Source organism: Mixophyes fleayi, chromosome 12, assembly GCF_038048845.1.
Source record: "Mixophyes fleayi isolate aMixFle1 chromosome 12, aMixFle1.hap1, whole genome shotgun sequence".
Taxonomy (NCBI): Eukaryota; Metazoa; Chordata; class Amphibia; order Anura; family Limnodynastidae; genus Mixophyes; species Mixophyes fleayi.
Window position 1 is genome coordinate 56,633,895 of NC_134413.1, and position 144,179 is coordinate 56,778,073.

The window sequence follows — 144,179 nt, forward strand, 5'->3', positions numbered from 1 at the left end:
ACTGATTTACAATACACAGACCCAGTGCCGTAACTAGATATTTTAGTGCCCTGGGCGAGACGGAACCGGCAAACCCCCCCCCCCCCCCCCCGTCTAAGTGGGAGTGACATGTGCCAAGTGGGTGTGGCCAGCACTTTACTGAAAGAATTCTGTAACACATATTTGCAAGTGCATTATATGTCAAATGCATGATTTTATATATATATATATTAATATTAATTTAGTCCCGTCTTTGCTACTATAGCAGCCTCCACTCTTTACACCAAATTTAATCTGGTGCTTCTATTTAAAGAGAATTCTGAGCACTTCTCAGTGCCAGAATATAGGCTTCATCCTTGATCCTGAATTCTGTTACTACTGTAATTCCCTGTGTTTCAGACCCCTGCTAGTTTGTCCATCCTACACCCACTCTGTACCTTTGATCTCGTTACTCTTTGACTGTAAACAGATAAACTAACATTTATCTACTAATTTACTGGCTAAAATGACTCTTTCTTATTTAATGACGAATTATCACTTAGCTACTTCTCTTTCATTTTTATAGGTGTACTTTCCACACCCCTGCCCTGGAACAATAAATTGTTAACCTTTCCCAGACCCTTTCCCACTCCCTACTTCTCCATTCCCCCCAGTAGTTTACTTACCATAGCGTGTCTCTTCGCTTCTCCATGCTGGCACCTGTCGGCTCTTCTGCAGTGAAAGCAGCGTGACGTGATTAAGTCACGTGACCACATCAGCTGCAGGGATCCGGCGACGCTAGTCTCTATGGTTGTGGCTGTCTTCTGGGACACGTACAGGTGCCGTGTGCATGTTTGGTCTCTAATTTAAGCAAAATACTTCAGTCTTGGGCGACCGTTGTTCCCCCTTAGCATTGCACCCTGGGCAGTTGCACCACCCCAGCGTTGGACTGGCCCAGCGGACTACCGGTTAAACCACCGATAGACCCGGCTACGGTACGGCCACACCCCCTTTTACCCGTGGGCGGAGGTTACCTGGAGGCCCCTCACGACGGTCCTCTCCGGTGTCCCCGCTGCTCAATTGCGATCGCAGCTGCAATCATGTGACCCGGCCCCTCCCCCTGTCAGCTGATCTCCTACAGTCCAGCGGTTCACACTAGAAAAAGAAGAGAAAAAACAAAGAAACAAAAAAAAACTTACCCATCATCCAGCGCCGGATCCTCCTCCTCACTGACTGCCGGGCGTGACGTCATCACGTCCGTCAGCCTCAGTGAGAAGCAGCAGCAGCAGAGAGGATGTCAGGAAAGAAGGTAAGTAAAGGAGAGTGAAGGAGGCACAGAGAGAGACACTGAAGGGGACAGAGAGAGAGACACTGAAGGGGACAGAGAGAGAGACACTGAAGGGGACAGAGAGAGAGACACTGAAGGGGACAGAGAGAGAGACACTGAAGGGGGCAGAGAGAGAGACACTGAAGGGGGCAGAGAGAGAGACACTGAAGGGGGCAGAGAGAGACACGCTGAAGAGGACAGAGAGATACACGCTGAAGGGGACAGAGAGAGACACGCTGAAGGGGACAGAGAGAGACACGCTGAAGGGGGCAGAGAGACACGCTGAAGGGGGCAGAGAGAGACGCAGAAGGAGGACAGAGAGAGATGGCGAAGAGGGGGACAGAGTAATATGGTGAAGAGGCGCAGTGATATGATGAAGGGGCCTAAATACATCTTACGTCATTTTGACCCAACTTGTTAAAAAACGGGACTACCCGGTTATTATTTTGGCTTAGGGGTGCCTTGGAAACATTATGGTGACCCTAAGGGTGCCTCGAACTGAGAAAGTTTGGGAACCACTGTACTACACTCATTGACAGTACAGAACACACAATGTAGTAAGTAAACTCTACTCTTTAAAATGTTTGCTCTGTAAGTCTGGGTGCTGTTGATTTAATGGCAGGGATGGTTGGCGTTTCTAAATGTACCCATTATTTTTTCCAAATAGGGCCCTCAGCAGTCCAGGATCCAGACAAGCCGCAACTAAAGAAACCAGCAGCCACAGGTGGTAAAAGTGACAACAACAGGTAGGACAGTCTGTCAAATGTTCTGAATCTAGTGCAGGCTTGGCTAACTTGTGGTACTCCAGGTGTTGTAAAACTACAAGTCCCAGCATACCCTTACAGCAATAAGCTGTTATATTGAAAGCATGCTGGGGCTTGTAGTTTCACAACACCTGGAGTACCACAGGTTAGCCAAGCCTGGTCTAGTGGGACAATCCTGCTTTTTGGTGACTGTTCTGCCCAATCTAAGGGGCAGGTCAAGACTGTGTATTCTTTATACACACACTGCATTTTTTATATACTGCACTAAGGTGCTAGCTGTCCTTCGTGGACTGACCACTCCCCCTCTAGTGTCTGGTGCCGCCTCTATGATGGCTGACCACACCCCCTTTGGTGGGCCCCTAGTGTTGCATTCCCTGGTGGGCCCTTCATGCCCCAGTCCGACACTGCACCGCCCTCGTTACGGGTCTGCACAGACCATTCTATTGGCCAATTTATTATACACAGGCAGGGCCGGATTAAGGGAATGGAGGCCCCTGGGCTAAGGGCGCCTCCATTCCCCCACGAGGCCCCCATTGTGAGCTGCCCGCCACCCCCATCCCCCGTGAGGGCCCCCCCAAAGCGCTTACCTGTCAGTCCAGTCCTCCGTCCCCGGCGCGCTGTATGCTCCTTACTGAGGAGATCTCGCGAGAGTTCACTCGCGAGATCTCCTCAGTAAGCAGAGTACTGAGCGCCGGGGACGGAGGACTGGACTGACAGTGCTCAGCAGCATTGATCGGGCTGGGGGCGCCCCCGCCCCCAGACCGATCAATAATGCTGCTGCGGACTTTGAAGGGCCCCCTGGATGCCCGAGGCCCCTGGGCTATAGCCCAGTTAGACCTCGGGTTAATCCGTCCCTGTACACAGGGCATTCTAGTGTGATATGCCATTGATCAGCCTATATTGCAATCCTCTGACAATCAATTAGAGAGACATTAAAAAATACACAACATTGATGATCTAAGCAAGTTCTGTAATCAATTGCTAAACCTGCAAACTTTGACTATATGCCTGGGGAAAGCTGGCTGCTTGATCCATTTCTCTGGGTTTGACCAGCTATGCCTGACCAATCCCTGCTGAGTGAGACACGGATTAGAGCTGAGAGACAGACTGAGAGCTAAGAGAAATACAGTTATAAGAGGCAGACTGAGGGGTATATTTACTAAACTGCAGGTTTGAAAAAGTGGAGATGTTGCCAACCAATTAGATTCTAGTTAGCATTTATTTAGTACAGTCTACAAAATGACAGCTAGAATCTGATTGGAGGCAGGGCCATCTTAACAACATTATGGGCCCCCGGGCAAAGCAGTGCACCGGGGCCCCTACCTCTATATCTGTGATATATATATATATATATATATATATATATATATATATATATATATATATAATTTCCAGGATTATTATTTTTTTGCAGGATTATCTATTTTACTTAAGGACCCTGCCTATGGGGCCCCCTTGCCTGTGGGGCCCCCGGGCACCTGTCCATCATGCCCAATGGAAAAAATGGCCCTGATTGGAGGCAACATCCCCACTTTTTCAAACCCACAGTTTAGTAAATATACCCCTGAGAGTTGAGAAAGGGGTAGCTGTGAGAGGAATGTTGACAGCTGAGAATGAAGGAGTCCCCAATGAGAGAGACAGGCAAGCTGAGAAAGATGAACAGAGAGCTGTTAGAGAGACAGGATGAGAGCTGAGAGGAAGGCAGCTGTGAGAGACAGGATGAGATCTACAGTTGCCAATTATACCTAATTTTTAGAATTTGATGAAATGTCCCTATTTTTCAGTATTGACAATACAATTCCTCTTATTCTGTGTATTGATTGCAGTTTTCATTATCTATTCTTATTCTGGGTTTTCTAACTAATATGTATTGAAGATGAATACTTTTAATGGAAAAATATATACCATAACAAAATTTAGTAAACACATTGGGGGGGAATTCAGTTAGCAGCAAGGTACTGTGATGTGTCTCTAGAACAGGAGGAGACGCATCGTCCCAATGTTTTTTTCTTAAATCTCTGCTCATTTTCCCTCACATCCCATAGAGATGCGAGGAGAAAAGGAGTGGACATTTGTTACCGGATTAGTTGGCAATATTTGCAGCCTGACAACGAGGCGTTGTCTGGTGGCACCTCGTGGCTAATTGAATTCCCCCCATTGTGAAGGTTAGTTTAGTGCATAAGTTTTCTACTATCATCATCATCATCATTTATTTATATAGCGCCAACATATTCCGTAGCTACTAGACAACACTGTGCCTAATGTGCTGCAGTGGAAACGTTTGCAATAATAAATGGTCTTGGAAATTGTTTCTAAATGTTGTAAACTATATAAAAGCAGAAAGTTTTAACAATGAGATTTTCAGATCTGGGATAGGATGGACCGCCTATGCCACTCTGTCTGTTGTTGCTGGGAATCGGCTGGGCTTACTTTGCCACCGTTCCCTTTTGTTATCTCAAATGCGTCCTTTAACCACAGTAGGAGGGGCTTATAAATGCTGGACTCCTTACTGGCATCCAGTATCGGGTTTCTTCTGGTTAACTGATGCTGCTAATGTACCCTGTTACTGGTGTGCCGGGGCTGGTACCCCTGACCTCTCCCTATGGATCAGGGTTGCTGTGGATGAAACCCCCCTGGCCTATCACACTGGCCAGAGCTGCTGGGTAGCGGGCAGAGCGGTGGTACCAGAAAGCTAGTTCCAAACCGCAAAACAGCCGGGAACGGATTAGAGTTGGGTCTAATCTGTAGGTCACAGGAATTTCAGCATGGATGAAGTTGTCAAGCAGGTCTTTGAATCAAGTGATGTGTATTTTCTCAAGTAGTCCTAAGATGGACAGTTCACACTGGTTTAAGCTACCAGTGATCAAAAGGTCAGAAGAAACAAGAATGATACATTTCATTACAAACCAGTGCTGTTTTATACAGTTTTGGACACAGCCTCGCAGGGGGTAAGCCAGCCCCCTGAAGTCTGAGTTATTTTTAGTATCAGGATGCAATATGTTACCCAAAACATGGATTTAAATGCATTTTATACTTCACAAAATTTTCAGTAATCTGTGATATCCTAAATCACAGTGATTACAGATTTCCTTTCACTTTAACCAGGATACAAGTAACGGCTCCCTGTTGTGTATTCTAGTGTTAAGCTGGGTACACGCTACTGAAATTTCAACCAACTTTTTATGCCGAGCGATTTTACATGCGATCGATGGTCCGATCGCTCGGTTCATGGACTGCATACACACTAGCCTTGTTTAGGACGATAAAGGGAAGAGCGGACGTCCCTTTACAGCCATGTTGTCGTGAGCAATGATTTTAATTTCGTACACACTGCAGCGACATTTGCGAGAAATGTAACCAAAGACATTAGCATAAAGGGGCAGAGCTTTCGCTATAGTTAACTCCCCGATAGTTAAACTTGGAAAGAAAATAAATAAATTCCAAGTCCAGAAGAGGTGGTCGGACCTTAAAAATTAAGAGACAAAGAGACTGGAGCGAATCCGTAGAAACGTTAAAAAAAGTGAGTAGCACGTGTAGTCGTGTAGTGTACCTGTTTGAAGGACTTTATGTTATTCATTCTACTGTCACATGAACCAATTATTGTTTTGTCAGAAGCAAGAATTAACGGTGAGAAGGCCAGTGTAGATACCAGTGCAGTGTCGCACGCAGGGGGGGTTTCTGAGTCTCCAGAAACCCCCCCCCCTTGCGCTAACTAAATGGCCACTATAGTGGCACTGTCCTATACAGCAGCCGCGGTGCTGTCAAAGAAGCGTCCGCAGCGGTGCTGTAGTGTACAGCACCGCCGCGGATGCTTCTTTGACAGCGCCGTGGCTGCTGTATAGGACAGCGCTGCCTAAACGGAGCATGCGCAGTAGCTCTCGCGCGGGTTGGTTTTTTGGGGGTTTTTGGGTCGGGGGGGGGGTCCCCGACAATCCTCCGTGCGCCCCTGTCAGGATATCCATGCTTAGCACCAACATAAGGTATGAAATCACCTGTATTCAAGGGTGATGGGCTTGTTGTGTACTGTAATGAATTTAGGGTGATGGGTTTGCTATGTGTTTTCTAATTCCTATTCATAATGCAGCCCCGATTGTGACACACACTGGAGATTGCTGGAGTCCAGTAAAGAAGCCCCCTCCTGCAGTGACATCACAAACAGACTATGTGACGGAATCTCTGTGTCCACTGGAGCTGTAGGGAAGGGGGCGGGTATGTGATGTCACTGAAAGGGGAGGGGCTACATGTACTATCTGAATGAAGTTATTTCCACCGCCCCCAGCAGGACACGGGACAGTGTTTGCTGTATTGTGATTTGCACCTGGTAAGTACACTGTGTTATTATACAGCCGTGTAACATGCCAGAACTAATTCCAACATAGCACGGCTCTATTTATGTGTGTGGTTATAACTGGCTCCTATCATAGGAGCCCTATGGGATTCCTAAGTAATATATTACTTTTATACGCAAGGATAAATATTATTACGTTTTATTGACACATCGGCCACAATCATTCACCACAGTGTAGAAAACTTGGGCCACTAACTAATGGATGTATTTATTGTCAATCAGGTGCATGCTGGGTACACCTGGATCTGATCCAACCTCTCCTCTCTGACTGCAGCAGGACACAGGTACTGAGAGGGCTGAGATACAGATTATTATATAGTTATAATGTATAAAGTTATAGGATGATCATTGGCAATGAGATACACTAGGACATTGTGAATTGATTAAGCTGCATGGATGCACAGCAGTTTGTGTACCTGTGTGACTATACTGTCTATTATTCAGTGTGTAATACATATGTGGCTGGATTTACACAGCTGATCTACTGACCCAAACACAGATATAAGCGCTAATAATGGTCACTGCACAGTATTTCCCCATATTGTGTGATTAGCATATCCTGTGATGTCATAGCAGTGATGTCACTTGGTCTTTCCCCAGTAGAGGGCAGTGTGGGAGAGTCTGGTGTGAGCAGTACTGGGAGGAGTGGGGTGTCAGAAGAGGGGGCACCACCAGCTGATAGAGATTTTTATCTTCACTTCATGACCCTTTGTTACTAATAACAGTATAATTTATAGGGTGATGACGTGTTATATGTAAAGCATGTTGTGGTTCTGCCCTTTTTCTCTACACTACATATTACATGAGGGATATTTAGGATTAACTGAAAGAGATCTAAACCCTGCGGTGATTATAGGAGGAAACTATTGTGTATTTTACGTATTTAATTACACCTTGGTTTGATGAACACTGAGTATCTAATATATTTTTATATATATGCCACTTGGTAAGAGGTGTGAGTACACAGTAACTGTATACAAACAAAAGTGGAACTACATAAATCTCCAGCGTGTTATTGGTGGGTTTGGCTATAGTTTGGTGCTTGTACTTAAAGCAGACTTTATTGTTTTGTGTTTAACCAAAAGTTAAGAAAAACAAATGGTAGGAATCATTATCCCTTAGACTTATTACAATCATTAGCCTGCATTGTTAGTCCTTAGTGACAGCGTGTGTGTATGTGTGTATATAGCTATGTATATATACTGTATGTTTGTCCTGCACACACTGTTTTCACCATTCATCCCCTTGCTATGTGTGCTGTGGTCCAATCTCACCCCCCCCATAGGCAAAGGGGTTTCTTAGTGCCTGGAAAACCCCTCCAAGACTGGGGCACTGTATAATTGAGGTGGCTGGACCGTGCCCCCGCTTCAGACGGCTCTGCTTGAAAAGGGAGAGCTGCGTGTATCTAACAGTAGTGCATGCAGCATTGTCCATGTATATTATGGGGATAGGAAGAGTAGGAGAGCAGCCAAGCACTGTCTAATATTATAGCCACGCCCCCCATGCATGCTGGCCACGCCCACTAGTGGCGTGGTGTGGAAACCCCCTCTACAAATCCTGCGTTTGCCCCTGCACTGATGTAATAACACCTGTTATCAAACAAGAAAAAATAAATGTGCCTGAGGGACCACAACACAAACTGATCTCGAGTAGTGTGCAAGGTGAGCACATTTCAGGTGTTGGATTAAAACTTTTATTAACTTTATTACAGATATAGAAGTGTAATGGTAAAAATGTTTTATTTTCTTGCTTCATAGATACCATCGTCATATCCGATCACAGTTCGGAAGAAGAAAAAAATGTTGCCAAGCTCAACGATTATTTTAAAGAAATGAAAGGAAATATTGCCAACATCAAGAAAAAAATTAAAAACCTTGATAATACTTTTGATGACTTGTATATGCTGTTTGCAACTGTTGTGCCACAAACCAGTAGCACCCTTTCAGTTTAATACTATTTTTTTTTTTCACGTGTCATATTGTACTATACAAATTTTATATTGTATTTTTTTTTTTACCTGCAATAAAACTGTTGCATTAACACTGTGTGGTTTATTCAGAGTATTTTACAAATATTAGTTAATAAAGGTTTATATAACTTTATGACTTTAATAGTTTTTAAACTTTATAAAGGTGAAATGAGAAATGATTGCCAACATAGACGCAAAGGGTAATAACACACGTGCTTTATACACTTGTAATGGTCTGCAGCCAGACAGGTGCAATACACATCTATACAAAACACAAGCCTGTGATGTGCGGATACTGCACCACGTGGGACTGGGACAGACATCACAAATTTACATACACACACCCCCCAGGTCGAGGAAGTATCGGAGGATTGTAGTGGATCGGTCGGAAGTTTATACACACTACACAGCGGAAACGAGATCGGAACGAAAATATTGAACGGTACGACCAACCAAATGAGGCGACAATCGTCCATTTGGGCAGACTTTCGACCATCGTGTCATTACACACACTGACCCGACTTTTGAACGAGCGGTCGTATGTCGGCTGATTGAGCCGATTATTGGACGAAAACCGTGTAGTGTGTACCCAGCTTTAGTCACTCACATTGAATAGACTTATTTAGCATTTCCTGCTATCAGCAAAAGAGACTCCCTCACCCACATATACCTTATTGGAGATTTCCTCTAGCAAAGTTACAAAACCACAAAAAAGACATTTCCATACATAACACATCCCAATGTAACACGATTAGTGCATTTGCAATTATACATTGGTGTCTGCCCCAATAATTGAAATAAATTTTTACAATAAATTATTTCTACATGATCCAGCCACAAATAAGTTATTTACAAGTGATCCAGCCACACTGTGTATTCTGAGCATTTCTGCATTTGACCTTGGCTTCCCTCCTGACTCCGGCTTCTGCATTCTCCCTTGTACTGTGCAGCCCCACTGTGTACCAGACCCAGCTATCCTGACATTGATTTGGATTCTCCTTCTGAGCCACATTATCTGTTGTGCTCTGTCCGCTGGCAACTGGCTCCTTCATACTGCAGCCTCTTCACCTTTTCTCCTTTTGCGTCAGAGGGCTCCGCTAGTGATCACAACATACGAACCTCCGGCTACAAAGCGCAGACCGCCTTGTGGTGGTTCTTGGTGAAGACCGGGGGGTTCATTTGACTCCGCACCCTAGAGAAAGCCTGCGTTAATCCTGACTGATTGGGTTATTACTCCCGTGGACATAACAGAACGTTACCTGCCTGAATGTATTATGCCAACTGTGAAGTTTGGTGGTGGAGGGATAATGGTATGGGGCTGTTTTTCAGAGTTTAGGCTAGGCCCCTTATCTCCAGTGAAGGGCAGTCTTAATGCTGCAGCATATCAAGTCCTTTTGGACAATGCTATGCTTCCAAATTTGTGGCAACAGTTTGGGTAAGGCCCTTTTCTATTCCAACATGACTGTGCCCCAGCACACAGAGCAAGGACTACAAAGACATGGTTTGATGAGTTTGGTGTGGAAGAACTTGACTGGCCCGCACAGAGCCCTGACCTCAACCCCATCGAACACCTTTGGAATGAACTGGAACGGAGTTTGTGAGCCAGGCCTTCTCGTCCAACATCCGTGGCTGACCTCATAAATGCTCTACAGAATGAATGGGCACAAATTACCACAGAATCACTCCAACATCTTGGGGAAAGCCTTCCAAGAAGAGTGGAAGCTGTTATAGCTGCAAAAGGGGGACCAACTCCATATTAAAGTATATGTATTTGAATACAATGTCATTACAGTCCCTGTTGGTGTAATGGTCAAGCGTTCGAATACTTTTGTCCATATAATGTATATTTGTGGAGATTTATTTAGTTGATTGAAAGAAGGTTATGGAGACCTGTTTGACATATACTAGTTGAAAGTTTATTGATTGATTTTTAGATTAATAGAGTTGAAGTATATTAAATAGAGATGAGCGGGCTCGGATTATCGCAATCCGAGCCCACCCGAACAGTGCGGATCCGATGGGGATCCGAGCACTGTTCAGGTATTTCCGGCGGGGAGAAACACTGAAAGCGAGGCTGAGCTCCAAATCCCGCCGTCGGATCTCGCGAGACTCGGATTCTATAAATTCCCCGCTTGCCGCCGCCATCTTTAGTCGGGCTCAGATCAGGGAAGAGGGAGGTTGTTTTTTTTAGTGCTGCTGTGTCCTGTCACTCTGTCCTACCGAGTCCAGTGGTGCTTTGTCCTGTGCTCTGTCCTGCTGAGTCCAGTGGTGCCTTGTCCTGTGCTCTGTCCTGCTGAGTCCAGTGGTGCTTTGTCCTGTGCTCTGTCCTGCTGAATCCAGTGGTGCTTTGTCCAGTGCTCTGTCCTGCTGAGTCCAGTGGTGCTGTGTCCTGTGCTCTGTCCTGCTGAGTCCAGTGGTGCTGTGTCCTGTGCTTTGTCCTGCTAAGTCCATTGTTATTAAAAATTTATAAAAAATTTTATAAAAAAATAAAAATAAAATTGAAAAAAAATTATAAAAAAACTATAAACAAAATTCTACTGCAATATATAAATACGTTCACTGTTCCTGCAGTCCAGAAATATTAGTACTGCAATATTATACGGTCACTGTTCCTGCAGTCCAGAAATATTATTACTGCAATATTTAACTACGTTCAATGTTCCTGCAGTCCAGAAATATTAGTACTGCAATATATAAATACGTTCACTGTTCCTGCAGTCCAGAAATATTAGTACCAGAGATTTCCGGCGGGGAGAAACACTGAAAGCGAGCCTGAGCTCCAAATCCCGCCGTCGGATCTCGCGAGACTCGGATTCTATAAATTCCCCGCTTGCCGCCGCCATCTTCAGTCGGGCTCAGATCAGGGAAGAGGGAGGTGTTTTTTTTAGTGCTGCTGTGTCCTGTCACTCTGTCCTGCTGAGTCCAGTGGTGCTTTGTCCTGTGCTCTGTCCTGCTGAGTCCAGTGGTGCTTTGTCCTGTGCTCTGTCCTGCTGAGTCCAGTGGTGCTTTGTCCAGTGCTCTGTCCTGCTGAGTCCAGTGGTGCTTTGTAATAGCAATTAAATATTATTACTGCAATATTTAACTACGTTCACTGTTCCTGCAGTCCAGAAATATTAGTACCAGAGATTAAACTACATTCACTGTTCCTGCAGTCCAGAAATATTATAACTGCAATATATAAATACGTTCACTGTTCCTGCAGTCCAGAAATATTAGTACTGCAATATATAAATACGTTCACTGTTCCTGCAGTCCAGAAATATTAGTACCAGAGATTAAACTACGTTCACTGTTCCTGCAATCCAGAAATATTAATACAGAAGATTAAACTATGTTCACTGTTCCTGCAGTCCAGAAATATTAGTACCAGAGATTAAACTACGTTCACTGTTCCTGCAGTCCAGAAATATTAGTACCAGAGATTAAACTACGTTCACTGTTCTTGCAGTCCAGAAATATTAGTACCAGAGATTAAACTACAGTCACTGTTCCTGATTGGTTTGTTAAAGTGCGAATGTCCTATTTCAACATCAGTCCTATTTCAACAACAAAGACAATTCCATCTTGCACCTCTAGCAAACTCTTGCAAACTGCCATCCTGTCTGCCACTGCAGTGCCACTCCTAGATGGGCCACGTGTTTGTGCCGCCCACTTGTGTCGCTTAGCTTAGACATCCAGCTACCTCGGTGCAACCTTTTGGACTAAAAACAATATTGTGAGGTGTGAGGTGTTCAGAATAGACTGGAAATTAGTGGAAATGAATGTTATTGAGGTTAATAATAGTGCAGGAGTGAAAAAAAAACAAAAATATGGATTTTTGCACTTTTTCTGCTTTTTTAAAAAAAATCAGAACCCAAAACCCAAAATCAGAACCAAAACCTTTTAGTGGGGTGTTTTGGCAAAACCAATCAGAACCCAAAACCTCAAGCTAATCAGAACCCAAAACACGAAAAGTGGCCGGTGCACACCCCTAATATTAAATAGTTTACATTACTAATACTAAAGAGAACAGAAGATAGAGTTCTACAAATCATCCCAAGAAACACTTTCCTCCTGAGCCATTACATTTTACTATTACCACAAACTCTATCGATTGATATATTTCATTATTTTCTGTATATACTGCATTCGATATTCAACGTTTGTTTATACAATTAAGAATGTCTGTATTGAAAATCAGTTGGCTTTTATCAATTTATTGAATAAGACTTTAAAAACATATAACTGAAACTATTATTTACGTGTTATACCTTCATAACCTAGCATTCACAAGCAAACCATTGCAGGTGCCTAGGGTATTTGTATCTATGTATATATAATATATAAATATATACTAGTTCGACTATACAGTATGTGTCTTGAGGCTAGGAATAACTTCGTCCCTGTATAAAGCAGCACTAGTTTAGTTCAGACTACACCAACAGCACAGGTCGTGAACACTTCAATATTACATAGTTGTCTGCGATATTCTTTTTTTTTTCATCAATATTTTTATTGAACATTTTCAAAGATATATGGGGTACAGAAAAAAAAAGAGGGGAAGAGAGGGATACAAACAAAGGAAAACACATAGGGGGTCCCCACGCAGGGGGAGAGGAATCACTCGATTAAAATAAGGCACACTATATAAACAATGTACATTTAACATTTACTGATGAAAGAGAAAGAGAAAAGAAATGATACAGCAAGACATATCAACCTTCATTTTGACCACTCGAAGATGTTTCTAACATGGAAGGGGTATCAGGGGGTTGGAGCTGATCGAGGGGCTGGGGGGATTCTATGAGAGCCGCTGGAGAATGAGCTACTGGGAAGTCGGGAGTATCTTGAGGAGCCCCAGGACCATCTGTGATGTATTCATGCCACCTAAACCATCTCATGATGGGAGCTGATGCAGATGAGGAATAGGGCGTATCTGTTCTTTCCATCTCAAAGCTATATTGTATCTTAAAGATGATTCGGGTAGTGGTGGGGGGGACCTGAGACTTCCAGTTTTGTGCTATTGCTGCTCTAGCAGCTATCAATATATGACCCAAGAGGTAGCGATCGTGCTTCGGAATGGAAGTCGGCTAGACATGGAGAAGAACCAGGGCGGGGTCTAGGGCAACAGGAGTCTTTAAGACAGTTGAGATCAAAACAAATACCTCGCCCCACAGCGGCTGAATCACTGGGCAAGACCAGAAAACATGGAAAATATCAGCTATTTGGGTACATTGGCGCCAGCAAAATTTTGATTGATTTGGCCAGAACCGGTGTAGCCGCTCCGTGGTAAGGTACAGCCGCTTGAGAAGTTTGACCTGCATCTCTGTATGGTTAATGCATTTGGACATACGATAAGAAGTTACATAAATTCTTTCCCATTGTTGCTCAGTGAGCCTTAAATTCACATCCGTTTCCCACTGGGTTTGTGCAGGAGTTTTAGTTGGGGGGATCAGAGAGTACATGTAGTGATACCAAAACGTTATTCCACCTCTACTACTACTACTCTTCGTCAGTCTATCTATAACAGATGATGGAAGCGAAGTGAGAGAGTAGGGGGTCCTAGAGACAGTTCTGACCCAGTGTCTGATTTGCAAGTATCTATATGTTTCTGAGGATGGCAAGCTAAATCGATCTTGGAGTTGAGAAAAGGAAAGAAAAAGGTCTTGGGCAAACAAATCTGACACTGAAGAAATCCCTCTGGCTTTCCAAACAGCAAGGTTTAGATCTGGGATGAGTTGACCCTGTCACGGGCACTAGGAGTCTTTACCCAGGGATCACCAGATGGTAAGCTTACCAGAGCAATGTAGATGGTAATAGGGTACTCTGGTAGCTGGGTGATCACGGAACATGAAATGATGGCCGATGAGATGCTCAGGAAAGTCTATGACTAGCAACACTGGTAATAATGAGGTAATGATACACAAGGAACTGTATGGACAAGGACACGTGAAGGTAGTCAGTGGTCTGCGATAGCAAGTTGTACCACTGCTATAGTGAGGAGGAATGTCCAACAGAAACAAGGAGGTGATGAGAGTCAGCGGTCTGCGGGTAGCAAGTTGTACCGCTGTCTGAGTGAAGGAATGGAATCCAAGTGGAGGTATCCAGGTAGTCAGTGGTCTGCGGTAGCAAGTTGTACCACTGCTATGTGAGAGGATAATGGAACAGGTGATACCGGAAACAGGGATCAGTGGTCTGACATCAGCAAGTTGTACCACTGAATATATATGTGAGGAGGTGCACGGGGGAAGACTGCAACACAGGATATACACAGGCACCTTATACACGATCCACAGTAATATGCACAATATAGATATATATATATGTAAATGACTGATCAGGTCTGCAATCTAGAAAGTCTCTTGAAGTAGTCCAGCACAATGATAACACAGTCAATGATGGCAATAGACTCAGCGGATAGCAGACTCCAGAGAGAACCAAACACAGTCCAGCAAGATATGCAATACACAGCACAGTCAATGAGAAGTATGCATACCGTGGTTCAGCAGTAGCAGTCAGATGGGATTGCAGCGGTACCTGAGCGGCTGGAGGCCGACTGGATAGGAAGTCCCTGGATAGGTGAAGCAGCGGTCTAGCAGGTGCAGCGCACAGGTGAGTAGACCAACAGGGACACGAATCCACAGGAGTCAGCAACACGTGGAACTGGACTCATAGGAGACCCAGGAGAATGGAGATGATCCAGCAGAGGGTAGTAGATGAGATACAAATCCAATGCTGACAGGAGGGTAGAGACCAGTGGAACACGTGAAGGCGTGGAGAGTGGATCAGCAGGAGATGGACGATAGCGTTGACCACCGCAGCAGGACTCAGCGGCACACGGAGGTAACCAGTAGCAACCACAGGAACCAACAGCGATGGGAAACAGGAGTGCAGCGCAGGGCAGGAGCTGTTGATCACGAAGTGTAACAGATGGTAATGAAAGCGGCAGTCTCGAGGAAGTCACAGCAAAGATGAGATGAGACTATAGTGCACAGAGGCAGCGGATAATAATCAGCTGGCAGTCACGATGTTGAACACAGGCGAGTTGCAAGCAGGAGACTGTAGTGCACAGAGGCAGCGGATAGTAGTCAGCTGGCAGTCACGATGTTGAACACAGGCGAGTTGCAAGCAGGAGACTGTAGTGCACAGAGGCAGCGGATAGTAGTCAGCTGGCAGTCACGATGTTGAACACAGGCGAGTTGCAAACAGGAGACTGTAGTGCACAGAGGCAGCGGATAGTAGTCAGCTGGCATTCACGATGTTGAACACAGGCGAGTTGCAAGCAGGAGACTGTAGTGCACGGAGGCAGCGGATAGAAATCAGCAAACAGACTTGATGAGAAGCAGGTGAGTGAGGTAAAAGCTGGAGTGCACGGAGGCAGCGGATAGCAATGAGCAAACAGTCACATTGATATAAAATAACGTTGAAGTGGTGTAGAAGACTGTAGTGCACGGAGGCAGCGGATAAGAATCAGCAAACAGTCATGATGATACAGTTGATGGTGGAAGTGGTATGGAACCACAGTAGTAGAAGTGGTTTGGAAACCACAGGAATCAGCAGCGCTGAATACACAAGTAATACAGGAACACCTTCAGAGACTCATGAGGAATGAGACTCCAAGATCAGGCAACGTGGTGGTGACCACAGGTGCTTAATATAGGGAGGTTGCCTGATCTGCCAATTAAGTTAAAGGAGTATACACTGAAGTATAGAAAAGGGCTGCGCATGCGCAGACCCTCAGGATGGTGGACGGCCACGGTTCCTAAATGTCCGGAAAGAGGCACTCACGGTCCGGTGAGTGACAGTACCCCCCCTTTTAAAGGTGGGCACAGAACGCCTGGAACCGGGCTTGTCCGGATTTTTGGAGTAAAACTTCTTCAAAAGGGCAGGAGCATTAAGATCTTCAGCTTTGATCCAAGAGCGCTCCTCAGGACCAAAGCCCTTCCAATGAACGAGGAAGTGGAGGACTCCTCGCGAAATTTTTGCATCTAGTACCTCGGTAATCTCAAAATCCTCCTCCTGATGAACTTGAACTGGCTGCGGAGCTGAGGGAGGAGTTGAAAAACGGTTGATAATAAGAGGTTTGAGCAAAGATACATGGAAGGCATTAGAAATCCGAAGACTCTTAGGAAGAAGGAGTTTCACACATACTGGATTGATAACTTGAATGATCCTATATGGACCAATAAAACGAGGGGCGAATTTCATGGATGGAACCTTCAAACGAATATTTTTTGTGGATAACCAGACACGATCTCCAATTTTTAGTGGTGGAATAGCCCGCCTCTTCTTATCAGCGAAAGATTTATATTTGAAAGATGTCTTCTTTAAACAGGTTCTGACCTGAGACCAGATATTTTTAAAGGTCTGACAAACCGTTTCCACCGCAGGAACTTGGGTGGGCGGGAGGGCAGGAAATTCCGGAAAAGACGGATGGTGACCGTAGACCACAAAGAATGGAGTTTTGGATGATGACTCATGGTACATGTTGTTATGGGCGAACTCAGCCCAAGGGAGTAACTCTACCCAGTTGTCTTGATTGGCTGATGAAAATATCCTTATAAAAGTCTCAAGATCTTGATTGACACGTTCGGTTTGTCCATTGGATTGTGGATGGTAAGAAGATGAGAGTGCTAATCGTATGCCCAAGGTTTTACAAAGGGCTCGCCAGAATCTGGACACGAATTGTACTCCTCTATCAGACACAATCTCAGATGGACATCCATGGATACGGAAGATCTCTTTAATGAAATGTTCAGCCAGGATAGACGAGGAAGGCAAACCAGACAGAGGGATGAAATGAGCCATCTTCGAAAATCTGTCCACTACCACCCAAATAGTGTTATGGTTCTTACTAGGTGGTAAGTCAGTAACGAAATCCATACTAATATGGGTCCATGGTTTGGACGGAATGGGTAGTGGTCGCAGCAACCCTGCTGGGGTTCTGCGGGAGGATTTGAATTGCGAACATAATTCACAGGAAGCAATGAACTCTTTGACGTCTCTCCTCATTGAAGGCCACCAGTAACTTCGAGAGAGGATCTCAAAAGTCTTGTGTTCACCGGCGTGTCCAGAAAAACGAGAGGCATGGAACCACGAAAGGATTTTCCTCCTTAGAGTAGGAGGCACGAGGGTCTTCCCAAATGGTAGCGTTTTGGTGGATGAAGCAGCCAGTGAGATACATTTGGGGTCTAGAATGGTATGGTTGGAAACCTCTTCTATATCAGAGGACGTAACAAAGGCTCTAGATAAGGCATCAGCTTTTTTGTTCTTGGCAGCTGGTTTGAAGGTAATTATTAATTCAAAACGGGAAAAGAAAAGAGACCATCTTGCTTGACGAGGGTTCAAGCATTGGGCGGACTGGAGATATGACAAGTTCTTATGATCCGTGAAGATCGTCACCGGATGGCGAGCTCCCTCCAACAAGTATCTCCATTCCTCTAATGCGGCTTTGATAGCCAGTAATTCCTTGTCTCCGATGGTATAATTCTTCTCTGCGGGTAGGAGACCCCGAGAATAGAAGGCACAAGGGTGGAATTTTTGCTGTTCCGAGCGTTGGGAGAGAATAGCTCCTAAGCCCACATTAGAGGCATCTACTTCTAGAAAAAAGGGGAGTGTCACATCAGGCTGACGAAGGATTGGAGCCGAAGAGAAGGACTCTTTTAATGTTTGAAAGGCTTGAATAGCCTCAGTAGACCATTGCTTAGGATTAGCCCCTTTTCGAGTCAGGGCCACAATAGGAGATGCAATGGAAGAAAAGTCTTGAATGAAGCGTCTATAGTAATTGGCAAAACCTAAAAAACGCTGGATGGCACGAAGAGTAGTTGGCTGGGGCCAATGTAGTACAGCATTTACTTTGTCAGGATCCATCTTCAGACCAACTCCGGAAACAATATACCCCAAGAATGGAATCTGGGGTAATTCGAATGAACATTTTTCTAATTTACAGAACAATGAATTTTTCCGTAGCCTGGAGAGGACTTCTGCCACATGTTGGTGGTGAGAAGGCAGGTCCTGTGAAAAAATCAATATGTCGTCCAGGTAGACGACGACACATACATATAATAAGTCCCGAAAAATCTCATTGATGAAGCCCTGAAAAACAGCGGGGGCATTACATAGCCCGAAAGGCATTACCAGATATTCGTAATGCCCGTCTCTGGTGTTAAACGCCGTCTTCCATTCGTCACCGGAACGGATTCTGATTAAATTGTAGGCACCACGAAGATCCAACTTAGTAAAAATACGGGCTCCCTTGATGCGGTCAAATAGCTCAGTGATCAACGGAATGGGATACCGATTCTTGATAGTAATGGCATTGAGTCCACGAAAATCTATACAAGGGCGTAATGATCCATCCTTCTTTTTGACAAAGAAGAACCCAGCTCCAGCGGGCGAGGTGGAAGGTCGAATGAACCCACGCTGGAGGTTCTCCCGTATATATTCAGATGTAGCTTGAGTTTCAGGTAACGAGAGTGGATAGACCCGGCCCCTGGGAGGAGTCTTGCCAGGAAGAAGATCAATCGGACAATCCCAAGAACGATGAGGAGGAAGACGTTCAGACTGAGCTTTATCAAAAACATCGGTAAATGAAGCATATTGAGGAGGGAGTCCCGGTGAAATAGCTGAGATGGAAGCTTGCTGTACCTTGAGAGGAATGACTTGGGAAAGGCAATGATGGTGACATTCAGGCCCCCAAGACGTGACTTGAGGGGTGCGCCAGTCAATCTGGGGAGAGTGACACTGAAGCCATGGAAGGCCTAGGACAATCGGACTTGTCGTAACAGGAAGAATTAAAAACGATATCTCTTCATGATGCAGAGCACCAATCTGAAGGGTTACTGGAGACGTACTCTGGGTGATGAGACCGTTGATGAGACGTGATCCATCAATAGCCGTCACAGTAATGGGAGTTTTTAAGGTAATCATTGGTAGAGACCATTGATTAACTAACGATTTGGAAATAAAATTTCCTGCTGCTCCGGAATCAATCAATGCCTGTGACTCAAAGGTCTTGGTAGCAAAGGAAATAGTCACATCAAAAGCGCAGACTTTAGATTTCATAGACGATGGAGAGGACTCCAGGGACCCTAACTTCACCTCTCCAGAACTAGTTAGGGCCTGGCATTTCCCGATCTCTTAGGGCAGGAGCTGAGGACATGAGTGGAATCAGCACAATAGATACAGAGTCTATTCTTGACTCTTCGTTTCCTCTCCTCAGAAGATAACTTGGAACGTCCTATCTCCATGGGAATCACAGCGGGTGACACTGGACGAAATTGAGGGTTAGAGCGAAAAGGTGCTTTAGCAGAAGTCGTTTTCTCAGCCTCTCTTTCACGAAATCTCATATCAACACGATGGCATAGAGAGATCAAATCTTCAAGTGACGAAGGAAGCTCTTGGGTAGTCAGTGCATCTTTAATTTTATCGGAAAGCCCCTGCCAGAAGGCGGCAACTAGGGCTTCAGTGTTCCACTGAAGTTCAGAGGCTAAGATCCTAAATTGAATGACGTACTGGCCTACAGTATGAGATCCTTGTCGCAGACGGAGGATGCTGGAAGCAGCGGAGGTCACACGACCTGGTTCATCGAACACACTTCGGAATGTAGAAATGAATTTGGCACTATCTTGTAATATTGGATCGTTCCTCTCCCACAGAGGGGAGGCCCAAGCCAGGGCTTGTCCTGAAAACAAAGAGATAAGATAGGCCACTCTGGAACGATGGGTAGAAAAATTTTGAGGTTGGAGCTCAAAATGGACTGAACATTGGTTAAGGAAACCCCTACAAGTTTTGGGGTCTCCATCGTACTTTGACGGAGTAGGCAGGTGAAGCGTGGAAGCTATAGACACCTGGGATGGCAATGGGGAAACGGAGGAAAGCACAGGAGCTTCAGTAGTAGCTGTCACAGTCTGTCCAGATGTTCCTTGGGAGGTTAATGACTGATAACACTGAAGTAACAGCTGTTGGCGGGCATCCTGTTGCTCCACACAGCTAACCAGATGTTGCAGCATCTCTTTGGCGGTAGGTTCCACATCTGGGTCTGTCATGGCCTGATCTTACTGTCACGGGCACTAGGAGTCTTTACCCAGGGATCACCAGATGGTAAGCTTACCAGAGCAATGTAGATGGTAATAGGGTACTCTGGTAGCTGGGTGATCACGGAACATGAAATGATGGCCGATGAGATGCTCAGGAAAGTCTATGACTAGCAACACTGGTAATAATGAGGTAATGATACACAAGGAACTGTATGGACAAGGACACGTGAAGGTAGTCAGTGGTCTGCGATAGCAAGTTGTACCACTGCTATAGTGAGGAGGAATGTCCAACAGAAACAAGGAGGTGATGAGAGTCAGCGGTCTGCGGGTAGCAAGTTGTACCGCTGTCTGAGTGAAGGAATGGAATCCAAGTGGAGGTATCCAGGTAGTCAGTGGTCTGCGGTAGCAAGTTGTACCACTGCTATGTGAGAGGATAATGGAACAGGTGATACCGGAAACAGGGATCAGTGGTCTGACATCAGCAAGTTGTACCACTGAATATATATGTGAGGAGGTGCACGGGGGAAGACTGCAACACAGGATATACACAGGCACCTTATACACGATCCACAGTAATATGCACAATATAGATATATATATATGTAAATGACTGATCAGGTCTGCAATCTAGAAAGTCTCTTGAAGTAGTCCAGCACAATGATAACACAGTCAATGATGGCAATAGACTCAGCGGATAGCAGACTCCAGAGAGAACCAAACACAGTCCAGCAAGATATGCAATACACAGCACAGTCAATGAGAAGTATGCATACCGTGGTTCAGCAGTAGCAGTCAGATGGGATTGCAGCGGTACCTGAGCGGCTGGAGGCCGACTGGATAGGAAGTCCCTGGATAGGTGAAGCAGCGGTCTAGCAGGTGCAGCGCACAGGTGAGTAGACCAACAGGGACACGAATCCACAGGAGTCAGCAACACGTGGAACTGGACTCATAGGAGACCCAGGAGAATGGAGATGATCCAGCAGAGGGTAGTAGATGAGATACAAATCCAATGCTGACAGGAGGGTAGAGACCAGTGGAACACGTGAAGGCGTGGAGAGTGGATCAGCAGGAGATGGACGATAGCGTTGACCACCGCAGCAGGACTCAGCGGCACACGGAGGTAACCAGTAGCAACCACAGGAACCAACAGCGATGGGAAACAGGAGTGCAGCGCAGGGCAGGAGCTGTTGATCACGAAGTGTAACAGATGGTAATGAAAGCGGCAGTCTCGAGGAAGTCACAGCAAAGATGAGATGAGACTATAGTGCACAGAGGCAGCGGATAATAATCAGCTGGCAGTCACGATGTTGAACACAGGCGAGTTGCAAGCAGGAGACTGTAGTGCACAGAGGCAGCGGATAGTAGTCAGCTGGCAGTCACGATGTTGAACACAGGCGAGTTGCAAGCAGGAGACTGTAGTGCACAGAGGCAGCGGATAGTAGTCAGCTGGCAGTCACGATGTTGAACACAGGCGAGTTGCAAACAGGAGACTGTAGTGCACAGAGGCAGCGGATAGTAGTCAGCTGGCATTCACGATGTTGAACACAGGCGAGTTGCAAGCAGGAGACTGTAGTGCACGGAGGCAGCGGATAGAAATCAGCAAACAGACTTGATGAGAAGCAGGTGAGTGAGGTAAAAGCTGGAGTGCACGGAGGCAGCGGATAGCAATGAGCAAACAGTCACATTGATATAAAATAACGTTGAAGTGGTGTAGAAGACTGTAGTGCACGGAGGCAGCGGATAAGAATCAGCAAACAGTCATGATGATACAGTTGATGGTGGAAGTGGTATGGAACCACAGTAGTAGAAGTGGTTTGGAAACCACAGGAATCAGCAGCGCTGAATACACAAGTAATACAGGAACACCTTCAGAGACTCATGAGGAATGAGACTCCAAGATCAGGCAACGTGGTGGTGACCACAGGTGCTTAATATAGGGAGGTTGCCTGATCTGCCAATTAAGTTAAAGGAGTATACACTGAAGTATAGAAAAGGGCTGCGCATGCGCAGACCCTCAGGATGGTGGACGGCCACGGTTCCTAAATGTCCGGAAAGAGGCACTCACGGTCCGGTGAGTGACAGACCCACTGCCTGGAGAGAGAGATTACGAGATGGAAGTATAAAGTTGGCATGCAGCCCAATGATTCTATCCCACACCTGCATGGCATCCGAGATGGACCGTAACCTATACACAACAGATGGGCGGACCGGGTGTCCATAGAAGGTCCAATAACGGGTAGCTAGGGCACAAGGCTCTCTCCAAATCCACCCATGGCTTAGAGGTAGGGGGGAGTACCCAATCCCGCAGGTGACTCAATATGCAAGCCTCTTGGTAGTGAGTTAAGTTAGGAAGCATCAGACCCCCACGTTGTTTAGATAGGGCCATACGTTTATGGGAGAGAAGGGGGCGTTTCTGCCGCCACACATATGATATCATTAGCATATGAAATCGGGCCATCTATCTTTTAGGTACAATATAGGGAATAGTGCGAAAAATATACATCAGTTTAGGTAGTAACATCATTTTAAAAACAGCTATGCGACCCAACTATGAGACCTCAAAGTTAAGCCAATTCTTAGTTAGGGAAGAGAGCTACAAAAGGATTTGAGTGAAATTAGTTTCAAATATAGTGGACAAGGTAGGGGGAATATGTATACCCAGATACGGTAAAGAATCCTTTACCCAGACAAATGGGAATTTCTTTTGCAAAAACGATAGTGAGGATTGCAGTATATTAATAGGTAAGGCCTCAGATTTAGTAATATTTCATTTATATAGTGAGGCCGAACTATAGTCATCTAGGATGCGTTTCAAGGCTGGCAATGAGGTCTCTGGACTGGTAACAAATAGAAATACATTATCCGCAAATAAACATAGTTTGTGTGTATAGGAGTGAAAAGTAATGCCTGGGAAATGGGAAGCCTGCCTAATTGTATGCGCTAGAGGTTCTATAGCTATGACAAACATCGGGGGGGAAAGGGTACACCCCTGTCTTGTTCCATTAGTAATGGAGAAAGGAGCGGATAGAAAACCGTTACTGAATATTCTTGCAGAAGGGCCCTGATATAGAGCTAATATAGCATGTAAGATGTAAGATGTTGCCCTGAATACCAAATTTAAGTAAAACCTCTTTCATATAGAGCCAATGGAGCCTATCAAATGCTTTCTCCACATCTAGGGAAAGCATAACTATCTCCTCTCCGGTCTCAGACAGAAGGTCTTTCATATCTAAAATGCGCCGCGTGTTATCTGTCGCCTGGCGACTGTCTGCGATATTCTGATTAAATAATTTAATGTTTTATTTAGTTTTTATTATCAGTGTAATAAAACTGTTATTGTTTTAGTACACCTTTATCTATGATCCTAATTTTATTCCTAGATTCATACACTTCTGGAATATCTAGGAGACTCTTGGATTATTTGGAGTCCTTACGAATTCTTGGGGTTGGCTAACTTCCTCGAAGGGTTCTCACCGGCTTGCAAAACAGGCAGGAAAAGGTGCGTGATGATTTAAATCACGAACACATATGCCTTACACTGTGTCATGATGATGCAAATGGTGTCATCAAGTTACACGCACGTTTTGTTTTATACCTTTTCTGTGTATCTCTTGGAAGGTAGATATAAAAAGTGGTTTAATTCCCATTGATTGTTTATGTTTGTGTATACACTGATAACTTTTTTACGTTGTTGCTTTGCCAGGTTTGTTGTATGCGCATTATTATTGTTGAATGTTGTTGACTATCTCTTGCAACGTTTAAATAAAGAATGCGTAAAAAAAAAAAAAAAAAAGTTGTCTAAACAATTATACTAACATTTGAGTGTGAAAAAAATATATACAAAAATAGTATACTTTGTTGACATATATGTTACATTAAAGTTTGTGCTTACTATTTTTTGCTTTTAACATTATAGCGAGAGGCAGGTCTTTATTAATTGAATGAAAATTAACCCTCCAGGCATTTTTCACTCTTATTTGTCAAAGATTTGTCCTGTCCTAATGAGCACATAGCACAGTGACATAAACCTGAACGAATAAAACAAATGGATTACACCCCAGAGTAACGCCGTGCTAATATGGCAATTGTGGAGCAAAGAGCTGGCATTGAAAATACTTTATTAACAGTAATTCTGCACACTTTACCGTAATATCGGTAATAGTGCGCAATTCGCGTTACTTTCTGAAGTAACGCGGCCAATTGAATTTCCCCCTAAGGGGCATATTCAATTGTCCACGGTTTCCGCCGCGGAAAAACTATTACCGGTATTACGGTAATAGTAAGCCGGATTTCAGCTCGCAGCTCCCTGAGCCGCGAGCTGAAATCCAGCGAGAAAAGTACTGTAAAACCGGTATTTACGCGCACTATTACCGTAATGACGGTAATAGTGCGCTGGGCGCGTTACTTTTGGCTGTAGTGCCAACAATTGAATATGCCCCTAAACGTTATATTGCATAATACATGCGGAATAACAGAAAAACCCATCGAGGTTTGTAGTAGTACAAGTATGTGGAGTCAACTTAGACCTTCTCCCACCTCTCAACCACAGGGATCACGTGGTCTCACAAATTGTTCTTGCGAACTCAAATAAGTCTCATGTATTTCCTGTATAGTCCTGTAGATGTCAGTATTTGCGTTTTCAAACTCCGCCCACGAAAAAACGTCATAGGCGAATCCGTCGGTTACGTGATGATGTCACAGTTTAGGGCGTGTTTTCCGAGTGGTTGGAGTCGGACTCGGATCGTGAACATGCGCACTCCTCTTTGTGTGAGTGAGCGGTGGTTCCGGTGTGTGGGCCGCGCTGCGCTGTAGGTGCAGCTATGGTGAAGAAGCGGAAGGGTCGAGTCGTTATCGATTCGGATACAGAGGACAGCGGCAGCGATGAGAACCTGGATCAGGTGAGAGGTCCCTCTTGTAGAACGTATGTAGCCAGAAACCGGCCGTGTTTACCACCTGTGGGCCCGGGCACTCCGGGTTCTAGCGCATTATGTGACGTGAGATGCTGCGTTCTAGTTAGCATTTGTTTACCTGTTGTATGGCCAACTTATGTACCTAAATTTATAAAGTGTGTGTATATATATGTATATATGTGTGTATATGCTTGTGCAGGTCTATGTGAAGTGCTTATTTCCTTTAAAGTCTTGTTACACCCTTCATATTTTATAACCGTCTCCCCCTCCTTGGACACTGTAGCAATACTGTACTGTCACCTGACCTTATTAGGTGAGTGGATGGGTTTTTGAATGTAGGAATCTTTCCCAAGAACTTTCAAAACATAGGGGTCGGTTTATGTATCACTGCAAATCACAGTGATTCACAATCAAAGTACCACTGCTATTTATCATGTCGGTGATGCTTTGGATGCCACCCTCTGCGTGATGTCTACTTCTTAGACTAGGTACACACTGGAGAATTTTTGTCCAATAATTGGGCAAATCAGCCGACATATGACTGTTTGGTCTGAGGTTGGTTTAGTGTGTATAGTGACATAATGGTCTAAAGTCGTGCCAAAGTGTCGCTTGTTGGCTCATTTGGTCGTACTGTTTAATATTTTCTGACCAATCGCCTAATGATCATGTAGTCTGTATATGTTTCTGTTAGTTCCTAGAGGAGCGACTCCTTTGGGGGTGTGTGTATGTTAATTTCTGATGTCTGTACCAGTCCCGTGTGGTGTCTGCAAATCACTCGTTTAGTAATTAGGTGCTTTTAGCGGTAAATCAATAGCAGGTGTCTATTGCATTAATGTGTACAGCGTATGTCTGCCATTTTAATTATAAACCTTTGTCGGTGTAGTGTTATAAAAACAATGTTTTATTTATTTGTATTGCTTATGTCTGCCTCTATAATTGCAATTGTCACTTTATTGTACACTCAATACACACTCATAGGGGGGTATTCAATTGTTAGTGTTAACGGAAGAAAACGAGCGCTCAAAAAATCTTAGCGGTAATTACTCGTTGAATTTCAGCCCCTGAGCGGCGAGCTGAAATTCCGCGAGTAAACTACCGTATTAACGCTTTTCTCGCACAATATTACTGTATAAACGGTAATATTTTTTGAGCGCTCGTTTTTTTTCCGTTAACGCTAACAATTGAATACCCCCCATAAAATGCAAAATATGGTTAGTTCATTTGTCTGCCTGCATAATTATATATTTTTTTGTATACAACACACTTGTTTTCTGTAGATGTGTATTTTATATATGTCTGGTTGCATGTTAGTACACCTGTGTAAATGGCAATGCATCTGTGTTGTGTAACCCTTTACATGTACATTCAACATGTTTTTATAATTGAACCTTTATTTACTTGTTAATGCATATATTTGTAAAATACACAAAATAAACCACACATTGTAAATCCAACAGATTTATTATTTAATTCTGTAGAAAAAATTAAGTTCTATTTTTCTACATATCTGTATAAAAACTAGAAGATTGGACTGGCTAGTGCTTTGTGGCATAACCTTCTGTAAAAACGGAAATCTCTCCATGATTTTTTTTTTTTTTAAATTTTATTCACATCAATGATGTTTACCCTTAATTGTTGAAAATATTCGTCAAGTTTTTCCATCTATCAACCACACCCATCAAAGGACTACCAACATTCTTTTCTCCCTCTGAGCTTTCGTCTGATATAACGATGGTATCGAAGAGAAACGGGAAAAAAATGTTTAGCATTTACCGTCTATGTGTGTAATAAAGTTAAGTTCTTTTCCAGCACCATGTCCCATTTGCTCAGCTTGTACACTGCTTGTAATTAGTTTATGTTGTGGTCTCTCTTGTTGCATCTCTGCAAAGGTACCCTTTACCTCCATAGGTTCTGTATAACAGGCTTCATTTTGATTATTATAACTGTATTCATTTCTCCCCGAAACATTTTACAGCCTCCACATGTGACTTTAAATACCTTCTTTTAATATATCTTTTTTTTTTTTTTTTTTTCCCCTTCGAATTTTGTATCCATTTTTTCAGCTTTGATAAGTACGTGTTAAGCTTTAAAATTTTCGGTACCTACGCAGCACGTCATCGTGCATTCTTCTTTCTGGAAATAATAAAACATTTTCAATGTATTATTGACAGTCGTTCATCATCATTTATATAGCGCCAACATATTCCGTAGCACTTTACAATTGTGGACAAACACAGTAAACTAATAAACTGGGTAAAACAGACACATAGCTGAGAAGGCCCTGCTCGCAAGCTTACAATCTATGGGACAATGGGTGTTTGATAGATGAGGTTAATTCTACCTTTTGCATTTCGGTCCAGCCAGACTGCAAAGGTAAAAGTGACTCATAAGCTAAATAATCCTGTCACACAACAATGTTGTTCATGGGGTAGTTGTCTTGTGGGAAATTGTGTAACGTTTGGTAATACGGTAATGTAGTGAGGTTAAGAGGGTGGTTGAGGAATATTTTAAACTTGTCTGAAGAGGTGGGTTTTCAGAGACTGCTTAAAAGTTTGTAGACCAGAATAGAGTCTTATTGTGCAAGGGAGAGAATTCCATAGAGTGGGTGCAGCCTGAAAAAAGTCCTGTAACCGGGAATGGGAGGATGTAATGAGTGTGTATGAGCGACAAATTCACTAACAAGTCCTTCAAACAGTTGCATAACATGTCAAACTTTTTTTTTATTTTTTATGTTTCTACAGTTTCGCATCAGTCTCCGTTGTTCTTTATATTTTTGGTCTGACCGACACTTTTGCACTTGCAATTTAATTCTTTACTTTCCAAGTTTCTCCTTAATTTGTTTTAGTAATTTCTGCATTATTAGTTTCTCTCTGGTATTAACTCTTCGGTATTTTCTCTTTTGGCAGTTGTAGTCGTACTGGTCCAGTACTTTTACCATCCTCTCCACCTCTCTGTCTCATTGCCTTTGCACTTTTCACACCTGTTAATTGTATTTCTTTTTCTCCATTCCCCACCACTACTTCTACAAAGCTTTTCTCTTTATGCACCCTGCTCCTCATCCGCCATTTTCTAACGTTCCTCTGCACCAGACAGGCTCCGGTTATTTTATACATTCAGACATGGGCGTTCGTTTCAGTTGTGGACCAATCGGTGTAGTACCTGTACAGAATGGAGCTTTGTGGCTGAAGGCCATTCATGTATTTGTTGATGTGTGGTTGCGATTGAACGTACACTGTACACGTGCTAACGAATGTATGAAGAAAACGTGGTTTGAGGTGGACATGCGTTGTCTGCCCTTTATTTAAATTTATTGGATATATCGTTACATGGACCTCCATAAGTCGTTTCAGTGTATACAAAAATCAAATCTTTGCTCACGACAATATGGCTGTGAAAAGTTGCTGCTGGATGGCCGGTCTTTAGTTAATCGTCTAAAACGTGACCAATGTGTATGCATTAATCGTCCGACTGATCGGACCTTTGGTCGAAGGTAAAGTTGTTGTAGATAACATGTCTGTTGGAAAATTCTCCAGTGTGTACCTAGCCTTATTCTCTGGTAGCAATCGGTGGTACTGCTATGCGTATGTGTGGCTATTCTTGGCGCATGCACATGGTGTTTTCACTGGCTAGGGATCCTTCAAAGCCAGAGAGGCTTCAGTTGGATCCCATGTTAAAAGCAAGTAATGCTGTCCTGTAATTACCATTACCTTGCTGTGAAATTGTCTGTGTGGTGCTTCTGTGGTTCACCGTTTTATTTGTGGTCTAGTGGTGAGGAAAAGCTTGAAATGTTTTCAACTGATTAGTTAATCACCTTATAATGTTTGCGCAATTGCATAATTTTTGTGTCTCATGGTTTTTAAAAAATACACTAGATATTTTTGTGTCCAGTGCCCTCCACGTTATGTGTATTTGAGCTGAGCTTTACTGTGGCAGTGACAAATCTGAAAAATCTTCATTCTGGATTCTCCCTTCTTGGATGGATGGATGGTCCAGCGAACACTTTTGCTGTTGGACTCGAATTCTGATTATTATTTTTTGTCTATTGACATAAGGACTTCTATACATTTATTTAGACTGTTTAGTGCTGGTGTTTTAGTCCCTTTTTTTTGGTTGCTTTGTAGACATTTGTGCAACATTGCTCCTACCGTACCCTTCATCTCCCATGATGCCACTAAAGCTTTCGTCAAATCTCTGATCATTTCTCACCTCGATTACTGCAACTTTCTCCTGACTGGCCTCCCCAACTACCCTTCTTGCTCATCTTAAGTCTGTACTCCACACTGTGGCAAGACTAATCATCCTCCTCTTTTGCCACTCCACTTATGCCCCCCTCTCTGCCAAGCCTCTATGCATTCTTCATCTCACTCTCTCTGGTCAGCCAACAACCTCTGACTCGCCTCCCCTCTGGTAACCACCTCTTACTTTCATATCCAAGACTTCTCCCATGCTGCAACTGTCCTTTGGAGCTATCTCCCCCATCCTGCAAAGCTTCAAACACTCCCTAAAAATTCACCTCATTGAAACCTACCATTCCATGGTTTAACCACTGCCCTGTACTCTTTATCCCCCCTCTTCATGTGCCTTTTCACAAACACGAAGTTCACCTTACCCTCTTCTCCCACCTTTGTTTCAACCCCACTCGTCTAATTTCTAGTTCACCTTACACAGACTCACTTCTGTGTGTCACCCTGTTTTGTCTGGCTCTTCCATTCTAGATTGTAAACACTCACGAGCAGGGCCCTCCTATCATCCTCCTCTTGCTACTTATGCCTTCTGTATGCCAGTTATATTTTGCACCTCATCCCTGGGTTCTTTGGTCTACATTTTCCTTGTTTTTACGCCTCAATCACTAGCTCTGATCCAGTTAGTTGCACCCACGCTACTGGGCACATGTTCAACTTGCACAGAGTCGTTCCCCCACCTCTCCTCCTTTTTTGTTAGTGTGTTGCTAAACCCCCTTGCACCTTATTGCCCTGTACAGCTATTGGTAGCTGTGTTGTGAATTGTTCTGCAGTGTATTTATCGTATTCTGTTATTTTGTTGTATGGTGCTGCAGACCCTTTGTGGTACCCTATAAATAAAGGGTAAATAAAATATCTAGTGTGTGTCAACTCTACTGTATAATCCATGTTCCTGGGTCTCGTATTACTTATCGGCCTATATTTTTTAGGAGTGATTGGTAAAATTATGTTTTCAAGGGTCTCAAGTAGTTTGATTCCACAAAAGGGCTTTACATTACTTTTGAAGAGAGAGCAGATCACATTAAAATTTGACAACCAGCATGCTGCCCAAAACAGTAGGTTAATCTATGACCTGTTTGTCAAGCCAATGATGGCACATGATACCCAGGTATGTCACACACTGACATATGTATATTTTGTAATAGGACAAATAGCTATTTAGAGGCCCGGCTAGTCTATTATCCAACTGTGCACTTCAGAAAAGTATGAAAATGGCTTACCTTTAATACTACACTTATGATTGGTGTGTATGCATACATGATCTCTATACCTACCTATACCTGTCAGGACAAAACCCTGTCGCCATGGTGACTGATAATTTGACTTGACAACCAGAGTAAATGACTGTTTTTTGTGTTCCACTCCTGTACTTGAGGCAGACTCTGGAATGCAGACACTTCCTCTGTGTCTGTAAGTGCTTAAGGCCAGGTACTGAGTCATTCCTACATTTAGGGGTATATTTACTAAGAGGCGGTTCAGATGAACCGCCCATTCTCATAATTTATTTAAGACGGCAATTTTATTAAAGACAAAACCTGATGGGCTTTGTCATTATCGGGGTTTGTCTTTAATAAAATTGCCGTCTTAAAGAAATAACGAGAATCGGTGGTTCATCTGAGCAGTAAATATACCCTTTAGTGTTTACAGTTGCAAGGCTTGGTGACATAAACCATGGTCAAAGATGCCTTCTCTGGAAATTTGGGTTTTCCGTAAGAAGTGAAAGTGGCTCTGAAAGCAGTACTGTGTAATGTCTGTTCAGCGCTCAACACTTTTTTTTTTTTTTTTTTTTCTTTGCAGAAATTTTGAGGACAAAGTACAGTGGTTGTTTGGAAGTATTTTGTAGGGAACAGGCTAGTGAAATCCTTTAACTTTTTTTTTTTTTGTGTTTGTAGGGACACTCTTTGTGTAATGTAGTAAAGGTCTTTTTGAGGGTGCAGGCAGGTGTAATGCTATTTCCATGTCAATGTGTGGCTTGGTGCTAATTGATTTTTGGCCATGCTAGCAATGTAACATTTTTGGAAAAAAAAATCTAATTTATGTGGCTTCTTTAAGAACATATGCATATTGTTCTCCCCAGAAAATTTTGCCAGCTGGGTGGCATTAAGAAGTAACTGGGTGGAGGAGGTTGGAGGTTATTGCCCACACTTGCCAAGTCTGGTGATACTGGTGGTCTGTGGTTTAACACACACTGCTGGCTATAGTGCCTGTTCTAATAGGAGAAACAATGGTTTATTCTGTTATAATAGGACTCTGTCGGGCTCCAAGAGCCGGGTGGCAAGTAAACACAGCCGGGTGGAGCACCCAGGAAATAGGTGTTGGGTAGAACACTGTATATATCATGTGTAACTTGGTTTCATTATGAGATTATCATGTTTTACATATTAAATGTAACCGTTTAGTTTCTTCAGATAGTAACTGCAAATTTACTTATATTTTAAACTGTTTTAGTTTTTGTTACAAATGGAACTACAAGTTGTTGAATTTATGTATGTAATACAAGTTTGGGATTTTACTTATTGAATAAATTAATTGCCACATCATTAAACTTTGTTTTATATGTCCAATTGTCTGAGCTATCGCTATCAGCAATAATTTCTAATTCTTCATGAACTTCTGAAAATGATTTGCCCCATTTGAGATAAGCCTGTCTTCTTTCACACGTTGGTCTATTATTTTTTTATTATTTAGTGTGGCCGTTTCCAAACATAGAAACGTTTCTTGTGCGGCAGGAGATGAGGATCTGAAAACGACAATATGCATGCAAAGGCTTTGCCACCATGTTATAAGAGAGATAGCAAAGTCCCAGACTGCTTTCCCGAGGATGTTATATATTTTGCAATAATTGAAAGTATCCTAAATAAAGTCCTACATGTGTTGCTTGTTTAGTAGTCCAATGCAGTAGCACTGCTTTAATCACTGAAATGTTTTCCTTTTAAATCTATATAGAAGATTTGCAGCAACAATTTCCCCTCTGTTAAAGTATTTGCCTTTCCCTACTAGACAGGAAGAATTTTATCCCACCTGGCCCCTATATAAGGTAGCTCCTCCTCTTCCTCAGTGTCTTTTCCTGTCTCAGCAGTGTATAGGACAGGTAGTGTAGTGAGTGGTTTTTGCTTTCTTTTTTTTATTTTATTCAAGAGGGCTTACCTGGAGGTTTTTCTGGCTTTCCTCTGTAGTGACCTTGTGGTCGTATCTGGACGATATTCTAATTTCAGCAAAGTCAGAAGAAGCAGCCTTGAAAGTTATATCTCAGGTGATCGTTTCTGCAACGACACGGTCGGTTAGTCAATATAGAAAAAGGTCCATCAGATACCATCACAACAGCTTGTGTTTCTAGGAGTGCAAATAAATGAACGTATGGACAGTCTGCCTCTCGAGAGGGCCGACAAAACTCAGTCCTTAGCGCACCAAGTTCAAGTTCGATCCCATGTGTCAGCACGAACATGTCTGCGCCTCCTAGGAATGTTTTCCTCAACAATAGGAATCCTCTTGTGGGCAAGATGGCATATGAGAGATCTTCAAGCAAACCTCTTTGCACAGTGGGATCATACAGTGGGGTTTCTAGACTCCAAAGTCAATCTCTCAAAGTCAGCGAGGCAGTCCTTACGTTGGTGGCAGCTCCCAGGCCTGAGAAAACAAGGTGAGACTCTCTCGGTACCAGATTGGTATGTCCTTACCACGGACGTCAGTGCACTAGGTTGGGGTGCTCATATGCAAGATATGGTCACGCAGGGCAATTGGTGAGACGAAGAGAGAATTCTTCAGGGAAACCTCTTGGATATGAGAGCAGTCTGGCATGCCGTTCACTACTTCCAGCCCTAAATACGAGCCAAGCATCTACGAGTCTTCTCCGACAACAGGACTGTGGTTGCTTTCATAAACAAGCAAGGTGGTAGCAAGAGCAGAACTATGGTGGCAAAAATTACCACGCGAATGGAGTGGGCAGAGGCAAATCTGAGATCTCTCTCTCTCAGCCCTTTACGTAGCAGGCAAAGACAACGTAGTGGCGGATTACTTAAGCAGACACCATGTCCACCCAGGGTATTGGGAGCTGCACGAAGAAGGCTTTCAACTGGTACAACAGATTTGGAACACCAGAAATTGACCTTATGGCCACTGGAAGCAATGCCAAGGTACCCCTCTTCTTCCGTTACAGAGACATCAGGGCCCTAGGGATAGATGCCCTGCCAATACAGTGGAACTTCAAACTGTGGTATGTGTTTCCTCCCTTTCCACTCATTCCTCAGATACTCGGGAAAATAAGGACAGAAAGTGGAGGTGATGGCTGTCCTCCCGGCATGGCCGAGGCGTTCCTGGTTCGCTGTAGCACAGAGAATGTTGCTGGAACATCCATGGCCGTTACCAGTCAGGCCAGACCTCATACATTGGGGTCTAGTTTTACATCCAAATACAAACGCCCTAAGTTTGATGGCGTGGAGATTGAGAGGCAATTATTGAAATCCAAAGGGGATGAAGTAATAGACATTCTAATTCAGGCCAGGAAGAAAATCTCCTCTGTGATTTATTACAGAATCTGGAAAAAATGTATCTGTTGGGCGGGAGACATGGCGAAGGATCCCATGTCTGCCAGTATGCCGGATGTGTTAGAATTTCTCAAAGATGGTTTTGTTAAAGGACTAGCACCTGCTACATTAAAGGTACAAGTATCTGCCCTTAGCATCCTTCTTGATATCATACCGGCATCTTGGGGTCTTATCTTCCAGTTTTTTTTCAAGCACTACAGAGGTTACGCTCCTTGGAACCTTAATATTGTTTTGGATGCCTTAACAGCCGATCCGTTTGAACCGTTACAAGACATATGTCTTAGATGCCTCACTCTAAAGGTACTCTCTTTGGTGGCTATCACTTCGGCTCGTCGAATAGGGGACATAGATGCTTTGTGGTATGAAGACCCCTTTCTGAATATCTATGAAGATAGAGTAGTTTTGAAGATGAATCCGGATTATTTACCCAAGGTGGTATCCTCCTTGCACATCAATCAGGAGTTGATTTTGCCATCTCTACCCTCATCCCACTAATAGTGACGAAACACGTCTCCATACTCTAGATGTGGTGAGAGCTATATCTACGTACATTATCAAGACGAAAAATCTTAGGAAGACAAGGCAACTATTTGTACTTTCTGAAGGTCCTCGCAGGTGACGAGCCCAATCCAAACCCACATTGGTGAAGTGGATCAGAAAAGTGATTGCACAGGCCTACAGGGGGAAAGGGCGTGAAGTACCTAGGATACTGAAGGCGCATTCAGCTAGGGCGTTAGCGGCCTCCTGGGCACATAGAACCCATGCATTCAGCAACCGATATCTGTAAGGCAGCCGCATGGTCATTGATGCACACCTTTTCTAAACATCATCTTGACGTTTCGATCTCTGAGAAGACACCGTTTGGGAGAAAAATTCTCCAGCAAGCACGGTGAATAAATTTTCTGTTTGACCTTATTAAGGTGTTGGTTTTATTGCCCTCTCGATTATTGTACTGTTTTGGTATGTCCCATTGTAAGGGCTGCCATGGAGTAGGGAATGGAAAATTCTACTCCCCATTAATCTTTTTTTTTTTTTCCTTGAAATACTCCATGGCAGCCCTATATTTTCCCACCCTTGTTCTGACAGTTATGTTATAGGACGGCTTGGTAAGTTACGAAAGACACTGAGGAAGAGGAGGAGCTACCTTATATAGGGGCCAGGTGGGACTAAATTCTTCCTGTCTACACTAGCTGATTAAGGATTAACCCATTGTAAGGGCTGCCATGGAGTATTTCAAGGAAAGGAAATTAAGGAGTATAATTATCAATTTTCTGTATTTGTGAGCAGATATATTGTTTCATAGAATATGAATGTCTGACAGGAGTGCACTAGGATCGCTGAAGGAATTTACTTTAGAATCTTCAGTAATACCTGCAACTTAACTCAGATGACCTCGATCAAGTACTAGATTTCTTACACTTCAGGATACTTTAAAATCCTCAATTGTTAATGTTTATCAAAGGACTTCCTTGTTTTTTTTTTTTTTGGAAACTTCCAAATTAAATAGCTACTGCACCACATCTAATTGCTTTATTTAAGTATCACTATTTATTTTTTGCATTTCTTTCTACTTCCTAAAGACTGCAGCTTACACTTTGCAAATCTGTTTGTGTGTGAGATAATGTATATTGCAGTGTCCAATTTCACAATGTCATTAAAAAGCCAGTTTAGCCCATTGGATACATATCCTATTGCAGTGATATGTAAATATTTATCTATTATGATCTTCCATGCTGCTTTTCAGTTGTTTTATTGTTCCTGTACAGTAAAAACATGTCCATTCATCTAAGTATCAGTAAGGCTAAAAATATTTTTTTAGGTTAAAAAAAAATAATTCTTAGAGTAGTAGCTTCCTGTCTATGCATTTTCAGTTATTGACAATGACGTTCCTGAAGATCCTGATGCTCAGTTGTCATGTTTTATACAAAGATATTAAAAGTGTATTTTTAATATCTGGAGGATACCTTTTAAACACAAGGATATGTTTGGTCATCCTAGATGCATTTGTAAATCTGAATAGTTTTTACAAAGTCTGTTGTGAGCTATTGATGGATGTAATCAGAAAATCCAAAAATGAGCTTTAAACTTGTGAAGAAAAAAAACCAACTTGCTTCTATAGCAACTGATTGCGCCCAAGTTGGCTTACCATCTGTAAAAATGTAAATTGCTTTAAGACCTATTTGTATAAATGCACTGTATAAAGATTTGTTGTTATGTAGCCTTCTTTACTAATATTTGGTATTGAACAAGGAAAAATTATTTTAAATGTGCTCAATCTAAACAACCAAATTGGTTAAGGAGCTTTTATTGTGGATATATTTCAATGAAAGTCTTCCCTTTTAAGTATAAAACAATGCAAGTTTAGTCATTTACAATTAAGCTATAAACCATTTTATTTTTGCCTAATTTGATAACCAACTAACAGTAGGCTTTCTAAAGGGTGTACACATTGTGTTGGAAAATGATGCTCATTTAAATGCATAGACAAAACCATGTGCTTTTATTCAGAGCTTTAGAAGTGTACTATGTACTTTAATAATTAATAGATATCCATTGTATTTTACCAAATGTATATATTTCTGGATAAAAAAAAATTGTGATAGAGGAAAACCTGTCCCTGAATACGTGTGTGTGTGTGTGTGTGTGTGTATATATATATATATATATATATATATATATATATATATATATATATATATATATATATATATATATATATATATATATATATATTTCTGTTTTGCTTATTTTTTTGGACTGTGAACTTCAAAGCATGCTCAATAGGCTTTAAAAAAATAAATGGGTCAAGCACTTAATATAAATAGACGTGTCTGTGCGAAGCCTAAATGTGAAAATATGGGGTTTGGTCTACGGCTATGCTGATGAAATTGTTTATCCTTCCACCTTCTCCAATACTGAAAATTAGGGGCAGTGTCTGTCCCTTACCTGTTAACGCCTTGTTACGTGATGCATGTTCTGTTTATATGAATGCAACTCTCATAGCAAAATATGATGTATTAAGTCTTCCTGTGCATTGAGGTGCTAAAGCTCCATTCAGATAATCTACACTGTAGCATCAGTTAGGAATGGTTTAATTTTTGACCATCTTCATAGGTGTTATTGAAAGGAGAACAAACATTAAATAGTAGTATTTGAGTCTTTGGAAAGTAATCTGTTTACTAATGAATGCCTGATGTGTAACTTGATTTAAACAATATTTTAATTTGGTAACAGGCATACTATAAAGTCGGAAAAGAAGCCCATGAAGAATCATGACAAATTTAATTGTACATTTGTGCAAATTGGGGGTACATAAAAACTATGGAAAACATCTTGTTTTCCTCATATATTAATATATATGCATATTTTGGATAGCCAGAATTTTAATCTGATGACCCTACTGCATTACAGAAATCCATATGTAAACCACCTTCAATTGGAATGTGGCAAAGTGACGTTTAACCCTTACGTAACTATCTATAAATATATCTCCGGCACATCATAATCCTTATGAAATTATCCTATTATTCATATTATACAGGAGCTTCTTTTTCTTGCCAAGCGTAAGAGGAGCGATTCAGAAGAGAAGGAACAACCCGTGAGCAAACCAGCAGCAACATCGGAATCTGAAACATCAGATAGCGATGATGAAGTGAGTATAGTATTTGGTTGCGCTTTACAAAAAAATTAAGCTAGCCATTTAATTTGAGTTTCACATATTCATGTCTGTGTTGTTAACTACTTTAACTAAAAACTAGATGCTGTAAATAACTATACTAATTATAGAAAATGTTTTGAAGTTATTCTAGGCTATACTACAAAATACTGTATGGGTTCATTTGGAATAGACTAACCACCTACTCTTGACTCATGCAACAGACATCTAAACTGAGAATATAGAAATACACGTTACATTTCGTCACCCATTTCGTCACCATTTATTTATATACATTTGAGGTTTCTTCTCGATCAGTGGTTCATAACTTATTTTTTATTTTCTTTCTTGGTAGAAGTGTTGTCATGCCATTCCTCTGGGACCACCAAAAGCACAGGCTCTTAATTGAATGTTTGGCATACCTGACAATCGAGACATCCTGAAAAACCATTTCAGGGAACCCCATGCTGTTCACATTTTACATACTATTTAAATTTAACAAACTAAGTGGTTGATGTAGAAGGTTAAATATTTTACAAAAATAAAGTTTTGACTTGCACGTGGGTGTGTGTGTATATGTATGTGTGTGTGTGTGTGTGTGTGTGTATATATATATATGTATATATATATATGTGTATATATATATATATATATATATATATATATATATATTACATACACAGTATCCCTTTTAAATGTTGGATAGCTAATACATTCTATTTAGGCTGGTATACTGATGCCTAGCATTCAAGAACTGTGTTATGTCATAGTTGCCTACTCTCCCGGAATGTCCGGGAGATTCACGAATTTTTGGGAATTCTCCCGGACTCCCGAGAGAGCAGGCAAAAATCCCGGATCCAGCAGTCCCCGTTGTTGAAGATGATGGGGGTGGGGCTAAATGATTCTTTGTTGCCCCACCCCCTGCTGCGATTGGCTAGAATTACATCCGAATTTCAGGGGCGGAGCCTAACAGGGCACCACACGCGGCCACTCCCCCTCGGCGGGTCTCCTCCGGGACAGCTGCCTTCAAAAGTAGGTAAGTATGTGTTATGTTCTTGAATGGAGTAAAACCGGTCCAACCCTGTTTTTTTTTTTTTTTTTCTATTTGTCTAATGAAAATAATACATAATATGCTTGTTATTGAACACTGCTTACTGTAACAAAGATATCTTGCAGATTTCACTTATATTGGCCTGTAATTTTGGATTCCCCTTTTGATATTTTAAAATGTTGGTGAAGATTAACTATGAAACCAACAATTGCCACCCCACCCTCCTGGTTTTTTGTTTTTTTTTATGTGCAATACTCTTAGCTCTGGTTATAGTAGTGTGAGAATCATTTTGTTACAGATATTAAACTTTACAAAGATATTTAAGGTTTTACTTTTGTTTCCCAGTGGACTGTCGGGGGTGCAAAAAACAAGAAAAAAGTGAAACCTGGTAAAGGATTGGAAAAGAAAGTAGGAGCCATGAAGAAGCAAACAAACAGGGGAGCATCTTCTGGCAGTTCTGGAAAGGAAAGTTCAGGGGAGAGTTCTGCTCCTGAGGAAGGTGAGAAATCTTCTGCTTGGTTTAGCCTCCTTTATATTCTAAATTCCTCCTAAGAGTGAGGAGATATATGCATCTTTATTACATAGGTCACTTTATGGAGTTTGAATGTTCTTCTTACGTTAGTGAAAATGCACCCAGCAACATGCACTTTTAAAGAAGTGCATTGAAGGTATAGGACAGTGTTTTCTAACCTGTGACACTCCAGGTGTTGTGAAACTACAAGTCCCAGCATACCCTTCCAGCAATAAGCTGCTCTATATTGGCAAAGATTGCTGGGGCTTGTAGTTTCACAGCACCTGGAGTGTCACAGGTTAGCAAACACTGTCCTATACCTTCAATGCACTTCTTTAAAAGTGCATGTTGCTGGGTGCATTGGTATAGGAGCACTGTGTATTATTGGCACCTTCTGAGCATATGTAAAATTGAGGACTCTTTTGCGGTTAAAAAATTGTGTGCAGCCCCCTGCCTACTGGGAAATGCGCACTAATTGCTCCTTCAACACCTCTTGAATCAGTTTTCAATAACCTATCTTTTATGGGATGGGATTGTCCCCAGAATCTCATTTTTACATCTCAATGTATAACTGCACTTAGCTCGTGCTCTGTTTGGGCTTCCCCAATTTTCATCTTTGCCCACAAATGCATGCATCACTAAGTGGTTGCATTCGTTCAAAAATGGGTACATCATGTCCAAAAAAAAACCCCCCAAAAAAACCTCCTTTTTGGAGCTGTGGTACAACAATTTTGCACTTTCCAGGACCCTTAGTGTTTTTGATATGTATGTTTTGATCCCTGTTATAATAGCCTTCTGAAATTGTAGAAAATGCTTACCAATAGGTATAGATGATCTGTTTGTTATCCCAATTTATATGTTCTCAAACTCCTGAATGTCATTGTCAATTTTGATAGTTGACCTGTGCATATACTCTTAGCTTGATTTTGCAACTTGCAATTTTGTCAACGTACTTAAAACCAAATAAGCACATTAATCAGATTAAATAACATTTTCATAATGATTCTTGATAAAATTAGTAATATTGTGAGTTCTACCGTTAATCTGTTTCTTAAGTAGGGGACCTTCTTCAGTAGTTTGTATCCCTTTCCTCTTTGATCTTTTTCAGGTAAATGTAACATTTTTCCATGAAAGAATGGGATGGGGTGCAGTGCTCCTAGTGTAGTGCTGAAGCTGCCAGTGGGAAATAGGGAAACCCCTGTCCCTAGAAACAAATATGAAAGGTAAAAGATTCCTTTGTGCTAATGTAATATCGTGTCAAGTGATTTATACATATAAAATAACCGTTCTGGTCAGAATGCTAATGCAGAGACATATCGGGCAAAAATGTACATTGGTGTGTCATATGTTACATGCTCCAAAGTCTGTAGCAAAGAGAAATATTCCCAATAATATGTATGTAAGCTGTCACAGCCCAAATAGCATGGTTAGTGTGTTCCATAGGCTTCCAAAAATATCCAACAGGCAGTAAGGTGGCTTGTAGCCCGAAGAGAACCTGACTAACGATATAGTCTGATTCTGACAAAGTTTCTGTACACACACAGCGGTGGGCCGTCTAAAGTGCGGGCAACAAACAATGTTGTGTAGAAGATGGACTTACGTTTGTGCTGACTGAGTCACGATCAGGTTCCTTACCTCCCCTCTGCAGATCGAGGGGCAACGTTGAGTGGAACTTGCGATGAAACTGCTGCGGCTTCTTCGATGGTGAGCGCATACGCAGAGAGGTGCCGGCGTCCCAGCTGTTTGTTTTTGTTTTTCCTCCTCTCCTATCTCTTGCTCCTGTGCTGACGTGGCAGACCTACGTTCCAGCAGCGGGAGCTATGAAAGTGAATGTGGAATTTATCTGCAGTGTTAAAAAAGCAGGATGCAGTGTATAGGCAATAATGAAATGGATGAGCAAAGTTAGTAGATATATCGAAGGCAATAATCCAACGCGTTTTCCCCAGCGCTCAGCGGGCTTAATCAGGGATGTGGGTGGGTATTGCAGATGTTCCTTAAGTAGGTGATCAGTGTAGGTGACCAATCGCAAGCAGCGTGTGATTTTGATTGGCTGGTATTAGATTTCATGAGCACAAAATGCAGATGGACATGAATATGCTAAAGGTGAAAAGATGGTTGGCTATATGGGGCCAGTGATATTCACTTGTCTATGAAGGTGCCTAGATCAAAGTCTATATTGAGGCCTTTGGGATGGAGAGTGTGTAGGTCATAGATCCACCTTGCTTCTTCCCTAGATATGTTTTTTAATGTAGTACCCCCTTCCCTCCAGTACTTTTTCACCTTTTTAATGCCAATACATTTCAGAGATGTAGGGTCATGGTTATGATGACTGGCAAAGTGTGCTGAAACGCTGTGTGTTTCCAACTTTTTTTTTTTTTTTAATTATATTTCTGATATTTCTGTATACAAAGAACAAGCCCACACACTTACGGACAGATTTCTAGATAGAGATTATGATTCTACCACCATAAACACAGCCCTTATTGAAAGCGAGAATTTGGATAGGAAATCCCTGTTCCACTCCAAAACTAAATCTATAGGATCAGATTGAGTTTCTATCATAACTCCGTACAATAGCCATTCCAAACAGTTTGAAAAAATTGTTCGCAAACATTTAGACGGCCCGCCGCTGTGTGTGTACAGAAACTTTGTCAGAATCAGACTATATCGTTCGTCGGGCTCTCTTCGGGCTACAAGCCACCTTACTGCCTGTTGGATATTTTTGGAAGCCTATGGAACACACTAACCATGCTATTTGGGCTGTGACAGCTTACATACATATTATTGGGAATATTTCTCTTTGCTACAGACTTTGGAGCATGTAACATATGACACACCAATGTACATTTTTGCCCGATTTGTCTCTGCATTAGCATTCTGACCAGAACGGTTATTTTATATGTATAAATCACTTGACACGATATTACATTAGCACAAAGGAATCTTTTTACCTTTCATATTTTACCATGGTTTGTGGCAAGCGCCTACAGTCCATCTGGCCCTGCATCTTATTTTATTATAGGGAGTATTGACTAGCTATATGAAGCGTGCTATAAATAGTAAAGTTGTAATACAGAATTGTAAAATAAAAAATGAATCTTTCATAATTTGCATGTCTAAAAACTTCCAGAGTTTTCTTTTGAAATCTGAACTTAAATTTATCCCATAATTGTCAAAACCTTCTCAATCTCTGGCACAGAATAAAATATATAATTTGTATAGCCGCGCCAAGATAGATTTTTATCTTTAAGTTTTTTGTTTTGTTCAATGGAAACGTCTGTAAATTTAAGTATCTGAAGTATTTAATAGAATAGTAGCAATTTAATGTAAATGATTATAGATGTGCTTTTTTCACTCCAACTTGAATGTCTTATGCTTCCAGGTGAAGTTTCCGATTCTGATAGCAACAGCTCTTCCTCCAGCTCCGATTCTGAGAGTTCAACAGAAGAAGAGGAGTTTTGTGATGGATATGGGGATGACTACATGGGAGATGAAGAGGACAGGGCTCGACTGGAGCAAATGACTGAAAAGGAAAGGGAGCAAGAGCTCTTTAACCGAATAGAAAAACGAGAAGTCCTTAAGAGACGGTATGCTGATATACATTTTTTTTTTTTTTTTTTATAATCGTCAATATTTTTATTGAAACTTTTCAAAATTATATGGGGTACAGAAAAAAGAAAAGAGGGGAAATCACACAAGGTGGAACGTATGGGGGACCGCCACGCAGGAGGGTGGGGGGTGGAGTCACTCGGTTGAAGCAAGGCGGCTCATAAAATCAGCAATATACATACAGAAGAGTTCTAGTATACATTAACTTTCATTTTGACAGTCTGGAAATACTCCCAGCATGGCAGGGGTGCCGGAGGGTGTAGTCTGTTCATTGGGCTGGGGGAATTCTATGAGGGCCACTGGAGAGGGGAATGGTGGCGTGTCTCGGGGTGCCCTAGGACTGTCTGTAACGTACTCGTGCAATATAAACCGTCTCGTAATGGGAGCTGATGCAGATGTGGAATACGGCAGTCTATTGTTTCCATCTCAAAGCTGTACCGAATCTTGGAAATGATTCGGGTAATAGTAGGGGAGACAGGGGACTTCCACTTTTGGGATATTGTCGCTCTAGCAGCTATCAATATGTGCCCCAAAAGATATCTGTCTCTAGAAATGGAAGTCGGGTTACACATGAAAAAGATCTAAGGTGGGGTCTGCCCTGTATTTCATTGTTTTAAAAGCCACCGTTGCTCCAAATACCTCTCACCAGAGTAGCTGAAGCACTGGGCGTGTCCAGAAAACATGAGACATCGGCTACCTGAGCACAGTTGCGCCACCAGAGTTTTGATTTGGTTTGGCCAGGTCTTGTGTAGCTGGTCTGAGGTAAGATATAGCAGGTTGAGGAGTTTGACCTGCATCTGTGTGATTGATGCATTTTGACATGCGATGGTAAGTTAAATAGATTTTCTCCCATTGTTGCGGGGTGAAGCTTAAGCTCACATCTGCTTCCCATCGAAGTTGGGCTCGGGCTTTAGTGGAAGGGATCAAGGAGAGAAGGTATTGATACCAGAACATTATTCCGCCTACATTTGCACCCTTTGTCAGTCTATCTAAAACAGGCGGTGGGAGCGAGGAGAGAGAGTATAAGGGGTCTTGGAGACAGTCATCGCCAAGTGCCTAACTTGCAAGTACTTGTATTTCTCCGATGAGGGTAAAGCTATAATGATCTTGGAGCAGAGAGAAAGGAAGAAAGAGAGGCTTGGGGCAAACAAATCTGATAGGAAGGCAGTCCTCCCGTCTTTTCAGGCGGTGAGATTTAAATGTGAAATGAGTTTGCATACTGCTTGAAGGGAGAGATTGCGAGATGAAAGTGCAAAATCTGTATGTAACCCAATAACCCTGTCCCACACCTGCATCACATCCGAGATGGATAGTAGTCTATAGACCGCTAAGGGGCGGGTGGGCCTGGGAGTCTAGATAAGGTCCAATAGAGGACGGCCTGGGCACAGAGCCCTTTTAGTGTCTACCCATGGCTTTAGAGGCTTGGGGAAGTGCTCAATACCGCAGGTGGCTCAATATACAGGCTTCTTGATAGTTAAGTTGGGGAGCATCAGACCTCCACACTGCTTAGAGCCGTACGTTTGTGGGTGAGAAGGGGGCGTTTCTGTCTCCACACGTATTTCATCATTAGTGTATGGAAGCGGGCCATCAATAGTTTAGGTACAATATATGGTATAGTGCGAAAAATATACATGAGTTTGGGTAACATAATTTTAAAGACAGCTATGCAGCCCAGCCAGGAGACCTCAAAGTCAATCCAATTCTTGGCCAAGGAGGAAAGATGAAGAAAAATCTGGGAGAAATTAATTTCAAATATAGTAGATAGGGTAGGGGGATTGTGTATACCCAGATAAGGCAGAGAGTCACTTACCCAAACCAAAGGAAATTGCTTTTGCAGAGTCGATAGTGAGGATTGCAGGATGTTGATAGGGAGGGTCTCCAGATTTAGAGATGATCAATTTGTAGACTGAGGCCACACTATAACCATCCAAGATGTGTTTCAAGGCAGACAGCGAGGTCTCCGGGCTGGTAACAAATAAGAATACATTGTCTGCGACCAGACGCAGTTTGTGTGTATAGGAGTGAAGAGTAATACCTGGAAGTTTGAGGCCTGTCTAATTGTATATGCTAGAGGGTCTATGGCAAGAACAAACATCAGAGGGGAGAGGGAGCATCCCTGCCTTGTTCCATTGGTGATGGGGAAAGGGGAAGATAGGAAACCGTTACTAAATACCCTTGCAGAAGGTCCGTGATATAAAGCCAATATGGAGTGTAGTATATTTCCCTGTATGCCAAATTTAAGTAATACTTTCATATAAAGCCAGTGGAGCCTTTCGGAAGCTTTCTCTACATCCAGAGAAAGCATAACCAGCTCCTCTCTGAGCCCAGACAGGTGGTCCACAACATCCAAAATGCGGCATGTATTATCTGATGCCTGACGTCTTGAAATGAAGCCAAACCGATCCGGATGGATCAACTGTGGTAAAAAAAAGGATTAAGACGGTCAGCTAGCAACCTAGCATAAATTTTTAGTTTAGTGTTGAGTAGTGCTATTGGTCTGTAGTTCTTCCAATCGGAATGGTCCTTTCCAGGTTTAGGGATAGTTGTTGTTTGTGCCTCCAACATCTCGGATGGGAAGCTACCGCCCGTCAAAACATTGGTATAAAGATTGGTTAGAAGCTGGGCCAGCTCTGACCTAAACGTGGTGTAGAAGGCATTAATGAAACCATCGGGACCAGGGGCTTTGAAGAAGTCATCAAAAACCTCCCTATAGACAACCTCCCACTTTGACCAAGGGAGATTAAGTATTTACATCTAATGAAGGGAGGTTAAGTTGGGTGGAGGAAAGTAGATACGGAGAGTTCTGTTGGTTGCACCGTGTCTGTGTCATCCTGCAAGTTATAAAGTCTGGCGTAATACTTAGCGAGTTGATTTGTGGGGTTGTTGATCTTATTGCCCTTAAAGTCATGGAGAATTTTTATTCGATTTCTGCCTTGTTTACCCCTAAGTTTACGGGCTATGTGCCGGTTGGCTCTGTTGCCCGTAGAGTAGAATTTCTGACACAATTTTAGTGAGAGCTGATTTCATGCAGGTGTTGCAGTGACGGTCTGTTCACAAACTTACAGAACTAGTAGTTGGCGGAGGTCTTCATCTTTAGCAGCCGCCTTTCCCATAGAGCTTTATATGTTCACCGGTACTCAGATGCCCCCAGGACTTAACTCCAGACGTAGTGCAAGTTTGTAATACAGAACCGTAGCGACAGGCCAGGAGACAAAGTAGATGGCAGCGGATGGTCAGATGTAAGCTGAGGTCAGGTCACTAGCAAGCAGAATGGTCAGATAACACGCCAAAGGTCAGGGTCACAGGCAACACAGTGGGTTCCAAGGTACAGGCAAAATGGTCAGGGTCACAGGCAAAGTCCAAGGTACAGGCAGAGGTCATACACTAAAGTTAATCCAAAAGGCTTTCACCAAACACAGCACAGGAGCAGGTTAGCTGACAGGGAAACTGGACGCTTTAACCGGCAATGCTGGTCAATCAGGGCTTTGCCATGTAATAAGACTTAGGTGGAGATTGATTAAATCGCTGGTTAATAAATCAGCCTGCAGGACGTTCTGAGAGATTGTCCGGCTGTTGTCCTGGCAACGGTCCGGACAGAGAACCAGGAAATGACGTCCCGGTCATCATGGTGACGGCCGGGACGCCAGCACAAGAGGGAACCGAGTCGCGGCGGTGCCTGTGGCTGACGCGGCTTCTGACAGCAGCATATGAAAAATGTATTGCGCCGTTTCCTAACATTTATTTCGCTTTGGAGGGGCGCATCTGGTTTTCGAATTCTAGAGTGGACTCTAGTTCGTTGATGGGAAAGATATTGCTTTTTTAAGCAAGTGCCTATTTGGATGGCTGAGCCTTGCAGGACCGCTTTCAGTGCACACCAATGAGTGGAAAGAGATGTATCGTCTGGGTTGTTAGTGTGACTGTATTGTGACAACACTTCCGAAAGAGCGACCCTGGTTTCCAAAGAGGCAAGTAGGTAGGCCGGCATGCGCCAAGGTCTCGGGGGAATTTTAGTAAGTTGTAGGTTCCAGGACCACTCTATCAGGGCATGGTCTGCCCATATGATAGGGAGTATGTTAACAGTACTGGTGTGTTGAAGTGTCCATTTATCTGTCAGGACCATATCTATTCCGGAGTATGTGTTATGAACCCCGGAGTGGTAGGTATATTCTCGTACATTTGGAGACTGAACCTGCCAAATGTCATATGGGTCATGCTGCGCTAATAGTTTACGAAAAGCGGTAGATGGTCCAAGGGTTAGGTCGGTCCTGCCGATCTGACTAAATGGCCTCTACGGACTTTGTGTACTTCCTTGTATAGTGACTTGAGGAAAGGAATTTGACAGGAGTTAGGGTCAATAGGGAGACTAAAGTCACCAGTTTGTCTTCTACAAGTCCAACCAGAATTATAAATCGTCCAGATTTGTTCTCTATTTTTAATTGTAGACTGAAACAGACACGGGTACTAAACAACACAGCTACACCATTCCTTTTGAATGGGCTATTAGCGAAGTGTCCCGTTGGGTATCTTGGGTGTCTGAGTTCGGTTGGTGCACGGGACGAAAAATGTTTCTTGAAGGGCTATAACATGTGCTCTGTGTGTGTGGAATGTAGTAAGCGCCAATCGGCGTTTATTTGGGGAGTTAAGTCCCTTAACATTCAGAGTGTAAAATCGAACCATGAGTTATGAAAAAAGGGAGAGTTATAGCTAAGGAGCCTGTTCTGTTCTTGAGTCATGTTGTTTGAGTTATCAAGGGGGGGGAGGGGGGACCAGGGTGGAGAGGTTCAAGAGAAAAAAAACTGAACTGGAACAGGTGGCCTGGCAGCCATCGTGAGCGGCAGCAGCTGAGGAGAGCTCCGTGCATTCGGGTTGTATTTGGACCCTAAAAGGTTTTCACTTGCCCCTCTGACCGTCCAAAAAGTGTTCCAGAACCCCCCTGGACTACGGTAAACCACTTGGAGGCCGAGCTTGCAATCTGTGTAGGCGCCAACAGAATCAACAGGCGCGTCCGGAGGCCCCAGATAGACGCCCGCCTCAGTGTGTCTTTAACTGCGAGGAAAAAAAATCTTACTGGCAACGCCGGAACGCCTGGAGAGCAAATCGGGACTGTGCGATTCGCCTGCTCACCCGGCACAGCGTTAATTGGTGGCTCCGGGGCTGGTCCCCTCATACCTGGCGCCTTGTTGACATCATCCGTCCCCATTGGAGGCCCTGTCACTCACATGCTAGAGACACTCGCCTTGCCCGACATCGTCGCCACTTGCGGCCCTCATTCTGTGCCTCGCCTGCGGTCTCCAGGTCCATCGGAAGCCGACCAGCCGCACTTCCTGATATCGGCACTGGACTTCCGGTCGGCGCGGCTCTGCAAACACCCTGTCGAGTGGTGAGTCTGTGCCCTATCCCCCTCAAGCTCAGCGGTCTCCCCACAAGAAATATATATATATATATATATATATATATATATATATATATATATATATATATATATATATATATATATATATATATATATATATATATATATATATATATATATATATATATATATATATATATATATATATATATACATATACATACATACATATACACACTTGCATTACTCCCTGGTGGGGATCAGCGCTCTGTGTATGTATTTTTGGGAAGTGCCCAGTTCATGGAAGCTGTGATTAGTGATTTCCTTCAAATTAATAATTCCTGGGCATATTGTACAGTATTATTGCAGCAGGGGGACCTGTGCTGTCAACAAATAAACACGTGGGAATCCCCTAGTGTTTGATCTAAGAATACTGTAGCACCAGCTCCCCGCAATCTACAGACATAAAAAGGCTCAAGACATTAAGAGGATAACATCAAGTATATTCAGTTCAACTCTGTCTATAAGAAGTGTGAAGATTTACCACCCTCTATTGTCTAACTCAAAATTTATAATTGAAAGTGTTGCCTTATGCCTGCTGTACAATAGTTTATCTGTTACTGTGTCTATACTGCTATCTAGTGGCCAGACAACGACAGTTCAGCTGAAGCAAGTTTAACACAACCAAGTGACCTTTTAACCACTCAAGCCTTAAACAACATCTTCTACTTTCCATTTCAGAGTGGGCATTTGCTTTTTCGGCATGACCGTTTAATTAATACTATCTGGCCCGGCCCACCCGGAGACACTCTTGTTCTCACCTATAAATCCTGCCTAGTGTCTTGCTATTAATCATGCATAAAAACAGCTGCAGAGGTAAAAGCGGGGCGGAGACGGGAATCCTCCAACACATGACAAGACAGGATTCTCCAGTGCATACCACCTCTCCCCCTCCGTCTCCTCAAGCCTCAGCGGGAAACCCGTCTGATTCTGCAGATGCTTTAGCCACTATTCAGGCTATGATGGTTTCATTCCAGAACACCTTCACAACTGAATTTCAAAAACTGTCGGCGGATCTCCGTGGCAAAATTGCGCAGTTGACCAAGCGTACTGCTTCTATTGAACATAAAGTGGAATCCAACTCTAAAGTGTTGCAGGAAACAACACAAGATATTGACTATCTGAATAGGGAGCTGTTCTATAAAGAGAAATCGGAAGATCTTGAAAACAGAGAACGCCGGAATAATCTTCGGATTCGTAATATCCCGGAATTGGTGGACCATCAGCAGTTGGAACCCTATCTGGTCCGATTATTCCAAAAATTAGTTCCTGAGCTCTCAGAACAAACCATATGCATTGAACGCGCACATAGCCCTAAGCCTGAAGACACAGAACCTCCCAGGGATGTGGTCATTAGGTTCCTGTCCTTTAAAACCATGGAAAGCATAACTACAGCAAGCAGGAACTCTCCTTATATTCTATTTGAAGACTCCAGGATTCAAATCTTCCAGGATCTGGCTCCATCCACAATCTTGAAGCGCAGGGAATTAAAGGACGTCGCAAGAATTTTACGAGAGCATGGTTATAAATATAAGTGGGGTTTTTCCTTTCGCTTAATTATAGATGCTGGTGGCCGCCAAATCACCATAAGGGATCCTATTGAAGGCAAGGACTTGCTACGTAAACTTGATTTGGGCTGTCCGGATCCGATCTCCAGTCAGGGATAGTAGTTCTTTATTCCTTTGGTACTAGGTGCCCATTCTGAACGTCGGCATTCTGGATTGGAGATTGGGCATCTACGGCTTCTTGTCTAGTGTAACGGCTCCATAAATCGTAATCTGCCGTCCTGGGCAAGTACCATTGTTCCTGACATTCTCAACTGAAAAGAACTATGTGTAGCGATTTAGTATAGTTTGAATTACAAATTATATTAATTAGTCAGTTCTATAAATGTCATATTTAATATGTTGCTCATATTTTCATGTGTTATTCTTGCTTTTGCACGTTTAAATGTGTTTATGTTCTGTTTACACTGTTTTCCTAATTGTTCTTTAGGATAACTTTCTGCTGTTGGGGATCGGCCATGTCTCCTGGGCTCTTCTGCCGTTTCGCACTTTGTGAGTGATGGGGCCTGTTCGATATTATGGTTCTGTTTACAGTCGATACCTGTGGTTTCGGTTGGATAGCTCGTGGGACATGGCCGCCTCCTGGTGCTGGAGTTTGGATGGAGACTTAAGGTTCCCTGGGAATTTTGTTTTAGAATTTAAGCCCTTAATATTGATTAAAATGTTCCTACATGCATGTTATTATTTTATTGTAATTCTTTAGAAGGATTTATACTTCTGTTTGTAATACTTGTTTCTGGGTGGGGTGGGCGCCACTTTTGCGCCTGTTGTGGTCATGGACTTTAGTGTACTGCTTCTTCAGGGACTTCAATTTGTTCAGGACTTGTTGCTGTGTCCTCTTTATGCCACGTTGTGTGAGTATTTTGGCGATGTTGTAGTACACTGTGGCATCCTTCACAGTCCCATTCATTTGCCTTCGAATTTCTTCCTCCCCTCTGACATTCAGCAGCTCACGCACCTCTTCCTCCATCCAGTGTGTCATAATTGCTGTTAATACACACTTTTTCAGTGAAATAAAAGCAATTTTCTCCCAACAAACTCCGATTCTGCTTCAGCTTGATCTGCACTCCACCATCCACCATTTCTCCTAAACTCCTTCTAGAATCTTCCAGGGGCTCCCACCGATGACAACATCCTCCAGAGACAGGCAGACAGCCAATCAGCTTGTTTTCTGTGCAACCCGGGTTGAAAAACCCGGGTTGCACCATTCATAGTGCGGGCAACCCGGGTCCGACCCGGTAATTACCCCTCGATAAATCCCGGGTTGAAGACCTGGGTTTTTAGACCCAGGATTTTTGAGTTGTACCATTCATACTGCACCAAGACCCGGGTCGTTTGAGCTCGCCCCGGCAAAAACCCGGGATTTTGGTGCAGTATGAATGGGGTATAAGATATGTTTGGGCACCTCAGACAATCTCACGCCTCTGCTGTGCTTAACTGACTAGACTGTTTACAACTTTGGGCTTCAAACTCCTTCAAGATCCTTATCTATCTGGCTAGTTTCAAAAGATCCTTTGGTAATTGCATAGGTCACCTAGGTCAGTCAAAAAGCTTACTTTGAGAGGTTGCAAAAAATATTCACATGGTCATACATTAGTTCAACAGAAAATAACACACAGTGATTAGATATACTACATAATCATTACACAAAGTAAACCTCTTGGTATTGCCTGATGGCAGTGGCCTCTTTCGGTAGGCTAATGCGCAATAATTGTTCAGAAATAGTTTGAGGAACATGAGCATTCAAGGTGTTGACCAACTTCTACAGACCTCAGTCTTGATCAAGCATCTGTGGGATGTGCTGGAAAAACAAGTCCGAGCCATGGAGGCCTCGCTTCAGACTTTAGCAGGAGATCCTTTATGTGTTATTGCCAGATACCACAGGAACCTTTCAGAGGTCTTGTGAAGTCCATGCCTCAACGGGTCAGAGCTGTTTTAGTCGCACGAGGGGGATCTACACGATATTAGGCAGGTGGTTTTAATGTTGTGGCTGATTGCTGTGCATTGTCTACATTGCGTTAACTGAACGTTCTGCATGTAAAAATGTGATATGCAATTACATCTTTACTTATATGTTTAAAATGGCTAAATGTCTTTCCATTCATTAATGTTGATGTATTTTTATTTCCATTGTTGTCCTCCAAATGATTATAGAAAATATTTTTTTAGATGGACAAAGCTTGTAACCTGCTTTAGCGATTCTTTGTGTATAATCGTGCTAACAATGTCTATTTTTGTATTTTAGTTTTGATATTAAGAAAAAACTGAAAACTGCAAAGCGAAAAGAAAAGAAAGAGAAAAAGAAAAAGCATGATGAGGAGCAAGAGAAAAAAAAGCAAACACAGATCATGGAAACTCAGGCACAGGTACTAATTAGCTAAAAATATCTTTTGCACTATGGACAGTTTGCTTTTTACTCCTATAACTCTTTACGCTCATCCTCGCATCCTTAACATTCTAAATATGTAAAGGCAAAAATGTACACAGAAAAGAATGGAGGGTACTTTTTTATTTTATTTTCTCTTTCCTGCCATTGGAGGACACTGCAAGACATGGGTATAGTAGTGGGCTCAGGAGTCTTACCACTTTAACTGCTAGATCTTTGAACTCCTCCCCTACTATGCCCCTCCTCTCCTGTGAGATCATCAGTTTTTCTAAAGTGACTGGGAGCTAGGTCACTAGAGTATAGGCTCCTGCCTATACTCAGTTAGTTTTTAGCGAATACATGTTTTTATTTTTTATTCCCTATTAGGTGCGGCGCGGGACTCTAGATTAAGACCCAGGTGAGTGAACAAGATTTTACTCTGCTCACTCCGGGTCCCGCACAGGTAAGCGAAGCAGTTATGGCTCCCTTACTCAGCACCTCTGCCGGCATTCCAATAGTATTTATAAATAGGGGGGCAGTGTGGTGGCATATTTATTAAAAGAGGACAGTAAAAAGGGTCCCCGCGAACCGCAGCCACAGCCCCGTTAAGGAGGAGAGGCTGTTGCAGCTTTACTCCCTTGACCGTTAACTGCCATTTTTGCCGGCAAGACCCGCTCACGCACCCTAGGCAATGAGCATTTTAAGGAGGTTAAGTCAGCGCTCACACTCGGAGGTGAGAGAGTGCTGTACTAATAAGCACACGCTCCTGGGCACTGTAAGTGTGTGCCTAGCATACAAGGTGGCCATACAGTGGTGGGCAGCACAGTGGCCTAGTGGTTAGCACTTCTGCCTCACAGCACTGGGGTCATGAGTTCAATTCCCGACCATGGCCTTATCTGTGTGGAGTTTGTATGGTCTCCCTGTGTTTGCGTGGGTTTCCTCCGGGTGCTCCGGTTTCCTCCCACACTCCAAAAACATACTGGTAGGTTATTTGGCTGCTATCAAAATTGACCCTAGTGTCTCCCTGTGTGTGTGTGTGTGTGTGTGTATATATTAGGGAATTTAGACTGTAAGCTCCAATGGGGCAGGGACTGATGTGAATGAGTTCTCTGTACAGCGCTGCGTAATTAGTGGCACTATATAAATGATGATTATAACGGTACACAGTATATGCAGAACAGCAGGCAGCAGACAGGAAGGGGAGGAGGAGTTTTAAAACATTTCTCCTCCAATTCATTTCCTGGCGCCAATTTACCTCAGACGATAAGCAGAGACAGCACTGACTGAATCCTCTACTCTGCCTCTAATCTACCAATTTATATGCTGCCTGCTTTACTTACAGGCTTATAACAGTATAATTTTTCTGAAGGGAGAGTGATTATATTTATATTTGTATTTTCTCTCTCGGTATCTTTTCAGACAGTGCTTAAAGATATATAGGGAGGGTGCACTTATTATATGGACTACCTGGTACAGAAACTTGGTAGACTCCTATCTAAAAAGCCATCTGTTTCTGTATATATCTTTAATACAGAGTTCATTACCTTGTATTACTTTTGAAAGAGCAAAAATGGCTGAGGAGGGGACTGCTAAATGCAAGGGTCACTCTGTGGCTTCTGAGATGTATTATACCTGTGCCAAATGTAAGACCAAGCTTTCTGTTGGGCACACAGACCGGGACGCCCTCAGCGCAGCCTGTACTGCTGACGCACAGGCGCGGAACAGCTCAGCCCAGGAGGTGTCTGCAACAGTGGGGGAGCCGCCTTGGCTACAATCTTTCCCATCTGCTGTGGAAAGACTAACTAGCGTCATGCTGCGGGTTACTGATGTACGTGATAACACTACTACAATCACCCTTACAAGCAGTCAGTCTGATGAGAACACAGCCTCACACTCTGAAACAGCCCTTAAAGAGAATAGATTATTATCTATTACTCACGAGGGAAAAAGGATTATTTCTGATACGGTTCAGAACCTAGATCAGGATTCAGACCTCTCCTCTGCTGAGGAAGCAGAATTAGAGTTAGACCTTGAAGGTGAAGGTTATCATGATTCAGATTCAGCCGCTTCAGAGTGTAGACAGTCTCATTTTAGGCATCATACATACCTTAGTTTTTCCTGAACCTGAACCCTCAGTTCCCGCAGGGGTCTCCCTGTTTAAAAGAACCAAAACTCAGCTAGCAACGTTCCCTCATTCTCCAGAAATGTTGGAAATAATTTCGGAGGCTTGGCAGAAACCAATAAACCATTTATGATGCCGGGCAGATTCAAATATCTTTACCCCTTACCCTCCGAAGACGCAGTTAAATGGGAATCTTTGCTTAGGGTAGAAACCCTAGTAGCGCGTCTAGCTTCATCTTCTGCCATTCTTGTTCAGGAACGTATAGCCCTTAAGGATCACACTGATAAGAAGTGTGACTTAGCGCTCCGCTCAGCATACACGGCTATTGGCAGTTTATTTAGACCAAATATGCGCGTGGTTTGGGCTAATAAGGCTTTTCAGCTAGGGACTGAGGCGTTGATTAAGGGTCTTAGTGATAACACTCCTCGTTCAGAGCTCTTAAATTTAGCAGAGCATGTTCTAGAGACGTTTGAATATGTAGCGAATGCAGCTATGGATGCTGTATCTATAAAAGCTAAGGCCTCTGCTCTTGTTGTTGCGGCTCGTCGTAGCCTTTGGTTACGGACATGGTCGGTAGATGCCGATTCCAAGAGACCATTAGAAAATGTACCCTTTGATGGTATAACACTTTTCGGTGCAGAACTGGAGAAGGTTATTCTTGAAACTGCGGGGGGTAAGAGGACTGCTCTTCCTATGGTGAACAATAGACCCCGTCGGGGTAGATTTTGGTCCTTTCGGAGTTTTGCCCGAGGTGGAGGAGTCCCGTCTAGAGGCCAATACATGGCTGCTAGAGGATCATCTAACAGAGGCAGAGGAGCAGCTAGGCGAGGATCTGTTCGCCCAGCAGACAAAAATTCCGCGTGACAAGACTCCTCGGGGGAGACACAGGTGGGAACATGTCTTCAGTTCAGAGATCAATGGTGGGTGTCCACATCGGATCTCTGGACTCGTGGAATAGTGTCCCGAGGCTACGTCATAGACCAAGCCCATCCCCCCCCAGTCACAGATTTTTCATCACCCCCCTCCCCAATTGTCCTCTCAAGCACAGAGTGCTTTAGGGAGCCATTCTAAAACTCCTTGCTACACAGGTTAATAGTACAGGTGCCTCTTCTGGAAAGGGGACAAGGTTTTTACTCAAACCTCTTCTTGGTTCCAAAACCAGACACCTCCTTCAGAACCATTCTAAATCTTCAGTTACTAAACAGGCAATTGAGGATTCAGAAGTTTCATATGGAATCCCTTCGTTCGGTGATTGCAGGTATAGAGGAAGGGGAATTCCTTGCATCAATAGACATCAAGGATGCCTACCTACATGTCCCAATATGGGAGGGTCATCAGTGTCTTCTACGCTTTGCGGTATGAGTGGAACACTTTCAATTCAGGGCTCTCCCCTTCGGTCTAGCTACTGCGCCCAGAGTTTTCACCAAAATTATGGCGATCATGGCAGGTCTCTTACGTCAGAAGGGAATAACCATAATTCCCTATCTCGACGACCTTCTCTTGAAGGCTCCATCACCTGCTCTCCTAAATCACCACATAGAGACCTCCATGCAGTTTCTTCAAAGTCACGGTTGGGTATTGAACATACCGAAATCTTCACTAGTCCCAGCACGACAGATGATTTTCCTGGGCCTAGTGTTCAATACTCGGTCTCAAAAGATTTTTCTTCCGGACCAGAAGGTTCTGGCTCTGCGGAAAAAGACCAGTGCCCTCCTTGTGAAAAGGAGGGTCTCTATCCTAGATTGTATGAAGCTCCTGGGGACAATGGTCTCTGTATTCGAGGCAGTCCCATTTGCGCAGTTTCATTCCCGTCCTCTTCAAGCAGAGATCCTGCACAAGTGGTCAGGATCTCCGAAGCATTGACAGGCAGATCATTTGCCTGTCCACTCCCACGAGGCTATCCCTTGCCTGGTGGACATCCAGGGCAAACTTGGAAAGGGGCCAATCCCTTCAGACCTGGTCTTGGACTGTCGTCACAACGGACGCAAATCTGTCAGGGTGTGGGCGACAGGACACCTGAGACTTCAGGGCATTTGGTCCCCTCAGGAAGCCTCTCTTCCTCTAAATATACTGGAGCTCAGAGCAGTATACAATAAGCCAGGTTTTCCCAAACCCAGTCCTCGGGGCTCCCCAACAGTGCAGGTTTTTCATATCTCCTTGCTGGAGCACAGGTGTATTCATTACTGACTGACACATTGTAACAGATCCACAGGTGGTCCTAATTATGTCACATGTGATCCAGAAAACATGCACTGTTGGGGAGGCCTGAGGACTGGGTTTGGGAAACCCTGCAATACGCTGATAGGATCCCAGAATTTCCTAAGGGGAAGACCTCCAAGTACAGTCAGACAAGGCCACCACGGTGGCTTACATAAATCACCAGGGCGGTACGCATAATGGAATGGGCAGAACATCCCGTTTCGAGGATTTCAGCCATCCACGTTCCAGGCGTTCAGAATTGGGAGGCAGACTTCCTCAGCAGGCATACCTTTCATCCGGGGCAATGGGCCCTAAACAGACAGGTATTTTCTCTGCTGGTGGATCGCTGGGGAAGGCCGGACATCGATTTGATGGCGTCCAGATTGAACCATCAGGTCACACGGTACGGCTCAAGAGCTCGAGACCCAGGGGCGGAGCTAATAGATGCCATGGAAATTTCGGTTGGTGTAAGTATTTCCTCCCATCCCCATGATAGCTCCGGTCTTAAAGAAGCTAAAAAGAGAGCGAGTTCCTGCTATTCCGAGGTTTAAATCATCTAGCTTTGACGACCTGGTTATTGAAACCCTAATACTTAAAACTAGAGGGTTTTCTCAGCAGGTAATTGCTACCATGATCAAGGCCAGAAAGCCTTCTTCGTCATCCATTTATTACAGAGTTTGGAAGACTTATATCCTGTGTTGTGAGGCTAAAGTGTTTCACACTTCAAGATTGTCTTTCTCGCTTGCTTGACTTTTTGCAAGAGGGTATACAGAAAGGTCTATGTCTAGGATCCCTCAAAGGTCAGGTATCTGCTCTCTCTGTTTACTTCCAACGGAAGATTGCAGACCTTGCTGACATCAAGGCGTTTTTACAATGGGTTCTGCATATTCAGCCCCCGTTTTGTCATCCAGTAGAGCCTTGGGACCTCAACCTAGTTCTCGCAGCTCTCTCCAGACCTCCGTTTGAACCTTTACATTCCATAGATTTAAGGTATCTTGGAAGGCGGCTTTTCTATTGGCTTTAGCTTCAGCTCGTAGAGTGTCAGAATTAGGGGCTCTATGCTGTGATCACCCTTTCCTTATATTCCATTCTGACAGGGCAGTACTTCATACAAAACCTTCTTTCTGCCCAAAAGTGGTATCCAGATTCCACTTGAACCAAGAAATCGTGGTTCCGGTATTCCGGTCAAAAAGACTCCCAGGAGGAGTCCTTAGTGTCTGGATGTTGTTCAATCACTTCAGTGTTATATAGACCGCTCGGCGCCTGTTAGAAAGACTAGAGACCTGTTTGTTCTCTATGATGCCCATAAAAGGGGTTGGCCAGCCTCAAAGCAATTAATTGCCTGTTGGATTACTCCTACAATTCGAGAGGCCTATTTAGCAGCCTCGCAGTCTGTTCCGAAGGATTTAAAGGCACATTCTACCAGGGCAGTAGGCGCCTCCTGGGCGGCTAGACACGGGGCGTCGGCGGAGCAGTTGTGCAGAGCGGCGACGTGGTCTTCTGTCCACACCTTCACCAGGTTCTACAGATTGCAGGGCTTCGCATTGGCCGATGCAAGCTTTCGACGCAGAATTATGCGCGCAGCTGGTCAAGAGCAATCCCTCCCTTGAGGAAGCTTTGGTATATCCCCAATGTCTCGCAGTGTCCCCCAATGGCAGGAAAGAGAAAATAAGATTTTTACTCACCGTAAAATCCATTTCTCTGACAACATTGGGGGACACTGCGCACCCTCCCTTGCTCTGTATATAGTTCTGTGTGTGAAAACTGTTGTTGGGTGTTTCTATAATTTTTAAAAACCTTTTCAGGTTGTATCACCTCCTTTCTTCTCACGCTTGGTTATTCAAAACTGACGATCTCACAGGAGAGATGGGGCATAGTAGGGGAGGAGTTCAAAGATCTAGCAGTTAAAGTGGTAAGACTCCTGAGCCCACTACTATACCCCAATGTCTTGCAGTGTCCCCCAATGGAGTCAGAGAAATGGATTTTACGGTGAGTAAAAATCTTTTTTTTTTTTTTTTGTGAGATTATGCAGCATTTACCAATTAACCCCCCCCCCCCCCCCCCACTGACAAAGTTTCCAAATATGAAACTGTCACCTTTTTTTTTTTACTAAGTTATGAGTACCAACGGTCACCTGAAAAGATTCTAGGCTTCTAAATGATTCGCCTATGGTTGCTTTGGGACATACAGCTTTGAATATTGAATTAATTTCTTCTAAAGTTGGTCCACTGATAAACCTATTTAATTTAAAAAAAAAAAAAAGTGTGTATATGTGTATTTAATGTGTGTGCTGTATTTAATGTGTGCATAATATGGTTTACTGAAAAAAGTATAATGGCATTGCAGAAGTACTGTACATGTCAAAACTAATCAAATTCTCTGTATGTCCAGCATTTTATAGAGTATGGGTTACCTAGCATTTTTGTACAGCCCACACTTTCAATCCATCAGAGTCCAGCCAATAGGGAACAGTTGTGGTGGTGGTTGGTTACTGCACTAAAGTTAATTTTTATGGTGAGCTTTATCTGAAACCAGTATCAAAGGTTGTGTCCTATTGTTAGAAGTGGACATACATACTCTGAGCAAACTCTTTCTTATGAGAACTTGCCATGTGAAATCCCCCATCACTGGATCACTAAGTAACAGCAGATTTGTGTGCACATCGTGGGTCAAGTGCTACACCCACGTCCTGTTTTCTTCATTGGTATCGGGGTCCACTTGTTCAACAAGGAATTGGATTCTATTTGGAACTCCATGCCCCTAATTGCTGGATTAGACCAGACTGGAGAAATCTTTGCCAGCCGTACGTGGACTTTTTGGTTGCTATACATTTGGCCCTGGTCCATGCTTGCAGGACTGGTGTTTTATTTTACTTCCCTACATTTAGCTACATGATTTTTATGCATAAACCCACTCTGTATATGGATGTGGGGGCGAGTGATCACTATTTTTCTTTTCATTTTGCATTACCCAAGGAGATATGTGTGTGGTTTTTTTTCATGTATTATTAACTTTTCCTAATTATATTACACAAGTTATGATTATGAAGTTATGATACTCATGCATTCTAGTCAAATCAAGCTACTTGAGGTCTTAAAAAGGTTCTTGTCATGCATTTGGACCTAGCCCAGGCCTCCTCAGGGGAAGAGCGTTAGTTCCCGACGCAAGCGGCCTTTTTAATGTGTGTTCATGAGGTAAAATTACCTCACGAAAATGAGTTTGACCCCTCAACTCGTAAATTTAGCCTTTACTAACCCTCCCACGGGGGGAAGGGGGGGATAATGGAAGTTAACGGACTTGACTATTCTAATTTTTTTGTCAAATAATGTCAGTATACCAAGTTTCAGGTCAATTGGATGAGCCCTTTCTGAGAAAATAGTTTTTTACACACACACACACACACACACACACACACACACACACACACACACACACACACACACTAACCCACGCCTCTACACATGTGTGTTCATGAGGTAAAATTACCTCACGAAAATGAGTTTGAGCCCTACCAAATTTCAGCCCTTTTTGAATTTTTTTTCCCCACACACACTAAGAATTTAGTAGGTCAGTGTATAACTCTGCCCAGCAGGTGACGCTGCAACTTGTTTTTTTTTTTTTCCACACACAGACGCCACTAAGCATTTATATATTAGATAACATCACTATTGTTTCATTCGTTTACTCAGTCATCAAATTGATATTTCAGACACCTAGGAACTTTTCTATTGGTAATGCATAAATGCCATGTTTGTAACCTTTGCAGATAGAACAAGAATTCCTCTAAATTTTTTTTTAAGGTAACATCACATAACAAAGAGAGACGGTCAAAGAGAGATGAGAAATTGGACAAGAAATCCCAAGCAATGGAGGAGCTGCGGGCAGAGCGAGAGAAAAGGAAGAACAAGACTGGTATGGCCCACTTAATTGTTTAACATATCCTTCCCAACAACATTGGGAAATTGGTAAACCTATTTAACTTTCTAAATGTGAATAACTTCACAATTCTTTGTTAGAACATATGTTTAATATCTATATCTGGTATCTATTCCAGTACTTGATTTCAGTGTGTTTAGTGAACTTTCTGTGGATGGTTTACCCATATTAACAGATTTGTGAAAGCTGTACAAAAACTGTTTTGTTAATAAAACTTTAGCTTTCATTTTGTAAAGCTTAATTAGTACAGGGGAAATACGTGTGCTAGAACTACTTTTTCATGGTAACTGACTCCATGTTCCACAGGGTAGAAGCATTGGTGGACGTTTAAAACTTTTCATCTGCTGTCAAGGTCACCGTTAATGTCAAACATGATTTAATTTTTTGAGAATTATAATGTAACTGATTTTTTGGGTTTTTTGGGTTTTCCTTCAGCCCCTGGGGAATAGACTCCCTGCTTGAGCTCCCCTACTAATAATAATAAAAAGCAACCCTTTGGGGAGAAGAAGGTGAGGGTCTTGCAAAGGGAGTTGGCATTGGACAGTGAAACTGCATTCCCTTCTATTTTACATTTCTGAGAGTGTCTGATAAGATTAAGTCAAAATAGGAAATCGAAATCTTAAAAGAAAATGGACTGTGTTTGACCCATATCTCCTGCGTGGTGTCAGTTTGACTCTTAATGCATGTAGTGTGAAATGTGTGAGACTGTTATATTCTGTGTCTCTGAATAGGATAGTAGTTGCCACTGGGGAGTTTATCACAGAACATGTTTCTGCAGATGTCCCTTTATTCTGCATTGTTCATTATCTAAGTCCCCTGCATGCTTTGGATATTCCTCTTGCAGTCCATTCTTCTGTCTGCTAAGGAGTCCTGAGACATCACTTTTTTGTTCGTTTATTGCCCGTAGAGGGACATTCACATGTATAACTAATGCTATCAGACATAGATCCTCTGCCTCAATATGTGTTTTCTGTGTGTATCTATTATGATGCCTCACTATATTAAATATGGCTTTGTATATTGTAAACTAAATGAAAAATGATTTGTTTTAGTATCTGGTGTTGGTCACTATGCAATATTCCTTTGTAAAACCTCACTTCTTTGTTTCAGATGAGCCACACCAAATATATAAGTAAATTTAAGTTTATAAGTAAATTAAGTAAGTTGGTCCATTGATAAACCGATTTAATAAAAAAAAAAAAAAAAAGTATGTGTCGCATTATGAGCGACAATAGAATGTTTAGCTCCTAAGTTTTGAGATCTGTGTATGCCATGAAGTAGTGTGTTGCTAGGATCAGCAGTAATCCAAACTGGCATGGTTGATTGCTGTACAAAGGAGAATATCTGTGTATAAATCGCCACTCCCATAGCTCACATAAGTAGTAATACAATTGGCCGCTAAGTGTCTCTGAAACGTCCGTGGCAGAAATTTAACTCCACTCAATTTTCCTCTTGTCCCATAAAGGTGCGAGAGGAAAATGAGCAGATATTTGTACTGTAATTGGCGGCAATGTGCACAGCGCAATGACAGCGCCAGCAATTGAATTCTCCCCGTAATGTTAAAGAATGCTGTATAGAAGTCTGACACCGTTATTATGGTATGTTGACTTTTGTTTTCTATGGCAGCCAATACAATGGGTTAATACTCTTCCAGGCTGGTGTCTACCAGGGAATAGATACACCCCAGGTAGTATATAGTGCAGCTTCTCCTGTTCCCCTGTTTGAGTGACTGGTCTGCATTTTCAGAACATTTTAATGTGCAGGTTTTGTGTTCGGTCACTGTGCTACTTTTGACATGATGAGAGCTTTCCAGCCTGTGGTACTGGAGTCTATTGTGAGTATTATTCAGTCTGATTCTGAAATTGACAGTCCTAGTTCTCAGTTTTGAATTCTATCACAAGTTGAGATACTGCTTTTTTGTTCTTGTCAGTCGAATGACAAATCTGGAGATATTTGCAATCCTACTGAGTAACTGGAGATTTCACATGTGCCACCTTGCTCATGGGAGGTTTCCTATAGTAGAGGAAAGCACTTCTAGGCCCTTTCATATTTTTATCCAATGTTGATCTTGTAGTTGACAAGTCAAGGACTGGATCTTGTTGCATCTCTTAGTAGTTACTTTGTTTTGTGCAGTGCCTGTTAGAACCCCCAGAAACTTTATCCGCTATGACGGCACTTTGCCGCCTTTATAATCTAGCTTGCACAATGCGTTCTGACTTCCCTGTCACTGGTATGTCTCAGCTAGGGCCAGAGAGTTATCTCCTGTTTCTGCCAGCGGTGTAATACCTTGGTGAAAGTTCTCTGGGATGTTGACAGACCAAAGGGAAGACTGGTGACATGGAAATGGTGTCCCAGGACCTGAGGAATCTCTGGTGATTTGCTGCAACAGGGATATGGAAGTAAGCACCCTGAAGATCTACAGATGTGCGAACATCTCTTTGGCTTATAACACTGAGAATTTAATTTCCATATTTCATATGGAAATGTCTTGTATGGACAAAGTGATGGAGTCTCCTTAAGAGCAGAACGAAAAGCTTCTGAAGATTTTCGGACCAACAAAAATTTGCAATAAAAGACTGCCATTTGGGCTAGAGGAAGAGGAGCTGTGTAAAGCTTCCAACTCTGACAAAGGTGAAGGGGTTCTGGATATGACAGAAGTTTCCCCTGGGAACATAATGCAATGCTTTTAACCCTTTCTGACAATATCCAAAACCCATTGATCTTGAATAATATGTGTCCACCTAGCTGCTTACTCTGTGAGCCTGCTACCCACAGGTGTTAGTGGGCAGTGAGCCAGACAATAGTCCTCCTTTGACTTGCTCCTCCCGGTTTAGCCTGACTGCCCAAAAGGGTTGTGTGGGTGTATTGTCTCCCAGGCTTATAACTACTTACATGTTTGAAGTTGTTGATGAGATGAGGAGAAAGGGAAATACTTCACCTTTTGATTCTGCAGCAGGTGGTTAGATTTACTCCACAGAAAACTTGTGAATCATGATGGTGTCTAATCACAGAAAATCGTTCAAAGGGGAGTATTGTTAGACTATTTTTACATTGAGTGTTTGCAGAATACAGTTTTGTGTTTTCCTGGTTTTCCAGGAATTTGGCATTGAACAGTGGAAACACTTGTTACACCCAATTTTGGCATGCAGTTTTGGGTATCCTTACCACTCTGTGGTATTGACAAAAGACCCTGGACTGTTTGTCTCTCCTCTTCAATGATGGACACTTGGAAGTTGTATAACTATAAGAAGTGTTTCTTATGGAGTTATTTCTTGACCGAAAGGTCTGTAATGAGATGGGTGGTAACTGCTGCAACCATGCTACCAAAAAGTTTTTTGAATCATACTTCATAAAACATTTTTTCGAAAACAGGGTTTCCCTAGAAGTTCTCAAAGCTTTGGGGGTGCCTATTCTTTCCCCCCCCCCCCCCACTCACCCAATTACACAAAGAAGCTGCCCCAATGTTGGGCAGCATTAAAAAGCAAAACAAAATTTCCCAGCGAACTGATGCAGCAAACGTGTAGAGAAAAATGTTGGTGCCGCCTTGGGTGAAAATTTATCACATGCCTTTTCCACGGTAAATAATTCCTCCACACAAGATTGTTTTTCTTAAAATATGTACGTGTGTGTAGATATAAGTATATATAGATAAGTACTTTTTGTTTTAATAGTTTTTTCAACAGTGGCATTGATATTTTATATATAATTGTCTTTAAAGCTGAGCTTATTGCTCGGAAGCAACCTTTGAAGACAAGTGAAGTGTACTCTGATGACGAGGAAGAGGAGGAAGATGACAAGTCTAGCGAGAAGAGTGATCGTTCCTCCAGATCTTCTTCATCCTCTGATGAAGAGGAAGAGTAAGTGTGGAAGCTGTCTTAAATGATTTATAACAGGAATGTTATAGAGGAAATATTAAATCAAAATATTTTATAGATTTAGAAGAACATGAGGTACTTATTTTTATTTTTTTTCATTCATAATCATTTAACCCTGGAAGCTGGATTTTAAAATGTTACTGTTACGTTTTATATTAATATGCATATATTGGAGATCTCAATTAAAACATACCTATCTATAGAAAAAATTGAGAGGAAAGATTGTCTACTAGTGTGGTATTTTAATTCATCTAGGAAAAATCTGTTTCCAAGTACTAAAAGATGCATGTGTACCTAACTGTATTGCGTTGTACTTGAGGACCCTCATTTTGGAAGTCATTGGTGTATCAGAGGATTAAGTCATTGGGATTCCAGGCAAGAAAGATTCTGATAACATTTTGTTGCTTATTAAATGTTACCTTTTTTTTTTTTTTTTTGTTTCTTTTTTTTTTTTTTTTTTTATTGAATAGAATTTTTGAATGTTACACTAGTGTGACTTCCTATGTATATTTCACCAAACTGCAGTGAAGAATTAGTGTTTACTTGTTTAGTGGTGGTATTACACAATCGCTACAATTATTCTTTTATATTTGTATCATACCTTTGAGACTGAAGAGATTCAAAATATAAACTAAAGATTGATAAGCATGTCATTTATGAATTTTTGGTTCTCCTGTGAAACTCTTGCTCAAAGCAGAACACACAAACATGCATTACACAATGTAAATTTGGCACGCATTAATATATATATTTTGTATTTTTTTTTAGCACTTGGAAAAAAAGATTTATTTGTGTTTGAATTAAAATACTACACTAGTAGGTGCTTTTTCCTCCATTTCTTCTTTAGATTGTGTACAGCAGGATCTAGGGGGATGGCAGCCACTTGGATATGAACCAAGGAGTGTTGGGACCTTATAGCCTGTGGTCTTAGAGCTGTTCTGTGACAGTATAATTTATGTACCTAACATCTACTTTCAGAAGTCTAGTATTCCATATTTTGATGACATCTTGGTGGTGGTTTACCATTTCTTATTCACAGTTCTTCTAAATTTCGTTGACTCTGAATCCTGTAATGCGCTAGTAAGCATCTAGTAGTATATTGGTTTATACTCTTACTCGAAGACTCTGCAAGGCTCATTTAAGAATGCGCAAATACTCTTGCCACCATGCTTTTTTTTTATGTTGATCTGCAAAGCCATAATGATGGATTCTGGCGGCAGTTCCAAGGACCAGAAAGTGGGTTCCCCTTTAAAATGTGCTTGACAGACAATTGGGCACATATGCACGAATAAAGCAGCAATTTGGTTTTAGCCATTTGTAATTGATTCTTTGTAAACAGTTATAAAGTGCACATTGCAGACTTTTTCACAGACCATTGTAGTATTTTTTTTTTCTCTTTCATCCATCTGGGGGACACTGCTAACCATGGGGTATAGTAGGGTAGGGAGGAGTCTGGCACCCAAATAGTTAATCTTTTGCTGCTGACAGGCATATCCCCCCACCCCTTCCCCACAGAACTCAGTTTGAAGTAGGTGCCCTAGGAGTATGGGCTGAAGTTTGGAGAGCTGCACAGTGAACTGAGTTCACTGGGTTTAGGCTTTTTTTGTTTTTAGCTGTTGACAGAGTGCACTCGTGAGCAGAGAAGGACTGTACAGCGGGGGAGCCGCAGCACCCGCTGACAGGTTGGAAACAGTGAGATTTCTCGCAGTGTGAGATGCGCTCTCACAATGCTAGCAGAGTGAGGCGCTGCCACAGGCTCTTGCCCTCCCTGGGGCCATGGAATATACCAAGTCCGCTCCTCAAGGAAAGAGGGAAGGGGTAACTTGAGCTAATGGTCGCTAATTCAGCGTTTTGCAGAGAGGAACAGTGGAGCGGATTGCAGCGATTCCACTCACAGGAAGTGTGTGGAAATTGCTGTCAGTCTGCACAGGTGAAACAGAGAGCCAGGAAGGGGGAAGTTAGAAAACCTCCCCTGCTGAGTGAGCAGGTGGAAGATTCCTTTTGGCGCCAAATTACAAAGGAAGGAAGGACACAGCAGCCATTTGGAGGAGGCACAGCTGCTGGCAAACATCTCCCTGCTAAGTATAATTTATTTTCTCTATATTGCATGGATAGAGAAGTATAATTGTTTTGGGCATATATATTAAGTAGAGCCTGTATAAAACAACAAAATTTGGCTCTCCTGTGTTGATTCAGAGATGCTGTAATGTGTTAAGACATAATTAGTTAGTATTTCTAATAACTATTGAGTGTTTGTGCTTGTCTGGTTGTTTGTGGCTTTGTTTTTTCTCCCAATAATGGCTGATAAAAGTAAAGCAACACGTGCCAAACGTGATCTGTTCAAAGTGTAATGTTAAATTAACCAGTGAATGTCTGGATCAGGGGCTTTGTGCTGTGACACCTGTAATATTGCAGCCTAAAGACAGCACTATTCAGGGGTCAGAGCCTCCAGAGTGGATGGCAACCTTTTCACAGGGGGTTAATACCCTTGTGAACCTGTTATCTAAACCAGCAGAGATCCTAGTGGTGACTTCCATCTACCTCTGAGATACAACCCCCAGTGAAGTTAGGAGGGGAAATGAGTAGTTCATTACCTCCAGAGTTTGTACAATTTCCTTCCCCGGCACTGCAAGAGTCACCCCACAGTGGGGAGGCGGGATGGTCGGCAGTGGCTAATGGTCTTGACCGACTAAACCAATTGCTGGAAAAACCACGCTACCCGTACCAGGAACGGCAGCCCTACAGGATTCGACCGATCGTAAGTTGGAAACTTTTATGAAATCTGTCTTTATGGCTGCTGGTACAAGCTTCAGACCGGCATTATCTTCGGCCTGGGTAGCAAGGGCTATGGAAGCCTGGGCTGGACAGTTAGAGTCCGCATTACAGGATTCGGAACTGCTCCCCCTGGCCATGCACCTTAAGGAGGCAGCAGGATATATATATGAGGCGGCTCAGAATTCAGCCTCCATATCATCTTCTATTTCTGCTACAGCAGTAGCAGCAAGAAGAACATTATGGTTAAGAGCCTGGGATGCAGATTTGGAGTCAAAAAGATCATTAGAATCCATTCCGTATACTAGTGGGATGCTATTTGGTCCAGAGTTGGACTCCTGGATCTCACAGGCCTCGGGGGGGTAGCAGTACGTCCTTGCCTGTGAATGCTCCTAGACCCAGAGTTCCATGGTTTAGTTCTTTTAGACAGCCTTTTCGCGTTGGCGCGTCTTGCAGAGGCAAGACAGTCAGGTCAAGTGCTGCTGGAGGTAGGAGACAGTCGCTTACAGGAAGGTCATCCTTTTCCTCCACGGCAGCAAGGTCCTCTTCCGCCAAGCTGGCGGATAGACCGACAGCATGACTACCACCCTTCTCTGATAACGGAGGGGGGAGTGAGAGGACGGCTGCTGGGGTTTGCCCAGCAGTGGGCAGAGTCCTCAGCGGACAGGTGGGTTCAGGGGATCATGAGAAGGGGTATGACATGATAGAGTTGGAGCCTGCTCCACACAGGTTTTTTGTAACCAGTTTACCCCGCTGTCCTCAAAAAAGACAGGCAATGCTCTCTCCTGTCGATTTGCTTCTTTTAAAGAAGGTTATTGTACAGGTTCTGGAGTACCAAAGAAGGGAGGGGTTTTACTCAAACCTATTTTTGGTACAGAAACCGGATGGTTCATTCAGACCAGCGCTGAACCTCAAGCAGCTAAATCTGCATCTGAGAGTAGATTCTTTCAGGATGGAATCCCTAAGATCTGTCATAGATGGCCTGGAGGCAGGCCAGTTCATGGCATCAATAGACATCAGGGATGCCTATCTTCATGTGCGATCTGGGAGGGGCATCAGCCGCTTCTCAGATTCACGGTAGGCTCAGCTCACTATCAGTTCAGAGCTCTTCTGTTCGGGCTTGCCACAGCCCCAAGAGTATTCACAAAGATGATGGTGATTATGGCAGCACTCCTTCACTCCAAAGGGGTGCAGATTGTACCTTATTTGGACGATCTAATCAAGGCGTCAACGGTTCAGTTGTTGGAACAACATCTTCGACTTACGGTGAGGGTGCTGGAACAGCATGGTTGGCTCATGAATGTAACAAAGTCACAAATGATCCCTTGTCAGAAAATGACATTTTTGGGACTAATAATGGACACTGCAGACAGCAGAGTTTTTCTTCCAGAGGACAAGATAAGGTCCTTGATGGAGTGGACAGTCAGGGTTCTGTCACACAGGAGGCTGTCAGTACTCGTGTATGAAGCTGCTAGGAAAGATTGTGGCATCTTTCGAGACGCTGCCATACGGAAGGATCCACTCCAGTTGTCTTCAATGGGACATTCTGAGGAAGTGGTCAGGGTCCTTCCTCTGTTTGGATCGCCAGTGGATGAGGTTATCTCTAGAGACGAGAGAATCCCTCAGCTGGTGGTTGTTAAAGGACAACCTAATAAAGGGCAGATCCTTTGCCCCGTGGGCCTGGTTCTTGGTATCCACAGACGCCAGTCTGAGTGGTTGAGGGGCAGTGGTCCTTCACCTAAGGGTGCAGGGTCTGTGGTCAGAGAGACAGTCGGTTCTTCCCATAAATGTGCTGGAACTTATGGCCGTCCTGAAAGCACTGCAGAGGGCTCAGGGTGTGTTACAGGGAAGGCCGGTTCGCATCCAGTCCGACAATGCCACGGCAGTGTCATACATAACAGATAAGGGGGCACCAGGAGTGCAAGAGCGATGAGGGTCATGTTTCAGATTTTTGCCTGGGCAGAAAGAAACGTGCCTGCGCTGTCAGCGGTGTTTATCCCAGGGAAACAGAACGTACAAGCAGACTGTCTAAGTCGGCACGAAATTCTACCAGGGGAGTGGGCTCTGCATCCGAAAGTATTCCAGTTGCTGGTGGACAAATGGGGACTTCCGGATCGAGACCTGATGGCGTCAAGAGTCAACAGGAAAGTCCCAGAGTTTTGCGCAGGAACAAGGGACCCACTGGCTGTGGCAGTGGACGTCCTAACAATGCCTTGGGACTTCAGGTTAGGATACCTGTTCCCCCCCCCCCCCCCCATATAAATGATTCCCAGGGTCCTCTGAAGGGTCAGGCAGGGAGATCGACAAGTCATTCTGGTAGATCCAGCCTGGCCATGAAAGGTATGGTTCCCAGAGATTATTCTGGTAGCAGTAGGTCAAGGGGTTTGGTTGCCACTTTGAAGAGGTCTGCTGACCCAGGGACCGTTCTTACATCAGGGTCTAGACCGGCTGAATTTAATGCATGGCTTTTGAATCCAGTCTGTGGAGAGCCAGAGGGTTCTCTGAGTGTGTAGTAGACACTCTCCTAAGAGCCAGGAAGCCAGTTTCGGCTAGGATTTATCACCGCATCTGGCATGTGTATATAGCGTGGTGTAAAAAGAAATCTTAAAATTCAAAATCCTTTTGTCTGGCTAGATTTCTAGCTTTTTTGCAGGGTGGCTTGGATGCGGGTCTCCGGTTGGAAACCTTAAAGGTTCAGGTGTCCGCATTATCAGTGTATTTTCACAGACAGTTGGCGGAAATTCCGGATTTTAGAACTTTTCTTGCAGGGAGTTCTTCACATCCAGCCACCCTACGTGCATCCTACAGATCCTTGGGATCTTAATTTGGTCCTGGACATGTTGCAGGAGCCTCCATTCGAACCACTTCGCTCAGCGGAATTGCGGTTCTTGACTTGGAAGGCAGATTTCCTGCTGGCTATTGCCTCAGCTAGGAGGGTGTCCGAGCTGGGGGCCTTATCTTATAAAGAACCTTATTTGGTCTTTCATGAGGATAGGGCAGTTATAAGGACTATTCCATCCTTCCTCCCTAAGGTGGTGTCGGGTTTCCATATTAATCAGGAAATAGTAGTTCCGGTATTCAGAGAGTATCCTCAGGTTACTGGAACAAAAGGAAGTAAATGTTTAGGCGTTGCGGATATATGTTAAGAGAACTGCAAAGATACGCAAGACAGATTCTCTATTTGTGTTATTTGATTTCGCTAGACGAGGATGGTCTAAGCAATCATTTGCTAGGTGGCCTACCCTAATAATTAGGGAGGCTTATGTCCGTACGACGCGTCCTGTGCCGAAGCGTATTGTTGCCCATTCTACATGTTCGGTTGGGGCGTCTTGGGCAGCACGAAACAGGGCCTCAGCGGACCAGCTATGCAGGGCAGCTACCTGGTCCTCGGTCCATACTTTCACAAAATTCTACCAATTTAATGTTTTTACGTCTGAGGACGCCTCATTTGGCCGTAGTGCTCTACGTGCAGGGCGATTAGAGTGGTCCCACCCATCAGAGGGACTGCTTTAGTAAGTCCCCATGGTTGGCAGTGTCCCCCAGATGGATGAAAGAGAAGAGGATTTATACTTAAGATAAATATGTTTCTCTGATTCCATCTGGGGGACACTGCGTTCTCCCCCCCCCCCCCCCCCTTCCCCTTCCCCCCCCCCCCCCCTCTTTTCTTTGTTTTGTGTTTGGCTGCTTGGCCTATCTTCCTAGGGCTTTGTTAATCAAACTGAGTTATGTGGGGAAGGGGGATATGCCTGTCAGCAGCAAAAGATTAACTATTTGGGTGCCAGACTCCTCCCTACCCTACTCTACCCCATGGTTATTAGGTTCCCCTAAATGGAATCAGAGAAACCGATTTATCTTAAGTATAAATCTTTTTTTTTTTTTTTTTTTAATGAGATTAGTTTCCTATGCTTGCAATAATACGTATAGTGCTTTCAAACTGTTGCAAGCAAAATGACCAAAGCTAAATGTTTTATTACCATGTGTAGTGAAAGTGCCATGATCAGTGTTTCCTTTCCAGGAGGGTATATTTGCTGTGCAAATATAGGACATAGTCTACAAATAACATGTTTGTAATCCATAATTTGAGCTCATGATCTTGGCTCCTAGATGGCTGTTTTCTATGCCTGCTATTATGACTTGGCGATATATAAGCTTTGGTAGCAAGGAAAACGCGTGAATGAGTTTGTGGCTTTATCATCAACAATTATTTATATAGCTCCAGCAAATTCTGTAGGGCTTTACAGTTGAGAACACAGTAATAAAGCAATACTTGGTAATACATAGACAGATAGCCCTGCTCGCAACTTACATTTTATGGGACAATGGGAGCTTGATGCACAAGGGTAATTGCTGCATCATATTGCATATTGGTCTAGCTAGAATGCAAAAGTAAAGAGTATTGAGTGGGCTGTTTGATCAGTCACACAGCATTGTTGATCACAGGGTTGTTTTGTGCTAACTGTGTAGAGGCGATGATAATAGGGTAACCTAGGGAGATTGAGGGTGGTTAAGGAATATTATAAGCTTGCCTGAAGAAGTGGGTTTTCAGAGAACGCTTGAAGGTTTGAAGACTAGAGGAAAGTGGTGTTGTGCGAGGGAGGGAATTTCACAAATTATGTGTAGCCTGAAAATAGTCCTGTAACTGAGAACGGGAGGATGTGATGAGTGAATGAGAGACGCAGAACGGTGGTGTCTCAAAATTATCTCCCAATTCGACAAGTGAGGAGATGTATGTTGGTGTAATTTTGTTGATGGCCTTTTATGTTCGTAGAAGAATTTTATATTTGATTCACTGACAAACAGGCAACCAGTGTAGAGACTGACAGAGTGGCTGATTGATTTGCAAGGAAACTTAATCTAGCTGCTGCATGTAAAATAGATTGTAGGGGTTTGAGTCTGATTTGGGCAAGACCAGTAAGGAGGGCATTGCAATAGTCGATACGGAGAGGAGTGCATGTATTGAAGTTTTTGCAGTGTCTTGTGTGAGATATGTACATTTTTTGGAAGTGTAATATGATATAAATGTAGAGTTGATGTGGGGAACAAAGGATAGTTGTGAGTCAAAGATTACACCTAGGCAGCGAGCTTGCGGGTGGGATTTCTGGTCATGTCAACAGAAGTAGAAATGTCAGGCAGCAAGCTTCTGTTGGGTGGAAAAATTATTAGCTCTGTTTTTGAAAGTTCGAGTTGGAGAGAGATCATCCAAGATGAAATGGCAGAAAGTCAGTACCGTAGGTCGACAAAGATGGTGAGCGGTCAGAAGAGGATAGATTTTGGTATATCATCCGCATAAAGATGATGCTGAAATCCAAAGAAGCGTATTGGTTTTCCAAAAGAAGTGTTGTAGATAGAGAATAGCTGAGGACTTGGGACTGAGCCTCATGGTACTCTGATAAAGGAAGCGGAGCAGAGGTGGATCCAGAGAAATAAACACTGAAAGAGCGATTAGATGGGTAGGGTGAGAACCAGGATAGGACAGTGTCTTGAAGGCCTAGAGCAGGCCTGTCCAACCCGGGCCCGTCCAACACGGGCCCTCCAGGTGTTGTGAAACTACAAGCCCCAGCATGCTTTGCCAGTAGGCAACCTGTTAATAGCTGGAAGGGCATGCTGAGACTTTAGTTTCACAACATCTGGAGGGCCGCAGGTTGGACAGGCCTGGCCTAGAGATTGCAGCGTTTGTATGCTGCATTTGACACTGTTGACCCATGCTCTCCTCAGAGAGATTCAGGGGAGTTAGAAAAGAGTAATGGCCTTTTAGTTTTAGCTGTGATCAAATCACGAACAATCTTGGTCAGCACAGTCTCTGTGGAATGTTGAGAGGGAAACCCTGACTGAAGAGAATGTAATAGGTGGTTTGTGGTAAGAAATTGTGAGGCGAGTGTAGGCAAGTCTCTCTAGAAGCTTGGGAGGGCATGGGAGTTGAGATGGGGGCAGTAATTTGAGTGTGTTTGGGTCAGAATTTTGTTTTTGTTTTTTTCAGAATAGGAGTAATCACTGCATGCTTGAATTGAGATGGAAAGATTCCAGTAGAGAGAGAGATAACACATTTTATTTAGAGATGGAATGAGCACAGGAGATGGGGATCTACCAATTTTGTGAGGGTATAGGATCAAGAGGACGGGAGGTAGAGTAGGTAGATAAGAGAATAGATACTTTCTCTTCATTTGTGGGATCGAATGAACTCGGAATGTCAGAGGGTGCTGGGAAGGAATTTGTGCTGATTGCTTGTCGAGGAAGATACCATTTCAAACTGGATTTTTTTTTTTTTTTTTTAAAAAGTTTTTTATTTTGCAAGGTCATGATAACAACAGAGAACGAATGACAAAGTGCATACTGATAACAAAAGTAGTCAGGAAGTAACAATATCAACAACCAGCATAGAACATGTGAAGGGACTTAATCAATCAAACAATTTTAGTAGTAACAGATGACCTAAGGTTTTTATAGAAAGAGAAAGAAAGAGAATACATAGAGGAAGAGAGAAATGAGAGAGAAGGGAAGAAGTGACTAGATCCATTGTTAGAAAAAGAACCAAGAGAGATATGAGGTTTTGAAGCTAAGTAAAGGGCGGGCACGCCTGGAAGAAGGATAATCATGGGTCCCAAACCTTGGAGAAGGCTCTAGAGCAGGGGTGGGCAAACCTGTCCTCAAGGGCCATATCCAGTTCATGTTTTTAGGATTTCTTTAATCATGTACAGCTGAGTTAATCTATTTGGCTGGGTCAGTAATTATCCCACCTGTTTCTACAGACAGAAATCCTAAAAACATGAACTGGATATGGCCCTTGAGGACAGGTTTGCCCACCCCTGCTCTAGAGGAATTCCGGATAATAGTGGTCATGTATTCCATCCGTTCAGTCTGCCAAATTCTGTTGATTATGGACTAAATGGCAGGAGGGGATTGTGAGCGCCAGTCTGCCGCTATTTGGCAGGTAGCTGCCGAAACAATATGCCTGATAAATTTATTCTGGTGTCGGGTTGCCGTGGGAGCCCCCATAGGAAGAAGAAAAAATTTGGGCTCCAGGGGAATATCCACCTGGAGAATTGAATTAATCGGACCTCTTATCTGGATCCAGAAGGCTGTCAATTTTGGGCACGACCACCATGTGTGGAGAAATGTCCCTTCATGGGAGCACCCTCATCAGCGCCGATCAGATGAATCAGTATTTTGCGAAGACGCGACGACACATAGTACCATCGATATAGCACCTTCTATACGTTCTCTTTAATTCTTATGCAGATGGAACTAGAGGCGGCGTTCTCATAAATTTCAGACCATTCCTCTTCCAGTAGCTCTTCACCAAGATCCCGTTCCCAGGTGAGTTCATGGGGGGTCTAAGAGAAGAAGAGGAAGCAAGTTTGTGGTATAGCGTTGATATTAGACCTTTAGTTGAGGATTGGCGTAAACAGAGGGCTTCAAAGGTGGAGAGAGGGCGGGCTAGCAGGCGGTCTTTAGCAACACTATGGAAATGGTGAAGTTGCAAAAACTGATAAGTGCTTTGGGGGAATGTGGATCTGCGATTGAATTTCAGAAAACTGAGGAAAAGTTACGTAGGTGGATAAATGATTCAGGTAAATGACTCCCAGTGAGTACCATGGCTGGAATGAGCTATGATGCAGTCCGGGAGGAAATTCCGGAGAGTTGAATAGCGGAACAACCAGAGAGGGATGGGGAGACAAGGCAAATTGGGATGTTGAGTCCCAGATGGATAGTGTGTGTGAAACTATTGGGTGAGCTAACAATCGTTTATGGCGACGAGGCCTTGGGACCCATAGGAGAGGATAAAGAAAGCAATCCCAGACCCTTTGCCTCAATTTTAGACCATACCCTGGCTTCCGTTGGACCGGACCACAGGACACACTGAGCGAGTTGGGCGGAGAGGTAATATCTTCGAAAATCAGGAATCCCCAGGCCTCCCCCCTGCGGGGACCTCTGAAGAACCTTAAGTCGGACTCGGGGTCGTCTGCCCGACAAGACAAATCTGGAGACATGGAATTGCAGGAATTTAAAAACATATGGCGGGATGCGGATGGGAAGAGTCTGAAAGAAGTAGAGCAGCCTGGGGAGGATATTCATTTTGATGGCATTAATGCGTCCAATCCAGGAGATGTAGAGCTGTGACTACAATATAAGGTATGTTTTAACTTTATCGAGTAGGTGAGGAAAATTGGCTTGAAAAAGATGTCGATAGTGCTTTGTAATGAAAACACCCAAATATTTAATTTTGTGGCGACCCCATTGAAAAGGGAAGGAGCGTTCTAATAATAGCTTGTCTGAAACTGATATATTAAAATCTAGAACCTCCGTCTTATCTGAATTAATCTTGTAGCCCGAGAAATAGCCATAGAGGTCTAGCTCATCTAGGAGAAGGGGAACTGACAATTTGGGGTTAGTAATAGTGAGCAGGACATTGTCCGCATACAGGGCAATCTTGTGGGTAGAAGCGCCCACCTGTATGCCAGATATCTCGTGATTGTTTCGGATTCTAGCGCCCAATGGCTCAATGACGAGAGCAAATATCAGTGGGGAGAGGGGGCATCCCTGACGAGTGCCGTTCGTGATCAAAAAGGGCATCGAGGTCAGACCATTAGCAGAAACAGTAGCTGACGGAGACCGGTAGAGGGCTAGAATACCTGCCAGGAATTTATCTTTGAATCCCATTGCTCGAAGCGCACCCTCCATAAATGACCAGGAGATGCGATTGAACGCCTTTTCGGCGTCAAGCGCCATGACGAGAGAGTGAAGATTATCATTGTTTATTGTGTGAATTAAGTCGATAATCCTTCTAGTATTATCAGGAGCTTGGCGCCCTGGAATAAAGCCCACCTGGTCAGGATGGACGAGGGCTGAGAGAAGTGGGTGCAACGTAGAGGCCAGGATTTTTGCAAATATTTTCAGGTCAACATTTAGTAATGAAATGGGCGTATAACTAGCGCAAAGAGAGTGGTCTTTTCCTGGTTTAGGAATTACAATAATGTTAGTCCTGGTGGTGGCCGAGTCGAAGGGAGCCCCCCCCAAAGACCTCGTTGAAAATTTTTGGCAAATGAGAACCAAGGCCTTAAGCAAACTTCTTATAGTACTGGGGAGTTAGGCTGTCCGGACCAGGAGCTGAGGAGGATTTCAGAGACTTGACTGCCGCCAATACCTCTGGTAGAGTAAATTCTTCATTCAAAGAAGATTGTTGTGTGGTAGTAATTTTAGGGATGGATGTGGATAAAAGGTAATCAGACAGAGTGGGAGGAAGGGGGTCCCGGCGAGGGGGGGAGCTTCCAGATTATAAAGAGAAGAGTCCCTGAATTGTCGCACTATCCCGATTGGGTCATAAGTTACATCTCCAGAAGGAGACTGACGGATTTTATCAATATGTTGCAAAGCTATTTTTTTCCGGAGCTTTCTAGCTAATACAGAATCGGCTTTATCCGCTTTATCATAAAACTGCTGTTGGAGTTTCTGCATCGTGACAGCTGCTCTACGGGAAAGGAGGGTATTTAGTTGACCCTTCAGTGACGCAATCTTGGGAAGTAGGGCCGGGTCATGGTGAGTTTGATGCTGAGTAAGGAGAAAAGCTAACCCACTTTCCAAGGATGAAATTTCCTTGGCTGCTTTCTTTCTAGCTGCAGCTGATAGACTAATTAATTGGCCTCGAATGGTAGCCTTGTGAGCCTCCCAAACAATTCCAGGGGCAACTTCAGGGGTTGAGTTTTCTTGGAAGTATTTAGTAATGGAGGTCTTAATGTCTAGGCAGATTGATCTATTAAGTAAAAGCGCGTCGTCTAGGCGCCATCTACTGTGCTGGGGGGGGGGGCGGCTTAAGGAGATCTAGTACGAGGGAAACACCCGAATGGTCTGTCCAGGAGAGGAGGGTAATGTCTGCCCGCATCACATAGTGAGTGAGTGTGAAATGTGTAGCATGTTGATGCGGGGCTGAGAAGTGAGTATAATCCTTGGCGTCTGCATTACATAGTCTCCAGGAGTCGTACAAACGGTGGTGTATAAGGAGTGTCGACAAGCTGGAGGATATTCAGGGGAGGAGGAAAGACCCCGCCCGGTGGAGGAGGGGGGAGACCTATCGAGAGCCGGGTCGAGAGTAACATTAAAGTCACCTCCCATGATAACATGGCCCTGCGCCAATCGCTCAATTTGCTTAAAGAGCTTTGTAAAAAAAAGGCTTTTGCCTCTGATTCGGGGCATAAACTGAGACCAGTGTGACGGGAGCAGACCCGGAGAGTACCGCTCTCCAGCAGAAAGCGGCCTTCTGGATCTACATGGGTCTTGGAATGAAGAAAAGGGACTTTACTGTGGATTAAAACAGCAACGCCCCGTTTCTTGCAGCCGGCTGAGGCAAAGAAGGTCTGGGAGAATTGCTTACCCTGAAGCCGTGTGTGGGCTCCTGTGAGATGAGTCTCCCGAAGAAGAACAATGTCTGCATTTTCTCTCCTACAGGCACCCAAAAGGATCGTACGTTTACGAGGAGAGTTGAGGCCATTCACGTTGACGGAAAAAATCTTCAAAGCCATGGCAGCAGCGGGGAGCCAGAGTCTGGAAATAGGTCTAAACAGTTAGATAGGGAACAAAACCTGTTGGTTTGTGGGTGGAACAGAGGCTTGAAGAACCAGTAAGAGAGTGGTTCAAAGTCACGAAAGGAAAAGAAAGGAGATAGAAAAAGAAGCCCAATTGGGCGAAAACCCTGAGTAAAAGGAATCCTAAACTGATTCAAAGACATTACTAAAAGCTAAAGCGCAGTGAGATTAACAATGTCAAAGGGTGCGCGGGGGGGGGGGGGGGTGGTCCCTAGGCTTGCACGGCATCAACAGCCGCCAGAACCTCGGGAGACCCACAAATAGAGTATGTTAATTGAAAAATTCTAAATCAAACCGTGGAACGGTGTGCAAAGTAAATACAACTTGTACAGCAAATATTTATAACAGTTTAAGGAAGAAAAAAAAAAGGGTAGCTGGGTAGGAAGGTGGGGAGTGTAATGAAGGTATGGAGGGTAGGAAAGAGGAATTAGGGAGGAAAGGGAGGTGGGGGGGAAGGGGCACGGGAAAGGCAAATTGCTCTCTTCCTATGCCTGGAATAGGACCTCAGTGCAAATAAACAAAGTATTATATAATAAGAAGAAGCTTGAGGGGTCTAGTGGCCATCAAGAGAGCTAATGGTATGAACAAGAAAAACAAATAGAACATATTATGTAGAATACTTGAGTGTAGGGTGGTAACAGATACCAACTGACGAGTCCACCTAAAAATAAAGGGGGAGAGTCAAAATAGAAAGATAACAAAAACAGACAGAGAGAACCACTCGAGCAAAACTAAACAAATCAGGGAAGATCTGCTTCCCGAGAACGTCGTCTCGAAGACCGGGACCAATCGGGCTGAGGGAGCGCTGGGTCTGGGAAGGGGGTGGCCTGAGGGACTGACGGCTCGGGGAGAATACCCAGTTTATCCAGGAGGCTCTGACCCTGTTCCAGCGATTTGATGAAGTGGGAGGAATTGTCATCAAATACTTGGAGTTGGAAAGGGAAGCACCAACGGTAGCGGAAGTTGTGCTGTCGAAGAATCCTAGTCACTGGCTGAAGATCCCTCCGTTTTTGTATCGTGGAAGGAGCCAGGTCCTGAAATAGCTGGATGTCCATGTCCCGAAATGTAATCACTGGTCGGTCCCTGGTAGTGGTAAGAATACGATCTCTGGTCCGGAAATAATGTAGGCGGACGATTATGTCCCGAGGAGGTTGGCCATTTGGGGGTTTAGCTCTCAGGGCACGGTGAGCCTGACCCAAAAGACAGTCAGCCTCGGAGATGTCCGGGAGGAGGTGAAGAAAGAGGACCATGAGGAAGGCTTAAAGATCTGTGTTACCGATTTCCTCAGGCACATTTCTGATACAGACATTATTGCGGCGAGAACAGTTCTCAGAATCCTCTTGCTTCTCTTTCAAGATTTCAACCTCGTCACGGAGGCGGGAAAGTTCCTTGTCAGATGCAGAGTTGGATCGGCAGATGTCATCAGTTTTTGATTCTAGAGCGTCTGTCCTGTTTCCCAGCACGTTCAGATCTGTTCTGAGTTTGCTGACCACTTTTGTCATTGCCTGATAGAAAGTAGTTTTCACCCCCTCCAAGAGACTGGCCATTACCACTTGAATCTGAGAGTCGAGCTCAACTTCAGACGACGCACCCTGGCGATCAGCTTGTGGAGAGGGAGGGCTTCGCTTTTGATCCAAAGAAATTTGCAGAGGTTCCTGCTGTCCCTTTCTTTGGTTTGGAGGCCATGGTGGACTCAGGCGAGCCGATCTGGCCGCTGGATGGGATTACAAGAACAGGGTCAGGTAAAGAGAGGGAGAGGGGAGATGGAAAGGGGGGTGCACACCGCACTCTGTTCAGTGGAGAGGGGTCCTACCCGGGATCGGGCAGCATAGTAAAGTTCACATACTAGCCATGGGTATAATGATGTACAGACGAATCAAGGCACTTGAAGGGTTGGTTTCAAATAATGATCGACCGGTGACGGGCAAGAGTAATGGTAGAGAGCGTTTTGCTCGTACGGGGATTGACTCCAAGAGGGCACTCGGAGGATACAACTGGTCAGTCAATGTATTTGGGAGCACGTAGAAACTGTAGTCTCCAAGGAGAGAGTTTAATTTTACGTTACAGGTGTAGTGACACGGTGGCAGCAGAGTCTCGCTTTCAGCTTTTGAACTGCTTGGAAGTATCAAAACAGAGCTTCAGTTGTAGTTCTGTGCTTCAGACTATGTGTATATTCTTGAGCTGCTTAGGAGGTGATTAGGCCAGGAGGGCAATGAAGAAATTAATACTGTTTCAGTTGGACCCCGTGTTGATATAATTAAATAAAGCAGATGATTTAAGCTGGTCGGAATCTGCAGCAGATAGTTGATGGAGGCTGAGGAGGATAATTTTACCCCCCAGTTTTGTATAGAACTATACAGGCAATCAGCAAGCTTCTCAACTGTGGGGTTTCTTGGAGTCAAGCTGTATTCAGACCCCTCTCACAAAGCCCCAGACTGACCTGATGTACAGCGCTAGCAAGATGATCAGTCAATTCTGGCCACAGTTCCCACGTGAGACCCGATCTCCCGCTGCAGTCGTTTCACTGGTCCCTGCTGTCAATCAGCCTCCAAGTTGCTCCCAGGTTGCCCTGCTTCAGACTCCAAACCGGAAGTGAAGCCTGCAATGGTGCCCCACGACTTCCGGTCCAGCGTGCCCCGGATCAAAGCCTCAGATCAGGCCAAGCAGAGAGACTCCCAGCAGGGGACCAGTCCTCCTGGTAAGTTCCCTGATTCAGCGCTCTAGGTGCAGGCGCGGAATGAGTGTCCCAGCACCTCTCAGTTGTTAATAATTTATTGCCGCTCACCCGGGGGTGCTACTGGCGCGGCTAGCCGGCTGATAGGTCTACAGCACTTCCCTCACCTAACTTAGGCTCAGGTACTTCTTAATGCAGCCAAGTATCAGATGGTGCGGTCCCGAGAGACATCCTGTCTGTCCAGAAGTAAGCGGGGAACCTTGTCCAGAGCCTGTATTATGCTGGTCCAGGGAGCCAAATTCGCGCCTGGAGGGCTCAGCTGCGGTGTAATGCCGATTTTTTTATTTATTTATTTTTTTATTTTATTTTTTTTATTTTTTTGCGGCGTATGGACCCCAGATAGCTCTTTAATAGGGGATATGGAACGGAGCTCGGAAAAACTCCAACTTTCTCAGATGGCGTCCACGCAACGCCCCCTTCAAGCTGGATCTTAACAATCTTGTCCTTGAAATAGGAAACCAGATCCTGGACACTGATGGTAGTTGGAGGGTTTGGGTTAGGAGGGTTTAGAAGAGATTTCAATGTGTTAAAAGGCATTTGGGGTTAGAAGCCTGAGCAAAGATGATTGGAAGTGTTTTATTTCGATAGGAGTGGTAGATAGCAGAATATGGGAAGAAATCATTAGAGATACAAGATTTACACCAGTGACGTTCTGCTTTGAGAGGTTTTTGTAGATTTTGTGACTTTAGTGTGCCACGATTAACAACTAATTGGACGTGTCATATGAAGAGTCGCTGGAGCCACTCGATCAAGGGCAGCTGCTAGGGTTTGGTGAAAATTAGGTCATATCAGGGGAAGAGAATGTAGAAATTGTGGAGAGGAGGTTTTGAAGAGGTGGAAAACTGTTTAAAATCAATAGTTGATATTCCTGGAGGGAAGGGGGAGTGTTAAGGAAATCGGAAACCGAGCATAGTCTAGAGAAAACAAGATCGAGGCAGCGCTCATCCTGATCAGTAGAAGATTCTATTCACTTGGGAGAGGCCAAGTGAGGAGGTTAGAAAGTGTAGTTTTGAAGCGGCATTGGAACGTGGCTTAGCAATAGCAATAGGAATGTTAAAATCGCCCTTGATGATGATGGGGAATGTCAGCCCATAAAAAGTGAGGAAGCCATACAGACATTCGTTCAAGAAATTGAACCACTACGCCACCGTGTGGGCAGCACGGTGGCGTAGTGGTTAGCACTTCTGCCTCACAGCGCTGGGGTCATGAGTTCAATTTCCGACCATGGCCTTATCTGTGTGGAGTTTGTATGTTCTTCTTGCGTTTATGTGGGTTTCCTCCGGGTGCTCCGGTTTCCTCCCACACTCCAAAAACATACTAGTAGGTTAATTCGCTGCTATCAAAATTGACCCTAATCTGTGTCTGTCTGTGTCTATATATTAGGGAAATTAGACTGTAAGCTCCAATGGGGCAGGGACTGATGTGAATGAGTTCTCTGTACAGCGCTGCGGGATCAGTGGCGCTATATAAATAAATGGTGATGATGATGACGAAATTGTTGGTGTGGTCTAGGGGGGGCGATAGATCACAGCAGCATGCATAGAGAATGGGTTAAAAATACTAATAGTATATGCTTCAAAAGAAATGAATGTGAGTGATGGGACATTTTGAGGAACTATTTAATATGAAAAGGTATTTTGTAGGTTATCTTCAATCACTGATCAACTTTAAACTTTGAGATTGCAGTTACTTTAGAAAGTGAAAAATTAAGTGTTTGTATGTGTATATATACTTTACTAATGAAGGAACACTAATTTCTGTTGGTGATATTTTCCAAGTATGACACTGGCAATTATTTGGCTGTAGTCAAGAGTCCAAGTAATTTAGCTTAACTTAACTTTGGATCTTGGCTCCACTTTAATAGTAAGTAGAAATTTACTTTTTAGTCTTTACCTTTTTGCAGTTTTTATATGGGTTAAAGGATCACTTTATTGTCATTGCCATTTTTGGTAATAAACCTCCATCTAGAAATAAGTTCTCCTCTTTGAGTAGCCTGCCCACATTAGTCCCTTCAGTATAGTCCCATTTTGTCTATTCTTTTGGCTCCATGTATTGAAAAAGAAGGGTTCTGTGGCCTAGAGAATAGGTTCATATTGGGGTTTGAGGAGTGGGAGCGTTTCTTGAACAGTTTAGCGTTCAGAAGATGCAAATGGTTTAAAAGGTTTAAATGTTGCCAGAACTGGCAGAAAGTTTTAGAATGTCGACTTTATCTTTTTGGTGCTGCGTATGAGCTTGGTTGTAATAATGTGGTGGATCCTGGCCAGCTATCTAAAATGTTTAAAAAAAAATTCTCCCCCGTTTTCCACAGAAAAGAAGAAATTCCTCCAAAGTCTTTACCTGTTTCTTTGCCAGAAGAACTTAATAAAGTTAGATTATCGCGGCATAAATTGGAACGCTGGTGCCACATGCCTTTCTTTGCTAAGACCGTATCTGGTTGCTTTGTACGTATAGGCATTGGCAACCATAACAGCAAGCCTGTATACAGGGTAAGTGTACCTCCAGAAATTGCTGGGGGGGGGTCTTCATTTACTCCAATGTTACATTGAAGTCTTTAGCCATTGAACATTTAGATCCTAAAAATCAAGTGATGAAAAAGTAAATTTTTGTTGCTACAGTTTATTACACTATAACTTTTTTTTTTTTCCAGGTAGCAGAGATTACTGGTGTTGTAGAAACGGGGAAAGTTTACCAATTGGGTACTTCAAGAACAAATAAAGGTCTGCAGCTGAGGTAAAGTTCTGTTGGAGAATGTGGAAATATGTATGTTCGTCCTAAAATGAGTTAAAATCTTTCCACTTCATATATCAAGTTATGGTTATTAAAGTGTTGCATCTAACCCTCTAATACAGACACGGCAGTGACCAGAGAGTATTTCGGTTGGAATTTGTCTCTAATCAAGAATTTACGGAGAGCGAGTTCATGAAGTGGAAAGAAGCTGTAAGTATTTTTTTTTTGTTTATGGACCACTTTCATACTGTGCACGTTAATGATTATCGTATATACTCGAGTATAAGCCGAGTTTTTCAGCACATTTTTTGTGCTGAAAAAGCCCCCCTCTGCTTATACTCGAGTGATGGAGATCCAGACCTCAATAAACAGTACTGAAGGGAATGGTGGTATATCTGGAGGCTCCAAACCGTATAGGAGATAACAATAAGGAACAATGCAGAGCAGTGTTGGGAGTGTAAAACTCACAATTTCTTGATAGCCGTGCTCAGTCCGCGGTGTTCCTTTAAAGACTGCAAGCAAACATTCAGATTGGGTGTGCACCCTATAATAGCCGTCCAGACACAAATTCATATGAAGGAAAGCTCATAGCTCCGTTTGGCCCTAGCACCCCAATAGGCTTTATATAGGAAGAAGCCCCTTCAATACACATTATTGCTTTGAAAACGTCTAAACGTCTGCTTCAGACGATACGCGTCAGCAGTTGTCAATACCTTCCTTATTTGAAAGATCCGAGAGACCCACTCACGCTATACAGACTTTATGCATATTTAATTTAATACTTATTTAGATTTTGCATATCCATATCTCTGGACAATATCTGCGCTGGATGCTTTTTGTTCTGTACATTACCTATAAAACCAGACTTTGAAAAGATGTGTTCTATTCTGTTTGGGGGAGGGGGTATTTTTGTAAATTGACAGATATCATCATCACCACCATTTATTTATATAGCGCCACTAATTCCGCAGCACTGTACAGAGAACTCACTCACTTCAGTCCCTGTCCCATTGGGGCTTACAGTCTAAATTCCCTAACATACACAGACAGACTAGGGTTAATTTGTTAGCAGCCAATTGACCTACCAGTATGCTTTTTGGAGTGTGGGAGGAAACCGGAGCACCTGGAGGAAACCCACGCAAACACGGGGAGAACATACAAACTCCACTCGTATAAGGCCATGGTTGGGAATTGAACTCATGACCCCAGTGCTGTAAGGCAGAAGTGCTAAACACTAAGCCACCGTTCCGCCCAGATATTCAACCCTGCATCATCACCCATCTTTCACGAACAAAGCAACCAGAAGTACATTATGTGTGTCTTCAAGGATTTGGACCGTGCGCCAGAGCAATTAGCGGCGAGGGGTGCTGATGAGAAGCCAAGATGCCCTCACTAATTGCAATGCACACGTCCTGACGGGGGTCACTGTTATCTAGAGCAGCATAGCTGCTGGCTGCTGCTGCTTCTAATGAATGTGCTTCCACTGTAGTGGAAGCCTGGGGTCTCACCTGAATGTATAAGTAAATTAAAAAAAAAAAGATGAGCATAATAAAGTGCATAAAATACTAGATGTTTTTTTTTTATCCTGTTAAAAATGGATCCCAATACTTCTAATGCTGGACCAAAACAAAAATGTAGGTCATACGAAGCTGGTTTCAAACTTAAAGTTGTGTCAAGAGCAGAAGAGAGCAATAACAGTATTGCAAGTAGGGAATTTTGTGTTGACGAAAAACAAGTGAGGGAGTGGCGGGAAATGAAAGCTGACTTGGAAAAGATTCCAAAGGCAAAAAAAGCTCGACATGGTTTAACGACTTAATATGAGGCTCTAGAGAAGGAATTGCATAAATGGGTTATAGAGTGTCGTCAAAATGGTTACTGCGTGACACGTATGGGAATTCGCTTACATGCCCTTCAAATGGCTAAAGATGACAAATTAAAAGCACCAGTCATTGAAAATTTTGTTGCGTCAGCAGGATGGTGTACCCGCTTTATGAATAGGTTTTCCTTATGTTTGCGGCAAAGAACAAAGATTTCACAGAAGCTGCCAAAAGACCTTGATGAGAAAGTGATGTCATTCCATTCATTCGTCATAAAACAAAGAAGGATCCATAACTTTGACCTGAGAGATATTGGAAATATGGATGAAACACCTATGACCTTTGATCTTCCTAGCAACAGAACTGTGGCAAGTTTGGGAGAAAAAACTATTTTACTCAGAACCACAGGAAATAAAAAAAACCATTTCACAGTCATTCTGTCATGTTTGGCTAATGGAACTAAGCTGCGGCCTGTCATTTTTTTTAAAAGAAAGATCTTGCCTAAAAAGGTCAAATTCCCACCACGAATTACAGTGCATGCACACATTAAAGGCTGGATGGATGAAGACAGAACAAAAAATGGCTGGAAGAAATCTGGAACGGACGTCCAGGAACAGCCTTAAAGAAAAAAACCATCATTACTAGTTTGGGATATGTTCAGAGCCCACACATCTGATGACATAAAAAAATTGGCAAAGTCTTCTCAAGTTACTTTGGCCGTTATCCCAGGTGGGCTTACACCTGTATTGCAGCCCCTAGATGTGTGTTTAAACAAACCTTTCAAAGACCGTGTGCGAAAGATGTGGCATGAATGGATGTCGTCTGGTCAAGCCCAACTGACAAAAGTTGGAAATCTGAGGAAGCCCGACATAGAATTGGTGGGTTCGTGATGCATGGGAAGAGATTCCAGAGGACATGGTGCAACGCGCCTTCAAGAAATGTGGCATTAGTAATGCTATGGATGGCAGTGAAGACAGCGTTTTGTATGAGAATGACAGCAGTGATGGTGATGACTGTAAACTCTGTGATGATGACAATGTCTATGCTGATAACCTCACACCAGATAAAGCTGAAGCTCTGTTTGGACATACAGATGATGAGGAGGAATCCAGTTTTGAAGGATTTTAACTCTTGTGTTTTTCAGCTTGGTTGCTGATTGAGCTAATAAGGTTATTGTACTTTTTTAAAGTTATTGTTGATACCATATTTGTTTTGTTGACTCTTTTCCACTTACAGAACTAGTTTACTGTTTTTCTTTGAAATATTCAAAAACATTTAACTTAAACTGGTATTGAACACAACCGGCTGTGCCAGTGCTTGTCACGTGGTGCCAAGCGGAGACTGTTTTACCAAGTGAAGCAATACTTCTCGAGTAGATCTTCATTGTGAAACTTTGCCCTGTGATGGAGTGGGGATGAGTTGGTATTTTGGGATATAAAAAAAAGTACTTTGATTTTAGATTTTTAGTGATACATTTTGTCAAACCTTTATACTTGAATACTATGATTTGGTCAGAATGTTTTAATACCCAGGGTGTAAATTTGTACACACTGTGCCATGCAACAGAGTATATTGTGTATAAGATTTTCTTTTCTTATCTTTAAATAATGAGATGAGCAGGTTTCCAAAATGTGTTTCTATAGTTTATTATTAAAATGATATTCTACATAGATACAGCCATACAGGATGAAGCAGACATGCGCCCAGAGTCTCAAATGCCAATTGACACCCTATATTTGATTAACTCCTTCTTTTATAGAATGTTACTCCTTTTTCTTTAAAACACACCTTCCGAGCTTACATCACTGCTGGCAATATGACATGTTCTTTTGGATGGGTCATTTATATGGTGCCAATATTTCTTTGACCATATCCGGTGATTACATAACATGTTGTTTTGTTCATGAATTGTGCAATAATGGAAATTTACTAAAAACATGTCTCTTGTTATGTAATATGTGGTTTTTTTCCGTTCTCTTAAAGCACAGAAACAAAATTCAAGTTCTTTGGGTAATTCTATTGAACTAATTAGTAATATAGGGTTTTTGTTAATTATTACTTCGACAATTGCTACATCCTGATGTAATTAGGGTGCTGCAAATGAAAGCAAATATAGATTTTATAACATTTACGTACAGGTAGATGGCGAAAAAACAAAAAATAGGTGTACGTCTCAGTTTCGTGGCGTTCATGTTATTAATGCACGGCCAGTCTATTGTCTCTAATTTATTCTCTTACCTTTAATTTAATCTTGTGAAGTTATGGGTCCAAGATCAAAATACTCATTTTATATGGAAAGTTTCTCTCCCTCATTGGTCTGTAGTGACATATCTAATATATTATGCAATGTTTTCTGTTGGGAGGACATGGACTACCCTTTCTTCTTCTACTTTTTTTTTTTTTAATCATCTTTAGTTTAATAAATAGGTTCCCCATAGCTATTTGTGCACTCTACTTCCTCTGCAGGGTGGATAGGTCGCAGAAAGAAAGGACAAATATTGCAATATTAAAATTGTTTCAAAATGGTAATTTTGTTGGTTGTATCTTGCACTTTGTGCATGGAGCTTTATGCCATTGTTAATATTTCTGCACTTTTGGAGGAAAGGGTTGAACAGCAAGTGGGGGGAAAAAATCCATGTTCTGTTTAGTTTCTCTTTAATAATAACTGATGGTTTTGGGCTGATTTTTGCTTTGCAGATGTTCTCAGCTGGTATGCAGCTCCCAACATTAGATGAGATTAACAAGAAAGAGGTGACAATTAAAGAGGCAATGAACTATAAATTCAATGACCAGGATATTGAAGAGGTAAGTTACATAGTCGGACTCTAAATGCGAAGTACAATTTTTTAGTTTTTTAAATCTGAGGTGATGCAGTATGGACTTTAGCCTTCCTTGATTTATATACAGATCTTTTTTATTAATGCTCTCTGGAGAACGTTTATAAATATGACAAGTAAAATGTGTTACGGTCTATAAAAGAACATAATAAACATTTATAAAAGATACAGCTTGTATGTGCAGGGGATTCTTTTACATGTTAATCATTGAATGGTGCTGATTATAGCTATATATTTGTGTGAAGACTCAGCACTTGCCATGTTTTCCCTTCTTCCTTTGCAGATTGTAAAAGAAAAAGAACGGTTTAGAAAAGCACCACCCAACTATGCAATGAAAAAGACACAGCTTTTGAAAGATAAGGTATAAACTATGACATTGGCTGAAATTCCTATAACAAAGTCTTACCTTCGAAGTTTTTGTGTTCTGATCAACCATAATTGTTTGTAGTGAAGTCCTCTTTCATGTATTATTGACTACAAAGGCGCCATGGATTTATTTTACCAGCAGTTATACCATACTTGCCAACTTATAGCAAGTATGATCCGGGAGCTGCAGTGGGAAGGTGGGCGTGTAGGGGACGGGGCTCCAAAAATTGCTTCATTTTGGCGCAATTGCTGGGAATTGCAGTGTTTTGGGCCAAATTCTGCCCAATGTGGGAGATTGCCATACTCTCCCGGGAGTCCGTGAGACTCACCCGAAATGCGGGAGGCTCCCAGACATTCCGGGAGAGTTGGCAAGTATGAGTTATACACTAACAATTGAAAAGCAATATTTCTGATATATATATATATATATATATATATATGTGTATATGTATATATGTATGTATGTGTATATATGTATGTATATGTATATATGTATGTGTGTATATATATGTATGTGTGTATATGTATATATATGTATATGTGTATATATATGTATATACATATATATGTATATACATATATATATATATATGTGTATATATATGTGTGTGTGTGTATATGTATGTATGTATGTATATGTATATGTATATGTATATGTATATGTATATGTATATGTATATATATATATATATATATATATATATATATATATATATATATATATATATATATATATATATAATTTTAAACTACTTCACCACACTATGCAATCTCAAAATTTTATTATTTTACTGAAACTCAAACGTTAGACTAGACCATTATGCAATGCAATTTAGAAACATCAAACCATTTTATATTTACTGTGTTGTTTTTTTGGGGGGGGGGTTTCAGTAACCAAGTGCATGGTAACATCTGAAAAGCCATGATGACATATTAATAAATTCACCTCTTCTTTTCTTTTTAATTTCTGTTCCCTTTATAAATGATGCTTGCCTCTGGTTCCTCTAAATACTTTTTGTAGTTCGTAAAATCCCAGGGTTGTTTGCTTTTTACAGCAGTAACCTGGCACTGAGTGCAGATTTTAGTTTTGCTGGAAACTAGTATTCATAAGTACTTTTCCACATTTTTCGCATGTCTCCAGTTATATCCCATTTAATGTATAAGTATCTATGTTTTAAAATATTCAATCCAAGGTAGATGTGTAACCTGAATAATAAAAGGGGACAAGGCATGTGATGAAGGCACACCTAAATGATCAGTTGACTTTCAAAGTTGCAAATGTGTTTTTTTTTTTTTGTTTTTTTTAAAAAGAAACATGCAGTTCATAGTAAATCAAAATTTATTAGATCTCCACATGCCATGGTTATATTGCTTTCTTCTATTTCTCTAGTAACTTCTAAATGTCTACTACATAACTGTTTCTAGGTCTGCACAGACTTAAAAGTTGCACTATGATTCAATATAACCGGTAACCTAAGCAATAAATTGACACAGCACTAAATGAATCATCAAAATGCATACAAAGTGGTATCGCTATGAAGACCTCACTGAATAATGAACAATCTGATCGTAGAAGATTTTGCAGTTCCTTATGTGCATTCTAGTACTATACAGATATATTACTAAACTGAATGTTGGTGAAGCAATGTCTATGCTGTGGTCACTGGGATGTAGCCTATTAATACGTGGTCCTTGAGGTCTTCTCCTTGGACTTGCATTATGTGCAATAATGCATTAAATCCCATTCTTTTGCATGGCACAAGCCTTCCCACCTTTTTATAGATTAAATAACTTTTTGGCCTTAAAACTGTGCATGACTTTGGCTCAATACCATAGTATTCCACCTCTTTTTTAGTTGTTTGCCTCTGAACTGAGGCTGAGCAGAGTGCTACATAGGAACATCCTAAAAGTGGAGGATGAGATAATGTCCAGCTCCCGCTAGACCTAATGATGTCTTAGTTACTACATCTATACTTCATTTGTTTGCAGGATTCATTAGAAAACGTGTCCCTTATTTTATAAAGTGCCTGAAAGAAAGACCAGATAAAGTGTAAATAATGCAAAGGGATGCTTTGACGTTCTATGTTGAAATCCAAATCTGTATATGCTACTTGTTGGTTATCTTGCAGGCCATGGCAGAGGAAGCTGGAGACCAGGACAGAGCAAAACAAATTCAAGACCAGCTGAATGAACTGGAAGAGAGGGCAGAGGCTTTGGATCGCCAGCGGACAAAAAACATTTCTGCCATTAGGTCAGGGTTTAAACAAGTTGTTGACAAGAAAAGTTGGCTAGAAATCCAATTATTAATGTTAAACAAATAAAAGGATGCTCGCTGTAGAGTATATTCTCTCTCTCACACACACACACACACACACACACACACACACACACTAAATTCACAATAAAATATATAATGGCTTCCCTTCACCAGAAAAAGCCATTCATTAAAACATTATCACATATCCATAGGCATAAATAATTCCATGATGGTCAAAGTAGCAGGTTTACATAGTATATTGTATTACTACATCATATATGTAAACATGTCGGTGTACAAAATGAATATGTATATAGAACTTGCATACCACATGGATACCTAATCTATACCTGGTCAACACCGTGATGAATACATGCATATATACATGATGAGACAAATACATATGCCTACCATTTCTATGCGTGACACACAAACGTACCAACATATAAAAAGCATAATGGAATTTTTATACTTACGTAAAATCCGTTTCTCTTAATCGGTTGGGGGACACCGGGACCTTGGGGTATAGAGTAGACAGCTTTTCGCCTGTCCTACTCTATACCCCAAGGTCCTGGTGTCCCCCAAGGGATGTTAGAGAAATAAAATACTTGTATGTCCAGTCCCTATAGAATTCCTCCCTTGTTTTGTGCCAGTATTGAAATCTTATTACATTGCTTCACATTTAAGTTTAAAGTAAGATTGTCCAGTTTTCTTTGGTAAAATCTGATATATTTTCAAACTGAATATAGTATTCCACTAAATATAAAAAAAAGGTATGTCCTATAGCTCCTGTATTACATGGATGATCAAAATAGCACACCAAATAACCAGAGTGAAAACTTAAGTCAAGTTCTATTAATGTGTATTTTATTTTTATTGTGTGCTCATCATCGGGAGTAAAACTTCATTTTGAGATTTTTTATTTTTTTTTGAGCTGCCACTTATGGATAGGGACAAAAACACCATCTGACAAGTACAGTAAAATGTGCAAAGTAAAAGGATACAACTATATTCTACTGAGTTTTGGCACACTATGGTAACTTTTTACTTATGTTTGCTGTTTTATGTTAGGATACTTTTATTTAGCTTTGTATAGTCACTGTAACCTTTCACAGCTGACAGTCATCTCTGCTGTTCATACCTGCTTAGTACCAGCATGTGTGGTAGCCTCACAAGACCCTGACGTCTGTTGTGGAACATGTGAACATTACAAAAAAAAAAAAAAAATTCACAATGAAAAGATTAATGCAGGATGATATTGTTCCTCACATGTATAACTAGTGTAGTCTGTATTTATCTAGAGTATAGTTGTTATGTATTTCTATATAGGTATTTTTCAATGCCCCATTTATTTTTTTTTGCTTTCTCAGTTATATAAATCAGCGTAACAGAGAGTGGAACATAGTGGAATCTGAGAAAGCCTTAGTGGTAAGTTAATATGCATGGGTTATTGTGTTATAATAATGAACTCTTAATTTCTCCAGTACACATTTACATGTCTGTACACTTGCAGTAACCTTTTATATGACTCTTAGAAGGAAATATGTAATTTTTATAACCAATTATTGACTTTTAAAGAGCTAAATCACGTTAAAGTTGTGTAGACAATCGTATTCTGTTATAAGCTTCTGCATGACAGTGTGTTAGTATGCCAACACTCATTACAGAACTCTATTGACTGCTTCTAGACAGGAAGATATTTTTCTGTTTAAAATGACCGTGTATAATTACATTATTTTCTTAATAGTAAAATAAAGGAGACATAAAACTTTGATACTAAAGCTTTTTATCTTGTATAGGCTGAGAGTCAGAGTATGAAGCAACAACAGATGGATCCTTTCACCAGGAGACAATGTAAACCCACAATGGTGTCCAATGTATGTATTCAAACAAATGTGTTCTCTCTCCCAGAAATTTCACTGTCGCAAAGAAAACATTGTAACTTGCAAGATAAATGATGGGCATATATAGGTGTGCTTCATTAGTGTGTCATGAGAAATTATACATGCATAATACAGCTTGAGTAAAGCTTAATGGCAATGTACAGTTAACATGTTGGGCTGCTGTAATACTACTAAGGAAAAGATCAGTGGTGCCCTTTTCCCGTTTTAAGGGCAACATTCAACTGCATCAAGAAAAAGCACTTTTAGAATTTATGCCGTTTCTCCTACATTTTTAGTCTTTGTGAAGCAGTTTCTGAGATCTGTTAGGACTTGTGATAAGTTGGTAGTTTTTGATTGGGCTTTACACTAAATGACCTCTAAACCCCAACTTGGAAATTTTCAGGTCTGAGCCTTGGATGTAAAACTGTTTAGTGTTACCCTGATATTTTACTGCAGCACTATTAAGTAAACTATTACCATCCCACTCTATTGTAAACTGCTATATTTCCTCCCTCATCTTTAGGACAATGTCCTGATGGTATCGCATACCAATAAGAAAGCGGGGCATAGTGTCATTTGGCATCACTGACCCTGCCTCTGTGAATGCATTTATGCACAACAAGTCTGTAAATCTGCCACTCAATCTCTATCTGTGGAGCAAAAGAGAGTGTGACTTTAAGACATATTTTAAACGTATTTTATTTGCCTTTTAAATTGTGTGTGAGGTTACCACTCAGTTTTAAGTATATGCCTTATGTAGCCATAGAAACAACCTTTAAGTTTGGCCTAGAATTTTTTTATTTTTTTTTTGACCCAGGAAACTTCTAAGATTACCTTGATCAATAAGGAGACTCTCCTCTTTAAAGCAGAGAGCTACTTGTCTTCCTAGGACATTAGGGAGTTGAGAGAGACTATATTGTCTTCCCTTTCCAAGCTGTAATACTTGGTTGTTTAATGGTGGGCCTCCTGTCCTAATGGTACTGGGGCAAAAGTATACTCAAAATCTGTTAATGTGACTGACAATTATCTGTGATTCATATCATTTGTAAACTATTTGTTACAGTCCAGAGATCCAGCAGTCCAAGCAGCCATAATTGCTCAACTGAATGCAAAGTATGGGTCAGGCGGTAACATGGATACATCGAAAGATAAAGGAATGGTAAGAACGTATTCCTTCGCCTTACTACCTGTGCACACTTTTCTGCTCTGTAAAGTAATGTATCTGTAGGACCATGAAACGGTTATCCTGCACTTTATTTTCCTGGTGTTTGTATCGGTCTCCCTAACCTGTGAAAAAGGGTGTTTAGTAACGGGCTAAGAAATGTCTGTTAAGAAATAGTAGGCTTATATGGAGTCTACCAAGTCATGTCATCTAGAGTAACGGCTCTATGCACAAAGTGTCTACTGATGCTACTCTTACTGCTAAATGCAATATTTTCAGGACACTGGAAAAATAAATGGGTTATAGGTGTTAAATTCAAAAGGACATATTTGATACAGAATTAACTTGAAAAAATGCCTAAATACAAGTACAGCTTACCCTAGCAGGAGTTGGATAAAAATTGTGACAAAATAAAATCTGACTTCTACTTGTTGTTCTGTCTAGCACACTGCATTGTTTTTTACTTGTTGGACACAGGCCCTCCTGGCCTGTATCCTTCTCACTTTTTTCTTATGTTTTTGCTGTAGCAAACGGTGTCAATTTAGTTTTTTGTTTTTTTTTTATCCCTCGTCTTTTGGAAGAGGAATATCTACTCTATTCTGCCATATACCAAGCCTCTCTTGGCATCATTGATGCCATAGCATGAGGTTAGAGATAGTGTTGATATTCCTACAACCGGATAGCTATTTGAAACCTCCTGATGTTCAGTCCCAGAGGTCCTGCAATTATGATTTTGTTTTGTTCTATGAAAAAACTGTATTTGTAACTAGGTTCATGATTGTAGGTGGGAACCCCCAAGATGTCTCCTCTTTAGCAGTCAGTCATACTTAACTTATTATGTGTGTCAAACTGGACTGACCTAAAAAAATAAGATAACATTGCTGGGATAATGGGAGTGGAGATATGTGTTGCAACCCCCAAGGTTGTAGATTAATTTCTAGATCTTTTGTTGTGGCAATACATCACACACAGTATGTTACATATTCTGGAGCCCTGACTTGAAAGACACCTTATTCTGCCATTACAGTGTACATACTGTCTCTGCTTATCTGCGTGGGATAATTGTGTATGAAAAAGTATGAGGAATAAGTAGTGTAATTTATGTAGCCAAGATTAAAGACACGTACTGGTTTGACTGTTTTTAAATATAAATGTTTGTGCGGATACGGACTTTACTTCACTTGCTCATATAAAACTAAACGTGCTAGGGAACATTCTTCTTACTGGAAGGCAAGTTACACTTTCACAGATATCTTTAGTAGATCTCTTTTAGGCTTCCAATCAAAATTTCAATAATTGTGGTGGCCATGCTCTGCAGTAAGTAGTCCCTTACTCAGTCGTGCTGTTAGGGGCATCCTCTGGAAAATGTTAAATTATTTAATCTGTTCATCCCACCATGCTCACAAAGCACTATATGCAGTTCAATGGTGAAGCCTGGTCAACTTCTGTGACTGATATGTTAGTTGCTGTAGGATTCAAGCTGATGGCACTGAATTTGCCAATGCTGGCAATAGGGATGACTACAGACCAACACCCTGTTTAAAATCTATATAAATAAATATAATTAAAATTTAAATTATTAATTTTAAAAATTTTCACATGAAGGAGATACCTTACAATATCAATAAGGACATCGTGATCACCAGGTTCAATTGACCGTGGAGTACTTCCATAGGGGTGTACAGGAAAGTTCACAATGTTAGGGTATCGTAGTACTCGGATATGTACGCAGCCAAAACATTACAGCCATGTTTAGCGGCATGTCTTGGAGAATTGAATCTCCACCCTCCTCTTGGTGTCCAACTCCTGAAAAATGGCTATTTGTTTTTTAGAGAAACAGACTTAACCGTACGAAACCTTCATCCTACATTATATCTGGGTAACACTACTGCTTTGTGAGGGACAGCTACTGGACATTGCTTTTATGTTTGATGCCTTGACTCAACCTAAATTGCATATTTTTTCTAACTTGTCTTTAATTAGAGTCTAAACAAAGATAGAGATGGCAACCCCAAATCAACAAGCGATCTCTCAGAGGACTTATTTAAAGTGCATGACTTTGATGTTAAAATTGACCTGCAAGTCCCCAGTTCAGGTAAGCGGTTAAAATAATTGTATTCAATATCGGGTTTTTTTAGGTTTTTTTTTTATTGCGTTTGTCTGTTGATTAGTAGATGCCGTGCTGTTAATGTATTTTACTGAGTCTTACGTTTTGTGTAATAAATTAAGACATGGACCCTGGAACTATTTTGCTTTGTCAATATTCTTTTTAATTCTAAGTTAACTTCTAAAAAGAAATGAGGAGTTGAATATGTTTGTCTGTGTGTTTCTCTTTCCTGCCATTGGGGGACACTGAGACATTGGGGTATAGTAGGTGGGACTAGGAGTTCAGGCACTTATCAACTTTTGTTCCCGTTTTCTCTGTCTTCCTTTGGGGGACACCGTGGACATTGGGGTATAGAGTAGGGACAGGACGAACTGGCACTTTAAACTTCTGTTTAACTAAGTCCTAGCTCCTCCCCCTCTATACCCCACCTCCTGTCCAGCCTCAGTTAAGTTTAAGTGCCCGGCGAAAGGGCTGTGTCTGGGCTGCTCAGCAGCCCTCTTCTGTTATTTTTATTATTTTATGGCAGGAATGCAGCGCGCGGCAAGCGCTGTATGGAGGGAGGGGGATCGGAGGTGCTGTGAGAGGTGCCTCTGTTGCCAGCCTCCTTCTCCCAATGTTTTCATACCCTCCTAGGAGCCGGGCACAGTCGCCGCAGGCTGTGTCCGTCCTCCTGATCTGACAGAAGGCAGACACTGCGTGCGGAGGGGTGACAGAAGGTAAGTGAAACCCTCTCCCAGCACAGTGCTGGGAGGGGTAGAAAATCACAGTTTGTCCCTGAGCAGGCTGCTTCTTACTAGAAGCAGTCATTTTATGAAAAAAAATAATTATATTTTTCCTGGCTTCTTCCCTATTGGAAAATTTGTTGTCAGCCTTTGACTTCCCCAGATAGCAAGTTCCAAGTATTTCGGTGACTGCAGTTGGTTTATCCTTTTCCTCCTGAAGTTTTTGCTAAATGGTAGACTCTTTCATGTGTGGATGCTGCAGTTACAAGGTAAGCCAAGGTAACTACTATTCCTTTTCCTAACATAGCCACTCTTAATTATGGTACAGACCATTAGGTTAAGGCCATCCTTAAGTTCATTTTCGTGGCAGCATGTGCCTCTTTCAGGCCTGCTTTGGCATCTGCGTGGGTTAAAGCAGTAGAGCGCTGGTCAAAACACCGTTTTCACGGTTTGTTGGCAGGCAGGCCTTCCTCTGAATTGCTTCCATTAGTGGAGCAAATTCAGAGGACGATAGATTTACGAGAGGCAGCTACATACGCGGGACTGATTGGTGCACGTATTTCTGCCTCTGCAGTTTCAGCTCGTTGTATTCTCTGCCTTAAGTCCTGGAAGGCTGATGGGGAGTCTGAAAAGGTTCTTGAGACCATACCGTTTTCTGGGGGTCTTTTGTTTCAGCGTGACTCCATTATCGGTCAAGCTACAGGTGGAAAGGGCACTTTTTTCCCAGTTAATGCTCCCAAACAAAGATTATCCAAATTCCAGTCCTTTCAGTCCTCAGGAAGGTTTTGGGGTTAATATTCCTCAGGCCAATCTTCTGCAGGCCAGTCATTCGCCCCTAGGGGTGGTTTGCTGCGTGGGCGCCAGGCCTAGTCTGCTTGACGTCCAGTAGCGAAACCTGCAAACAAGCAGTCAGCGTGATGGACATTTTGCTCCTCCGCTGTCGCCAGTGGTGTGAGCTTGTCTTTTCTTGTTCAGTGATCAGTGGTTGCAGTCTACCACCGATGTCTGGGCTTGGGTGTAGTGGATTGAGGATACAAGATCGATCTGCTCGGTCTTTCTCCCAGACAGTTCTTTGCCATAGGGCTTCCCACTTGTCCACGAAAGCGACTGGTTTTACGAGAAACGATTCTATCCCTCCTTTATTCCGGAGTGATTATTCCGGTGCCAGATTCTCAGAGGTTTGGGTTTTTATTACAACCTTTTTCTCGTACTAAAACCAAAGAGCTTATTCAGATCAATTCTGACTCTGAAAATGTTTCAACACCCATGTCACAGTGCCCAGCTTCAAGATCGAGTCTTTGAGCTCGGTCATTTACGGCATGGAACAAGGAAAATTCATGGGGGTTCTAGACATCAAAAATGCCTATCTAGAGGGGTCATCAGTCCCTTTTGAGGTTTGCGGTTCGGTCACAGCACTAACAATTTCAGGCTCTTCCCTTTGGTCTGGCCACGACCCCACGTATCTTCACAGAGATCATGCCGATCGTGGCTGCTCTGCTAAAGTCCAAGAGGATTACAATCATCACTTGTCTGGACGATCTTCTTTTAATGAGTCTCCAAAGGTGCTTTATGCAACATATCCAAGTAGTAATCCAGACTCTACAGTTTCACGGTTGGATTCTCAACTTCAAAAAGTCCAAGTTGCTCCGATCTCAGCAAATGATCTTTTTGAGTATTTTTATTTCACATCCGTTAAAACGGGTGTTATTACAAACCAAGACAGGATTCTAGCCTTGTAGAACAGGGTAAGATCTTGGTTGGCGGCAAGGTAGCCTTCGGTACATTTCGCCATGAGCGTTTTTGGCAACATGGTATTGACTTTCTAGCCGGTCCAGTTTGCTCAGTTTCATACATGGCAGTCCCAGTTGGATCTTCTGTTGCAATGCAACAAATACCATCTGAATCTGGCGGCCCAGGTATTTCACCTGTCTCCGCAGACCAGTTAGTTGCTTCTTTGGTGGTTACATAAACAGATTCTCGCCAGGGGACGCAATTTATCAATTTAAAATCGGACTTTAATCGCACAGGATGCCAGCCTTCGAGATTAGAGGCCTTCTGTCTTCATGCTTTCAGGGTTTTTGTATGCAAAAGGGATCCAAGTTTCCAATCAATGTCTTTGAACTGTGAGCAGTCTTCATGCTCTTTATAAGCGCACAACACTTGCTGCAGGGAAGGCCAGTGAAGATTCAGTCAGACCATGCCACGTTAGTGGCATACCTCAATCATCAGAGCGGTACCAAAAGTCCCTTGGCCATGCAGAAATTGTCCCTTCATTCTAAGGTGTTTCGTCAGTTGGTGGAATGGTGGGGTCACCCCAATGTCGACATGGTGGCATCTTGGATGAACCACAAGGTTCTCCTCTTCTGCTACCGTGCAAGAGATCCTATGGCTGTTGCAGTAGATGCCATGTCTGTCCCTTGGAGGTATTGCTTAGTGTACCTTTTTCCACCGGTAGCCATGCTTCCATGGGTGTTAAGAAAGGTAAAGAGATGGGGTGTTCCAGTTCTTCTGATAGCCCCGGATTGGCCGCAGAGGGCCTGGTATACCGACGAGCTCGGACCTGGCGTTTGCCGCTACGCCCAGATCTATTAACTCAAGATCCCTTTTGTCATCTATGTTTAAAACGTCTGGCTTTAACGGTGTGACTGTTGAAGCTATGATCCTAAGCGCTAAGGTGTTGCCAAACTTGTGGTGCAAACCATGCTTTGTGTCCGGAAACCAGCCTCTGCAAAGATTTCTCATAGAGTCTGGAAAACTTTTATTGACTGGTGTAAAAAGCAGGGATATCCTACTTCTTCTTTTTGCTTGGCCAGGTTACTTAGGTTCTTGCAGGACGGGTTGGATGTAGGTTTGCGCCTTAGTTCTCTTTAAGGTCAGGTGTCAGCTTGCTGTCATTCCTTATGTGCACACTTTCATTCAGGGCGTTCTCCATGTACAACCTCCATATGTTCTTTTGGTACCACCATGGGTTTTGAATGTTGGTGTTTAATGCTTTACAGCATCCGCCTTTTGAACCTTTGAATACAGTGCAATGCAAATTTCTATCCTAGAAAACGGTTTTGCCCATTTCTACGGCACGCTTTTCAGAGCTTGCTGCTTTATCTTACAAGTCTCCTCTTCTTGTTTTTCATAAAAACAGGGCAGTTCTTCGAAACAGGACCTCTTTCCTTCCTATGGTTGTGTCTGGGTTTTTATCTAAATCAACACATTGTCATTCTGGTTCTGAATGATTTTATGTATTCAGTTTAACGATATGTCTATTGGTTTTCTCAATGTTGTCCGAGTCTTCCGAATTTATGTGCAGAGGTCTCAGAAGATGCGCAAGACTGACGATCTCTTGAGTCTCTATCATGCTCACAAAAGAGGCTGGCTAGCTTCTAACGTAATTATTGCTAGGTGGATTATGGCTGTTATTCGTCAAGCTTATAGTGAGGCTGGGGAGCCTGTGCCAGATAATCTATGCAAGCACTCTACAGGGTCTGTAAGTGCTTCCTGGGTGGCCCGCTATGGTGCTTCCAGAGAACAGCTGTGTAAAGCGGCCATATGGTAGTCTGTACACACATTCACTAACTTTTACAAGTTTAATGTGTTCGCATCCAAGAATGCAAGTTTTAGAAGAAAGGTATTTCTTCTGAGTGTTCCCTCCCGTAGGGCAGCTTTGGGATGTCCCCGGTGTCCCCCAAAAGAAGACAGAGAAAATGGGATTTTTATACTTACGTAAAATCCGTTTCTCTTAGTCCATTGGGGAACACCGGGCGCCCACCCTTAACGCTTTAGTTTTTCCTACTATTTGACATGTAGTCTTGTTGGTAAGAGAATGTTGTTTGTTAATTTTATTATCTTTTCCTGTTTCTCTCTCTGCTTTCTGTGGGCTTGGTTAAACATAAACTGAGGCTGGACAGGAGGTGGGGTATAGAGGGGGAGGAGCTAGGGCTTAGTTAAACTGAAGTTTAAAGTGCCAGTTCGCCCTGTCCCTACTCTATACCCTGGTGTCCCCCAATGGACTAAGAGAAACAGATTTTACGTAAGTATAAAAATCCCATTATTATCTAAATATCTGAGGAGGCATATAATGTTTTGCAGTATTCTTTAATAAATTGTGTCCCGCTCTGCGCCCTATATGTGAGTTGGGTTGTAAGAGAAATGGGCTCTGGCTAGTGGGATTAGGAAAAGCCCTTGCACTTCCACCATTTACTAGATGGTAGTGCAGTTTTTACTGGAACGTTAGATGTAGCCTTATTCGGTGGTAGTCTTTACAGCGACGCTGTAAAGACCGACAACACTTACCGCAACATGAGGAAACCGAACCTGTCATCCCCGACAGATTCTTCATACCGACTGCTGGAAAAACTGACTTGGACAAATTCCGATCAAGAAAGATCCCGGGCGCCAGGTGTACAATGTACAAGCACATTGTACAGCTGGCGCCTCCTTAAAATTACAGGATCTTTCTTGATCGGAATACATCAAAGTCTGTTTTTCAAGCAGTCTGTATGTCGAGGATGACCGCTTCGGTTTCCTCATGTCGGGATAAGTGTTGTTGGTCTTTACAGTGTCGCTATAATGTACCCAACCTGCCTTATTTACTGGTTAACATGAATTACCGATTTTATTAAGGTTTGAGCCGTACATGTTAGTTTTCTTTTTTGCTAACAAATTGTCACCCTATTTGCTTATAATTACACAAGAAGCTGACCAGTTGCCTGCTTAATAGATAGGTAGGTTGGCTAACCCACTCTCAAATACAGGAACTATAATATCTTTAAAATGTGGAGAAGTTAACCCTGACTATGCCACACAAATACTATTTGGTCTTCAGAGTTCCAATAGATGTCCACTTAACACCTGCTACATCCCACCTCCAGAAAAATAAAACAAACCTCTGTGTTGGCACATCCCTCCCCATGACTGGCAAATTAATCCTGGGTATTATGAGAATTAGCAGCAGTGCGAAAAGCTTCGGTCTGTTCTGTTCATTCGGTCTGCTTGGAGTACCACAATGATCCATGCTACCACTTACAGCCTGCACTTTTCTGTTATCATTGTAGGAGGCTCCATGTACCACTGCTGATAAGTATTATGGGGGAGGGAGTGTGCTGCTTCTCACAAATAGTGGGATTCCATGGGATGTACCACAGCCAAGCTCGTATTGTACGACGGCTACCTGTCTTTATGACCTCCCCACCCTTCTCCTAACTTAAATTGTCACTAAATGTAACCTCCAAAGAAAAAAAAACTTATTTTAATCACAAATTTTAGATTTTAAAAGTTTTGCACTCCATGATTTTTGCTATACATAGGTTACGATCAGTGGTGAAAACACTTGTTTCCTATGTGAGAGAACTTTATTTTGAAGTACATTTTATGTCAATTTTCTAGAATCCAAGTCACTTGCCATCTCCTCAAAAGCCCCTCCTGCCAAGGATGGAGCACCAAGAAGATCTTTGAATCTGGAGGACTATAAGAAAAGGAGAGGACTTATCTAAGATGGGCCAGCCTGCTGCTGCTGACCTTGCATGCTCCATTGTATCACCACTCCTTTTGTCCTCCATGTATTTGTTTGCCATCATTGGGCTGGAGCAGCAGTTGAGAGAACAGTAGACTCTGAAGTATCATAAACCTGTAAAATAAACCTACTGACTGTATAGAACTTTACACCACGTCCTTTCTTCTTTGCCCTTTCAATGTGGATTTGTGTTTTTGAGTTGTCTATTTTTATTTTTTTGTATTTTATTTTTAAGAAGCCTGGTCTCTTCACGCTCAGTATTACATGTGATTTCAGAGGTCTGCAGTAAACAGAACAGAGACTGCATATGCACCCTATCTGTTCCCAAATCACCATACAAGGTCACCCAGTTCCATGTTTTAAGAGCAACCTGCACTTTCTTATCTTCAAAGAAGTCCTGGGGAACATGGGCATTGTTTGTGTTAGGGGGTAGGTGGCAACATTGGTTTACTATGTGGTGGGGGGTGAGATTCCCCCCTCCACCCACTTTTTCGTTTTTAAGCTGCAGTTCTCTGTTTATCACTGTTTGAAATTCATAAAACTGTAAGGAAGAAACTTATTAAACTCTTCTTATGAAATAGGGATTGATCTAATGGTATTTATTTTTGTAGCTGGGACACAAGCATGTACGTGAACAGCTTTGTTACTTCTCATTCATAATCTTCCCTTTTTAATTTATTGTTATATAAAAATAAGATCTATTAAAATATAGAAATTGGGTACTTGTACTAAATTCTAAAGTGAACTGATATTTGTGTCAATGCTGTCCAGTTAAATAGTGAGTACTCTGGGGGTGGTGCATAAGGCAAATGGCATTTGCTTTTGTAAGATGAAAACATTACATACTTGTGCTTTGCATAGCACAGGAACAAACTGTGTGTGCCATAAAGCACGAAAGTAGATATTCACTTCAGACCCATGTCACCATTTACAGCTCATAACCAGCATGACAGTCTAATGCCCACCACATACAGGCCCATGTGCCCCATGTGCCCCATATACAGCTCTGAATGCAGCATAATGCCTGCCAGTCATATGCTCCTCATAACTTCCACATGCCACCCACATAACCCCACACTATGTAACCATATGTCCTATATAACTGCTTCATTTCCACCACAGACTTGTCTTCGATATATGCAGACCACTGTCCAGCATTATAGCCTTATACCTTCCACATATGGCTGTGTCCCCAGATTGATCATCCCGGTTTGTCTCATGTCGACAAATACTACAATGCCTAGATTACCAAACTCATCCCATATATGTCCCATGTCCACCATTGCAGCCTTATGTGCACCATAATGGCCCTATGTCTGTTGGTTTCGTATCCAGAATTGCCTAGTTGTGTGCTCATATCAACAGCATCATTCCCATTACAGTCCCATGCCAGTTAGAACATCTGTGCCTAGCAGGTAACTGCACCATACCTGCATTTTAAATACTACATATACTCCTATGTTTAGATTTAAAACCTCATGCTCGCTAGTCCTATGCCTGTCATGGCCCAAGGTTTCAGGCTTGTGCCACCTCATATAGCTCTAGGTTAGGTGAATAACCTTGGTTTTCATGGCATATTAAATGTTTACAAAAGTTTGTCCTCTGCCAATAGTCTCAATTCCCTACGTTTATCATTTTCCTTATTTGTCCTTCTCTTGGAGGGTTTTATTATTATTATTATTATTATTATTATTATTATTATTATTATTATTATTAATTTTGTTATCAATACTTTTAATACTTTTTTATTTTTTATATGGCCATAAAAAAGTTTATTTTAACTGATTGAGGAAATGGTTATTGTGGCATGTGCAAATATTTTTCACCCTCTCAGTTGAACCTTTAATGCTATATTACTGCCTAATCTGAAATGATACTGACCTGCTCCTTCCCTTTCAGAGTCCTGGGGCTGCTCCATGCAACCTTTTTCTCAGAGGTGTGTGTTTTGTCTCACAGCAATGTAACACTGCTGTGGAATGTGGTGAACAGAAGAACCAGGCAGATTGTGGCTTCTGCTTGGTACTCCCCTCACACTCTTTGTAGCTATTTTAAAGTGGCAAACTTAAATGTTTAGCTGCTTTTATAAAAATACATTTAAAAAGCAAGGGTAGGCTTTAAAAAGACACCTAAATGCCTCCAGCTTGGAATTTCCAGTCAGACACAGTTAAAAAGTTAAGTGGAACTGGTTGAAGTCAATACAAGATCTGAAATACACTGATGAAGCTGTAAACTGACCAGATATTTTAAAGCAAAGACTATGTATCGCTGGCAAGGACCTGCAGAAATGTTTAGCGGACTCCAGAATAGTGGTCCACAGCACAGTATTTCTTATATACAAATGATCTGCATGGAAACTGTCCTGTGACCTCATCACAAAAGCGAACATCTGAAATATGCAAACCAATACTTGCAAAAAGTTGCAAAACGTTTTAGAACAAAGTGCTGTGTACTAATAAAATAAATAAAACATATTGGCCAGAACCACACAATGTGTTTGGAGAGAAATAGGTGAAGCAAAAGAACAACTTCCCAACCGTTGAATATAGAGGTGGATCTATTATGTGTTCTGTGGCAGCCAGTGGCGCTGAAATTACTGTCTGGCTAGAAGGAAGAATAGATTCAGCTAAATTTATGCAATTCCTAATTTCTAATGTCGAAGAGTTGGTGAAAAAATTGATTAGTTAGTTCAGCAATACATTATTCCAAAATAAATAACCATGATGAATTCACAGGAACAAAAGATTATGCTTTGGAGTGGCTTTACAGAACACAGTCTTGAATATTACCGAAAATCATGTTTGAGATCTTAAATATTCGTAGGGAAACTTTGTTTTTCGGGTAGAAGAGCTCTGCAAGGAAAGGTAGTCAAAATTCCTATAGCAAGAATTTGAAAAACTTGCAAGAAATGTTTGTATGCTGGGTTAGCCAAACTTGTGCATGTTAGTCACAGTTTTATCTTTTTCACACTGTAATTTCAGCAAATAGTAATTGTGCTTTTAAAATGTTTAAACATTTTGGGGCATATTCAATTGACGGCGGGATTTCCAAAAATCCCGCGCTCGAAAAATATTACCGTTAATACGGTAATCTCGCTGGATTTCAGCTCGCGGCTCCCTGAGCGGCGAGCTGAAATCCAGCGAGTAAATTACCGTATTAACGGTATTTACGCGCAGGATTAACATAATATTTTTCGAGCGCGGGATTTTCGACGATCCCGCCGTCAATTAAATACCCCCCTTTATGTTTAAGTTTGTTAGAGACTGTGGTAAGTTTTCCTTTTCATCCTCCATAGCAGCCATCACAAATATGGTGACTCCCTAGGTGCCTAAATAGAGACTGGAAAAGGAAAAGCCTCTAAGGCATAATGTGACTCCTCCTTTGCCTGTTTTTCCTTTTTTTGCTCAATTTTTGTTCAAGCTGAAGGCTTACTGGATTCCCGAAGGCCAAGGAGTGTACCTGCGACGCACCTCCAGGACTACAAGCAAAGACATGCATTGGTGGCTTTCTGGAGATATTAGTTGCTACACTGAGTATCAAATGCAGCATTGGGAGTCTGGGCCTTCCACTTATGAGTGCCTGCGCACTCTGTGACCCGATGTCCGCATGCCAATGATGTCACTCCTAAGTTATACACTGCATGGAATCGTTTCTGCAGTATGAAAGCATGAATTTTGGCATTCATCATTCTGGCAGCAGTCTGACTCATGCAAGAAGGATTTCAGTCAAAAAGCCTATACTGGAGCCTGAACCCATCCCCCAAAATTAAAATAGCACCCGTCTAGGTAAGCTCCTAATTAGGGGTGCTGGTCTGTCGGTAGATAGTAACTTTTCTTCTCCGTACTATTCAGAGCCTATTGAATGAAAGAAAAGCAGCAACTCTCATTTTGGGGTCTGCGCAACATGTGAAGTCTTTGTGAGCAGATTCTAGGGTGATTGTGTGTGGGTTGTTTTCCCAAACGTCAAGAACCACGACCCAGAATCCAGATCAAATGAAGGACTTAATTTCCTGGGTCATTGTAACAGTTCATTGCAAACTAAGTTTTTTATTTTTGGTTATATTATAGCGTATTTTGTGATATCCAGTATGTTTATATATGTACTGTATAAATGTATTATATTTATTGCTCTCAGCAATAATTACGCATTATGTATTTTGTATTAAATTTTTTTTGTTATTTATATATTCTATATGGTGACTTGTTGCGTTATTAAATGTTTTAACGGAATTTGAATGTAACACGCAAAAATTTCCTTTTCTAATGGGGGTTTTAAATATAACATGCAAATGTTTGTAACACCTGATGGTTAATTGAATGCGTGTATATATTCATTGTGTGTCACGTCCACTGAACACCTTGAGAAAGACTGATTACAGTTGAAACGCATTGGTGAAGTGGACAGCAGACGGACTGGGAACCCTCTCTCGTGATTTTAGATCATTGTCAGAAAATGCTGTGGTTAGGAGCTCCGGAACATCATTAACTATCCATGCGTTTTTCTTTCAATTATCCGGTACGGGTAACCACATCCTCTGTTGTATTTGTATTAAATTTTAAAACGTAGTACACTAGATGTCTTTATTTTTCTTTTAATGTGGTGTCCGAGACATGTGGGAGATTGCTGAAGTACTCTGATTGTTACCATATGTGAAAAGCGGGCGGACAAGATCAGGTCTCCTCGTTACAAGTACCTGCTACGGGAACACGGGCTTATACTAATTGTAAGTCTATTTCTAATTGCGGGGATTGAATATCCTGAAGTTGTGGAGTTTCTACGTTTTATATGGCAATTAACATTTCCTAAAAAGAAGATATTGGTTCCTTATTGTATGTTAGAGTGGGAACGGATAGCGCAGAAAGTTTCCTTCTCTCTATTTTCTGTAACAATCCTACCCATGTTTGTTACCTTTCCCTGTAACCTTTGCATTTCTGTGTGGATCACATGACTCATCCACAGGACTGGTCATTCAAGCCTGCTCCATTTAAACTGCTGCTGTTTAGTGTCAGTGCAACTTGTTAGCCTAACTCCATGGACCCTGTGTATTCTCTGATCCTTGTGTATTTCTGAACCCTCCTGTTGGATTCCCTGTGGGTGAACCTGCTCATCAACCCTGTGCTGTGGGACTGTCTTGTTTGCAAATATCTCTATGCATCATTTTACAAGACTTTGTTTATTATGCCAAGTGTGCGGATACTCATCATTGTGTGATACTGAACTGCCATCTCGCCTATACTACTGTACAAGAACTTATTTGATACCCTCCGGGTAGTTCCACTGATGCTGCTATTTCTACACACTGCTGTGATCAGACCCTTACTTTGCATATGTGTTGTAGCGCTAATCTCTACTAATTACTGGACCTTGTGGTATCCTGAACATCGTTCTCACTCCATCTCTACTGTGTACAGAACTTTGCTAGTCTCTATTCTTGTCATGTCTTATTACAGCTAATCGCCATCCATGCTGCATACAGACCACTGGCAAGTACAAAACTGTCGTGGTTAATTAACATATTCTGCCATGCATAGAATCCTGCCGTCGTCTCCACTACTGTCTTGTTGTGTCACCCACTACCTGCTGTGTATTCATCAGTGCTGCACTCTGATGTGGCTGTCTATTCTGTACCAGCACAGAACTCTGTTGCCAATTGTCATCTCACTGTGTCCTGTTGTGGTGATCTACCAACTCTCGTTATACAGAACCCTGCTAGTATTCAGCCGTGGACTCCCTTCTGTGCTCAGAGGGTGCAATACACATTCTGTGTTTCATTGATGCTTGCATTTATGTCCCTTGTATATATTCCTTGTGATTTTGTTGCATTTGTGTTCCATTACTGCCGTGTGTAATGCTTAACCACTCCTTTGTAATGTCATATATGACAATTTGCTTATCTCTAACATCTCATTACAATCGTGCTTTGTTGTTTATCATGTGTTATGTACTTATGTTCATATTCATTGAAGTACTTGTTAAGCAGACCCATTGTCTTGTGTTCTTTCTTTATGCATTGTATGATCCTGACTCAGCTAAGTCTGATATTACTCCAGTCCATAACAGTCATGAACTCATTTTTCTAAGGATTTGTATGTTAAGCGGGTCTTGAAGATATCCAGGTCACAAAGAAGAGTAGACTTAAGTGCTCTTGAGCCAGGCCCATCTATAAATTCATTCGATGATTTTGAATCACCTCTAAAAGGGAGTCGGAAGAGATTATCCACACCATCCAGGTTAAATTACATGGGGTCTTCCATAGTGTCCTTAAACACGTCAATAAAACGGAGTTTAATGATACCCCAGTCCTGGTCTCTCTGCGGTATTCCGTCAGGTGGACAAGTGACAACTTAATCTTGAACATATGTTAAGCATGAGGATGCTTCTCTGCGGTCTGTACATAAAGGGGATGTGCCTGTAGCAAGTTTTTTAGCTAGGACTGCTATTCCACTCAAACTTTAAGTCTGGTGTGGCTATGGCTTCAGTATCCAGGGCTCAAGAGTATGGAATGATACCATACATAAGGATTTTCAGGAGACAATAGGCAGTATTTTCTTAAGGGCATTCAAACTATCAGAAAAGGCACTGACTTCATTTGTGAGTCCTCACTGGATACAATTTCACTTTCTAGAATTAATACTTCTGCTAATAGAAGTATTGCTTCAGCAGTGGTGGCCAGAAGAGCTCTCTGGCTGCGTTCATGGGTGGCAGATAATGAAATTGTTTGGCTATGTTTACCTTTTAAAGGCAACTTTCTGTTTGGAGATGAGCTAGATGCAATGATTCAGAAGTTCCCTGGAGATCATCTTCTGCAAGACACAATATTGAGGCATCTCCCTGCCTCATTCTCTCCAGGGAAGCTGGCAGCTTGGGAAAACAGTATCTTTTGACAATATGGTAATGTGTCCAAGCAACCTTATAGTTCCTTCAGCAATAAGGAAGACAAGACAAGCCAGGACAGAAGATATCCCAGTGTTTCTTTTTGAGTTCAACTTCCACAGATTCCTGTGGGTGGCAGTATTTTAAAGTATACAGAGGTTTGTAAAACTACCACTCATGATCAATGGGTTCACAAGATTATCAGCACAGTATGCAAGATTGAATTCCATTTAGTGCCCAAAATAAATACCTTTTTGAAGTCTCATACACAGTCATCACCAACAGAGTTGTATTTCCTACAAGATCATGGTTCATCAATGCAGCAAAAATTCACTTTGTGCCTTTTTAACTGCAGTTCCTGTGAGTATACATAGATGCAGCATGGGACAAAGTGTCTTTATCAGAAGAAAGGCTTGCCAGAATACAACAATTAGCACAATGACTTCAGTCCTAACAACTAACTTCAATAAGGGACCTTCTGGGAATATAATCAACCATCGGTCTTTTCCCAGGGGACAAGTTGGCATATGTGGGACCTTCAACTGGGTTTACTTACTCAGTGGGATCACAGTCTAACTTCTCTAGGGGTCATTCCACGTCAAATCACCCAAAAAAAATTAAATTGTCCACCACCCATCTCAGATTTCTAAATGTTTTTTGTTTTTGTTTTGTGATGAGAGGATGTCCACAAAACATTCTGCCAAATATCTCAATTGTCTGACCGTTAGTTTCTGAAATATTGATTTTTCAATGTATTAAACTACTATTTGTGGCTTATTTATTCAGGTTTATTTGAAGTATCACGGGTGTTTATTAAGGAATCGCCACAAAATTTGGACCCCTAAGGTAACTTTTCTCGAATTCATACCAAATTACTTCATCTGCCTTATGTTTTTGAGTTACAGCAAAAATGCAAGCTTTTGCTGCAGAATTAAAAATGCTAGGTTAAATCAATATTAGTGTGACAGAATGGACCGCCAATGCCACCCTGTCTGTTGCTGCTAGGAACCAGCTGAGCTTACTTTGCCAGCATTCCCTTTCTTTATTCCAAATGCGCCCTTTAACCGCAGTAGGAAGGGCTTATAAATTCTGCCACCACTGGGCTCCTTACTGGCATCCAGAACCGGGTTCCTTCTGGGCAATTGTCGCTGCTAGTGCACCCTGTTACTGGTGTACCTGGGCTGATACCCCTGTCCTCTTACTATGGATCAGAGCTGCTATGGCCCCCTGGCCTATCACGCTGTCTGTAGCTGCTGGGTAGTGGGCAGAGCCGTGGTACCAGGGTTGGGTCCAAACCTCATCACAACTGGTAACGGATTAGAGTTGGGTCTAATCTGTAGGTCACTGGAATTTCAGCATGGAAAATTTGTAAAGCGGGTCTTTTGAAGCAAGTAATGTTTGTTTGCTCAAATAGTCCTAAGAAGGAGAGTTCACATGCCAGTCTGCTACTAGCGATCTTTCCAGAAGTATAGATGGTACAAGAATGATACTTTACATGCTCCAACAGCTCACTTTCTATACAGTTCTGACAACTCCGGACAGGGGATATGCCAGCCCCCTGATCTGAGATGGTTTTGCAATGTCTGAGCTATTTTTAGTATCTGGATACGATATGTTTCCCAAACATGGATTTACATGCAATGCAAAGCTAACAATATTTATACTTAATGTATGATATCCTAAAACTTGCTGTGATTTTCTGCATACTGTTTTAGACACAAAGGAAATCTAACAGCACGTCTAATTAAACCTTACTGTGTCTTCAGGTGTGTTGGTCACTCGCACATCAAAAGGTCTAATTAACATGAGATTAACATGGGTCCTTTCTTCAGACAGTTGCAGAATACACATTTCCTCCACTCTATTGCTATCTTGAGAATACCCAATGAAAAGTTACAAAACCCCAAACAAGTCATTTCCCTACATAACACATTCCAATGTAACACAATAAGTGCTTTTACAATTATACATTGGTGCCTGTACCTTTGATTGAAATACATTTCTAGAATAAATTATTACTACATGATCCAGCCACAATTAGATATCCTTTTTTTTTTTTTTTTTTAAAGATGCATAACAAAGGTATACACTACTATCACAAAGAAAATCAGCATGGTACTTTGTTTCATAGTGGAGGAAAAAATAATGAAGTTGATGTTTGATTAGTGTTGTACGACTTGGTCATGGCCAAAAGTTTTGAGAATGACACAAGTAGAGGTTTTCACAAAGGTTGCGGTTTCACTGTTTTTAGACCTTTTTGTCAGATGTTGCTATGGTATACTGAAGTAAAATTACAAGCATTTCATAAGTGTCAAAGGCTTTTATTCACCATTACATTAAGTTTATGCAAATAGACAATAGTTGATGTGGACCCTTCTTTTTGAAGACCTCTGCACTTCTCCCTGCCATACTATCGATTAACTTCTGGGTCACATACTGACTGATGCCCACCCATTATTGCCTAATCAATGCTTGAAGTTTGTCAGAATTTGTGGGTTTTTGTTTGTCCACCCGCCTCTTGAGGATTGACCACAAGTTCTCAATGGGATTAAGGTCTGAGGAGTTTCCTGGCCATGAACACAAAATGTCAATGTTTTAATCCCCGAGCCATTTAGTTATCACTTTTGCCTTATGGCAAGGTGCTCCATTATACTGGAAAAGGCATTGTTCCTCACCAAACTGTTCTTGGATGGTTGGGAGAAGTTGCTCTTGAAGGATGTTTTGGTACCATTCTTTATTCATGGCTGTGTTCTTAGGCATAATTGTGAGTGAGTTCACTCCCTTGGCTGAGAAGCAACCCCACACATGAATGGTCTCTTGATACTTTACTTTTGACATGACACAGGACTGATGGTAGCGCTCAGGGCCATCTTTTCCATTGGGCACGATGGGCAGCTGGCCAGGGGCCCCACGGGCAAGGGGGCCCCATAGGCACGGCTCTTAATGAGAATAAATAATCCTGCAAAAGAAAAAAACCTGCAAAAAAAATCTTCAAGGGTCACTGAGCAAGTACATCTATCTATCTCTATATATCTATATCTGTATACATCTATATATCTATATCTAGGGGCCCCGGTGCACTGCTTTGCCCGGGGGCCCATAATGTTGTTAAGATGGCCCTGGTAGCGCTCACCTTTCCTTCTCCGACAAGCGTTTTTCCAGACAATCTGAAAGGGGATTCATCTGAGAAAATGACTTTACCCCAGCCTTTAGCAGTCCAATCTCTGTACCTTTTGCAGAATACCAGTCTGTCCCTGATGTTATTGCTGGAGAGAAGTGGCTTCTTTGCTGGCCTTCTTGACACCAGTCCATCCTTCAAAAGTCTTTGCCTCACTGTGCATGCAGATGCACTCACCTGCCTGCTGCCATTCCTGAGCAAGCTCTGGACTGGTGGTGCCCTGATCCTGCAGGTAAATCAACTTTAGGAGACAGTCCTTGCGCTTGCTGGACATTCCTGGGCACCCTGAAGCCTTTGTCACAACTATTAAATCTCTCTTTGAAGTTCTTGATGATCCGATAAATGGTTGATTTAGGTGCAATCTTACTAGCAGCAATATCCTTGTCTGTGTGTCAGCCGCCCACCGCGACTCTCTCGGTTCTGCTGGTGGTGTCCCGGCCGTTGCTATGACGATTGGGGAGACGCTTCTGGTTCCTGCGTCCCGGTTGCCTAGACAACAACTGGGACACCTCTGTCTCCCTGCCGCCGCGCCCGGCCAGCTGTCAAAGAGCATGGCTCGTGTGCTCAGGTCTGTACAGCATCAGCCATTTTTGGCTGATTAGTTTTAGGATCCTACTGGCACTCTGCATTGTCATTGGCTACAGGGCCTGTACTAATTATGCAACTGCTGGGGCACTGGCAGGGCTCTTGCCCTGATTGGTCATCTGTACTATTTAAGGCAGTGAGCACTAAGCCTCACTGCTGGTTATAGCGTCCTGTCTCAGTACTGCTGCCAGATCCTGTGCTAGTTTGGTGTTTGAACCTTGGATTGATTTATCTGTGTATTACTTTTTCCTGTCCCTGGACCATGAACCATTGCCTGTGACCCTGACCTTTTGCCTGTACCCGGACTCCGAACCATTGCCTGTGACCCTGACCTTTTGTCTGTAACCGGACTCAGAACCATTGTCGGTGACCCACATCCTGCTTGTACCTGATGTCTCCACCTGCGCTCTGTCCGGTCCGCAGATCTCTGGCCTGTCCCTACTCCGTGTATTACCTCCTGTACCTGTGCGCTGCCGTCTGAACATAAACATGTACTACACTGAGTGTAAGTCCTGGGGGCATCCAAGTACCTGTGAGCATAACCAGTCTCTACGGGAAAGGCGGCTGCTATAGGTGAAGACCCCTTCTGCTAAGTTCTAAAAGTTTATGCTGCACTGGTAGCCATAACACGATGTAGCCCTTTTTGTGCAAAACAATGTTGACTGCACAGGTTTCCTTGCAGAGGAAGAACAATGATTTATCTTTCATCCATCTGGGGACACACTGCTTACCATGGGGTTGTGTGAGGGGGAGGAGGAGTTGGCACTTAACTAGTTAATTCAGTGAACTGCTGACAGACCCTTCCCCCTTCAACTCCCATGTATATCCAGTTTATGTTGAGTGCCCAAAGGAGTTGGGCTTAATTTTGTGAGCAGTGAATATTATTCACTGTTGATAGGTTTTAATTTATTTTTTTCATTTTATTTATTTATCTTAGGTACGAGTGTGCTCTGTACAGAGTGTGCTTTGTTGTTTAGAGAAGCAGCTGTCAGACTGAGAACCTCTTGCTGACAGAAGTTTTATTTTTTACTGGGCTTCTCACCAGCGTGACAAGCGGCTTATACAAGCCGCTGTCACACCAAAGATTCTAAGATTACCGGCGCTGCCACGGAGGCATGGAGCGACCAGTATTCTTTACAGCCTGCAGCTGTCATATTGGAGGGTGCAAAACAAAAAATGGTGAAAAGAATCACCTAGGAGAGGTTGTTGACTGAGGCACTGCAGTCCATTAGACAATTTAAAAACAAATTTTATTGAAAATCATCTATAAAATCGAATAGACCAGATATCATCAAGGTCGGCGAATATTAAAATAAAGAGATGATGAAAAATAAAGATAAGTGATAAAGATATTTAGAAATACCCTTCCGGGAAGCCGGTGGTCACAGAATTGTGACACTTATAATTGACTGGGGAAAATACCCATGAGTATGGACAATGTATCACTTAGATTCAAAATATCACAATTTATTGAGATTTAAATTATATTGGAGGGTTCCAAGTCTCCTCCTCAAAAAAGGAGGGGGGAAGCTTGGTGCTACGCTGCCCGGGCTAGAAAGGAAGGCACATCAGCCTGGGAAGGTGCCAGGAGACACAGCAGCGATTACTGCTTTGCAAAGAAGCAGTAAATCGCCTGGGGCACTTATTTGCTTCATAAAAGGAAGCCATCAGAAAATGGGAAGAGTTAATTAACAGAACTCCCCCGTTTGCAAAACAAAGGGGACTCGTCCAAGGCGCTAAATATGCCCGGAAAATACACACATCAGCTCCTTCTGAAGTTAGCAGAGCTGCTGATAGTCCTCCTCCTTTTGCTTAACCCTGGAAGGCTAAGTACCAAAATCCTTTTCTACATACCTTCTATATATTATCGATAGAGATGTATTAGAACACTGTGATATGCATGTATATATTTTGGGACATAGTATATTACTTGTATAGATACTTAAGCTCTCACATTCAACAGTCATACAGGGATACTATCTTTTGAACTTGTCATAGATCAGTTAGTATATTCTGCTTATCTCTTGTGCGTTTGCCTATTTTCTTATTGGCTGTACTGTATAACCTTAAATTGTCTGATAAATGTAAAGCACCACTGGCCAAATATTATACTTATTCGAAGTATAACACTAAATTGCCTAGTGAACACAAGGACCTAGGGGTGCTCTGTGCTGGCTGCAGTGGGGCTTCGGTGGCGGCGCAGCCACAAACTAACGCCCTAGCTATGACAGAAACACCAGTGTGGGTGGCTGCCCTGATGCATGGGGTTAGTACACAATGGTACAACTGCTTTCTAAGCCCGCAGAAATTCCAGCGGTTGCAGCGGAACTCCCTTCAAGCTCTGGAACAGTAGCCCCTCTTATTTCAGGGATAACTCCTGAAACTTCCGAGTCAGTTGCTTCAGGAATGGAGGCACATCCCTCTGCATTGCCATCTCAAGCCCCCCTTATGGGTGAACCGGCTTGGTCTACATCGTTGGTCAGGGGTCTCGATCGGTTGAACTGATTTTTTTTTTTAGAGAATCCCAGACATTTACTTAAAAACAAGAGACACAGATCTGCTAACCCCCTTCTAGCCCACTCTGACTCAAAGAGATCCTCAGAAGAGGAGGGTGAGCTTTTAGAAGATTCTGATTCTGCACAGGCGGACACAGACAAGTCTCCCCAATATCAGGGGATTGATGACCTGGTGGTAGCAGTGCATCAGGCACTGGGTTTCCTAGACAGGGGACTAGATCTACAGATCATAAACTTTTTAAAAAGGCTACAAGACGAGCGATCCATTTCCCTCCTGTGGAATTAAGAGATCGCAAAAGCATCTTGGAAACAACCTGACCAAAGGTTTACTATCCCAAGAAGGTACTTGTCTTTATACCATTTTCAGGAGGAAGATGTAATTCGTTGGGAACAGGTCCCAAAGGTAGATACACCAGTGGCTCGCTTAGCTCGCCACACTACGCTTCCTGTTCCAATAACAGCTTCCTCACAGGACCCGACTGTCCGTAAGTTAGAGGCTTTGTTTATCTTCAATAATAATTTTATTTTTCTTCAAAACTTAAGGGGTACAGAAATATAGATTGGGAGATGGAAGGAAAGGACAAAAAGAAGGGAAGGAGGGGTACATAGTGAGGAGGAACACATTACACAATACCAAAATTTCAATACATAATATAAAGATATCCATAAACTCTGTAGGACACTTATGTACTAAAGGCGGGTGGTCATACCATCAGTACCTCAGCCATCTGGAGGAAACTATGTGGGCCCCAACGGGGGTTCATTCAATAAGAGCGGGGGGGGGGGGGGAGTAACGAATCAGGTTGGTCCAAATTTGCCCCCTCACCTTCTGTGATATACTCGTGCCAGGCAAACCACTTCATTAGGGGTGAGGAAGGGGAGGAAGAATACGGCATACCCACCATCTCCATTTCAAAGCTATATTGTGCCTTAGCCACCACCCTATTTAACAAGGGCAGAGTGGGTGACTTACAGTTTTGTGCCAAAGAGGCTCTTGCAGCAATTAAAATGTGACCAAACACATACCTAGCATGAAATGGAAACTGTGGGGGAAAATGATGTAGCAAAGCTACTTCCAGAGCAGGATCCAGCCTTTTGAGAAGTGACCTTATTGGCCAAGTCAAAACCTGTTCCAAAGTGGCTGAATGAGGGTGCAGTTCCAGAATATGTGCATTATATCCTCTGGCAGGCCACATTGCCTCCAACAAAATTTTGGTTGAGCAGGCCACATTTTATGTAAACGGGTCGGAGTAAGGTACAACCTGTTAGTTAGTTTCACCATCATTTTCGTATGATTCATACATTTAGACTAGGGGTGTGCACCGGCCACTTTTAGTGTTTTGTGTTTTGGGTTCTGATTAGCTTGAGGTTTTGGGTTCTGATTTGTTTTGCCAAAACACCTGACGAAAGGTTTTGGTTCTGATTTATTTCTTAAAAAGCATAAAAAGCGCTAAAATCCTGTTTTTTTGTTGTTTTCCACTCCTACGCTATTATTAACCTCAATAACATTCAATAACAATCATTTCCACTAATTTCCAGTCTATTCTGAACACCTCACACCTCACAATATTGTTTTTAGTCCAAAATGTTGCACCGAGGTAGCTTTCTGGACTGCGTAGTGGAGTGGGCCCGGTACCCAATTTGGTACCGGGGCCACAATACCTCCGCCTTCAAATGGTCTCAATTCCACTGCACAGCTACCTGCTCCTACATCCTCTGCAGCATATACAGGGTGTAGTTCGAGCGTGTCAATACCTCTTGTTTTTGACGATGACAGGTCATTTTCATTAATTTTGGATTTGGCAGCAACACTGAATGTAGTTTAATATCTGATACGCATCTATCTGGACTGCGTAGTGGAGTGGCCCCGGTACCCAATTTGGTACCGGGGCCACAATACCTCCTCTAACTGGTCTAAATTCCACTGCACAGATAAAAACAAAGAACATAGTATTAGAAATGGCAGTTCCTCTTTTTTGGAACTACAGAAACAAAGAACATAGTAATAGAAATGGCAGTTCCTCTTTTTTGGAACTACAGAAACAAAGACAACCTCCTTCAACTAGTCTAAATTCCACTGCACAGATGGCGGACACCGGACGCACGTCAACATAGCTGTGCCGGTGTCATGGCCTGCAGGAATATCTCTGATGGAGATAGAACTAGGCCCCAAAGAGCACATAATGCCAAAAAAAGAGTTGCAAGATAGTATTGTCCTTGGGCCCTCCCACCCACCCTGATGTTGTTGAAATAGGACATGCACACTTTAACAAACCAATCATTTCAGCGACAGGGCCTACCAAACTACTGTGGCTGAAATGATTGGTTTGTTTGGGCCCCCACACAAAAAGAGCTATTCATCTCTCCCTGTACAAACTAAACTGGCCCAATGAGGCAAGATGTTGTCCTCATCCTCATCCTCTGATTCCTGGCCCCCTTCAGTGTGTACTTCCTCATCCTCACACATTATCAATTCGTCCCCGCTGGACTCCACAACCACAGGTCCCTCTGTATTATCTGGAGGGCAGTGCTGTATTCCTCTGACTTTAAAAGAGTGACCACCCTTGGATCCTGGCAAAGCGTATGAAGGGCTTCATCCACAAGAGCTACATGCTTTGTTCAATCGCAATGGTTTACCAGCTTCTCCCTCACTTTCTCCAGCTGCTTCTGCAACAGCCTGATCAGGGGAATCACCTGGCTCAAGCTGGCAGTGTCGGAACTGACTTCTCGTGTGGCAAGTTCAAACGGCTGCAGAACCTTGCACAACACGGAAATCAGTCTCCAGTGCGCTTGACTCAGGCGCATCCCCACTCCTTTTCCTATGTCGGAGGTGGCTGTGTAGGCTTGAATGGCATTTTGCTGCTCCTCCATCCTCTGCAGCATATAGAGGGTGGAGTTCCAGCGCGTCACAACCTCTTGTTTGAGGTGATGGCAGGGCAGGTTCAAGCTTTTTTGATGTTGCTCGAGTCTGCGGTAGGCACTGGCAGAATGCCGAAAGTGTCCAGCAATTTTGCGGGCCACCGCAAGCATCTCCTGCACACCCCTGTCACTCTTCAGGTAATGCTGCACCACCACATTAACGGTGTGGACAAAACATGGGACGTGCTGGAAATTGCCCATATGTAATGCCCGCACAATGTTACTGGCGTTGTCTGACAACACAAATCCCCAGGAGAGTCTAAGTGGGGTAAGCCACTGAGATGATTTCCCTCAGTTTTTCTAAGAGGTTGTCAGCGTTGTGCCTCTTCTTAAAAACCTGTGATACACAATGTTGCCTGCCTTGGCACGAGCAGCCGTTGTGGAGATGCTGCTACTGATGCAGCTGCTGCTGTTGCTGCGGAAGGCGATGCATCTACCCAGTGGGCTGTCACAGTCATATAGTCCTTCGTTTGCCCAGAACCACTTGTCCACATGTCCGTGGTTAAGTGGACAGTGGGTACAACCGCATTTTTCAGAGCACTGAGGACACTTGTTCCTACTTCTCTGTACATCTTTGGTATCGCCTGCCTAGTGAAGTGGAATCTCGACGGGATTTGGTACCGGGGACACAATACCTCCATCAACCCTCTAAATCCCACTCCACTGATGGCGGACACCGGACGCACGTCTAACACAAACATAAATGTTACAGCCGCAGTTATCCGCTTTGCAATAGGGTGACTACTGTCGTACTTTGTGCTCATGGCAAACGACAGTTGGACGGTCAACTGTTTGGTGAAAGACGTAGTGTTCTTACGACTTCCCCTCTGGGAAGATGACCGACTACCAGCAGCAGTGGCAGTAGTAGGCATACTGCTGCAGGATTCCTCGGATGAATCCCGGATTGAAGAGGACTCAGTCTGGCTGGTGACATGGCCTGCAGGACTAAATCTGATGGAAATCGTGGAGGAAGTTGACGAGGAGGGTGTTGGTGGTGTGTATCCAACAGGACCAAGGGATTTAGGTGTCCCTGGACTGATGACGGTCCTAGCCCCAGTTCCTGAACTAATCACTGAACTATGAAGGTTATTCAGGTGACGTATAAGGGAGGATGTCCCTAGGTGGCCAAGATCCTTACCCCTGCTTATTTGAGCTTTACATAAGCTACATATGGCCATACATTTGTTATCCGGATTAGGATAAAAAATAACTCCAGACCGAAGAGGTGCATTTCTTGGTCTTCTGACCAGGCATGATGATGGGCTTTTTCATCCAATGGACATAAACTTTTTCCACCCCTGGTGCCTCATTTAAAATAACCACATCAGCATCCTCCTCGTCAAGTTCCTCCTCAGTGCCAGCTACATCAATAGCCGCCTTGACACCTTGATTATCCAAATCTGGATCTACACTGTGGGTGATCCTTCCAGCATATGCAGAGGGTGTGCTGCAAATGGTGGATGGAGTCACCTCTTCCCATACAGTGATGGGAAGGTCAGGCTTCGCAACCACCAACACCCTTGGACTCGCCTTGGGGATTTGTGATGTCATCTGTTTAGAAGGTAGAGTTGTTTGCTGTGTTGTTGCTGACAACTTAACTCTTTTTAAATTTTTTGGAGGGGGGGGGAGGCGGGCTTAGATCCTTGGGTGAAGCTGAACCACTAGTCCTGAACACGGGCCAGGGCCTAAGCTGTTCCTTGCCACTCCGTGTCGTAAATGGCATATTGGCAAGTTTACGTTTCTCCTCAGATGTTTTCAATTTTCTTTTTTTGCTAATTTTAGTGAACTTTGGGTTTTTGGATTTTACATGACCTCCAGGAGATTGGGCATCGCCCTTGCCAGACGACGTTGATGGCATTTCATTGTCTATGTCATGACTAGTGGCAGCAGCTTCAGCATTAGGAGGAAGTGGGTGTTGATCTTTCCCTACTTTATCCTCCAAATTTTTGTACTCCATTATATGCAGCACAAGAGAGCGTACCCCTAAACCACACACACTCGGCAAAGCCTTTACAAATTATCTGCGGTACAGGAGAGTACCACTGGACTGGAGTTATACAGCAGTACCTAGTATTTTTAAACTAATTGTGTTATATTTTTTTACAATTATTTTTGGATAATTTTTTTTATAATTTTTTTATTTATTTTTTAAGAACTTTTGGATAATTTTGAAATAACAATGCCCTTAGCAGAACAGAGCACAAGACACAGGCAGCACCACTGGACTCAGCAGGACAGAGCACTGGACAAAGCACCACTGGACTCAGCAGAACAGAGCACTGGACAAAGCACAAAGCTACACTAAACTTAAAACCAGGACAGGAGCTCCCTAACTGCAACCTCTCTCACGAGTGATCGCAGCCAGAATGAAGATGGCGGCCGCTAGCGCTGAATTTATGACTTCTGAGTCTCGCGAAATCCGACGCGAGACTTGGATGTCATAGCCTCGGTTTGGCTTCATTTCCCGCCTGGAAGTTCCCGAACAGTGCTTGAATCCCGTCGGATCCGCACTGTTCGGGTGGGCTCTGATTTCGGAAATCCGAGCCCGCGCATCTCTAATTTAGACATTTGGAAAGAGTTAACAAAAACGTTTTCCCAATGTTCGTTAGCTTGCGTGATACCGAGATCAGCGTCCCATTGTAACTGGATTCTAGTCTTGGTTTCCAATGGGGTAGGGAAGAGGCATTTATACCAAAAAGTAATCCTGACTTTTTGGATCCCTTTATTAACCTCGTGTATATTGGGGCCGGGGCATAAGTCACTTCCAAGCCCTGTCTGGGGAGGGCAGTAAACCAATGTCTAATCTGCAAATATTTATAGAATGCCTGAGCAGGGAGGTGAAATTTCTCTCGTTGTGTAAAGGAAAGTAACCTCTGTTCCTCAAATACATCAGACATTGATATGGCCCCATTCCCTATCCAAAGATCAAGATTTAGTTCTGGGATAAGTTTGGCTATAGCTGCTACTGAAATATTCATAGCAGGAACCGTAAAATCCTGACTAATCTCAATATAATTATCCCACACTGCTAGGGAATCTTTAGTTATTATCGGGAGATGGACAGGCGGCGGGCGCCGTGTCCTAGGAACCCAGAACAAGTCCCCCAGAGGGAACCGTGTATTCAGTGCTTTTTCTAAAGAAACCCACGGTTTCTCATTTGGGGGTAGGGACCAATCTCTGATTTGGGATAATAAACAGGCATTATGATATCTATGTAAATCTGGTAAAGCTTGGCCACCTTGTTGCTTAGGGAAGCTTATCCGAGGACCAGCTATATGGGGGGGGTTTAAGTTTCCATACATATGTTGTCATAATCGAGTGTAGTTTATCAAACAATGGTTTAGGGATGATAGCAGGTATGGTTCGAAATAAATACATCATTTTTGGTAACACACGCATCCTAAAGGCCACCTGCCTTCACAGCCAAGAGACCTCACAGCAGACCCAACATTTGGTTAGCGTAAGAAGCTGCTGTATTAAAGCTGTAAAATTTAGATTAATTGTGTTGTCTAAGGTTGGGGTGATCTGAATGCCTAAGTACGGGAGAGCTATTGTTTTCCAAGAATATTGGAAGGTCTTTTTAAGATGCCCTATCTTCAAAGGGGGGGTATTTACTGGGAGGGTTTCCGATTTGGATGAATTTAGCTTATAGTAAGAAGCGCGACTATATGAATCAAGGATGTTGTATAGGGCCGGCAGCGAGGTCTCTGGTTGGTCACAAAAAGTAAAACATTGTCAGCAAACAGACATAATTTGTGTGACATGCTCTTAATGCTGATACCTGGAAACAGAGGAGAGGATCTAACAGTTATCGCAAGTGGTTCCATTGCCAAAACAAAAATCAGTGGTGATAGCGGGCAACCCTGTCTTGTACCGATTGTGATCTGGAATCTATCTGACAAGAAACCGTTACTAAATACTTTAGCTGAGGGATTAGAATATAACGCAGAAATCCGAACCGAAGAAGGACCCTCTCCATATATCCCCAGCGTAACCTATCGAAAGCTTTATCGGCATCAAGGGAGAGGGCAAGTAGTTCTGATTGGGTTTCTGACGCCTTTTCTAAAATGTTAAGCACCCGCCTGGTATTTTTCTGAAGCCTGACGCCCCAGAACAAATCCCACCTGATCAGGGTGAGCCAGATCCAGGAGAATCCCGTTAAGTCTAATCGCTATCAATTTAGCATAAATTTTAATATCTGAATTCAAGAGGGCTATTGGTCTGTAATGGAGACACGAGGTAGGGCCCTTCCCTGGCTTGGGAATAGTAACCAGCTGAGACTCCATTTCAGGTGGGAATGCCCCTTGTGTTCTCCCCTCATTAAACAATTGCTCAAGCAACGGAAGGAGCTCCTCCTGAAAGGTAATATAGAAACCGTTTATATATCTGTCCGGCCCTGTAGGGAGTCTCTTAATAACTTCCAAGATTTCAGCTCGGGTCCAGGGGGCAGACAGGGCGGCCTCCGTCACTGGATAAATTTTTGGGATATGTAGGCTACGCAGAGCCGGATTTAGACCTCATAGGGCCCTAGGCAGGCTACTGTTTTTGGGCCCCCTCCCTGAAACAATCCATAGCATTATATTTTTGCAGCCTACCATATACCCCTATAGTTACGTAGAAGTGAAAGCATGTGCCGCCGCATGCCTACCATATACCCCTATAGTTAAGTAGATATGAAAGCATGTGCCGCCACGCAAAGGAGGTGAGGGCGTGGCTTGCATCTTTGGGGGCGTACCTAACATGTGAAAAGAGCAAGGCCACCCTGCTGCAGAAAAAGGCACCCCTAAATAATTACCAAGCAGTCCCGTTTTTTTAAGTAGCTGGGTCAAAACAACTTAATAAATATTGAAGTCAGGGCAGAAATACTTAAGTTGTTTGCAAAAATAATACGCATAAATCCAAGTATGTGCTGTTGTCACTTTTGTCCCTCTATCATCACACTGTGCCCCTTCATTGTCACTTTTGCCCCTTCACAATATCACATGTGCCCTTTCACCATCACCTCTGTGCCCATCACCACCCCTGTGTGCCAATCACCATCACCACCTCTGTGCCCTTCACCATCACCACCTCTGTGCCCTTCACCATCACCACTTCTGTGCCAATCGCCATCACCACCTCTGTGCCCTTCACCATCACCACCTCTGTGCCCATCACCACCTCTGTGCCAATCACCATCACCAATTCTGTGCCCCTTCACCATCACCACCTCTGTGCCCTTCACCATCACCACCTCTGTGCCAATCACCATCACCAACTTTGTGCCAATCACTATCACCAATTCTGTGCCCCTTCACCATCACCACCTCTGTGCCCATCACCACCTCTGTGCCCATCACCACCACCACTTCTGTGCCCCTTCACCATCACCACCTCTGTCCCTCCGTTGTTTTACTTACCTTTCTATTGCCTTTCTTCTCCGGCGCGCTGCTCCTCCTCGGTCAGTCCAAACAGATTTAAAAAAAAAAAAGTCACGTGATCGCTCGTCGGGTCCCGGCAGCCTCTCCTCCTCTCTCTCTATCACTGAGACACTGAGAGGAGAAGAGGCTGCCGGGACCTGATTCGCGGCGCCCGACCCCCCCCAGTGGCACACGCAGGGGGGGTTTCTGAGTCTCTAGAAACCCCCCCTGCGCTAACTAAGTGGCCACTGTCCTATTGTATACAGCACCGCCGCAGACGCTTCTTAGACAGCACCGCGGCTGCTGTATAGGACAGCGCTGACGAAACGGAGCTGCTGCGCACCCCTCGCTCGGGTTTTTTTTTCTTTTTGGGTCGGCGGGGAGAACCCCCCCCCCCCCCCCCCCCCCAACAATCCTCTGTGCGCCCCTGCCGCGAGTCGGGGGAGGTGCCGAAATGTTTTTTTGGGGTTTTTTTTAATTGCTCCTGTCCCCTGTCCCCCCCAGCTGTGCCCCCCGAGAGCCGCTAGGCCCTAGGCGGGTGCCTAGGTTGCCTAGCGGTAAATCCGGCCCTGAGGCTACGTAAAAAAACATCTATGTCTGCTAGGCTTGGTTGGTGTGTGCAGCTATCATCCTTCAAGTTATAAAGGTTAGAGTAGTATTGTGCAAACTTGTTAGCAATGTCCCTAGGGTTAGATAATTTCTTTCCTGTGTTGTTTATTAAATATTTAATTCTATTCTGAGCACGTTGGCCTCTAAACTTCCTAGCCAGAAGTTTCCCCACCCGGTTTCCTGCAACATAAAATCTTTGTTGAAGTCTTGTTAGTGCTAATTGAGTCTTGGCTAATAACATTTTCTGGAGTTGACCTCTGACCAGGGTAAGTTCTTTCTTTAACTCTGTAGAGGGACATTCTTTATTTTGAGATTCTAACTTATGTAATTTTACCTCAATTCCTTTTGAAGATGAGCGTTGGCTCTCTTTAAACGAGACCCCATCTGGAGCGCTACCCCCCTCACAACTGCTTTCAACGCACACCAAAAATTAAAGATGTTCGTGTCTGTTGGGGCATTTGTTTGACAATATTGTTCAATAGCTTTTTTAATATCTATGGTGGGTTTATGAATAAACGCTACTCTATTGCTAAATAGTATAGCCATCCCATTCTGTTTAAGAGGGCCACTAGCAGTGAAACACAATGGGAAATGTCTGTCTCTTAACACTGGGGGAGCCGCCGCCATGAAATGCGTCTCTTGCAAGGCCACCACGTCGGCTTTAAGTTTGTAGAATGATGTAACCACCGCTTATTAGGAGAATTTAATCCTCTAGCGTTTTGGGTCAAAAAATTAACCATCTATAATACTATGCTAGCTATGGAAACTCTCTTCTGTCTACCTGCAATTGGCCAACCACTCAGCCTAACGAATGCCGGACCAGAGTCATGAATAATACCGTGGTAGTGCATAGGACTATCCATTTGTGTTAAAGTGTTCCATGGACAGGGTTCACTCGTCTACGACCACCCGTCAAACCAAATAAGAACAAACATGAACTAATCCAAAAAGGACCTCTAATCAACTTAACTCACTCTAACTAAGTAAAAAGGAAAAGATAGTCCAACATAAACTATATGTTGTACCAACATCACCAATCAACAAACGATAAACCTCCGGCCAATGTGCTGTCACTCATCCAGATGTAAACTGTTATCCGTCCACATTCCACCCGATACCTGCAGAAAGACAAAAAAACAAATACAAGAGAAAGACCACCTAAAGAAAGGTAGCCACTGCATCATCCAGGAACGAGCCTGCTGCTTATGTCTCTTCCCCACACCGCCATGTGGAATCCGTGGAGATAGTTATAAGCCTAACACAGGACTGTAGCACTTGATAATAGAAATATTAGACCAGGTGCTGAAAAATGAAGCAAGCAGGGACTATTTCTATTCTCCATTTATTTCGACCATTCTTGTCCAAGGCGTAATCTTGACGTTGAGACCGGTTCAGGAACTGGAATATCCCAAGATTTCAATAAGGACACCCCTTCAGCTACTGAGGAAGCAGTATAAGTAACATTGTCTCTTCGAATAATTAGCTTGACAGGGAATCCCCATTTATATGTAATATCTTGATCTCTCAGGACTTTGGTTATAGCATGAAAAGATCTTCTTTTAGCTATCGTAGCATAAGAAAAGTCCTGGAAAATCTGAAAGTTCTTTAGGTGGTCAGCATTGACCTCTGATCTAGCAGCTCCCAGAATACGCTCTTTTATCTGGTAGAAGTGGATCCTCATCAGAGTGTCTCTAGGCACATTCTCTGGAGCTGACCTAGGCTTAGGGAGTCTTAAGGATACGATCAATCATCAAGTCCTGTTCCGATGCCTCAGGTAATTATTTGCGGAACATCTCGGTTACATACGGGAGTAGTCCAGAAGGGATGACTGTTTTTGGGATACCCCTGATCCTAATATTGTTCCGCCTAGATCTGTCTTCCATGTCCGCAAATTTATCACAGTGTGAATAGACTTCATCTCACAACTTTTCATGCTCTGTTATAAGATTATTGTGAAAGGCCACCAGCGCCTCCATTTTATCTTCAATATGACTGGTATGTCCGCCCAATTGAATTTACTTCTTGGTGTATTTCCTTTATGGACGACTTCATTTCTGACAGAATTTCCGTTTTAAATAGAGACAGCATATTCTGCATCGACTTAATCGTAAGGGGACCATCAGAGTCCACATATTCTGCATGCTCTTTATCAGTGATATATTTTCGTTTCCCCACTGCTTGGGCAGCTGCAGCACTATTGGAGGGGCCGATCTTTAGACATTTCCATCTTCTTAGTGTTGCATGTGCTAGGGGTGGTATTCTGAGGCTTAAAAAATTGGACTGGTGATGCACAGGTAGTTGCATTCACTTTTTTAGGAGCCATTACAAGATTAGCTGAACCAAGCGGTAGCGAGATTTGAAAAGGATTAGGTTTTCCATAATGCAGTGGTAGAATGCAATATATTGATATAGTAGATAAAGCGCTCATGGTTAGCATTTTAGCAGGTTGAGTAGAGTATGGTGATCGGGCTAAGGGGACCCAGCATATTTACCCCCTGTATTACATCAGTACTGGCATGTTTCACTTAAGAGCTAGATTAGTAGCACCTGTAGTATTATGTTATGGCCACTAGAGAGCCGCGTCTACTGAAGATATTTTCCAGCTCAGTATGAAGCAATCAGATATACCAGCAGACTGCCAAACCAAAGGGGTCAGTGGCAAGAGAGCAGAATCGGGACCAGCAGGATCTGCCGACTTGCTTACTGGCCGGATAGGTAAGCAGCCAGGCACAATAACAGTGAGGGTGTTCTGCACTATATAATGCTGTGCAAACCTGATTTGTGTGAGGGAGACTTCCGCGTCTAGGCACCGCTGGACCACCCAGGCAGTCTGGACAGATATTTCTCACTGAGCCCCAGAGGACTTCCCAGCAGGCACTACACTGGTTCTATTCCCGGAAATGAAGGTGGTAATGGCGCCAGCGATATCCGATCACAATCAGCACTCACACCAGGACCCGGGGAAAGCGAGTGGATCCACTGCTGGGTGGCCGCTCGTCAGCACAGACACCCAGATGGCCAATCCAGGTAATTAGTACAGGCAGACACTGCCTGTTCTCGCGCCTCCTCCCGACTTCAAGTCGTTGCCTCACCTCTGTATTCCGCAACGCTGCGTCCCCTGGATATCAAAAAGCCAGCAGCTCACAGGGCATTAGGCAAAGGCTTGCGTCCGGCAGCATGCAGCCTCCAAGCGGGTTAGAGAGATCTGCGGCACTCACTGAGCAGGCCCCCGCATCTCCAAATCACCTGGCTAGGCTCCACGCTCGGGATTGAGGGACCCCACCAAGGCAGCTGTTAAATATGATTTTTTGTTAAGGCCTCATAAGGCCTTTGTTCAGCCATTTTATTGTAACTTGTATAGAAATATTATTTGCTAGAAGAGATTATTCATTTTTCTGTTAACTTGCAGTTTTGCAATATGTGAGCCTATGGCCTTGAAGTTGAACTAATAGAGAACACCTGAAGAATGTAACCAGTTATGAAAACAATAATGAGCTTCATATCCAGCTGGTAGCTGTATCCATGGTGTTGCACATAGCATATCTCCAACTCCCCTTGAGATAAGAAATAATAGGCTCATCTGTCCTTAGAAGGGGGAGAAAAGTAAACACCTCAAGAATACGTGAGAAAGTTAATCAGTAGCGCTTCTCATAAACTAGTGGTATAAACTATTGTATGCATATGACGTAGGATTCATTTATTCAGTAGCCTATAAAAACCTGTATCTTTGTATCAATAAACTAGAGAATATTCCTTGTATACAGAACTTGGTCTGTGTCAATTCTCTCCAGCTGATTGAAGCGCTTCCAGATATACTTGACACCACAGGCAGACTTGGGTCAGAATTATAGATCTAACACAGCCTATGACTTGAATGGCTTTTATGGCGCTCTTCAAAAGTTATACCTGTAGAAAAAGACGCCAGTATATGGTGTTTTTTAGGGTAGATGAGCGGAGCTCAGATGGAACATGTCCGCTCTAGATGGCAGTCAGGCCATGCCCTCTTAGAGGCTTTTTTAAAGTCCATCTACATGGCAGCAGGTACCACTTTCAGGCCTGCGTTTTCATCAGCATGGGTCGCCAGGGCTATGGAAGAGTGGGCTGACCAGTTAGCTACAGCTTTGCAAGATTCAGAATTTCTTCCGCTTGCACTACACCTTAAGGAGGCTTCAGGGTACGTTTATGAGGCTGCTCAAAACTCGGCTCCCATTTCTTACTCTTTTTCGGCAACAGCTGTGGCGGCTAAGAGAGCCTTGTGGCTGAAGTTCTGGGATGTGGACTTCGAGTCAAAGAAGTCTTTAGAGTCCCTCCCTTATTCCAGCGGAGTGTTATTCGGCCTGGAATTAGATTCAATGATTCCCCAGACTACGGGAGGCAAGAGTACCTTTTTGCTAGTCAATGTTCCAAAATATTGTACACCTAGGTTTGGTTCATTTAGACAGCCCTTTCGAGGGGGCCCGTCTGGCAGAGGTTAGATGATTAGGTCAAGATCGTCTGGTGCCAGGAGACACTCACTCCGAGGTAGGTCATCCTCCTCCTCCTCAAACTTTCCCTCTTCCAAGTTTCTGGATAAACCGGCAGCATGACGCCCACCCCACCCTGTTGGCAGCGGCGGGAATAGGGGGACATCTGCTACAGTTCAGGGATCAGTGGGCAGAGGCCTCGGAAGACAGTTGGATTTGCGGGATCATGACAAGACGTTCCATAATAAACTTGGCGGGCCCAGCCCCTCAAAGGTTCTTAGCAACCAGCTTGCCCCACCATCCACAGAAAAGATACTTCATTGCGTTGCTTCTCTTCTTTCGCAGGGAGTTATCATGAAAGTCCCGGAAGACCAAAGGAGACAGGGGTTCTTCTCCAACCTCTTTTTGGTCCAAAAGCCAGATGGCTCCTTCCGGTGAATTTTAAATTTAAAGCAATTGAATCTTTATCTGCAGGTGGTCACATTTCGAATGGAATCCCTGACATCGGTCATCAACAGACTGGAGGCAGGTTAGTTCATGGCGTCAATAGATATCAAAGACGCCTACCTCCACGTTCCCATTTGGAAGGCACATCAGGCTCTCCTCAGATTCACGATGGGTTAGGCCCACTACCAGTTCAGGGCTCTTCCATTCAGCCTTGCAACAGCATGTCGGGTGTTTACAAAAATGATGGCGGTAATGGCGGCTTATCTTCATTCCAGAAGGGTGCAGTTAGTGCCCTATCTGGATGACTTACGGATCAAGGCCGCTTCGGCTCTTTTGCTGGAGGAACACCTTCAACTTACCATCAGTATTCTGGAAAGGCATGATTGGCTCATAAACCGCCCAAAGTCCCAGTTAGTTCCTTGTCAGAGAATTACTTTTTGGGACTGATAATGGATACCAACAGGCAGAAAGTGTTTCTCCCAGAGGACAAGATTTAGTACCTGCGAGACTCGACAACCCGAGTTCTGTCCTGCCAGAGACCATCGGTCCTCCTGTGCATGCGCTTACTAGGGAGGATGGTGTCGGCCTTTGAGACTCTCCCTTATGGTCGAATCCATTCTCGGTTTTTTTCAATGGGACCTCCTCAGGAAGTTGTCAGGATCCCATCACAAATTACAGTGCCAGCTGATTGTCTTATCATCGGAATCGAAGCAGTCCTTAAGATGGTGGATGGTCCGGAACAACTTCTTAGTCGGCAGATCCTTTGCCCCTTGGCCTTGGATCTTAGTATCCACGGACACAAGCCTTCAAGGGTGGGGAGCTGTGGCTCTTCATCTGAGACTTCAGGGGCCCTGGTCCGCTCAAGAGGCTTCTCTTCCCGTAAATGTTTTAGAACTAAAGGCCATGTTAAAGGCCCTGCAGGGAGCGCAGCTCATCCTTCAGGGATTACTAGTCCGTCTTCAGTCCGACAATGCTACGACAGTGTCGTACGTAAACAAACAAGGAGGCACCATGAGTGCAGGAGCGATGGAGGTGACAAATCAGATTTTCGCATGGGCCAAAAACACGTTCCCGCCATTTCAGCAGTATTCCAGGCATTCACAACTGGCAAGCAGACTACCTAAGCTGACACAATGTTCTGCCGGGCAAATGGGCTATTCATCCGGAGGTCTTTCAGACCCTGGTCGACAGATGGGGGCTTCCGGATCGAGATCTGATGGCGTCTCGCCACAACAGAAAGGTCCCACAGTTTTGTTCAAGGGCACGGGATCCCTTGGCAGTGGCAGTAGATGTCTTGACAATGCCATGGTACTTCAGATTAGGATACCTGTTTCCTCCCATTTCCATGATTCCCCGGGTTCTTCGGAGAGTCAAGCAGGGCAGATTGCCTATCATTCTGGTGGCTCCAGCCTGGCCAAGGAGGGTCTGGTATCTGGAGATTCTGTTAATGGCTGTAGGTCCAGGTCTTCGGTTAACTCCGCGAAGAACTTCTGCTTCAAGGACCATTCCTACATCAGGACTTGCGGCGGCTAAATTTAATGTCATGGTCTATTGAATCCAATATTTGGAAATCCAGAGGGTTTTGTTCTCGAGTAGTGGATACCCTTATTAAGGCTAAAAAGCCAGCCTCGGCTTCCGAGCTTCTGAGCTGGGGGGCACTGTCTTGTCGAGAACCTTATTTGGTATTTCATGATGACAGAGCGGTCCTAAGAACAGTTCCATCGTTAATGCCAGAGGTAGTTTCTGGGTTTCATGTAAACCAGGAAATAGTAGTTCCGGTGTTCACAGAAGACCCTCAAGGGCCTGGAACAGGAACAATGAAATTTTTGGATGTGGTCAGACCTCTCCGAATCTATGTTGACAGGACTTCAAAGATTCGCCGCACAGATTCCTTATTTGTTTTGTTTGACTTTTTAAGGCGTGGATGGCCAACCTCTAAGCAATCTATTGCTAAATGGCTTACTTTGACTATTACGCAGGCTTATATCCGTGCTAACCGTCCTGTGCCAGATCGTATTGTTGCCCATTCTACCCGATCTGTAGGGGCGTCTTGGGCTGCAATAAATGGGGCCTCAGCGGATTGGTTATGCAGAGCAGCAACCTGGTCCTTGGTCCATACATTTACAACATTTTACCAATTCAATGTCTTTGCATCGGCAGACGCCAGTTTTGGCCGTAGTGCTTTATGTGCCGGGCTATCAGAGTGGTCCCACGCTTCAAGAGGGCTGAGGTCTGTCGGCAGCACACTGAATTAACTAGTTAAGTGCCAACTCCTCCTCCCCCTCACACAACCCCATGGTAAGCAGTGTTCCCCAGAAGGAATCAGAGAAACAGATTTATCGTAAGTATATAAATCCTTTGTTCTACAACCACCTTCCTTTTAAAACTTCCAGTCTGTTCTAACTCAATCAGCATAACAGAGTGATCTCTAGCCCTGTCCTCGTCAACACTCTTACCAGTGTTAACGAGAGAATCACTGACGTGATGTCAGCTGGTCCTTTTGTGGCAGGGCTGAAATGCAGTGGAAATGTTGTTTTTGGGATAAAGTTCATTGTCATGGCAAAGAGGGACTTTGAAATTAATTGCAATTCATCTGATCACTCTTAATGACATTCTGGAATATATGCAAATTGGCATCATACAAACTGAGGCAGCAGATGTGGAAAATAATATTTGTGTCATTATCAAAACTTTTGGCCATGACTAGAGTGTCAATAATTTTCCAAATGTACTTAAAATGTCTGTACAGGTTTGTCTATGTAAATATATAGAGTTTTCTGGCCCAATTCTACCCACTTCACTCTGGCTGGCCACCCACGGGTGCTTTCTTAGGCCAGGGAAGCCTACTCAGTACCTTCTAAGGTTCTTATTATTCACTCAGGCAAATACAGTTAGAAAGTAAAGCAATACATTTATTGTAATAAAAAAAACAATCACTAGAATATTATGTACACACATTAAATAAACGCCAGGCAGGTTTACCACATCAGCTGTCCCTTACCCTACTAGCTAAAGGTGTTACGTCACCTCGATGTCTTGATTTAAAGACCCATTGAGTTCTTTTCTTAGCTGCAGCTGTGGTCCATTGGTAGAGAAGGAAAACTCAAAACCAGCTTGTCAGGCGCCGTCTCCGCACTGACACTTGGTGCAGGAGACGGACGCCTGCACCTTCTCAGCAACCACGTCCTGTTGCCTAGCAGTGGGACGCTATCTCTGCTCACCTGTCTGCAGCCAGCATGTCTGACCGCCAAAATCTCCCTAACCCAATCAGGAGGCACCTTATGGTATATAAAGCAGCCTCTGACACATGTCTAGTGCCAGAGTATTGGTTCACTCCTGCTCCAGCGTTTCCTGAACTTCTGATCCAGTGTGTTATTCGGTCCTGTGACTACTCTCCTGTGTTTCGTTTTTGTACCTCGCTGCCCGGCTTGTTTGACTATTTGGCTTGACCTGACTTCTCTCTGGATCCTCCCTCTGTACTGCACCGCTCGGTTGGCTCTGACCTGGATTGCCTGACTACGCCTGTCTACTACTGTTGCTACACTGGTGAATAGCGATCTGCGTACCCTCTGCAGCGAAGCCCAAACCCCCTTGCAGGGGTCCCTGGTGAATACCGGGGGTACGTTAGACTCCGCGCCTCCCTGTTCAGTTGCGCCAATACCGGTTAGCGGCCATTTCTGCAATTCCATGACACAGCTACACTGCACCTTCCATCAATTAACACTCAGAATGAATATTCCCCCCCTCCCCCTCATTGGCTCTTTATATCTAGGATAACATTTCCTTAGTGCTTTCCCCTCCCTGGGAAAACCCCTGGGCCTCTCCTTGTTGAACATTGTGAGTCCTGGACTAGGGGGGTTGGAGAGGGGAGTGGAGATGAGCTGTACTTCCACAGAACCTCCCCTGCCAGATTCTAGACCAAACGTCTGGAGTAGTCTTGTGAGAACAATGGATACTAAATAGCCTTCCCCCTCACCAGTATCTTGCAACCTGATCCCTACACATAACCCTCCTTCACTTTAAGGACAATGAATAGCAACCTCACTGCCACATCAACAATATACAATAACCAATATACATATTTACAATGAGCTACAATGTCCACTTATCCACATGTAATTAGACACTGCAGTTGTACTCTGTTGAGCTGGGGAACAAAAGCAAGGGCTATAAAAAGTACTTGCAATAATCCACATTATGTGAGAAACGAGGGACAGGCAGGTTAAAGTGTTATCAAACTTGTTTCGTAATAGGCTATGTAGGACACACGAGTTTAAAAATTAAAACAAGACTTTGAGTATAAAAGTCAATCATATTAGGAACCTAACTGAGCATATTTTTTATTACAAATATAAACTAGCCCAATCGTGGTGGTAGATATTACAATCAGTCTCCCTGTAGGAGGTGATTTAAATCAACTTCTTTTCACAAAGTTGAGGTGGATAGAGAAAGGGGTCAATGTTGCTGGAGGAACTAAATATGAATTTTGATTACAGTTTTGTTTTTTGTTTTTCTTTTCTAAATTCCTTTAAATGTTATGAGTATAATCAGCTACAATATTGGAGTATTGTGTGTGTGTGTGATTATTAAATTTTATTTATAGGGTGCCACAAAGGGTCTGCAGCGCCATACAGAGAGAGAGCTTACAACAAAATAATACATAGCATTATAGGCCAATACAATAAACACATTGCAGTACAATTCACAACACAGCTATGAATAGCAGGGAAATGTGGTTGAAGGATATATAGTAACACACTACAAATAAAAAAGGAATATGCTTGAAAATTTTCCATTGTAACTCCTTGAACTTTGTTGATATAATTTTTATCAATGTTTGTTTATATTGTGTGGATGTTTACGTTACTATTTTTTCACAATTTGATATGCAGTATATTCCAGGTCGTATTTTTTTATTCCACAAAATAAGAAATTGTTATATTCATCATTTTGAGCATGCTGGATACCTTAATGCCCTTGAGTTGACTGTTTTAGGCTATCTAGGTGATCTACAGGTAGCTGCTTCTTTATTTTCTTTACAATTATGGATTTCTCTTAGGACAAATATAGGGAATAGCATTCAAAAGATTTTGACTATGGGTAAGTAACTGATCAACTATAAGTGGTGAATGAGTCACAGAATTAGGCTAGTCTTTAAAAATGTGGGGCCCTGTGCAGAATCCATGCAGTTAACTGATGGGGTCACGGTTAGAGCTATATGCAGTTTGTCTTTACTCACACAGGGGAATTTCTAGTGCCTATCAAGCTCTGACAGCCTCCCATCCCTCACTGCCTTCATTTTGGCATAGCCGCAGAGACTGCAAGCTGCAGCATTTTTTGGAAGGGCTCCTCCGGGTCTGTGGAGTGGGGCTTGGCCTTTAATATGTCTGCCAGATCTGATGGCATGACACTGTGACCAAAAGTAAGCTGTAGGCTCTCTGTTTGCACCTATTGGTCCATACAGAGTTAACCCCATAGGCTATGTGTGCAGCAACTCCTTATTCACATAGTGATACACGTCCATCTCCACCACTAAAATTTCCTTTAAACTAGATAAGAGCGGTTCGGATTATGTGAAATCCGACAAAATCCGATATTGTCGGGAGAAACCGAGTCAAAACTCTGTTTCACTCTGATCTCAAAGCAAGGCGAAACGTCATTTCCGGGATTTTTTCTTTGCAAATCTCTTGCAAGTTTTGGTTCACCATCTTTTGTATATATAGTCCTTCCTTGTTTTCTCAAGTGCCATTTTAGAACACTCAGCATGTACGGAGGAGGTTAGCTGCGGTGCTCTGCTTATAAAATAGTGTTCAGGGACCAGGGATATAGGAAAGCAATAAAATCCTGTCATTATTGTAAAGCAGTTCTTTAGAAAATAGTCAGCTACAATAGTTTATCAACAGTGACTCCCTGGGCGGTTGAAACAGAGGGTACAATGATTGATAGCAAAAACAGATTTATTAGGGGCAGTAAACGAGTAACAGCCCTACAGTGTATATTACACTGACAAAGTAATGTAAAACAAGCACATCAACAATTAATATGCCATAAAAACAGGCTAGCAATGTCCGTATCAATTCCAGATAAATCCACATGGACCATCAATAACACGGTTCTCTGGTAGGGCTAGCAACGAACCAATGAGTTTCGCACTAGGCTTCTTCAGGGATCGATAGTGTACTCCTGAAGAAGCCTAGTGCGAAACGCGTTGGGTCGACCAGCTCTCGCCCTTCAAGGGCCACACAAACTGACCCTTACCACCGTTGTGGATAGCGAACGGATCCGGTCAAGCATGCGCATGTGCAACTCTGTCGACCACGAGATTGTCAGCAACTTCCGGGTTGTTACATGACTCTCCAGCGCACCGGCAATACTCTGTGCATCAGCTTCTCCTGGCATCAAGCAAGGACCTGAGAGGATATCATTGGCCCTAAATGATTAAGGGTAAGTCCTTTATTACAAGGTCCGTTTCAAGCTTTCTCCACTGGAACTCACTGTCGGCTGGCAGACTGTAAGGAGATTTGTGCATTTGCCTTTCGGCACAGGACTGGCTACATTCGTTTCTTTGGCGTTAAAGTGGACTATTGCTAGCCCTACCAGAGAACCGTGTTATTGATGGTCCATGTGGATTTATCTGGAATTGATACGGACATTGCTAGCCTGTTTTAATGGCATATTAATTGTTGATGTGCTTGTTTTACATTACTTTGTCAGTGTAATATACACTGTAGGGCTGTTACCTGTTTACTGCCCCTAATAAATCTGTTTTTGCTATCCCGGTTACCGTAGCAACGGACGTCATTGGAGGATCCTGGAGAGTCGCGGCGGTGCCCACGGCCGCCGTGATCTCTATCAGTACCCCCTCCTTGAGGAGGGGTAAAGGAACCCCGACATCCAGGCTTAGTAGGAAATTTCTTGAAGAATTCCTTCACTAACCTCTGAGCATGGAGACGCCTCTGTGGTATCCAACATCTCTCTTCTGGGCCGTAACCCTTCCAGTGTACTAGGAATTGCACTTGGCCTTGAACTCTCCTTGAGTCAAGGATTCTTTCAACAATGTATTCGTGGTCTCCATTGATAATCAAAGGCTGAGGCCTATTATAGGAAGACTGACTGAGTTTGCTGGGAGCCACAACTTTCTTAAGAAGAGAACAATGGAAAGTAGATGGTATTTTTAAAGACGGTGGCAGTTTCAGCCTGAAAGCCACTGGATTTACCTTTTTCTCAATTGAAAATGGTCCAATGTATCGGGGCCCCAGTTTCTTGCAAGGTTGCCTCAACGTAATGTTCCGTGTGGACAACCAAACCCGATCTCCCACCTTCAGAGAACATGGCACACGATGGCGGTCAGCAAAAGCCTTGGATTTTTGAGAGGCTTGACCCAGTGCAGAGTGCACCTTTTTCCAGATAGATCTCAGCCTGGCCGTAAAAGCAGGTGTTCCAGAATCCCCACTGGGAACAGCAGTAGAGAAAGAGTTGGACTTCGGATGAAATCCGAGGTTGCAGAAGAACGGGGATATGTGTATTGTGGAATGGCAGGAATTGTTGTAAGCGAATTCCGCCCAGGGCAAGAGAGAGGACCAGTTATCGTGAAATTTTGAAACATAGATGCGTAAAAACTGCTCCAAGGACTGGTTGGTTCTTTCTGTCTGTCCATTCGACTGCGGGTGATAAGCTGAGGACAGACTAATACTGATCCCAATGGACTTACAAAAAGATCTCCAAAATTGAGCAATAAACTGAGATCCTACCGGATGCCAAGGTCCTGGCATCCGGTAGTTTGGGTAAGGATGTAAAATGTGCCATCTTACTGAATCGGTCAACGACTACCCAAATGGTGTTATGGCCTGCAGATACTGGAAGGTCAACAATAAAATCCATCGAAAGATGGGACCAAGGTCTGCTTGGAGCAGGCAAGGGTAGCAGTAGACCAGAAGGGCGGTTTCTAGCAGATTTGTTTCTAGCACACTCAGGACAGGCACGAACGTAAGCCTCCACATCATCCGATAAGGTGGGCCACCAAAGCCAGCGAGAAAGGATTTTGATAGTCCTACGAATTCCCGGATGACCAGCAGAGCGGTTGTTGTGACCCTCTATGAGGACAGGTTTTCTTAGATGAACCGGGAAAAATAACTTGTTGAGAGGTGTCTGAACGGGAGAAATTTTCTGGAAGTGTTGAATAGTGGCTCCCAGATCCTGGGTGAGTCCGAGATGAATTGAAGTTGAAGGAATAATAGACTGCGAGTCAGGAGACTGAGGATGATGGGCCAAAAAACTTTGGGACAAAGAATCAGCCTTAATATTTTTTGAACCTGGATGAAATGTGATGATGAACCTAAATCTGGTGAAGAATAGGGCCCAGCGAGCCTGCCTGGGATTCAGAGTTTTTGCAGTCTGAATATATTGGAGGTTTTTATGGTCTGTGAAGATGGTAATGGTGTGTGCAGCTCCCTCCAACCAATGTCGCCATTCCTCCAATGCCAACTTAATGGCCAATAATTCACGGTTTCCGACGTCATAATTACATTCTGCTGGCAGAAATTTTCTCGAGAAAAATGCACAAGGATGTAGCTTTTTACTCTGTGGGTCTTTCTGAGAGAGAATGGCACCAGCACCGACATCCGAAGCGTCCACCTCCACAATAAACGGAAGTCCTGGGTCAGGGTGTCTAAGGACTGGAGCGGAAATGAAGGCAGCTTTGAGAGCTGAAAAACTCGCCAGTGCTTCTGCGGACCACTCCGCTGGGTTTGCTCCTTTTCGAGTGAGGGCAGTGATAGGAGCCACTAACGAGGAGAATGAGCCAATAAACCTTCGGTTATAATTGGCGAAGCCAAGGAATCTTTGGATCGCCTTCAAGTTAGTAGGTAGGACCCAGTCTTGAATTGCCTGCACCTTGGCGGGATCCATAGTGAATCCTGATGAGGAGATGATATAACCCAGGAATGCCACTGTGGACACCTCAAATTCGCATTTCTCCCGTTTTGCGTACAGATGATCTCGTAATCTCAATAAAACCTGGCGGACGTGCTGACGATGCTGAGATAAGGATTCAGAATAAATTAAGATGTCATCCAAATAAACAACAACTGTTTTCCCCAAGAACTCACGTAATACATCGTTAATCAGGTCCTGAAAGACTGCCTGAGCGTTGCACAAACCGAATGGCATTACGAGATATTCGTAATGTCCCGAGTGGGTATTAAAGGCAGTCTTCCACTCGTCCCCCTTCTTGATTCGGATAAGATTGTAGGCCCCTCGGAGGTCAATCTTAGAGAATTCAGTAGCTGTTTTTAGTTGATCGAACAGGACAGAGATCAAGGGTAAAGGATACATGTTCTTAATCGTGATGCTATTTAGTACGCGGAAATCGATGCAAGGCCTCAGGCTGCCATCTTTTTTGGAAACGAAAAAACAACCTGCGCCTACCGGAGACCCTTTCTTCAGGTTTTCTTTTACGTATAATTCCATGGCCTGTGTTTCAGGAAGGGATAGTGAATATAAACGCCCTTTGGGCAACTTAGAACCGGGTACCAATTCAATTGCGTAGTCGTATTCCTGGTGTGGTGGAAGTGAATCAGCTTTCTTCTTGCAAAAGACATCACTGAAGTCCTGGTAGGGTACCGGCAACAATTCTGGACTAGGCTGTATAATTCTAAGAGGCAGGGTCAAGCAGGACGTAGAGCACCCGGGACTCCAACGGACAATCTCCCCTGTTTTCCAATCAATAAGGGGGTTATGACTGCGAAGCCAGGGATACCCCAATATCAAAGGAGCAGAGGGACAAGTGATAAGATAGAAGGAGAGCTCCTCCGTATGGAGGACTCCTACAGACAACCGAACCATTGGAGTCCTAGCGAGAATCCTTCCCCCAGGCAAGGGGTTACTATCCAAACCACATGTGGTGATGCTTGATCCTAACCTGATATGTGGAATATCAAGCGTCTGAGCCAAATGTATATCCAGAAAATTACCAGCCGCACCACTGTCAAGAAAAGCTTTCTGGTCCATGGATCTCGCACGGAAAGTTAGACATCCAGGGACTAATAAAGAATTGTCTGAAGAGGTAATCTGAAGACCCAAGCGCACCTCTTCACCTGCACTTAGGCTTTGGAGTTTCCCGGCTTGCTGGGACATGAACGAACTAAGTGGCCTGGTTGACCACAATACATACACAAGCCTAGTGAGCGTCTTCTGGAGCGTTCCTCCGGAGGCAAACGATAAGCGCCCAACTGCATGGGTTCAGAGGAATCGGGCAAAGTGTTATCAAGTTTAGCGAAAACGTCCATAGGAGCAGAGGACTCCCGTTCAGCCTTCCTCTCTTTGATCCGACGATCAATTTTTATAACAAGTTGCATCAAATTCTCCAGCGTGTCGGATATCGGATACTGGACCAAAGAATCCTTAATCTGCTCAGTGAGTCCTAAGCGAAATTGACTTTGCAATGCTGGATCGTTCCAGGCGCTATCAGTGGACCATCGTCGAAATTCCGCACAATACTCTTCCGCTGAGCGACGTCCTTGCCTCAGCGTACGGAGATGAGACTCAGCTGAGGCTACCCTATCCGGGTCATCATACAATAGCCCCAGAGCTTGGAAAAAGGCATCCACTGACTGTAAGGCTGGACTTGTGATAGGCAAGGAGAAGGCCCAAGACTGAGGGTCGCCCTGAAGTAAAGAGATGATGATCCCTACCCTCTGTTGTTCGGAACCAGAGGAACGTGGTTTCAGACGAAAGTACAACTTGCAGCTCTCTTTGAAAGGCTGGCCTGCTTCCAGAGAATCGGTCAGGCAAATTCATCTTAGGCTCCGGTGTGTCACCAGCGGGAACTTGCTGGAGCTGCCGGTCTCTGGAAGCCCCTTCTTGGACTGCCAGGCGCTGGGATAAATTCTGCACTACTTGGGAAACCGCCTGTATCTGGTTGGCCAGAATCTGGGCTGGGGACAGATTCGACTCCTCTCCGTCCATGGTTGTATGATACCAATCTTCCTTGGCCGGTTATAATGTTGGGAACTCCCAAGTCAGTACAGTGAAACTCCGGAACTACTCTGAAGGCCAGGTGTTTGCTGGAGCCCCTAGTGGTGGGGACAGACTGGGCTGCGGGCCGACCGAGGGTCGAGTAACGTATACTGACTTAAAGGAGTTCACAGAAGTGGAGTGATTGGCGGACTGTAGTTTAAGAAGAATCCTAGGTCAAAGGGTCACAGGCACAGATGCAATATCCAAAGACAAGCGAAGGGTCAAACTCACAGGCAGAGAAGCAAAGTCCAAATTGCAGGCAAAAGGTCGAGGTCAGAAGAGAAGGGTCACAGGTCCAATAACAAGCAGGGGTCAAAACACGGGTAGTCAAATCCAAGGTAGCAGGAACCAAAACAGATAACACAAGCAGGCAGCAGGACTGACGACCGAACGCTATAACCGGCAATGAGGCTTAGTCCTCATTGCCTTAAATAGTTCAAGCAACCAATCCGAGAGAAGCCCACACAGGAGAAGCCTAATAGATAGAAGTGCTGGTGGCCAATCATAATGCAGTGCTCAGCTGCATACTAATAACTGACTCCTCTACAAGCTGACTCCTAGGCACCTGAACAGCCATGATTGGCTCTAACCTAACTAGCCCTGTGCGCGCGCGCCCGCCTATTAACCAGCTGGCCGGGCGCGGCGTCAGGGAATCTGTAGCGTCCCGGTTGTTGCCCAGGCAACCGGGACGTGGAATCCGGAAGTGACGTCCCGGTTACCGTAGCAACGGCCGGGACGTCATTGGAGGATCCTGGAGAGTCGCGGCGGTGCCCGCGGTCGCCGCGATCTCTAACACATAGGCCACGAACTGAAGCAGGTTGGAATACACGCAAACCACAAGGAGAACAGGAACCAGGACCACAGGTTGCAGGAAGTGAGCTTGAAGAACAGGCATCAGACAGGTGAATCCAGGAGGTTTAAAAAGAGCTCCAATAATGCTTAGCCAATGAAAAGAGGGAGGAGGCCCTGAAGTGCAATAGACTTGCACCCTCGCAGAACTGATAATAGCTGAATGAATGAATGAATAGTATCTGACGCTGAAACATTCCAGTTTCCAGATCAATGAGATGCAGATATCGAGACAGGTACCTGTTTGCGGGACCTGAGCTGGTACTCCTGACCTCTTACTATGGATCAGCGCTGCTGTGGATGGATCCGCCCCTGGCCTATCACACTGACCAGCAGGCCCTGCGCTCCCATTAGGCAATGTTAGGCAGTTGCCTAGGGCGCCGGGCTCTGGAGGGCGCCTGTGGTCGAGGAGACTGATTATTAAAAACAAAAAAAACAATTATTCGTTAGTTAATTTTAAGCGGGCGGCGCGATCGCCCAGGGCGGATCGTCCGCCCGCAATATAGTGGTCCTACAGACTTAGGCGGTGCTGCACTGTAGCAGCACCGCATTTTCAAATGTGCCCGGCTCCTGGCAGCGTGTGTGTGGGGGAGAATGGATGCTACAGATAATGGCGGGAGAATGGATGCTACAGAAAATGTGTGTGTGGGGGGAGAATGGATGCTACAGAAAATGTGTGTGTGGGGGGAGAATGGATGCTACAGAAAATGTGGGGGGAGATGGATGCTACATAAAATGTGTGTGGTGGGGGAGAATGGATGCTACATAAAATGTGTGTGGTGGGGGAGAATGGATACTACATAAAATGTGTGTGGGGGAGAATGGATGCTACAGAAAGTGTGTGTGGGGGGGATAATGGATGCTACAGATAATGGCGGGAGAATGGATGCTACAGAAAATGTGTGTGTGGGGGGAGAATGGATGCTACAGAAAATGTGTGTGTGGGGGGAGAATGGATGCTACAGAAAATGTGTGTGGTGGGGGGAGAATGGATGCTACAGAAAATGTGTGTGTGGGGGGAGAATGGATGCTACAGAAAATGTGGGGGGAGATGGATGCTACATAAAATGTGTGTGGTGGGGGGAGAATGGATACTACATAAAATGTGTGTGGGGGAGAATGGATACTACAGAAAATGTGTGAGTGGGGGGAGAATGGATGCTACAGAAAATGTAGGGGGAGATGGATGCTACAGAAAATGTAGGGGGAGATGGATGCTACAGAAAATTGGGGAGGAGGCTGGAGAAAATGGGGAGACCGGGGATTACACTTATAAATGTCCTTAAGTTAGAGACTATGGAGTCTATGTACTAAAATAGTGCCGTGACAAATTGCAGCGATGCAAGGGCATATGTGACATATGTGAGAATAGCTAGTGGGCAGATGGGCATGTGTGAGTGAAGTTGGTGGGCAGCGGGGTACATGTCAGTGTGTAACAGGTGAGTAGTGTAAAGTTTTCTTTTTTTTTTGTTTGTTTTGTTCTGAAATCTAACATTTAGAGCCTCCCCTCTAGATATCCTGTGTTTGCTCCTGGGCAGCTGTGAAGCCTGGACAGCATTCTGCGTCAGACATCTGGACTGCATTGTAGCCAGCCAAGAGGAGGTAAGAGTTATTATTTTTATTTAAAAAATTTCAAGTGTGTTAGGGGCTGTGAGATAAAAAAAATATATTTTTATTTGGGGGGGTAGGCGACAAGCTTAAGCTTTGCCTAGGGCGCCGAGCAACCTTGCACCGGCCCTGCTGACCAGAGCTGCATGGGTAGCAGGCAGAGCGGTGGTACTGGAAATCTTGGGTCCAAACCTCAGAACAGCCGGAGAACGAATTAGATTTAGGGTCTAATCTGACGGTCACAGGAATAAAGCAATATTGAAGATGTTTCCAAGCAGGTCTTTCATCATCATCATCACCACCATTTATTTTATATAGCACCACTGATTTTGCAGCGCTGTACAGGGAACTAATTCATATCAGTCCCTGCCCCATTGGAGCTTACAGTCTAAATTTCCTAACATGCAGATACACAGAGAGAGGTTAGAGTCAATTTTGATAGCAGCCAATTAACCTACTACCATGTTTTTGGAATGTCGGAGGAAACCAGAGCACCCGGAGGAAACCCACGCAAACACGGGGAGAATATACAAACTCCACACAGATAAGGCCATGGTCAGGAATTGAACTCATGACCCCAGTGCTGTGAGGCAGAAGTGCTAACCACTTAGCCACCGTGCTGTTTATTTGCTCTCACTGGTTAAAGGTCCCAGTGATCAGGTCAGTTGAAATCAGAAGAATACATTTCAGTGTACAAGTGAGTTTCAGTGACAGTGATTTTATACAGATTTGGACATAACTCCTAGCAGAGGTAAGCCAGCCCCTTGGACCTAGCTGGCTACGTCCAAGGGGCTGGTCCAAGCTAGAATTTTCCCTCAGATCTCAGGATGTAATCTAGTTTTGCATCTAACACAATTTAACTTCCATATCCCCCTGATTTCTTCAGATGTTCTGTCTCCATTGTTTAGAGTTCCTGTCTGACAGGACCTGCATTCAGGTAATGGCCCCCTGTTGTGCATTCAAGTGTTGGTCACTCACCTTGAATAGACTTAATTAGCCTTAATGAGGACATTCTCTACACTACACAACAGACTTACAACTGCTTATCAGAAATCAAACATATACCTTAGACATGAATGCATTTCCTTGAACTAAGATATGCAAAAGGCTTTCAAAACAAAAACTATCATGTATACATCAGAAATAAGGTATTTGCTTTTGAAAGGTTAAAACAGAAAAACATCAATGACTCGGCCGCATCCAGTGTCATGAGATGCGGCCGTCTGTGTACCCCCCGGGCTTCCCTCTCCCAGCCCGCGCCTGGGGATCTCCCATGAATGTTCTCTGTGTTCACACGCTGCCATGTTGTCTCCACTATCAAATTATGACAGTCAGTTTGCACTTCTGAATGTCTCTGGCAGAGTGCATCTCTCTATATCCTATGCATTCCACTGAGAACCATTACTTCCAGATACTGCAGTGAATGAGATGGGCACTTGGCTAGATATACTTTAGAAGAAATTTATCTGCAGTGGACTAGATGGAGATTTATATTGCGCGCTGTAGTATACTGCACACTATCTGACACATCGCTCCAGAGTGCAGCCAGTGTGACAACTTGAAGTGTATGTCCATCTATAGCAGCCAGACTTTCCCATCTCCTAGCAGAAATAAACGTAACTGAGCTCGGAAACGCAAGAAACCCCAGCACATAGAGCCATACAACTCAAACAAAAGCATCATATCTTTGAAAAACAAAGGCAAAATCAAGCACACATGGGATACACCTCCCCAAGCTCATGTGCTCCCCAAATTCAGGTTCCGAGGCAGGCAGGAGGAAAGCGTGTGGGCTGTTATAAGGAGAGCTGTGTTATGTTACTCGCTACATACCTTGTTGGCTTTCGGCACAGAACACAGATGATAGATAGGTGGTC

At 43.3% G+C, this 144,179-nt stretch overlaps 1 protein-coding gene and 1 long non-coding RNA gene across 2 annotated transcripts in view; both read left to right on the forward strand.

The window, feature by feature from the left end:
- LOC142108660 (uncharacterized) overlaps positions 1 to 2,029 on the forward strand; it is a 3,823-nt gene extending 1,794 nt beyond the window's left edge. Inside the window, exon 3 of the long non-coding RNA XR_012680194.1 lies at positions 1,953 to 2,029. This is a non-coding gene — a long non-coding RNA (uncharacterized LOC142108660). The remainder of the gene's footprint in view (positions 1 to 1,952) is intronic.
- A 23,062-nt stretch (positions 2,030 to 25,091) lies between these two features.
- RTF1 (RTF1 homolog, Paf1/RNA polymerase II complex component) lies at positions 25,092 to 102,428 on the forward strand. Its single transcript, XM_075192719.1, has 18 exons — positions 25,092 to 25,281; positions 37,620 to 37,730; positions 39,130 to 39,283; positions 42,678 to 42,882; positions 52,128 to 52,248; positions 60,369 to 60,480; positions 64,223 to 64,361; positions 82,771 to 82,948; positions 83,110 to 83,192; positions 83,312 to 83,399; positions 87,704 to 87,811; positions 88,127 to 88,204; positions 90,339 to 90,460; positions 91,837 to 91,894; positions 92,266 to 92,343; positions 93,413 to 93,508; positions 95,495 to 95,606; positions 101,720 to 102,428. Exons 1-18 carry the CDS (start codon positions 25,204 to 25,206, stop codon positions 101,824 to 101,826), a joined length of 2,028 nt encoding a protein of 675 aa, XP_075048820.1. The 5' UTR covers positions 25,092 to 25,203; the 3' UTR covers positions 101,827 to 102,428.
- The last annotated feature ends 41,751 nt before the right edge of the window (positions 102,429 to 144,179 follow it).

Bases quoted from the DNA above. Each gene is read 5' to 3' on its own strand.
- RTF1 (XM_075192719.1), top strand. From the start codon at position 25,204: ATGGTGAAGAAGCGGAAGGGTCGAGTCGTTATCGATTCGGATACAGAG. The intron at 83,400-87,703 runs GTAAGTATTTTT...TTTGCTTTGCAG, and splicing joins TCATGAAGTGGAAAGAAGCT to ATGTTCTCAGCTGGTATGCA. The intron at 87,812-88,126 runs GTAAGTTACATA...CTTCCTTTGCAG, and splicing joins ATGACCAGGATATTGAAGAG to ATTGTAAAAGAAAAAGAACG.